Source organism: Crocodylus siamensis, chromosome 4, assembly GCF_052110815.1.
Source record: "Crocodylus siamensis isolate JL-2025a chromosome 4, ASM5211081v1, whole genome shotgun sequence".
NCBI lineage: Eukaryota > Metazoa > Chordata > Crocodylia > Crocodylidae > Crocodylus > Crocodylus siamensis.
Window position 1 is genome coordinate 37,945,831 of NC_143398.1, and position 101,759 is coordinate 38,047,589.

General features: G+C 43.8%; 2 protein-coding genes across 4 annotated transcripts; both read right to left on the reverse strand.

Moving 5' to 3' along the window:
• Positions 1 to 6,125: 6,125 nt before the first annotated feature.
• Positions 6,126 to 44,709, reverse strand: TTLL8 (tubulin tyrosine ligase like 8). The gene is made up of 13 exons (XM_090041561.1): positions 44,434 to 44,709; positions 43,360 to 43,428; positions 31,070 to 31,161; positions 30,025 to 30,181; positions 26,851 to 26,918; positions 25,426 to 25,554; positions 23,562 to 23,676; positions 20,530 to 20,652; positions 19,274 to 19,460; positions 16,067 to 16,215; positions 11,595 to 11,841; positions 9,883 to 10,315; positions 6,126 to 6,653 (listed from the first exon to the last, which is right to left on the reverse strand). Exons 2-13 carry the CDS (start codon positions 43,379 to 43,381, stop codon positions 6,126 to 6,128), a joined length of 2,250 nt encoding a protein of 749 aa, XP_089897687.1. The 5' UTR covers positions 43,382 to 43,428; positions 44,434 to 44,709.
• A 2,318-nt stretch (positions 44,710 to 47,027) lies between these two features.
• On the reverse strand, positions 47,028 to 80,115 carry MLC1 (modulator of VRAC current 1). Of its 3 annotated transcripts, XM_090046313.1 has the most exons (12): positions 79,998 to 80,115; positions 79,116 to 79,299; positions 75,003 to 75,092; positions 70,001 to 70,054; positions 69,534 to 69,635; positions 62,875 to 62,976; positions 59,465 to 59,536; positions 58,848 to 58,964; positions 57,777 to 57,833; positions 55,487 to 55,609; positions 52,050 to 52,217; positions 47,028 to 47,295 (listed from the first exon to the last, which is right to left on the reverse strand). In XM_090046313.1, the coding sequence occupies exons 2-12, from the start codon at positions 79,293 to 79,295 to the stop codon at positions 47,221 to 47,223; spliced, it is 1,140 nt and encodes a 379-aa protein (XP_089902439.1). In that variant the 5' UTR covers positions 79,296 to 79,299; positions 79,998 to 80,115; the 3' UTR covers positions 47,028 to 47,220. The 3 variants fall into 3 exon arrangements, with proteins under 3 accessions (XP_089902439.1, XP_089902440.1, XP_089902441.1); XM_090046314.1 differs by lacking the exon at positions 57,777 to 57,833; XM_090046315.1 differs by lacking the exons at positions 57,777 to 57,833; positions 58,848 to 58,964.
• Positions 80,116 to 101,759: the final 21,644 nt, after the last annotated feature.

Sequence of the window (101,759 nt, forward strand, 5' to 3'; positions counted from 1 at the left end):
ACTGCATGCTGCCAGGGCAGGCTCTGCCACCAGAGCCCAGGCAAGGACAATGTCCCCCTGCCCCAGCAGCAGGGAACTCCCAGCCCATACTCCCTGATCACAGGACTAGGGTTGGGAGACCTGAGTCCCACAATCATGGGACTGGGGCACAAGTCCCATGGTCATAGGACCCAGGCTAGAAGACAGTTATCTCCCAGAGTCAGCTGCATGGTCATGGGTCCGGGGCCAGGAGATCCTTATCTCCCAGCACCAGCTCCGTGGTTGTGGGCCCAATGCTGGGAGATTCCAACTATGGCATCATCTGCCATTAAGCATCCACCATTAATAAAATAGAGGGAAATGAAAGACATGAAAAAAATGGAATTTGCCCCTGGTAAAGCAGAGGGATGAAGGCACTTCTAATGTCCTGATGCTGCAAAGCCAGTAAGTAATGGTCAAAATACCCTCAAGAGATCCAAGAAAGAGGACCATGCCTCTACAGAGGAAGGCAAATATAGCAATTGTTCTGATCCTGAGCAGTGGAGCCAGACCCTCTAGCCAGGAACCTCCTCTAGGTGTTTTCAGGAACCTCTAGGTGTTTTTAGTCCCCGTATGTTGCTGTTTTGTTTTAAGTACATTATGCGCTCATGGATAGGTACATAAGCCCTTCCACTCCAATTCATTGACACATAAGAAAGTTTTTACAGCATGGCCATCATTGGGGCTTGCAGTGGAGGGTGTATAAGAACATTCTTACTGCATTTGAATGTTTGGCACTAATGTGGATCCACAATATTGGATCTATTGCACAAGTAAGATACCAGCTTCTGTGCGATAGCTTGGGGACTTAAGCCATGCTTTACAAAAAATCTCTGAAATCTGCAGCACAGAATGCTACAGATATGTCTTACTAAAACAGGCTTTTACATATTATATTTGAGTAAGTGCTGATAAATGATCTTTCTACAACATCTTATGCAAGGCTTCCAGTTCTATTTTTTTTCCAAAAACCCTTGTCAAAGACTGAGGCACTCTGAATGGCCTCAAAAGTATGTACGGAAGACATGACTATGAAGAGTTATCTTGTGGCCCGTCACCTTCTTTTCAGGGGTAGAGCTGGCATTCATAGGTAAATATGAACTTCCTTGCAATACAGTGGCACAGAAGGAGCTGCAGTGTTTACAAGTTTTCTGAAACTGGAAAGTGTTTCCACAAACTAAGCATGGAATCTTCTGGTTATTCTTCTGCTTCCCTTTCAAAAGAAAGAACAGACATAATCCACATTCCAGCTACATTCCGTATGTTAAAAGTCTTTGTTAGATTTATAATAAACTATATAAACACTACTTTCAGTTACCACTTTTAGCACTTTAGACTATAATAAAAGAAAGCTACATATGAAAAGTAATTAACTCTGCCACAGGTTAGTACTTGTAAACACAAGTACTATCCTAAGGAGGAGTTCATTATGCACAACAATGCATATGTAGATGCTGATGGAGCCGGGTGGGGCACAAGAGTGCTACTTGCCGGCTAGCACCACACTGGAGCATCCTCATGCCCCAACCAACCCTCTGTGGCACACTGAGCCAGATCAAAGCAGCCTTAGGCTGGCAGGCTGACACCCTGGACCCCTCTGCCTCTTGGGGCTGTTCAGACTTGGTTAAATGTACTGCAGTCCCACGCACACATTCAAAAGTAGCACCCAGAAGCATAAAACTCAAGCGTGATATGTACCGAAGTTTTATTGCTTCATGTTAATAGCACATGTAGATGTGCCCATATTGTATCAATAAGATACATATTTGAGGCCCCTGTTACATATTAAATATATTAGACAATTAACTAGTTAATCATGCAATAAATATAGACTGGCCACACATGCAAAGACCAGTTACAAGTGCAAAGTAATTATCGCACAATTAACTGTTTAGTCGCACAATAAAGTTAAACTACTCATATTTGCAAAGTAATTATCATATAATGAAAAGAGCCAACCAGCTACAAAGTTAGCACTTGAAAACATAAAATAACTCTATAGCTTTAGTTTGACCATTAGCAGGGCCCTGAAACACAGCTAACAATATCACCAAGAAAATCCCCAAAAACCAAACATAAGGATGATACTAATAAGGCCCTCTCTACAAGTTACATGTATTACACAATTAACTGGTTAATTGTACAATTAATTTAGACTGGCTACATGTGCAAATTAACTAGCACACCTTAAAACAGTCCAACCAGCTATGAAGTTAGAGATGGAAAATGTGTAATAGCTTTATAGTTGGTTTCTATCCAGCTTTAATCAACCTATGCTCCCCACCAGAGGGATGCACCATGTACTGCTGCAGCTAGGAGTCCCACAGCTGATATGACTCCTAACCACAGCACTGACCCACAAGTTGCCATGGCTATGAGCCCTGTCAGCTGATCAAAGCTCCCAGTTGGGGGGCCTACATGTACATATGCATACGTGTAGATGCATGTAGATGCCTACGTGTACCCCCAAGTCTGGGAGCTCCCAGCTGACGTTAGTTCCCAGCTGCAGGAGCTTGTGCTCCTCCAGTGCTCCCAGCCACCCCATGTACCCCCATGGCTGAGAGAACATAGCTGAAGCTAGGGGTGCTAGCTGTGTGAGAGGTGCCTCCTGATAGATTCTCCCAGGAACCAGGTAAGGGAGCTGCTAGAGGAAGTAGTGAAGCTCAGAAGCATCCATGAGCATGATGATTTCATTGATTTAATGCACAAAGAGAGCTCCAGCATCATGGAAGAGGGACAGCCAGAGAAGTCATTGGAAGACAAAGAAGACCCAGATACTCAAGAAGGTAGCTTGTCACATCTAACAGTAGATAACACTCCTCTTCTGAACTGAAGAACAGATACTAAGACCTGGCATCATACTAAAGGGATTCTACTGCAGTGGTGGGAGTGGCCAAGCTATGTACCCACAGGATGGTATGATGAAACCACTGCCGCCAAAGGGCAGTGATGGCTGATGACTTCCTCCACTGGAGCATGAAGGCATCCATCTACTGACCTGACCTACTGGGTCAGGAGGTCTTCTGTCTGCCAGGAGCCCACATCCAAGACAGATGGTTGCTAAGACTTATCCAACCCTCTGAGTACCATCCCATGCTGTTCATCCATATGGGCACTAATGAAAATGCCAGGTGCAAACCTGAACAGATCAGAAGTGACTACATGTATCTCAGTGTAATGGTTAAGGGGATGGAGGTTGTGCTTTCATCAGTCTTCCCAGTTATGGAAATATGCCCAAGTAAGAGGAGATGTATCCTGGAGTTCAATACATAGCTGTATATACTGTATCACCAGCAGGATTTGGGCTTCTTCAACCATGGGGTGGTATTCCAAGAAGGACTACTGGAAGGAAATGGCATCCACCTGTTAAAGATGGGAAACAGTGTCTTCATATATCAGCTAACTTACCTTCTAAGCAGGGATTTACTGAAAGGCCATGTAGGGAGAAAACCAGGAAGGCAAAGGCACAATTTGAGATGCAACTGGCAAGGAATGTAAAAGGCAACAAAAAAGGATTCTACAAGTATGTCAAAGGTAAAAGAAGACAATGCAAAGTTCACAGAGCAGATCTCAAGAGCAAGGTGCAAGGTATGCCTGACCAACTTGATTTCCTTCCCTAAGAAAATCTATGGATGGGGAAAGAGCAGTGGATATGGTGCACATTAACTTTAGCAAGGATTTTTGACACCATCTCCTGCAATATTCACACGTACAAGCTAAGGAAACACAGGCTAGATGGAAGTACTGTAATATGGATACATAACTGGTTGGATCATTGTAGTCAACAAGTTAGTCATCAATGATTCAATATCTAGTTGGAAGGAGGAATCAAACCCAGGGGTCTGTCATGGGTCTAGTATTGTTTAATATCTTCATTAATGATGTGGATGATGGGATTATGTGCACATTTAGCAATTTTGCAGATGACAACAAGGTGGGTTGAGTTGCAAGGCACTTTGGGGATAGGGCTAGGATCCAGACTAACCTGAATAAGCAGGATAAATGGTCTGAAATCAACTAGATATAATTCAGCAAGGACAAGTACAAGGTCCTGAACTTGGGATGGATTAACTACACACAGAAATACAAACTGAGGAAAACTAGCTTGGCCATAGAACTGCAGAGAAGGCCTGGGGATTACAGTAGATCATAAATTGAACATGAGTCAATTGTGTGATATTTGTTACCAAAAAATGTCGACAGCATATAGGGTTGAATTAATAGGAGTGTTTATTGCAAATTAAGGTTAGTGATTCTTCCTCTTTATTTGGCACTGATGAGGCCTCACCTAAAATATCATGTCCAGTTTTGGGCACTTTACTTCACAGACAGATTGTCAAGAGAAAAAAGGTAATTCAAGGCCCAGGAAGCATGACATGAAAAAGGCTGAAAGAACTAGGATTATTTAGTCTGGAGAAGAAAAGACTAAAGGGAAATTTGATAAATACCAGAAGGGCAATTCTAAAGAGGATGGAGATAAACTATTCTCTGTGGCTGTAGGGACAAGACTAGACACAATTGTCTCGAACTTCAGTAGAGGAAATTTACTTTGAAAATTAGGAGGAACTTTCTGACTATGAGGGTGGTAAATTACTGGAGCAGGCTATGTAGATAAGTTGTAGAATCTCTATCCCTGGTAAGTTTCAAGAGCAAATTAGACAGACACCTGGCTGGAATGTTTCATCAGGTCTGAAACCTGTCTTGACCAGATGATTTAATGAGATCCATTCCAGCCCTACTTTCCTAAGACCTTATGATCCTGGGCTTCAAAACTGAGCACAAGGAATCAAAGAGCTGAAAGACTAGGTAAAAAATTATGCTTACTTAAACTTTGATCACTACTAAATTCCAGGTTTGTGCTTAAAAACATGGTGGTTTGTAATGCAAACATCAGACCACTGGAACCAGTCTAGTGTCATCATCCATGCCCAATAGGTACGGTACAATTCAGTCATGGTTAACCTCAATTACATGTGAAAGATTATATACAAAAAACTAGAAGTCTTGGTTCCAAAATGATACCTTGTATTAGACCAACTGGGAAACTGCAAGAAAACTATCCATTTCTGCAAGCTTTCAGGACTGAAGTCCCTTTGTCAGGCTCTGGGAAAAGTATAGTTAGTACAAGATGGTAAAAAATCCCCATAGGTAGGAAATAAATTTCATTTTTGCACAGAGAGAGCTGAAGATGGAAGGCTGTCCTTCTGGGTTCATGAGAGTATCTTTGTGAGCCGTGCTGAGTAGCTCTTTGATGTGTAGATCAGGCAGAATTCCTTCCTTCCATCTTCTACCATCTATATTTTTCCCAGAGCCTGACAAAAGGACTTTGATCCCAAAAGCTTGCAGAAAAGGATAATTTTCTTGTGATTTCCCATTTGGTCTAATAAAAGGTACCATTTTGGAATCTAGATTTTTGTATGTCTTCTCATCTCAGACCAACACGGCTACTAAGTATACCCCTGAAACATAAAAAGATACGAACTTTTGACTTCACTGTAGGAATCAAGTAACTGAGCATTATTGTGGACAATTTAATGAAAACCTCAGTTCACCAGGGTGACAACAGCCCAAAGAGAAAAAATATAAGCAAAATAACACGACGTATAAAAAATAGGATGGAAATTAATGACTAAAGGCATGAACAAACTTCTGTAGGAGGAGAGATTGAAAAAGAGTGGGGTTATTTAAGCTACTGAAAATGAACACACAATAATGTGGCAGAGATATACAAATAACTTGATAAACAACTGAAAAACCTACACTGCTGGCATGTCTACACATTGCCCTACAGTGGCATTGTTACTGCACCGTGCTTTAGTATTTCCAGGAAAAAGTACTAAAGCATAGTGCAGTAACCACCCATACTGTGCGCCACAACACACAGCTATGTTTAGCTGCTACTTTGCCATAGCAGCACACTAAAACGGGGGAGTGCACTGCTACAGCAAAACAGCTGCCAGTGACGTGTAGATGCATGTGATCACTATGTAGCCACAGAAGCATCACTATGATGATATAGTGAGTTGCCACGGTGGCATAGCATAATTTGTAGACACGCCCTGTATAGCTAACTTCAACTCTCTGAGTAAAGTTGCTGCTTATGTCATTTACAGTGTAGTATTCCTAAACAAGTTATTACCTGATGTTTTGGAAGACCGCGGTAATTTTCGGTCCAAGGAATTCATAACTTGAAAGGGAAGAGCAGCTTGGCTTACTCTCCAAAAGTTTGGATCAATTTTTCCTTTTGCCCTGTTCATATGAGGTGTAGGATTTGTCTCTGCAACACTTTGTGTAGGTTGAACAATGAAGCTGGCAAAATCTGTGTGCCCAATGCACTCTGTGGGCACATCACTCACTTGATTGGTTTTCCCTGGCTGCCTCTTTAGAGGCTTAGGTATAGCGTAGATCATAGTCTTTGGATCTTTCAGATTTTGCTTCTCATTTGCAGCTATTATTGACTGTCTTTGTTTCTCGTGATTGGCTGAGTGATATGGGACTGATTCTTGCTGAGCTCCTGGTAATGTTTCTTGAACATTATAGTTAGTGACAGGGGAAACTTTCTGCCTGCATCGCCTAATACCAGTTCCCTCCACTGCAAGGTCAGTAGTGTTAAATGGCGGCAGCTCCAAGAGAGGCTTAAAAGAAACAAAAAGAATTACATTTTTTTAGCATAGGTATAATATACCAAATTATACATGAAGAAGTAACAATGCCATGGATTAAATCTAGTTACAGAATCATACAAATTAGAAGTTGGAAGGGACCTCAGGAGGTCTAGTCCAACCCCCTGTTCAAAGGAGGACCATCCTGCTATTAAATCCTCTCTCAGTCTTCTCTTCCCCACACTAAATAAGCCCAGTTCCCTCAGCCTCTTCTCACAAACGATGTGCCCCAGACCACTAACCATTTGCTTTGTCCTCTGCTGGACCCCTTCCAATTTGTGCACATCCTTTCTGTAGTGGGGGGCCCAAAACTGGACACAGTACTCCAGATGTGGCCTATCAGTGCCAAATAGAAGGAAATAATAACTTCCCTCAATCTCCTGGCAACACTCCTACTAATGCAGCCCAGTATGCTTTTAACCTTCTTCACAAGGGCAATATGAGCTCGTTCACAGTTTGAATGACAGAGTATTTTAGACTACAGCAAAAGCTGTAGTGTAGGGGGAATGTGGGGTGCCAGTTGATCAAAATTGCCAGTTATCTGAGAGGCTTCTGTTTGGACTGCCTGTTCAGACCGCCACCCCTCCCATCACATCTGGTGCGTCAGAGTGCCAAGGGACAGGGAGGGACAGAAATAATTAATAGCAAGGAGGGAATTTTAATTAAAAGTTTACTATTCCCATATCAGTATGTGCTGTGGGACAGGGAAGGGGGCCCCATGCAGGCTGCTTTGACCTGGGCTTTGGGACTCTGTGAAACTGGAAGTGCCACAGTAGGATTTCCGATTTTGCTTTTGCCACATCGATCTGCCTGTTAGTAAAGTGCCGGATAGCACAGCTTTTAGTGTACTACAGAAAAAAAGTCTGTACAATTCAGAACTTCCTACTAATTTACATATAATCCTTTTTTCCACTTTATACAACGAACCTAACACTTTCTTATAAACAAAATGATAAAATAGATATAAAAGCACTATAACTTTTGATTTTATGCTAAATCTATTATACTAACAGCTCACTGCACCAGTCCCAAGACCCCTGGCAGACATTACATTTATCATGCAATTAATGCATTAATTGCATGATCAATTGCAATACGCCATCATGCAAGCAACTTGTTATTCAATAAAATAGTAAGCCAGCCACAGAGTGCCTATAAACATGTCAGAAGGCTGTTCTGACATACTGTAATTACTGAATAGTTCTTGTAGACTCAAGTTTTGGGTGCTGAAATTAGAAATCTTCTAAACCTAAACCATAAAAATTTCTAAATGGTTAATGTGACCATTCCAAATTGGCAATACTAAAAAGAGAATGGGTGGCAAGTGAATAAAGCATGCCCAAGATACTTAACAGGTAAATAATACAATGCCTTTGACTGCAGGCCCCCTGGAGAGAGCTCCCAGCATAGTTCAAAGCTCTGAACCCATATACATTTATACAAGATTAGCTTTAGTCCCATTGAACTCTCGTATATATTCATGTGCATGGTGTCTGCAGGAGCATAGCCTGAAACTGAACCTGACTGCTGGAATTCCCAAATGTGGTAAGTAGCTTTTCTGCCACTTGTCCCTTGCACAAATTCCTCTGCCAGGCCAAGCCTGCCAGAGCTTCCCTGCATCTCATTTACTCCTGATTATGCAAGTAGCACATCTAATTTGTATGACTCAGATAACTAATTTATTAGTTTTATTTACCTTTTCTACAGGTAGATCACCCAAAGAAAGAAAATGTCTAAAATCATACCAATGAACATGATTAATAATACTTTCAATAAGCTGTAATATCTTAATTACAAATAGCATTCTGTCTCTTACACTGTAGCAGTAGCTTTGGACACAATTAGTATATTACATAGCTTCCAACTGACCAGCCATATTGAAGTAATGAAACCATACCCACTAAAACTAATTAATAGTGGGGGGTGGATGTTTCAGATTTTGTATCAATGCCCTTGTACACAGTGGGCATGTTTACATGTGCAAATAATCCGGGAGCAGTTTACCCTGAAGTAAATTACTCTAGAGTAAACTTTCCCAGATATGTCTACGTGTGCAGGGATGCAGGAGAAAATTTGCTGCTCGTGGCAGCAATCTGCTCCCATCCTCACTGGCCATGCAGTGGCCCCCTGCAGCAGCTGGGGGAAGCTGTAGGTTCTCCCTAGATGCTAGCCCAGGTGCTGGCACAGATCACGGAACCAGGAGACAGCTTTCTTCTGGCAGGGGCTGGGACATTGCTTACCGTCTCCAGGAGCTGCCGGCTGCTGGGGCAGGTTCTGCCACTGGAGCCCAGGCAGAAACATCCCCCTACACTGGCAGCAGGGAGCTCCCAGACCCCGCTCCCCAATCACGATCATGGGGCCAGGGTTGAGAGATCCTTATCTCCCAGCACCAGCTCTATGATCACAGGGCCTGGGGATGGGAGATTCTTCTCTCTCATTGCCAGCTCTGTGGTTGCAGGACCAGCACTGGGAGATCCTTTTCTTGCAACACCAGCTCCATGGTCATGGGTTCGGCACTGGCAAACCCTTTGCTCCCAGTGCTAGCTCCACAGTTGAGGGGCAAGCACTGGGAGATTCTTCTCTCCCAGTGCTGGCCCTGCAACCACAGAGATGGTGCTGGGAGAAAAGGATCTCCCAATGCCAGTCCCATGACCGTGGAGTTGGCACTGGGATAAATGGATCTCCCAGCCAGGACCCCATGATCACGAAGCAGGGGCTGACAGCTCCCTGCTGCTGGGGCAGGGGGACATTGTCCTTGCCCAGGCTTCAGTGGCAGATTCCACTCCAGCAACAAGCAACTCCTGGAGGCAGGGAGCAATCTCCCACCCCAGGCTGCTTGCCTGACAGGGAGCAAATGTGCTCCCAGTCAGGTATCTACACATGCACTACTGCTCTGTAAGTAATCAAGAGTTAATTAGCTACTTGCATTTGCAGGTAGCAAATTTACTCATGATTAGAGCCAATTACTGTGCAGTAAGCATCTGCATGTACATACGGTGATGCTTACTGTGCAGTAATTAGCTGTAATCTCGAGTAAAGTGTCTCATGTAGACACTCCCTCTATCTTACCAATGTCACCATGCAATTGAGTTAAATGCTGAGTGTTAAAATGAACCTACCACACTGATCAAACTGATTTTAAAATAATCACCAAATCAACTTCCCCGTGACCATGTAGAGAATGATGTAGAACTATTCATACCTGTCTCCAGAGAAGTTCAAATTTGCCAGTATCATTTTTGTCAAATTTCCTGCTAAGAACAACTTTAAGTGTATCTTCTTGCACTTGGCCACATAGCTCAGTTGTAACTGGAGTAGAAGGGAACATAGTTGGGCTAGTATTGATTTCAATTAACCAGGGTTTAAAGTCTTGCCCAAGAATAAAGTCTGCCCCATATAGCTCAAAACTGTTCTTCCGGGCTTCAACTTTATCTTGAGCCATCTTCATCGTGTAGAAAATGGCTCTTTTCATGGATGGGTAGACAACATTTTGCCACATACTGCCATGGCCTCTCTTTTGTAAGTACTCCTGAAATTTGGTGCTTGTCCACATGTTGTGGCATGGCAAGAGTAGGTTCCTGTCTGCAGCATTTTTGTAATGTTTCTGGATAGAATTATTGCAAAGATGAATGGAACTGTGAAAAGAATGCACCAAAACTAAGAGTCAGGCAGTAAATGCTCCATAATATCACAATGGTACTCTCATGAAAATACTGTATGCAGTGAATTTATTATGCCAATATAAACATTGAATAAATAATGTTTTTTCTCACATACAACATGCCCCCAGATTAAACACACACCTTACTTTTAAAGGCAGAATGTAGAAAAACAATTTTCTTCCAGAGTCATGGCTGACTGCATGACACAGGAAGTCCAGGAAGCAAAATACTAGGAACTTCCTGGTGTGGCAAACTGTCTCTGGCAATGCTACATTTCCTGGACACTCTGTATTCCCAGAAAGACTTACTCTATGTCACACAATGTTAGGCCCCAAACCCTTGCAACAGTAGTAGCAAGATTATTATTTCTTTACTATAAGTAGTTCTTAAGTTCCTAAAAATATAGCATTGTTTCCTTATCACAAGTCTCATCATGATACTACCAGCAGGTCATATGTTGCTCTGGGCATAAGCTACCATGCTCAGTCGATAGTTACAGCTGTAAGTGTTAACACAAGACTCCAACCGTTCAGTTTTGTGAGCAAACACAAGTGCTAGCCATGTTGACAGCTCCATGGCATGCATAGTGTCTCCAGGTATGATTCTTTTCCAGCAAAGGAAAGAACTTTCACACTTAACACCTCTCCCCCAGTTTTCGGGGGCTGACTTGGGGAGAAAGATACATAGTAACTGTGAGAAAATACAGTATTTAATTCTTAAAATCCTAGGGTTTGATTTTAAAATTATCTTCAGCTTGGAACTCCCCTGTGCAACACCTGCCAAAAATATGTTTGAATAGGAAAATAGAACAGTTCTCCAATTGAGAAATTGTATGAAATTTCCCCAAACACTGTCAGATTATGAGACTAGTCCATCACTATTCTTTACCATTTGTGTAAAAATGATGGTATGATAAACATATGCTGCTATTCTAAAAATGTTCTAAAGTTATAATTTTATAAAATTTGGATTTTCTGCATGCTTAAAATGAATAAGGTCACAGTTAGAATAACTGATATAAGTTATGGCACCATGACTTTAATTGCTGCTGTCACCACCAGCCTAATTCATATACTCTAACTAAATACAACTTTAATAAAACATAAGAAAGTCAAGTATAAGGATATTTTTTCATGTCACCACTATTTCACTTCCAAAACTCAGGAACTTAATATAAGGTAGGATCTTCAGTCCAATTCTGTTTGTTAACTATTCTGGATACCTAAGTTTTTGCTTAGACTTCCTTAGTTACCTGTCCAGATTGTTTAAGGAGAAACATTGTGTAGAAAATCTTAGGTAGCTCTCCTTGTAGAACCAAACAGTCAGAGGGTTCCAATCAGTGACAAGAAACCACTGTCTGATGTCAAATTTAGTTTCATAAATTAACAATGGAGTCTCAATGTATTTCTGGACCACCCATTTACTGTCTTTCACAGGACACTGATCTGTTGTTTCTACTAACTTCAAAATATCTTCCAGTCTATCTTTGCACACTATTTCTGTAAAACAAATAATATAATATACATGTTAGTGCCTGATAATACTGTATGAAGTTGAGAGCATAAAAAAAGACAGTCTATACCTGACTGAGAATTGTCATTTACCTATTATGGTAGAATTTAAAAAAATAAGAAAATCAGTTTAAAAGATCACATTCCTGTGTGCCCACTGCATGATGTTTTTATAAACCCTTTACCACCCAGACAAATAATAAGCAAATGGTAAACTCACCACTAAAGTCATAAGCATAGAGTAACTAAGGGGTCATTCTAGTGTGCCAGTGGCATGAGTTTGAGACTTGGTTAGGATTTGTGCTGCAGGTTGTACCATTTAACCCAGCTGCAAATGGATACCAGGCTATTCAGGCTGGGGTCTCAAATGTAACTGAACAGGATGCTAGTCAAAATGTTCCCTTTGTGCCACTGGCTGCAGTAACTGGTGTGCCTTAAGGTAAGTTACATGTTATGCTCAGACAAAACTAAATCTGTGGGAGTTAAGTGTTGTTAAAGTTAGAACACTCTGGGCATGTCTACATGAGATGCTTTACTGCACAGCAGATGAATCTACTGCATAGTAAAGCATCACTGTCTACATGTGTGCACCATTTACTGTGCAGTAAATTGTCTACTGCACAGTTACCTATTACCTGTAAATACAGGTAGTAAACTAACTGTACAGTAATACTGCACAATAGCACGTGTAGATGCTGAGTGGGAGCATATTTGCTCCCACTCAGCCCCAAAACCAGGGGGCCACAAGGGACAGGGAACTCCTCTGGCACCACTCAGCTCCCAGTTCCACCAAGGACCTGAACAGTTATGGGGTAGCTGTCTACCCCACCTCCACCCCGCAGCACTGCTCAGTTCCAGCACTGCTCAGTTCCCAGGTCCCCACAGAAGCAGGGAGCCAAGCAGCACCAGGACTGGTGAGTTCTCTACTTTCCCGAGCACCAAGAGGCTGGCTGGGAGCTGTCCTGATTCTGGGGAAAATCCCAGCCAGCCCCCAGCTGCTCGGGGATTTCCCTGCCCAGATGGGAGCTGGGTGGAAGCTTCCCCAGAAGTGGGACACCTCCCAGCCAGCCTCTTGGTGCTTGGGAAATCAGAGAGCTCTCCAGTGCTGATGCTGCTTGGCTCCCCACTCCTGTAGGGACCTGGGAGCTGAGCAGTGCTGGGATGGGGAGGGGGGAAAAGGGGGTGGGAGCAGGGCAGAGAGCTACCCCATCCCAGCGCTGCTCACCTCCTGGCTCCTGTGAAGAGCTCGAAGCTGAGCAGTGCCATATTTCCTCACCCAGCTGGGGCTGGCTGGGAGCTGGCCCAGAATTAGGACAGCTCCCAGCCAGTCCCCAGCTGCATGGGGAAGCCCTGCTGGGCATGGGCTCCATGTGCATGGGCCTGGGAGAGCTCTCCAGCCACATCTGTTTCCAGTGATCTTGAAAGCCTGTAATCACATGACCTGAGAAACCAACAGGGACCACAAGTCCCTGATTAGAGGGCTATAAACCCCTCCCACTTCCTGCAGGGTCTTATCTCTGGAACAAGTCTTAATACATCTTTGCCTGACTCCTATTGCCTGCAGGGAGTCAGTCAGGAAGGCCAAGGAAACTCTACAACTCAGGCTAGCGTCAGGGATTAAGGACAATAAAAAGTCCTTCTTTAGGTACGTTGGGAGCAAAAAAAGGGGGCTGGGTAGCATAGGACCCATACAGGATGGGCAGGGGAGCTTAGTGATGGATAGCAGGGACAAGGCAGAGCTCTTCAATGAGTTTTTTGCCTCTGTCTTCTTAAATGGGAATCTAGACGACCCCTCAACATACATCATGAACACCAACAAAGGGAACATCAGCTGACCAACGATCAGTGCTGGCACAGTAAAAAGATACTTGGAGGGACTGGATGTATTCAAATCACTGGGACTGGAGGAACTCCACCCACGGGTAATGAAGGAATCAGCAGGGGTCATAGCTGATCCACTGCAAGGATATATGAGCGCTCACGGTGCTTGGGTCAGGTTCCAGAGGATTGGAAGAGGGCTAACGTCATCCGAATCTTTAAGAAGGGGAGGAAGGAGGACCTGCAGAAACTAAAGACCAGTCAGCCTTACCTCTATCCCTGGGAAAATCCTAGAAAAAAATTATCAAAGAACACATCTGTGGGAGCCTGCTAGCTAATGTGATGCAGAGGGGTAACCAACATGGGTTTTTAGCAGACAGGTCCTGCCTGACTAACCTAGTTTCCTTTTACAACAAGGCCACCAATTGTTTGGATACAGGAGTCAAGGTGGATGTTATCTATCTGGACTTCAAGAAGGCCTTTGACAAGGTATCCAATACCATCCTTATAAATAAACTGAGGGGATTTATTGGATGATTACACAGTAGACTGGTTAGCAAATTGGCTCAAGGGTCGCACTCAGAGGGTGGTAGTGGATGGGTTGGTGTCATCCTGGAAAGATGCGGGCAGTGGAGTCCCTCAGGGTTTAGTTCTGGGGCTGGTGCCGTTCAACATCTTCATCAGTGATCTGGATGAGGGGGTGGGAAGCACCCTGTCCAAATTTGCAGACGACACAAGATTATGGGGTGCAGATAACACCCTGGAGAGGAGGAACCAGATCCAAGACAACCTAGACAGGCTGGGGAAGTGGGCAGAGAGCAACAGGATGCAATTCAATAAGGACAAGTGCAAGGTGCTGCATCTATGGAGGAAGAACTGCCATCATACCTACAGGCTGGGGGGCGACCTCCTCAGCTCCACTGAGGCAGAAAAAGATCTTGGAGTCACTGTTGACTCCAGGATGAACATGAGTCGCCAATGTGATGAAGCAGTTGGCAGAGCCAATCGCACCTTGTCGTGCATCTGTAGGTGCTTCACAAACAGGTCCAGGGAAGTGATTCTCCCCATCTATGCGGCACTGGTCAGACCGCAGCTGGGGTACTGTGTCCAATTCTGGATGCTGCAGTTCAAGCGGGATGCGGACAACCTGGAGAGGTTCTAAAGAAGAGCTACTCACCTGATTAGAGGCCTTTAGGGAAGGCCCTACGAGGAAAGGATCTTAACCTCTTCAGCCTCTCCAAGAGAAGACTGAGAAGGGACCTTGTGGCTGCGTACAAATTCATAAAGGGAGAGCAACAAGAAGTAGGCAACGTCTGTTCACCAGGGCACCCCCTGGAAGGACAAGGAACAATTGGCTGTAAGCTACTAGAGAGAAGGTTTAAGCTGGACATTAGGAGAAAGGTGTTCATGGTCAGGGTTACCAGATTCTGGAATGGGCTCCCAAAGGAGGTGGTGCTCGCCCCATCCTTGGAGGTCTTCAAGAAGAGACTGGACAGGTACCTGGCTGGGATCACATGACCCCAGGGTTGGTGTTTCTTTTCTTGCCTGCCAGGGGCAGGGGGTCAGACTGAATGGCCCACTGAGGTCCCTTCCAACTCTGGGAATCTATGAATCCATGACTCCTATATTCTTGGACTTCCTGGCTTTGATCCTGACTCTGCTGTTGAACCTTGGCTTGTGTCTCTAACTCTGAACTTCTACCTTGCTTCTGCCTCAGACCCTCCTGCCCTGCCTCCAGCCTTGCCCAAGACTCATTCCTGTGTTGCTCCAACTTTTGATGCTTGTACCTTGTTCCTGCCTTGCCCCAGACTTGGACCCCAGTACTTCCTCCTGCTTACCCTATTGTGGGTATCGGATTCTCTGGCTCCTGACCTCTAGCCTGGCCTTGACCATGAACCTGCTTCAAACCCCAATGTAATTTTTCAGGCTCAGTGCCCAGTATTGTGAGCCCTGGTTTTGGCTTCTGGACTTCTGACCAATCGGCTTCTAAAGCCTGACCCAGAGGTTGCACTTATGACATTCCCAATCCCTTCCCTCATCTCAAAAGCAGAAAACCTATTTTTCCTCAAGCTTAAAAAAACTCCAGGACTCAAAAAAACCCACAGAATTTCACTGAAAAAGGTAAAAGTTTGCCAAGTTTACATTTGATGATTTGACAAATTTCTCTTTTGCCGTTTCCCCTTTTGATATATTGTGTAAAAAAGCAAGCTGCTGAGAACTGCATGCAAATGACTTTGGGAAAGGCTACACTTAGAATTATTTAGGCAGTTCTATATGGATCACATGGGAGGACTTGTAGAATTTCCTCATATTTTTACAAGCTGCTTCTGTAGATAATAGTCTAACAACTCTGCTAATAAATACCTCAAATCAAAAAAGCCTAAGAAGCTCTTACCTCTGCCACGGGATTTTGCTCCAGGTTTAATGATCCAGATATTGTGGCTACCATCTATATCTCGTTGCGGGTTTGCCGACATTATTTTAGTGAGAATGCGTTGGCACTGGGTAATGTAATTATGTGCGTTACAAATGACAGCGCCTTCACTACAAACAAAAAAAAATCATAAAATCCAGTACTTTATATGTAGCTTTACTAAGAGACTCAATATTGTTTTTTCTAAAATATAGTAAAAGGTGATTTTACTGTAATAATAAAAAAGCATTTGAGTAAGCATTTGTCAAAATGAACCATACTGTTTATTAATGACCATTCCTTTTATCATCCTCCCCTCCACAAAGCCTTGGAGAGGAATTGTAAGGAAGTCAGTCACAATTCTATTGTACTGTCAAGACAGCATTATGGCTACATCAAAAACACAATTTCATTTATATATACTTGTTTTTGCTTTGTGCTGCATTTTTGAATATCAGCCTAAGATTACTTTCAAAGGCAAACAGCCCTTTAGTGACAAGATATTTAACTATTAAGTATTTCTCCTTTACACCTAAAGGAATTGCTATCATAGCAGGAAGGAGGGACAAAGAGGCTGGCATTTAGATTACATTTATAATCAGAAGCTTTATTATTGAAAAAACAATCTGTTTATGAAAACCTTGTAGTAGGAACAACACAAGAATGTATGAAGTAGATGAAGCAAGGAAGCCAAGGTAATGACAGACAAGAGAAGGAGGAAATTTTCTTTAATTAAATTATAGTTAGATCCCAATATAGGCAGTCCAGGGGGAACATGGAAGTCAGGGAGAGGGAACCTGGCTAGATCTAACCCAGCCTGTGAGTAAGTAAGGTTAGGCCAGTTTAATTTTTTTAGACTTTCTAATAGCCAAAACAATTTAAGACATATAGAAAACATTCCTTCATAAATTCTCCTGTCAAAATCATGAAGTATGAACTCTTCAAACAAACCCTTTTGGTTTGAGTACATTTGTCCTCTAGCAATGGGCTATTTGAAAACATTCCCTGGGCCTACATCTGCTACTGAAGATATATGGACTAGGGCTGTGTGAAGATTCAGGTGGTGATTTGATTCAGAGGAGATTCAGTCTGATTCGGTGGCCAAATCTCCAAAACCAGATCAAATCAGGGGACCAATCTACAGGTCCAAATCGATTCTCAGCTCTCTAAATCTTTGGAAAAGATTCATAGAGCTTTGATGATTCAGGCACTCCCCAGTGGCTTTAGCAGGGAGCTGCAACTGACTCTGAACTGGTAAGTACTAGGGGCAGGGGCTCAGGGAGGGAACCATGGGGGGACCCCTGCCAGCCCCCACGACCCCCGTACTCCCCCAGCCTGCTCTGTCAGCCTCCCCTCAAGCTGCCCCACCCGCCCCAGCTCCTGGTACTTTTAAAAAAAGCCCCAGTACTCACCAGGTGCTGCCAGGCAGGGGGGGCAATCCCCGCTACCCCCCACTGCCCCACTGCTGAGGGAGTAAGATGGGGGGCTTTGCCACAAGCTCCCCGACCCCCACATCTTGATCCCCCAACCCCCGCCAGCTGCCCCACACAGACCAGCTCCAGGCTTTAAGGAAAAAAAAAAGCCAAGAAAAGCCCTGGGACTCACCACTCCTGCAGCAGCCTTGGGGCTTCATGCAGAGCCCCCCACATGGTGCAGGCCAGTGTGGGGCAGCAGGGATCACCCCTGTTGGCAGGAGCAGTGAGTCCAGAGGTTTTTTCCAGGGTTTTTTTTTCTTTAAGGGCTAGAGCTGGCCTAGGTGTGGCACCCATGAGGGGGATGGGGGAACAAGGGCAGGTAGTTGGGAGACTCATGCAGAGCCCTCCATGTAGCATGAGGCAGTGGGAATTGCCCTCCACCTGGCACCACCCGCTGAGTCGGGGCTTTTTTTCCCCAAGTGCTGGTAGCTGAGGCAGCCATTGCCGGGCTGGCAGAGGGGCAGGGGATGGGCCTGGCCTGGCTGATTCAGAGATTCGGCAGCAGCCGAATCTGAATCAGATTCAGCCAAATCGAATCAGGACAGTAATTTGAATCACCGAATCGAATCACTGTCCCCCAAATCGGCCAAATCTGAATCCAAAGCGAATACTAGCTGCTTCACACAGGCCTAATATGCTCTTCACTAAAAGAAGCAGGTTTTCCTTTTGTAGCCAATCCTGTAAGTTATTCAGACCCAGACCCTGATCTTCAAAAGTACTTACTCAACTGTCTGTGGTTTTAAGTGTCTAAAGTCTCCCTGTGGGTACCAATGGCATCCTCAAAACTGGCAGTCAGTGGATGCCTAAACCTTGAGGCCATACATTTTTGCTGGCAGGCATGGAAAAGTCACTTAAGTGACAACCGATCCCACAACTAGTAAGCTGTTCAGACTTAATTCTAGCCAAATGCCAAAGTAGGATTCTCAGACTAGGTATTCTCTCACCTATCTTACCAGCTGAATCAATCTTTTACATTTACTCTTAGCAAATCCCAGACCATGGGCATAAACCTAGGTCTCCTACATTCTGGTTAAGTTGCCCAACCAGACTACTGTGGTTACTCTACAGTGGTATTGCTCACTCTCTCATGCCTCCTTCCCATCTTCTTCCTACCACTCCTTCCCCAGACTCCAAACCATCCTGAATCTTACAAATTTTCTGATGAAAATTTTATTAAAACAAATGTTTCTATGAAAAGTGTAGGTTTCAATGTTTCAAGTGCAGGTTCATTTTTTGACAGAAATATATTTTGCCAAGAGATTTCCTATGAGCTGTAACAAACTGTCCCATTTTTGAGCCTCATAAAAATTCCATGCTGCTTACTTAAATACTTTCTGTAAGTCCTAATTCTCTCCTTCCCATTCTGAACTGTTGTATAGAGTTGCTGTGCTACATTTTTTATTCCACTTGTTATACTCTGAAGATTTGACCTTGTTTACAAAGTACGGAGTCAGGGATGCATAGAGTTGTAGGAGTAGAGATTACTATTTTTATTAAAATCAAGAGTTTGACAGATACTAGTTATACAGTTACTCATTTCCAACTTGAGTTTACATTTAGGAGCGGACTGTGAGAGATTATTCATGTTGAAGCATTTCCTTCAACTGGGGATCCTGGTCAGATATAGTATTATTCATGATGACTAATTGTATTATATCTAGCTGTTAATCAGGGCTTTAAAACAAAAGAGTTGACTCTTATAGTAAAAGCTTACTGAACCAGAGAGTAGTACTGTTCAACTAATTCATTCCATTCCTCCTCATTGAGCGTGGCAGAAGAGTTCACTGCTGTGTCGATGTCCTTGTGTTCCATTCGCCCAAGGTAGATCTCACATGCATTGCAAGCCATGTCTATTAGTTTTCCAGGAAGCTGCTTGACATTTTCATCAGAACACTCAGAACCTAAAAAATAAAATGTTTTTGACACTATAAGTGAGGTATGTATACTTTTTGTGATCATACATATGATCAGAAGACCAAGTTTTCAACAACTTATAGGGAATCTCCCATTTGCAGCCTGTTTGAGTTTACTGAATGTGAAAAGCCAGTGTTTTTATCTGTTTTTCTTATATTTTTCTTCAGTTTAGTCTGTATGCCCTAGAAGTTTTAGTAAGTAAGCATTTCTAGAATTCAACACCTCTGTCTACCTTTTATTAGCAGACATTTTTTTTTGTCTCAAGTTCCTCTGGGTTAGCTTCTGTAACAATGACCCTGCATCAGAAAGCAACTAAAGCGAGTCCCTACAGACTTAAGCATACCTGAGATGGCCTGACTTTTCAAATTCCTCACTCTAAACCAAGATGAAAATCACTGTAGATTACCCAACTCATATTTATGCCCAAAAAAATGCACAGCTGCCTGACATTTTTCTTATTTGGGAAAGTTCCCAAAACACTACATACTTTGGATTAGGTTCATAGCTCTCTGCTTCTGTCCCTCTCCACCACTGAAAATGCCAGCCACAATTCCTGATCCACCCTCTGAACTTAATAGCAAAGTATTGACTTTGAAGGGCCATCCACAAAAATCACTGTAAATAACTTTAACAGCAACCTAGTTTCAGGCATAAGCTCTTACGATATATTAAAATATGTATTTGCAAAATACAAAGTGGGATTACAAGTTCTTTTGAGCCTCAAAGACATAAAGAAGCAATAGACAAAAAGTAAAATTTTTCAAATTATTCTGCACCCGTTAAATAAGGCTGACATACACTAGAGATGAAAATGCTTTAAATTTCTGTAGACAAATCATATCCATCACAAAACAACTGTCAGAAATAAATGTTGCCATAACTATGGAAGCTGTTGCTTAAAAATAACTTTTGAACATTGATCACTATATTTATTGCAGTAAAAAGACAATGTTTGCCTCTGAAACATGCGTTAATTGCAGATGTGCAAGCTATTCCTTGGCCCTTTTTCTGTACAACAAACTTTGTAGTGTTACTTTGCTGATATTTCAGAAATACCTTTCTTCTGGCCTACATCTTCTTTACAACCTTTTTCTTTAGTCTTCTGTGTTTTTTTATTGCAGACATTAAAACCAACGACCCACTTTAATATGTTAGATGCTGCTGTATTCCTGTAGTCCTCTGAAATAAATGACATACTATTTTAGTTTGTGTTCCATTAACAGACAAACTGCTAACACTTGTTAGAAGGACACAATTATCATAAGGACTATGTGAGAAACATTGCTGAGTACAAATACTATCTGTTTTCCATTCTATATACCAGTCTTTTGCTAAAAGCAAAAAACCTAGTAGTCACTTAAGAAAAGCGATCTGTACTAGTTACAAGTTGGTAGCCCCCTCTTAGGTTGCAGTTGTAGAAGTTTATTTGCAGCTCTTGTGTAAGAAGGATGTTGATGCTGGATACAAAAAAGTCTGTTTGCTTTCAGTTACTAGATATGCCTAGTGGACATTGCAATAGAGTTTAAAGAGACAACAAAATGTGAGCAACAAAATATTTCTTAGTCCTACGGATGAAAAGTGGAAAATGGTTTCATCATGGTTGCCAACCCACAGAATATTTCCAACACCATGAATTTGAAGGAATAGCAATGCCTACTGGTCAGCACTCTGAGGACACCATGGGATAGGTGACCACAGTCAACAAGAAAACACCCCTAAAGGTCAGAAAATCATTTGGTGGGGGAAACGGGAAATAAGGGTAATAATGAGACAGGCCACAACTCCTTTAATAAATCCAAAGGAAGCCAGAAGAATGTCAGGCCTCACCACCAAGGTGATCTACAAGCAGAACCAATGTGAGCAAGGAGTTCTAAGAAATATAGTTTGTGTGACTAGAGTTTGCTTAGAAAGTTCAGCCAAGCTTTGAATAATATCTAAGTTCTGGGAAGCGTATATGACCTGAAGCAAACTCCAAAACAAAATCTTTTGAAGTTCCCCTACCCAGCATGAATCACTACGCATCCATCTGAAGCATCTCATTTAAAAAAAGGGAAGAATTTACTTAGAAATGAAGCTTGAAAATCTGAAAATGCCATAAAAAATTGCTAATACTTTGGGGGGCTACACTTTTCTGCATATAGAATATATGCACAAATAAATATGTTTACAATGACTTCTCCAGCATGTAGCGCAATGTTATTATTTTAAAAGGATTACCAGTAGACCTGAACAGAGGAGGAAATGTGCCTTTTGAAATATTAAATCCAATTAAAAGAGTCATTTTTTCCAGACCACAATTCTTTTACTGTAAAAAGAACAGATAATATGCAAATTTTTGCTCATATTCTCCTTTGCACTGCAGCCACTTAACACTGCACCAGCAAAGCAAAGAAGATTTAATCCAATATATCTGGCCAAAGAAAATATTCCCTAGCAGTGGAGGTGTTGACAAGGATCTCAGACAACGCTAGCTGGTGCTTCAGGCCATTGATGGTGAAGGTAACTTAAAGCAGAATTTGGACCAAGGATGGAACTGGCAACACAAACTGCAGAGCACAAAAACCATCTTGAACCCTTCTACCTCCTTGCAGCCATACTTCTTGGTCACAGGTAATTATCAAGATCCCTCTACTTTGCATATACATTTATTTAAACTTTTTAGTTGGCATTAATCCAACATAACATTTTTGTCACAACTTTAGCTTTTTACACTCTTGAGAATGAAATATTTCTTGAAATTTTTAACAGATTTGGTTTTGGCAACAGACAACCCTTTTCAATTTGTAGTCAAGGGACATAACATTTTTAGTGAAGCAAGGAAGATTAACATCTATAAAAAAACAGTAATGTTTCCTGCTTTTTTTCAAAATAGCTCATAAACTGGACATGTCACTGACACTTCTATTCACATCATTAAAAGATTCCAGCATCATAATAAGAGATTTGTACACATGAACTCTATTATCATAACCTCAGTTTAAAAATAAAAATAAGGAAATAATTTCATCCTATAGAAATCTTTAGGCCAGAACCCCTCTGCTTTGTAAATCATGTCTTATTTGCTAAAATTTGCTAAATGGATGATTAATCTATTCCAGGTTTCTGAAAGACCCAGAGAATAAATTAAGTATTTTAAAGGTGAACATCTTCACATCCATTTTTTTGCAGTATATTCAGTTACTAACAATGTGCTAGGGCCCTGTGCAGCTCCTAAGTGTTGCTGTTCTAGAGTGTCATGCAAAAATCTGGTACAGGACATATTGCTGGTAAGAAATAGCTGCTTTTACCAAGTGTTACTGCCAATGAATATCAAATGTATCCAGTAACTGTGACATTGGATTTATCCCAGTGTACCTGTGATGAGGACAGATTTAGCTAGTGCATATTTCTTAATGGAGGCTTCCTGGGGAGTTGAGTGGGGTAATTTGGTTGTATGGACTTGACACTGCAGGGTGCTCAGTGCTCCAGCACTACATTTTAGAAATACTTTTATGTTTAAGTTCAGTAGGGCTATTGGCAGGTTTCAAGTGATAGATGCAGCAGGGTTGTGATCTACATAGGCCAGGGGTGAGCCAAGTATGGCCTATGGGCCAGATCCGACTCACATGGGGGCTTGGTCTCTTGGTCCTACCTAACCCAGGCGCCGTTTGGCCCGTGGTGCATCCTGCCACCCCTGGATGCGCAGTGGGGCTGGGGTGGATCCACAGCTGGACTCCACTTCCAAGCAGCCCAGGTAGTGGTGCCTCCTTCTGGCTGCCACTACCACTGCCCCAGCCCCATGGATACTGGCAGAGATGCACGCACACAACCCAGGCCCTGGCCCAGTACATCTCACACCTGCCCCGTACCCACCCCAACCAGAGCAGACCAACTCCAGACCAGCCAAAGCCCACGTGCACAGCCCTGGACCTGGGCAACTCAGGCTCTGGGCTGTTATTGGGTGGGGAGAGGGTGCCCGCTACAGCTCCCCAAAACTGCCTATGTGGTCCGCAGGCCCAAATAATTGCCCACCCCTGATCTAAGCCAAAGTGCTCAGCATCTTCCTTAACCAAGTTTTAAGACTTAACACTGAGACTCATGTGACTTACCTATAAAATCCTGTTTCTCAACATCCATGCAAATACCATAACAGCGGGGGAAGAAGGTATTTGGATTAGCTTGCACGTACCATGGCAAGTTTCTTAGATTCAAACAAAGCCCAATCTTAAGGAAAATAATAAATATATTAAACTGCATGTAAACTTGGTTTGCTATTTCCCTCCCACACACATAATGAGAATAAACAAGATTATCTCAACCTCCACCAAAATTTATGTATAAATTCTTTCAATTTATAAAGAATGTAATTCTATTAACCTAGGGCTTATCTGTTCCCCCAAACACCTTCTAACACACAACACTGACAACCATGCATCATTACTCAACATAATAAACAGGCTGCCCACTATATTACACGTATAAGGATATTGCCATCTCACCCTCCTAATTACATTCCCTACTCAGTAATCCCTTCTCTCAAATCCAGCAAAACATGCCTAATCTGGACATGTGCAAGCATCTTGCTGAGTTGGGGGAGAGATGCCTAAATGGAAAGTTGAGCTCTGCAATGTGACAGTGAGGTTAAAAATAATTTAGCCCTGGTGGACCAAGGGGGTAAGTTTTGTAACTCAGGATATCTGCTTTCAACTTTCTTCAAATGGAGCAAGGCAGGACCAGCAAAAGCACCTTAGCTACCTGTATGACTGGTAAAATCGCACAAGGTGGGAGACAGCCTTTCATAAGCCAGTTAGGGCTTTAACAGTTGAAGCCAGCCCCTGAAAGACTACCTGTCCCAATCTGTTTTTCGCTTCCTCTTGTTTCATTGATTCCTCCTGCTGTTGTTACATGATCAGCTCTTTCTATATAACAATTATGAACTCTTTATTCACTATCCTTCTGCGACTACCTTCATCAGGGTTGTTCACATCAGTGAAGCTGACCCTGAATTTTCACAATAATTCCAAATTAGGGACCTAAAACTTCATTGTATTTAATCAAGTACATATCCTTTGGAAAAGCTGGTCAGAGTCTCTTTTCGGAGGATTCCAAGAATTAGTTAATTAATTGGGAAATTATTACAATAAGACTGATGTGGAATAATGAAACTATATGCAAGTTAAATTGAAATATTGCTGTATTTTCTCACATACAACATGCACCTTTTCCCTCAAAATCAGCCCCCCAAAATTGGGGTGAATGGTTTAAGTGAGGAAGCTGTTTTCTTCACCAAAAAAGAAATATTCTACCTTCCAAAAACAAGGTGTATGTTTTATTTGGGGAAATGTTGTATCACAGAAAATACAGCAATAAACAAAAAGGTGCCATACTTCTCTTAAGAGCCATTGTTGCCACTGGCAAAAAAATTGCATAAACAAACAAGGAGTTGCTAATAGCTAGCTTCCCTTCAATACCATATCACCCAACTCATGTCAGTCCATGACTAAAGTTGTCATTATTATACCATGCGTTTAGCAAACAGCTTGCTTGAGCCCTGATCCTGCAGTTGGATCTATAAAAGCAGAGTCATGAATATCACAAGGAGCCCAAATGAAGTCAATGGGCCTCCATGAAAATACTCACTGAAAGACTGGGACCTCGTATGATTTAGAGCTGAGTATATTGATATTTCTCCTTTGCAAAATCTGGCATCTCCCTCTGGTTATATATTGCTAACACTAGAGAAAAATTAAACTTTTGTGCATAACCAAGAATGAATCTGGTCCCACATGTGTAAAGCATTTAACTTTAACTTCCTATGTCAAGAAATAAATGAAAACAAATTTAATCGATTTAAACAATTGCTCATGTACCAGTTTATCTTATACTCTGTTTACTAAATTGAATACCAGTACCATTCCTAGGGTACATTGCGTGGAACAGACTAAGGGCAAGTCAGGTTAACAACATACTTACTTTAGTTGTAAAAGAGCCAGTTCTTGCATAATGATTCAGCATCTGATCAAAATGTAAGTCACGGTAATTAACAGCATCCTTTTTTATAGTCCAAAAAAAGGACGGCTCTTCATTTCTTACCAACCTAGACTAGCACAAAAAAAGAATCTATATTATAATTCTACAGATTTAAGTCCAAGGAACCCTTTATCAATACGTCCAGTAGCAAACAATCATCTTCTTCAATTAATCAAAATGATAATCAGGATTTGTATTTGTTTAATGGACAAAGGAAGCTAGGAGATGAGGCACCTATGACAATTTAGCATTAGGAGAATATGTACAGTCACAGTCATATTATAATATAATATATAATACAGTCATATTAACTCTATCTGTTGTATATAGCACATCCAAAGTGAATTTCTAAGAGTAAGGAGGGTCAATTTAAATGCACATGCTGACACACTCCACTTCCTACAGTGCATTGAGATTTTAAGGCTCTAGGACTGCATATAGCTCAAAAATATTTTTTGAGAAATTCCCAGCTCCCCCCACACCTCTCCTCCCCAAAATAGTAAAAAATGGTTTCTTTGACTGCTCCCTATTGTCCACTCAAACTCTGTTTTTTTGTTGGGCCATTCTGACTGTCTTTGCTGATTTGTTCAGAGTAGTAGAATCACTGATAATTTGATCATCCATTCACTCACAGACCTTCTCAGAGTTGCTGTAGTGATCTACATCCTTGTGTTCCAGCACTGTTTAAGTAGTGAGAGACATATGAGAACTGGCCAAAATAACTTGATGAAGTTTTGATATGAGGAAGCAGTGAACAACCAGATAACCCACAATGTATGTAATTTTCTTTATTGTAGAATGTCAGTCAATTAACTTTAGGGAGCACTAAATGACAAACTAAATAACAAAGAATACCAAAAAAGCACAGAGACTATCCTCCCATTGTCTTCCCTTGCAATCAGTGGAAAGAGTTCAATGATTATGCAGTTGGATCAAGGCCATGTGGTTCCCTTAATCATGATGATGATTTGCTGTGTAAATGCCTTTTAAATGAGTAGTTGGTAAGTCAGTGAAGCAAATCCCCTGAATGGAAAGTGCACTGTTAACTGTATGTACAATTAAGTCAATAGGAACTGTATATACATCTGGAAGGCACTGAATATTAGTTTGCTGGACCACAAAATATATTAAGGGGACAAATTCTTCCTAATATATGTGTACATTAATTCACTATTGATTTGCTATCCATCAAGCAAATTCCTGTCTTATAAATCTCCACTATTTTCAGCATAATTTGTCCCTTTGTGGTTGCATGGCAGAAATAAGCTAACTGAATGGAACAAAACAAAACAATGTTATCGTAATTAAGCCTTATTCTTATAACTAAGATATATTCCAAGAAGAAAAGCAACGTGTATGTCAACCTACCATTATATCATGAATATCATCTGACTTTTCAAAGCAGGACACTTCTTCATGTAAGACATTTCTTTTGCCTTTAGAAAACATATAACAATATGAGATATATAGGTATATACTGTTTTAAAGGAAGATTTGAGCAGCCACACAAGATGGGCTCAATATCGAGAGAGCTAGAAATAGGTGAGATGTCCAGTCTTCCTCTTGGATTTTGATAAACAAACTACATGCTCCATAGAAGATGCTCCATATTTATGTTATCTCCTTGATTAGTACATTAGTACCATCAAGTATTTTTTTAATAAATTACAAAAAAATACACTAAAGGAGCATTAAAGTTTCAAAGCTAAGCTTCCAAAATATGGGAGATGTCAGAACAAACACTGCTTGTACAACCTGAATTTGGCTACTTTGACGTATACATCATGATACTATTTTTAACTACATGACCATATACTGTATTTTCCACATGACCCATGCTTCATTTAGTGCACCAGAATAGACTGTGCTTCATTCACTGAATGGGTAGTTGTTCAATATCTTTGTTTTAACTTCATTGTTAAAAGTTGTTCCATGCTTTATTTACTGCACATTATTAGAGCACTAGTCTAACAATGTAATTGTTCATTTCCTTATGGACTTATGACCTTTAGCCCTACAGTATCCGAGTGTCTTACAGGCATGAATTTATTTTCACAACACCCCTATAAGATGAGGGAAGGTGCTATTTCCATTTTATTGATGGGGGGAACTGGGACACAAAGAATTTAAGTCATAAATGTTCAATAATATGGAATGCCCAATCTGAATTGCCTAGGACCTGATTTTTCAGAATACATTTTGTTCTTCAACCCCAGCTCCTGTTACCTTCAGCTTGCAGATCAGGGTACTAAACACTTTCTACAAATCAGACCATGAAGCTCTTAAATTGGGAACCCAGAAAATAAGGAGGGCACAGAGTTAATGGCCACCTGTGAGAAATCTGGATTAAGTGACTTGCCTCATGTCACAAAAGCAAGGTTTGCTTCCCTGAAGAACTGAATTCTTTCAGGGCTCTTAATTCTGAGACCATCTTTTTTCTTTCTTCAATTCCCTGCCTTTTTCATTACCCACATTCAAAAATTTGTAACAGAGGTAGATATCAATGAGGCAATGCTTTTTAGTAATACCTTTAACTGGATCAACTGTATAGTTGGGAGAGCTGAAGGACAAGCTTTCTGGCATCAAGTGACCTAAGGATGAGCACCTAAAACTTGTCAGACAACTCTCTCAACTACAAAAGTTGCCTTGCCTCAAACATTTCCTGGACTAACCCCCTAGACCGCCCGCCAGCCAGGGCTGCTCCAACCCAGTTCAAAGTGCTGCAGTCCCAAGCATACATGTAGATGTGCTGAAGTCCCAAGCATGCAGCAGTCCTGTGCTGCAGTCCCAAGCATACATGGCACTCATGAGCAATAAATTCCAGCACAATATGCACAAGAGTTTATTGCTTTGCGTTAATATGCACATGTGGAGGTGCCTAAAAATGGCTAAGTTATTTTACCTGAACCTTCCTAAAAGTTCAGTCTGAGGCAGATACTGGTCGTGAAAAATTGCAGCCCAAGTTATTAGTTTGGCAAAATGACCAGAAACAGGGCCTTGCTAAGTTTGGCCAACATAACCTATAAAATAGGTACAAGCAGTGCCACTTATAGTCTTCAGTACTGGGGATCATTTGTGTACATCCACTGCCCAAGGCTGAATCACCATGAAATATTAAAGTCATGCTGTCTGTTGGCTAGAGCAACAGACAGACTTCTAATTTGTTATTCTCAACTATATCTTTGATTTACTATGTTATTATTAACCATAATCAACTTCTTGGGGTTACTTCGATTATTAACTGTCCACTAAAAGCTGCTGACACCTACCTCTAAAACAGCTAATATTGGAAATTGTTGGAGATAGGACACCTTACCAGAAACACCATAGGTTATGCTTAAGTTATGCAATGTCTATGCTCTTGTCACCTTGTAAAATTGCATAACCTCTTTCTACCTCTGTCTCCCCATCTGGAAAATGGGGAACATTATACTGAACTTCCTCCAACATTGTTACTAGATTTAATATATTAGTATTTGCAAACAACTTTAAAATCCTTAGATGAAACTTAGCACATATACAAAATACTATTATTACTTTCAGCAGAACAAAGGATAAGTGATAACTTAATGGGACAATCCATGTAATGTATATGCCTCTGTAATAACTTCTTAAATTAAATTAAAACTACATCTAGTTACTTAAATAATCTAATTTCCTCAAAACTAAGAAACAAAGTAAGTGCAAGCACAATTATAGCAATGATTAAAGAAGGGCATGGCTGGCGCAAATAAGAAGAGGAATGCCTTGACAATATAAATTTCAAAGTGCAGGAAAGGATGTTTTATCCATGACAGCAAAAATTCCTGAGGCTGGAAGTATGGCACTCTTCATTTCTTCTGCTCCAGAAAAATATACTTCTTTCCTGCATTTCCATGCAATTAGGATGAACTCTCCTCATGGCACAAAATATGCTATTCTTGACTTGTCTGCTTTACCTTTTTTCTGATCAAAAAAGTGCATTGAAATGTTGCACTTTTATCATCCCTCAGTGATCATAGATGAAATATATTCAGATTCCAGTGAAAATATGTGTTTCTGAACTGTCAGATTAGCCAACTCAGTCTATGAACGGTGAGTCTGGAGGCATTCTATTTGGCTTTAGCCCCAATAATACAGATTCCGTAGATCAAATTCTGCCTTCAGTTATGCCTTGGCATGGATGGGAAACCCCAACAAAGAGCTATAGTTCAGGAGGGTACAGAGAAGTGAAAGAATTGGAGAGAAGTGAAGGTTTCTGAGCAGGTAGGTCTAAATTTAGAAGGGTTTTCCTTTCACGGTGCTTTCCAACCACTTTTGTCCTTCTGTAAATTAGTCAGTTTTTGTGAGGAGAACAAAGCATCCAAATCTACCCTGTGGGGGGAAAGGTGTTCAAAAAGCAGCAGATATTGAAAGCAGCATTAATGTCTCACTTCTGGATATCTGAGCAAATAAGAAAAAAAATCCAAACAAATATGAAAAAAAAAATCCAAACAGGATAAAACATCTGACATAAAATTATTTACTCATTTTGTTGAAAAAGAAGTGATTGAGATACGCTACCATTCTTTCTGTCGCCTTCATCATCAGCATCATAAGTGTCAGCCTTATTGTCCTGTAAATCACTCTTGGGGGGAAGTTTTTTCTCCACCCATCCTTTTTTCCTTAAACTTGCCCGAATTAGTGGATAGGGTCCACAAATGGCAAAAATTTTCTTTTCCTGAAATTGCAGACAAAATATTCTAAATGAAAATCATGAAGTTTTAAATGAAAATCAGTGTGGGTTGTCTTTTACACATAAGATCTACACCAGAGATGATGGTGATGGCTTTGCAGCTGTAAGTGTCATATTTTAGAAATAAGAGTGGAAACACGAAAGATGTATCCATGATACATCTGTGAGCTAAAAGCTCTCTACTGACACATGGGAACAACTGATAGTCTACTGACTGTCAGTAGACAGAAGCACAATATTTGCCCTGAAGACAGTTTTACCAAGTATTTCCCAGTATGAGAAAACAGGCTTTTTCCAATAACAGGGGGCTGGTTAGCACAGTGGAAACATAAGCTAGCTGTCATTTTGGAAAAGCCAAAGTAACAGTGAACTCCAAATTAACAAATGACACCACGTATATGTATACATCTAAATAAATACAACATAGATTTTTAAAAGACAACAATCATCTGCTTTTCTAAGCGTTAGATAATTTGGTCCATTCATTCTCCTGCTCATTTATTCTTCTCTTCCAGTCACAGAATTCAGAATAGCTGGTAATCACCAGTTAAATAAGTTCCAGTATAAAAGTAAATGTATTACAGTTCAGCATGAGAAGAACAAGTTTACAAGCTGTGAAGAACATGTTCCCATGCTAGTACAATTTCCATCTGCACTATAGCCTTGGATAGACTAAAAAGATAGTTTTAAATATACACATTGACTAACAGTAGTAAACACAATTTTAGCCATAACTTAGCAGTTATTTACGCTTGTAAAAACATCTTAGTTAATGGTAGCCAACCTGAAAACACAGTTCTAAGCAAAACAAGTGTTGGAATTGGTGTGAACTGGATAAACAAATCACTAAAAACTACAGTTAAACATATATACCCTGATTGCCTTTTCTGCTAAAAATCTTGTCAGCTTATATTTGTCCAGTTTGGGGGAAAAAGACAACTCTTCTGAACACCCCTTCTTTAGCTCTATAAAAGAGAAAAAGAAAAAGACATATAACCATTTTGCAACATAAAATGCAATCAAGAACCAATCTAAAGACCATATTGTGCAAGCTGAACTGCCTTAATGCTGAAAGTACAATGAGCACTACGTGAGCACACAGACATGTCCATGAGGCTTGGGTTGCAGCAGCCGGACCTAAAAGGACAATAGAACTGAGCACCAAATCTCATTCAATATGAGTAACACTGGCAATTGCCAAAAGAGGGACCTAACTGCACCTCCAAGTGCTAAAAACCATGATAGGTATGGGTATATAAGAAGTTTTCAGTCTCCACCTCTCTAATTGAGCCTCCACCTAATTGCTAGCATTATTCACTTGTTTTGCATTACATTTTCAAAAAGGCAGCAAGCTTGTTAGAATAGTTACCATAGCAAAATGATTCTCATCCAGGGTGCCAAGGACGCCTGGGGTGCCACAAAATCCTTTCAACACTGCCACGCACTGTTAGGTGTCCAAATATAACTCACAAGGTAAACCCAGAGATTTCAAAATTTCACCAGGGTTTTTGTTTCAAAGCTGTTTCAATGCGTTTTGAGCTTGAAACAGCGAAATCAAAATGAAACAAAAGGCTTCGAAACAGCTTTGAAATGAAACTAGGGTTTTGAAAGTTTTGAACTGTTTTGAGTTTTAAAGCTGGGTTTACCTGGCTTCACTGCCAGTCCCAGGTGGCAGAAGCAGCCTCCTCTCATCCAGTGCACAGATCCGGGGGCCTGCCCCCCCCGTAGGGGCTGCAGGGCTGTGCTACACTCCTCCTGGGGATGCAGGCCTCCCAGTCTGAGCACCAGAGGAGAGGAGGCAGCCGCTGCTGCCTGGAATCAGTGCTGGATGCAGCCTGTACTCATTGCCAGGAAAATTGCTGCTGCCGCTGGCCCCATGCAGATCTGGGGGTCAGCACCCCTGGAAGGAGTCCAGCACAGCCCCACAGCCCTCCCAAGGGTGTGAGCCCCTGGATCTGCGCACCAGATGAGAGGAGGCTGCTGCTGCTGCTCCTACCTGGGACCAGTGGCAGCAGCAATCTTCCCCGGTACTGGGCATGGGCTGTGCCCAGTGCCAGTCCCAGATGGCAGCGGCAGCCTCCTCTCATCCCACATGCAGATCCGGAGGCCTGCACCCTCAAGAGGAGTCTGGCACAGCTCCAGAGTCCACCTGCTCTGGGGCCTCAGCTCTGCACTCGGGATGAGAGGAGGCTGCCGCTGCCGGCAAGTGTCACGAGTTTTGCTTTGAACAGTTTGAGGTGCAGTTTCCCGGAAACCTCTGAACCTATCTCCTGGAAACTTGGCAGACTTCATGCCCTCAGAAGGGGCTACCATCCCGCAAACTGCATTCAAATCAGGCAAGAAATAATAAAGTTTTAGGCATTTTCATGATTCCACATTATAACCTATGGGCGAAACATCAGAACACATTGAAACACAATGAAACAGTGAAACAGTTTTGACTAAACAAAACAGAACAGTGCTTCGAAATGAAATGAAATGATGAAAATACACACTGTCCCTTTGAAATGGCAAAATGGAAGTCAAAATTAAACGGTATTGTTTCGCATAGACTCATGTCTTGAGTCTAAAAGGGTTGAGACCCACTCCCATAGCATAATCCCATTTTATTAATTTAATTAATGTGGGGAATCCCACTGTAATCCACTGATCTCAGCAGGATTTCTCATTTTTAGGAAAACGAATAAGGTTAGGGCTCATGCTTACTGTCCTGGTAATCATTCATTAAGAAAGTGCTAAATTTACAAAGAGAGATTAAATAATATAAATACACACATTATTCATTTATCATAAAAAACTCAGTTTCTGCAAATTGTCTTCCAGCTGGAACATGGTGTGCTTTAAAGATTATAAAACCATTTTTTTGTATTTTACAAACATGGATTATGAAACACAAGAGAGAGACTTAAAAATCACAACTCTGTGATGGTTTCCAGAAGAGGAAGTAACCCTCCCACATTTTAGTAAAATCTCACTGACTTCAGTGGGACCAAAAGTTTAACCATCAATTTATCATGCTCCAGATTTAAGATCTGCATTATATCCAGTCCTTTTCTAAAACAACTTGTACAGAAAATAAGTCCCCTCTTTCTCCTCCAGGACTGTTAGACTGTCATGGCAAAATACTCCTGAATGCTGCTACAGTCTTACTGTAAGACTACACACTTTGAATATCTGAGAAGTTAGAATATCTCTCAATGGTTGTATAACTATCTATTAGCATCTTAGTGATGGTTATATAACCATAATGTTTATATCACTAAGATGCTAATTAGAAGGTGAATGGTTTTAATCTCCCACAAAGTGAAATAAATCATCCTCAAATGTGCTGCTTGCAAAACCTTTCTGGATCATGGAATATAATGTGTATATACTTAGAAAGCACCACACACACTTTTTCCAGAGTTCTAAAATAATTTCAGAATACAGCAGCACAGTGTGGATGTAGGATACATGTTATGAATGAAATGAATACAGTTCTCAGGCGTTAATTTCCCAACTTTCACACATTTGAGGATTGGACAAGATATCTATGGCTATTAAGACTAGGGACCAACCTAAGTCATGGCAGAAATGAACTACACAGCAGTCCCTTTAATGTTTCACTTTTTGCCACACACCCTCCCCCACCCCCGATTAGCCAAGGTGTCCCAGCAGCCCTACTGCGCATTGTCTGGGAGGCAAAAACTGCAGTTTTAAATATGCCGTGGTTTTTGCCTCCCAGCCTATCATCAACAAGAAGCAGGGCTGTCAGGGTGCCTTGGCCAGTCAGTGGTGGAAGGCAAAAACTGCCGCATATTTAAAACCATGGTCCCAACCAATGAGAAGCTCGCAGCGAGTGGTAGGGCTGTGAAGGCCCTTCACCAATCAGCAGGGTGTGGGGAGGGGAATATAGAAAAAAGAGCAAGATTAAAAGGAACCATTGAGCAGCATACCTCCACCGCAATTTAGGTAGGCCCTAATGACACATTTTCTAAGAGCTAAATACATATGAACATTCAAAGTGCTACATACAAACAAGCATACTAGGTCAGACCATTTAGCCCAGTATCCTGTCAGTGGGCCAAATCAGGCTCACATACTGGACTCAAGTCTGTGGAGTTGAGTCAGTGCAGGTACCACATACAACACACCCTGGACTGGCCCCATGTGCTGCTTACAGTGTGCACACTGGCTCCAGCCCCATGTACCACTTGGAGCATGCACCAACCCTGGCCCTGGCCCTCCGTGCAGCACACAATACATGGGACCAGCCCGGGGCATGTGCTGCACACAGCACATGGGGCCAGTCTGGGGCACGTGCTGCATCTGGCACCTGTGCAAGACCAACTGTGCACACTGGATCCAGCATGGACTGTATTCCCAGTCTCAACCATCACTGGACCCAGAATACAGGACCAGCCTGGTGCAGGCATTACATGCAGCATGTGCTGCAGATCAGCCCCATGTGCTGTGTACAGCATGAGCTGCCCCAGCCTTGAGTAGCACACTGCATGCAGGACTGGTGCAGGGCATGTGCTGCAGGTGGCACTGCACCAGACTGGCCCTGTGTGCTGGAGTCAGCATTGCAGTCAGTCTGGAGGCCCAATCCAGATCAGCCCCAGATACAGTGTGCAGAGCCTGTCCCTGCAGACTGGCACAATGCTCTGCTTACTACACATGCAGTAGCTCCTGCCGCTGCTCAATGTGTGGCCCATGCCAGAGAGGCTGCATGCATCATGCAAGGCTGGAGCTAGTACATGCATCATTCTGCATGTGGTGTGCCAGTCCGAGATCCACAGGCAGCACTGTGAGCGGATGATAGGACTCAGTGGGCTGCATCCAGCCCACAGGCCATACCTTTGACACTCCTGCTTTAGTAGAAAGTGTCCGAATGCGGTATATCTAGAGTAATCCATCCCCTCTTGTACACCCCTCACCATCTACTATTGGTTGCAGAATGTCAGAAGGCCAAAGTAGAAGCACTCACAGTACAGTCCTGACAGATTCCAACAAATCTGTGAATTCTGCTAAATACCTTGTACCACAAGGACACAAAATGGAAGGAAGAATATCAAAGGATACATCCTTGATTTTCTTTATTTAATAGCTTCCAAGGACCTGTCCTCCATAAATTTGGTTAGTTCCTTTTTGATTAAATTATCTGCCTCTACAGCAGGGGTGAGCAATTATCTCGGCCGCAGGGACACTTAGGGAGTTTTGGTGAGCTGCTGCAGGCCAGGTCAGCACCCCGCTGCTGTGGCACAAAAACTCCTTAAGTGGCTCTGCCCCACTCTCAGCCAGGCAGATGGGATAGGGCTGTGGGCAAGTGGAATGGATAAGCAGGCAGGCAAGGCTGGGACCAGGGCTGGGATAGGAATCCCTGGGCGTGGAACCAAGCCCCAGGGCAAAGCAATCCATTCCCCACATGTCCCTGTGATGGGCACTGGTTCCATGGACATAGGCACATTGGGAGCAGATCACAACTCTGTCCCAGGCCCTGGCTCTGTGCTGTCACCACCCAGCAATCCCAGGGTCTCCATGGAGACTGGCCATGGAACCAGTTCACAATCTACTGTTCACTGGTTTGTGGCTCTGCCTGAGGCTTCAGCCCCAGCCTGTCACTACCCCGCAGTCCCAATCCAGATCCCAGTTCTGGCCCCAGCCGACCTACCTGTCCTGCTCCCAGACACCACTCTGTGCTGGGCCATGGGCCCATCTTATCTGCCTAGCCAAGCATGCCCTGACAACACAGGTCCCAGGCCAGTCTCCATGGATTTCCCACCTGCTTGCTCCATCCAGCACTCCCAGCAGTGGGTGCAGGACAGATGTGCCAGGGTTGCCCAGGCAGTGTGGCTGGGTTTGACAGCAGTGGCAGAGACTACCAGCAGCAGCTGGAAGAAGCCACCACTGCAGGGGCTGCCAGGAAGCAAGTCCAACCACTGCACCGCCTCAGCCCTGCTGTGCACCTGGGGGCAGTGGAACTGGCCACACACACCACAGCCCAAGCTACCTCCACACCCAAGCCCGGGGGTGGGGGCTGGAGGGGGCAGCAACGGACCTGCCATGGGCCGGGTAGACTTTCCAGATCTGGCCCTCAGGCAACAAGGAGATTCCTTTCTTCCTCTGACAACCAGGAGATGCCATTGTTATACAATCTCAGTCTCATTCTTAATTATTTTTTAACTAGGGGCCCAATGAAGTAAACACCTAGGCATGTCTATTAACTTTATTCTCATCAATAAAGTCACATAGGAGCTCTAGTGAAAGCCTGGTTGAGGCCAAAGTTTGTTTGATACATACCATGAAGTGCTAATTATCCCATCTTCCCCTGCACCTAACAATCATTTATTGACTAATTGGTAATAGTTGTTGTGCCAGAAGTGAGACTTCAGGACATATCTGTTGAAGAAAAGTATAGTGGCTTTATAGCCATTGGCAGAAAGCAGGGTAGATTTGCATTTCACAGACTAAACAATGCATAAGCTTTGTTACTTGTCCAGATGCTGAAAAGTGACAGGTATAAGTAAATTCAGGAAATAGGTGTTCCATATCTAAAGGGAAACATGAAAGAAGGTGCACAGGTATTTGCATGAGAAGCTGACAGAAAGACAAAGCTAGTAATGTTCTCATGATGGAAAAGACAGTAAATGAATAAAAATCTGAATAAAAAGAGCATGCCGGCATTTGCGTCGGCGTTCGCGCCGGTGGGCAAGCAGGAAGGGCCAAGGGGCAGACTCCTGCTAGCGTGGGGCAAAGGCACCGCACTCAGCCAAAGACAAGTAAGCAACTCCTACGAAGGTGTCGACACGAAGTGCTGCCAGGGCCCCTGCCCAGGGGGGCGCCCAGCCTTCCCGGGGCTTGTCTGAGGCCTCCACCCAGACAGAGCCCATGGGGGGGCAGGCATCCCCCAACCCCCTGGCCTGCAGCAGTTGCCCAGCAAGGCATGGGGGGGGCAGGGACTGGGGACCCCCACACCTGTCCTGCAGGTGCCCGCCTTAGGGCCCTGGAGGCGCAGGTGAGGCAGCTCCAGGAGGAGGTTAGCAGGCTGAGGGGAATCAGGGAGGCAGAGGAAGAAATTGACAGATATTTTCTTTCCCTACAGGGTTGTACACCCAAAGATGATGCACCTCAAGAAGTGCCCTCCACTGCAGAGTGGCAGACAGTCACCTCCTGAACCAGGACTGCTCATAACACAGCAGTACCCCAGTTCCTCCAGTCCGGCTGGAGAACAGGTACAAGGCCCTGGCAACTGTGGAGGAGAAAGAAGGAGAGGAGGACACCGGGGAGGAGGCAACTCCACGCTTTCCGCATCCTGTGCAGGCCGAAGGAGACAAGCAGGCCAAGAGGAGAAAGCGTCGCGTGATCATCATAGGTGACTCCATCCTGAGAGGTACAGAGGGCCCCATCTGTCGCCAGGACCCCTCAGCATGCAATGATGCGGCCAGGAGAAGCCCCGATCGCCTGATGGAGGACTATCATCCTAAAGGAGATGGGCGCACAGGTGGTTTTCTCTTCTGTCCTACCAGTGAGTGGACGTGGGAGACAGCATGAAACTTGCATCACAGAGACCAACTGGTGGCTTCAGGAATGGTGTCTCGGGCTCTGGCTTCCTCAACCATGACTGGCACATTACGATGAGAGACATGCTTGGATGGGATGGCCTCCACCTTTCCCCAGAAGGTATGCGTGTGTTTTCTTCTAGGTTGGCGGACCTCCTCCGGTGGGCTTTAAACTCAGCTCATCGGGGGAAGGGGAAGACGAGGGTGGAGGAATCATCGGACTGCCAGACCAAGCAATGCCCGCAAGTACAGCCCAGCCTAGACCAACGAGCAAAACATATACACAGGTAAGTGACAAGGGCTAGGGCAATGCTGTGATTAGGGGGCCAGTGCACACATCCACAGGAGGCCTCAAATGTCTCTACACAAATGCCCATAGTATGGGAAACAAGCAGGAGGAACTCACCCTCCTGCTGGCTGACACCAACCCAGACATAGTGGGGATTACTGAAACGTGGTGGGACTCAACACACGACTGGGCGGTTAATGTCAAGGGCTATAGACTGTACAGGAGGGACAGGACAGGGAGGAAAGATGGGGGTGTGGCACTCTACATTAAGGAGGAATACACATCCTCATCAATTAATAAAGAATCAGAGGAAGTGAACTCTGAAGTGCTTTGGGTTAGATTACAGGACAGTCGAGGGGAAAGAGACTTAACAGTGGGGGTCTACTACAGACCTCCCAACCAAGGGGAAGAGCTCGACCAAGAATTCTTAGGTCAGCTCACGGAGGTAGTGAAGTCTAAGGATGTTGTAGTCATGGGGGACCTGAACTTCCCGGACATCTGCTGGGAAGAGCAGTCAGCCAAGTCTGAACGCTCACGTAGTTCTTAGCCAGAATGCGGGACCTCCATCTAACCCAGGAGGTGCACAGCCCCACCAAGGGAGATGCCTTGTTGGACCTGGTGCTGGCCACGGGAGATGACCTGGTGAGGGGGCTACGGGTGCTCGACCACCTGGGTGACAGTGATCATTGCCTGCTGGAATTCACCATCCAGCACAAGGTGACAAAGGCCTGCAGCAAGGCAGCAGCCCTAGATTTCAGGAGGGCAAACTTCACCGAGCTAAGGAGAATAGTCAGGAATGCATTGAGGTCCCAGAGGGGAGGGGAGCCAGGTGTCCAAGGAGAGTGGTTGCTCCTCAAGGAGACGATCCTCCAAGCCCAAAGATAGGTAATCCCAATGAGGATCAAAGGGAGCAGGAGGGTACACAAGCTCCCATGGCTCACCAAAAGCATCTGGGAATGTCTCCTAGCTAAAAGGGAGGCGTACACCCAGTGGAAAAGAGGGGACATCACCAGGGAGGACTATACTGCAGTTGCTCGGGGATGTAGGGGGGCAGTCAGGAAGGCCAAGGCAGAGATGGAATTGGGACTAGCTTCCCGGATTAAGGACAATAAGAAGTCCTTCTTTAAATACATAGGGGGTAAAAAGAAGGTTCCGGGTAATGTGGGGCCCCTGCAGGACACGTTAGGAAATTTGGTCGTCACACCAGATGATAAAGCCAACATATTTAACGATTTCTTTGTCTCCATCTTCCTAAGCAGGGACCGGAACAGCCACCCCCCTGCTGGGCCCCCCTCAGGCCCCAGGGGAGGTGCACCTAGGCCAAGGGTTAGTGAGGAACTAGGGAGCTTCTGGAGGGATTGGACGTATTCAAGTCAGTCAGTCCAGGCGATCTCCACCCTAGAGTACTAAAGGAATTGGCTGAGGTCATTGCAGGACCCCTGGCGTGGCTTTACGAGCACTCGTGGTGCTCTGGTGTGGTGCCAGAGGACTGGAAGAGGGCCAACATGGTTCCCATCTTCCAAAAGGGGAAGAAGGAGGACCCGGGAAACTATAGGCCAGTTAGTCTTACCTCGATCCTAGGCAAACTGTTCGAGAAAATTATGTTGGCACACATCCACGAGGGGCCAGCAGGGGATTTCGTGCTTAGGGGCAACCAACACAGGTTCATCAGTGGCAGGTCCTGTCAGACCAACCTGGTGGCCTTCTATGAGCAGATCACCAAATCATTAGATGCAGGGGTAGCAGTGGACATAGTCTTCCTGGACTTTCAGAAGGCCTTCGACACTGTCTCTCACCCTGTTCTCATTAAGAAACTGGAGGACTGTGGTGTCGACACCCACACAGTCAATTGGGTCACCAACTGGCTGGAGGGCCGCACCCAGAGAGTGGTGGTGGACGGGTCATTTTCATTCTGGAGGGATGTGGGCAGTGGTGTTCCGCAGCGCTCCATCCTCGGGCCCACACTGTTCAACATCTTCATCAGTGACTTGGACGAGGGAGTAAAAAGCACCCTGTTCAAATTTGCTGATGACACTAAGATGTGGAGGGATGTGGGCACTCTAGAAGGGAGGAATAGATTGCAATCGGACCTAGACAGGTTACAAGGGTGGGCGGATGAAAACAGGATGGGATTCAACACTGACAAATGCAAAGTGATGCACCTGGGAAGGAACAACCGGCACCATACCTACTGGTTGGGGAACTCCCTTCTTGTCAGTACAGAGGCGGAAAAGGATCTTGGAGTCATCATTGACTCCAAGATGAACATGGGCCGGCAGTGTGGGGAAGCAGTCAGGAAGGCCAACCGTACCTTCTCATGCATCCACAGATGCATCTCGAGCAGGTCCAAGGAGGTGATCCTCCTCCTCTATGCGGCACTGGTCAGGCCGCAGCTGGAGTACTGCATCCAGTTCTGGGCACCGCACTTCAAGAGGGATGCGGACAACATGGAGAGGGTCCAGAGGCGGGCCACTCGTATGATCAGGGGGCAGCAGGGCAGGCCTTATGAGGAGAGGCTAAGGGACCTGAACCTGTTCAGCCTCCACAAGAGAAGGCTGAGGGGGGATCTTGTGGCCTGTTACAAACTAGTAAGGGGGGATCAGCAGGCACTGGGGAAGTCCCTGTTCCCCCGAGCACTGCCAGGAGTGACCAGGAATAACTGTCACAAGCTGGCAGAGGGTAGGTTTAGGTTAGATATCAGGAGGCGCTAGTTCACGGTCAGGGTGGCTAGGGTCTAGAACCAACTTCCAAGAGAAGTGGTGCTGGCCCCTACCCTGGGGGTCTTTAAGAGTAGGTGAGATGAACACCTTGCTGGGGTTGTTTGACCCCAGTACTCTTTCCTGCCATGGCAGGGGGTCGGACTAGATGATCTACTCAGGTCCCTTCCGACCCTAGAAACTATGAAACTATAAGACAAGTATAAAGGAGCCAAGCAGCAAAGAAAAGTTGATAGAATTAAATAAACAAATTAATGGAAGGATTAAGATATGGTAAAGAAGATGGCTTTTGCAGCTGTATCTGGATTAAATAAATGTGACAATCTGTAAAAGAGATTATGGAGAGAGGATGAGGTTAAAATTATTTGGGTAGGAGATGGTAAAGTCCCAAAAGAGACTTTTATTTGTGAAGATGTTACAAAAGCATATTAGAAATGTTTGTAGGAAGAAAGTTCAACTGAAGCTGCCAGAAAAAATACTGTAATGGAAAAGTAAAGAATCATAGTGCATAAAATCATAGAAAATTTCAGCTGGAAGGGACCTCAGGAGGTCATCTAGTTCAAAGCAGGACTGTCCCCAACTAGATCATCCCAACTCAGTCTTTGTCCAGCCAAGAATAGAGATTCCACAGCCTCTCTGGGTAATCTGTTCCAGGGCTTTACTACCCTCCTGGTGAGAAAGTTTTTCCTAATATCTAATCTAAACTTCCCTTGCTGCAACTTGAGATCATTGCTCCTTGTTCTGTCATCTGCCCAGTGAAGACTAATGAACATTTTGACTAATATTTTTTCTACCAGTGCCTGCATAGAAAAATATATTTCTAGAAAAATTCCAGAAAAAACTCTGAAACCTCTCCACAGGAAATGTAGGGAGGAGGAAAATAAATTATATGAAATAGACCCTTATGAAGTATAATGGAAAGTGCAGTTATTCAGGGTCTGGTCACATAAGATTTGCATAGGCCACACCCCTGTACCTATGAAGAACCCTTATAGTTTACACAAGATTCTGCATGAGTGTAAGAGGCTGTTCATACAGATCCAATTCAGTCTTATGAAAGATGCCTCTATTCAAATGCTGCCAAAGGAGACAATCAAAAAGCAGCAAGTTCCCACTGGATGGGCTCCATGCTATCAGCAGTTGGAGAATTTTAAAAAATACCTTGAAACTGAAAAAACATGCAGTTCTTGTTGCCAGCCCTGTATGTGCAGATGGTTCTTTGGAACATGTTTATAGCTGTGACCATGATTGCACCACACCTCAATCATATTTCTCTTATGACTGTGTGCCTATCATAAGAATGTGTGACCAGTTTTTATGTCTTGATCTGAGAGCCACTGAATTCAGTGGAGTTTCTTCACTGATTTCTGTAGAATTTGAACCAGACAAGGATGAATGAATGAAAAGGAGATACTGAATTACTATACCTGCATTTTGTTTTAATGTTCTTTTGCAAGTAGTAAATTACCATCTTACGCTCAAAGACCCTTCATGCTATTTTGAAACTTGTAGGGGCCATATTATTACTGATTGTATTGTACTTTAATTTATAACCTCCGTGACAATGCAATTAATACAGCATTGTGGATAGAAAATCTGTCACAGTATAAAGTCTCTGTAATCCCTTGTATTTCTAGAAGTAGAAGAGAAGCAAAAATTGTGAGCTACGGAACAGAGAAAACTGGATCCCTCATTAACAGAAGTTACTATCTGTAAAGGACTATCAGTAAAGTTACTGGCAGTTTTCCAACAGTTTCTCCCACCTGAATATCCCACAGACAATCCTGAGTAAATTGCTACTTTGCACTGTGAAAACCCTTCTGCCCCCTTGGCATATTTGTGGAAATAGGCATCTTCATTGCAAGAATCTCAAGGATTCCTGCAGGAATCAAGTTGCTTCCAGTGGCTGTAACAAAGTTGAACCGGCAAGGGTGGGAGAGGAAGGGCAGGGAGAAGGGAGAGGGTAGAAGGGTATCAGCATGCAGCCATGGTAGAGATAGTTCCTCTGCCAAGTACGGCCCCGACATTTGCCCTGAAATTGTGAGGCCTGAGAGTTTAAAGTAAATCATCAGTCTTCTCCAGAGAGATACTCCTTACCCTGCACCTGCATTGCTGCAACACCACAACCTCTTGACACACAAGCTAGAAGAATTTCCTGGAACACCACAAATTGAAGATATCATAGTTCCCACTTCCCTAACTGAGAAAAATTAAAGTAAAAAAGAATGCGCCCTAAACCTATTAATAATTCCAATTACACACATGATAATAGTTTATCTTCATAGAAAGAATAGTATATAGAAAGAGTATATCCTGTTCATTAGGATTACACAACTCTATTTATTGCTTTGAAGAACTGTGTCTTAGAAATGAACAGTAAAAATATTTTAGAGGCGACTCATCCCTGAATTAATTCTAGCTACAGATATTTCTGATTCTGAAATTAGAAGTTTCCTTGTTGTTAAAAATGTACCATGAAATAACATTAATTATATGTTGGTATTCTATAGCTGCCAGTTTAGCAAAATCTTGATTAAAAGTTACTTTTCAGATACAAACTATTTTTGCTTTCATTTCTTTCTTCATCATTTAAAGCTGATGAGAATATCTTTCTACCTGCATAAATCTGACTCATCATGAGGTGTTTGGCTCTGTCATTGTTCCTTCACTCCTTGGCTTTCTCCCCTATACATGTAGAGACAAAAAAATCATTCAACATGCTGTAATGTACTTTCACAGTATATTTTATCTACTTCTGAGTATTTTAACATGTGACAATGACTCAAAACCCACACTTCCTTTTACTTTACTACTACTCCTGCAGTACTGCCACTCCAGGCAATTTCAACATGCCTCCTCTTTTGGAAGTTTGTCCTAAAGAGACCACTCACTCAGCAACAGAGGAAAAATATTAGAAATGATTAACAGTTGAAAAACTGGAAAATATTGTTGAAGAACAACCCTAGCTGGCAAGAAAACTCAGGCAACAGTAGTATCTGAAACTAATTTAAACTCATTTTTGATTGACAGCATCCTCTTGAAGAGCGTCATACAAGGACCTAGGGGAAATACAGAAAACTCAGAGCATCAGACATACAGTCTTTAGCTAAGCCAAATTCCTTTCAGCTTAAACAGAAGATGGTTGTACGCACAGACGACATGAGCGGGCTTATCATAACTTATCATCTGCTGTTAAAGCCTGTACCCTGCCCATGGGCAGGAAATAAGACAAAAGCGATGGGATATTTTGCCCTGAGAGGAAAAGTAAGCAAATCCCGCCCTTTCTGTTGCAACTCCACTGAAGCCAAGGCTAAGGTCTTGGACAGAGATCCATTCCCAGCAGAGACCAGTGTTGGGCAAAGACTACGAAGTCACGTCAGCCCCAAAGCACTCAGCAGATCTGCAGCCCAGGCGGTGGCACGCGACAGAAATACTTTCAGCGTGTGTAAGGAAGTCGAAGGTTTGTGTAACAAGTGTCCTCAGGAGCTCCCTCGAGCCTGAAGCCCCCTGTGGGAGACCAGCCGCTCCTTGGCGCGGGGACTTCGGTCTTGTGCTGGGCACACTCAGGTGGAGCCCAGGACATCCGCACCCCCAGGCTGCCCCGAGGAGGACCTGGCGCGCACACGAGACACGAGGGGCTCCAAGAAGTCAGACTTGCCAGGGGTTGGCTGCCAAGCCCCAAGCTCTTACCTTGCTGGAAGCAGCAGCTGTTTTGCCTGGTGACAGCAGAGACTTTTCTCTGCCCCACAGCCCCGGCTGAGCGCTACCCGCTGCCCCGCCATTGTGACCTCGGCGTTGCGGCGGGCGGCGCCCTCCCGCCAGGGCCGGCACGGCGCGGGGCCGGGGCCGGGGCCGGGGCCGGAGCGGGGCGACGCCGCGGAGAGCGGAGCGGAGCCGCGCGCCCGCCGCCGCCCGCCGGGGCGTCCCGCTGCAGAAGCCGATGCCGGAGCCCTGGAACGGCTGCAAAGCTGCAGCCGCCCCCCGGGCTTTTAGCAAATGCCACTTCGCCTTCCTGGCGGCGCTGGCAGGCGGGGAGGGGGCAGCCCGTGTCTGAGCACAGAGATGGAGGCCCCGCGCCTCGTGGCTTCATGTGAGGGGTTCCCAAATGCAAGCCCGCGCCCCCACCCATTAAAAAAATTGGCGCCTGGCCCTGCTGACACTTCCGCGCGGGCACTGCGGGCTCCTCAGCGAAGCTCAGACCCGGTCGTGTGGCACCTGCCACGACTCTTCCTTTCCTTTCACCGGCTGGCGGATCCGCCGAAGCTTTTCCTGGCGGCTCCATGGGGTGTTTCAGTCACTCTCCAGGTCAGCTGTGTAGATGAGGTGACCCCCTGCTTAGGAGGTCTGTAGGACAAAGGCAAAGCTGGCACATTGGACTGTATGTGTGGCTTCCCCTGACCCTTCCTTAACACCTGGTGCCTCTGGTATCATTTGTTGAGGGGCACCACACATTAATGCAAGAGGCAATGGGAGCTGAGGAGGTCTCAGCACCTTCATAGTTTAGACTGTGTGCAAGACATGTCCTGTAGAGGTAACAATGATTCCTTCTACTTTCTTTGTAAGCCAGAAACATTGTAAACTGTCCATTTTCCACATCTGAACTGTTGGCAAGTCCAAATCAATCATAACAAAACAAGAAAGATGCTTCTTGGAGATGTGGATTTAGTTTTATAATTGGTAAGTAGCTCACTACATACAAGACAGTTAAAATGCACTCAAAATATACAGGACCATGATACACACAGATTAGTGAAACTACATACACCTATATAGGATCAACACCAGCATGCTTTCAGTCTTCATTGTGTGTGTGCTATTTACAAATTTGTTCCAAAAGCTTTTATTTTTTTAAAGAGAACTCTCTATTTCCAAGTGCACTGACACAAATCAATATTGTGCATTCTGCCTGACCATTAATTCAAAGTGAACTTTCTCCATGTGCTGGTTAAAATATTGAGAGAGCGAGCTTTATGTTGCTCCACTGAAAGTTAGTATATAGCAGAACCTCCTGACACAATAGGAACCTCTGGTGAAGGACTGGAGTGTTAAAGACTGAAGTCAGGGTCAAAGGAATGAACAGTTTTCAGTATGGGTCCAAATTCTCTAGAAACCTCTGGCACATATTGATCAGCTGGGCCATGACCACCAAATCCAATCACAACCAAATTTTAGAAGAATGGGAAGGGGGGTTTCCTCCTATTGTATAATTGCTTCTAGAAGTTGTTTTTCTAAAGCTATGGTTTAAATAAATAAATACATGCAGAATCCCTAAAAGCTGAAAAGAAAAAGCCTCTCTGTAGCTACAGTAGGACTGCACTAGACCTATCTATCTTATATAGGTGTAACCCTCAGTTTACACCTTTTTACCTGAAAAAGCTTATGGCAAGATTAAAAAATAAATTTTGTATTATGTCCTGAACAGCACTCGATCATTTTGGTCTAGTTCAGGCAAAAGGAAGAAATGAAAACCAAGTTTAGAGCCTCCAAAGGAAAAACATCTGGTTAGAGCTTTCTGGTCTTAAACCAAAAGATCTTCTGACTTTATGGAAACACTTATGCTATTACCAGTCTGTCCAAATGTAGGTGGACTAGATATACTCTAAGGGATAAATTCCTTGCTTCACCACAAATATAAGTATTTTCCTAAACATCTTTGAGAATGAACTATATAAAGAAATGAAATCACCTTCACAGATAAAACAAGGCAGACAGATCTGCAGTAATTCCCCTAAAGGTATTTCTCTTTTTAAATTCTGATTAAGTTATAAAGAAAGCATATAGACAGGTGTCTGGACACTTATGTTTTATCAGCCTTGCTAAGTCCTCAAGAAACTAAGGGGTCTTTTTTTTTTTTTTTTTTTTTTTTTTTTTTTTTTTTTTTACAGTCAGTGAATCAGTTCATTATAGTTACCTCTAACAACAGTTCTGTAAGTTTTCATCTGTCCAAATTGGACTTCAACCCATGTCTAGACTACTCTTGTGATAAAAACTTTTATTTATATAAAAGTAATGAGATGAAAAATAACTTTACAACTCCTACAAAAGTGAAGTATAAGCAAAATATCAATTATGACCTGTACTCATAACTTTTCAAAAGCATTTGAGTTATATTAACTGCATAACTGCAGTTATAATATCTTGCAAACAAACGAGACCTACTGCATGTTGCCATATTTATTTAAAATTCATAAATGTATAACCCTATATGATTAATGATCTTCTTTCCAAAAGGTTCTTTAAAGCAAAGACACTAACAATAAACTAATAAAATCCTTACACAAAAGATTAGGACATTAGGAAATATCATCTACATATTTCAACTTTATTAGAAGGCTACAGTATTTTCTTGTAAATAAACTGTTATTCCTTGGCCTCTACATCTTTAGCTATCACGTTGTTTACGAACTGCAGAGTTGAAAAGTCTTGAGTCCAAAAGTCAAATTATTGTATTGTTTGGCAGCATTCATGGAATCCAAGTTATTGAGCCATCTGCACTACAACAGCTTTCCAGGCTTTGTCTTTGTCAAAATCCTTCATAGTACTATTGGAGACCTAAAGATGAACAGATTCAAACACTATTAGTCAAATATTAAAATAAAGTAAAAATATCCAGCAGGCTGATTTATTAAAATATACTATAATGTGTTGACTGTTTAATAATATTTCACATTTATTTACTGGATTTTTATTCTGAAGAGTTCTAAAACCCTTCATAAGTCATATACCTTTGCATGATAGAATGAAGTCACTTCTAGGGCATACGGAGTGGGTGCATGGCATTTTTTATAATAAGCTTCCCCCCCCCCACTCATGACATTGTATCCTTATATCCAAACATGCAAACTAGGAATTCTTAAAGGTTTTTCCAGAACCTCAAGGAAAAGCACTACCAACAAGCTCTTGGCTGCTTTGATGCCAAGTACACTGGGGTTACCAGTATATCTTAGGTCTCTAAATACTATCATACTACAAATAATGACAATAAAAGAGCACTCTGGTGCCCAGTTTACCTATGTTGAAATAATGATGAAACTTACTCAGCCTTTCAGGGGTTCAAATTTATATTTCAGGAAATCTAGGAACACTAACTCTGACAGCTATACTTTACAATTGTTTTAAAATTAAATAAATAATTTAATAACTTGACATCCTAAAAATACCAGGACATCACATAATATCTGTAATCCATTTAACATACTGTTATTTCTTTATCTTATGGCTTTCTTTAAAAAAAAAAAAAAAAATCTTTACACGGACAGGTATCAAAGATCCTTTCAGTGCTGTCTTCTCTAGCTAGTAGCTGGAGGAAATCTGTAACATATCTAAAAGATTTCTTAAAAGTACCTCAACTTTAAAGTAACTGTTCTACTGGATTGTCTATCCTTCAGAGAATGCCACAATGTTCTTTCAATACAGAGAGCCTTCGGTGGGAACCAGTAAGTTTGATTAATAGCAAAATCATCTTTATTATTTCGTGGATTTTATACACATTAGGGCTGGAAGGAACCTTGGAAGATTGAGTCCAGCCCCCTTGCCCCAGGGGCAGGAAGTCAGCAGGGATCATAGGATCACAATGTGTCTTGAAGGCATCCAAAGTAGGTGCTTGGATCTCATTAGTTTGAGAGCTATTATCTACTTTATGCATGGTGAATCAGATATCAAAGTCCTTATTCAGATAAATAGACCTCATTGACCCTACACATTTAGCAAATGAAAAGTTCAACAATCCCAAGAACAAACTGCAGAATTTAGCAGGATTCACAACATTGCACCAATCATACATATTTCTTAGTTGGACAGAGCTTGTCCAAACACACACACACACACACACCCCCCAAGGGATAGCCAGCATGGGTTTGTTGCGGGTAGGTCTTGCTTGACCAATCTCATTTCCTTCTACGACCAGGTGACCTATCACCTGGACAAGGGAGAAGGTCATATCTAGACTTCAGAAAAGCCCTTGATCTGGTATACCATGATCACCTCTTGGCAAAACTAGCCAATTGTGGCCTTAAGTCCACCACGATCCACTGGCTGGAAAACTGGCTCTGTGGTCAGACCCAGAGGGTAATAATTGATGGAAGTCACTCATGGTGTCCTGTGACCAGTGGGGGGGTCCCCAAGGCTCTGGTCATTAATGATGTGGACATTGGAGTCAGAAGCAGAATGGCCAAGTTCGCCGATGACACCAAACTTCGGGGCAAAGCATCCATACCAGAAGACAGGAGGGCAATCCAGGCTGAACTGGACAGGCTCAGCAAATGGGTGGATGAGAACCTGATGATGTTTAATACGAAAAATGCAAGGTTCTCCACCTTGGGAAGAAAAACCTGCAGCATCCTTATAGGCTCGGCAGTGCTATACTGGCTAGCACTATGGAAGAAAGAGACTTGGGGGTCATCATTGACCACAAGATGAACATGAGCCTGCAACGCAATGCTGCGGCTACTAAAGCAACCAAAACACTGGCGTGCATCCATAGATGCTTCTCGAGCAAATCCCAGGACGTCATTCTCCCCTTGTACTCGGCCTTGGTTAGGCTGCAGCTGGAGTACTGCGTCCAGTTTTGGGTTCCACAATTCTAAAAGGATGTGGAGAAGCTTGAGAGAGTCCAGAGGAGAGCCACGCGCATGATCAGAGGTCAGGAAAACAGACCTTAACGATGACAGGCTGAGAGCCATGGGCTCTTTAGCCTGGAAAAGCGCAGGCTCAGGGGTGATCTGATGGCCACCTACAAGTTTATCAGGAGTGACCACCAGTTTCTGGGGGAACGTTTGTCCACCAGAGCGCCCCAAGGGATGATGAGGTCGAACAGTCATAAACTATTGCAAGACCGTTTCAGGCTGGACATAAGGAAGAATTTCTTTCCTGTCCGAGCCCCCAAGGTCTGGAACAGCCTGCCATCGGAGGTGGTTCAAGCACCTGCACTGAACATCTTCAAGAGCAAATTGGATGCTTATCTTGCTGGGATCCTATGACCCTGTAACTTTTTTATTTTTTTTCCTGTATAACTGCCGTGCAGCACTCTCACATTTATGTAACTTTGAAGTCTTGACTGTTAATCAAAATGAACGCTTTGTACTTTTCTCCGCTTGTATCAAGCTGCACATGCGCATTCTGTAAATTTCATTTCTTATCTGTAAGTGTCATTTCTGCAGAAACAAAACTTATGTAGAAAATCTGCCTAGCAATTACTGTGTAAAAGAAACTATCCTATCCCTGTATGCTTAGCTTATATCATAGTTAGAGTCACAGAGGCAGTCCAACCAACATTTATAAAAGAGGCAAAGAGGCAGGAAGTAGCAGAGACGACAACTGGACGATCCTGAAGGCCTGATCACCCTGCAGACCAGTTCTCAGCCTCCCCGCCTGGGCGTATCCCAGCGAAAACCAAGGCCTCGAAAATCTGACAATCAACAGCGATTCACCGTGTTACAGTTTTGTATTCACCATCCCATTCATGAGCTGTTGACCAGTTCAGGGACTTAAGGAGCAGGCAGCCGCACCAAGCATTGGACTGGTTCCAGTGTTGGAACGCAAGGGCTTGCTCTGGAACCCCGTGAACCAACAGACCCCCTTTGTATCCGGCATACTGTAATTGAAGAAACATCAGAGACTCCATTTCTTGACTGCCTCTCTTCGTAGCTTAGACAGCATATCTACGCTCTCTATACTTATATTTACTGCAACTTCATTCCAGCCGGCCTCCCCTCTTATTCGTAAGAGGGTGAGGCCAGGTAAGTGAATAAAACCTTTTGTTTTACCTTATATCTGCTCTGTAATAACTTCTACTACTAACATCCCATCTCAATGAGCCGTTGACCAGCTCTGGGACTTAAGGATTTGGCAGCCGCACCTAGCATTGGACTGGTTCCAGTGTTGGAACGCAAGGGCTAGCTCCAGAACCTCGTGAACCAACGGACATCCTATAGACTTATTACAAAGAAACTAACAACTTACTTTAAGTCGTCTACTTGCGCCAGCTCGGCGAACCTCGAAGGCGGCTATAAAGCTACCTCCAATCCTGCTCCACAAGCCGCGTGCTCGCCCACTCCGCAAAGCCCGCGGCTCCCCAAGCAGTGCCGGAATCGCAAGCCCGGCATTCCGCCACAGACCCCAGCCGACTTCCTGCCCTTTGGGCGGTGGGCTGGATTTGATGATCTTCCGAGGTCCCTTCCAGCCCTAATATCTATGAAATCTATACACACATACACAACCCATTTTCATTTTTTTTTTTATTTGTAGCAAATCCTTATAAATTTATTCATTCACTCATGCTTTTGTTAATGATTTGGATGATAGGATCAAGTCCACGTTTAGCTAATTTCTAAGCAACACCATGTTGAGTAGAGTTGTAGGTATTATAGGATCAAGATCAACCTGGATAGACTAGAAAAATGGTACACAACCAACCACATGAGATTCAACAAGGACAAGTGCATCATCCTATACTTGGAACAGAATAATTCCATGCACAAAATATACAGTGGGAAATGACTGGCTGGCAGAGAAGGACCCAGGGTTTACAGTAGACCATAAGCCAACACTATGCTCTTGCTGCCAAAAAAAGCCAATACCATCCTGGGAGTTCCATTTGCACATCAAGGGAAGTGATTCTTCCACCCTATTCAAAACTGGTGAGGCTTCACCACAGATAGTGTCTGATTTTGGGCCCTACACTCAGAAAAGAATATGAACTGTTTGGAAAGAGTCCAGTGCAGAGCAACTACAATGATTAGGGGCCTCAGAGGCAGGACTTACAAAAAAAAGGCTGAAAAAGCTCAGATTATTTAGTCTGGAGAAGAGAAGACTGAGGAGAAATTGGATAACAGTCTTCAAATACCTGAAGGGCAATTACAGAGGATACAGACAGGCTTTTCTCTATGGCTGTAGAACACAGAACTAGGAGGAACAGCCTCAAGCTGCAGCAGGTTGGAGACTAACCTTTCTGACTTTCCAATGGTCAAGCACTGGAAGAGGCTACCTAGAGAAATTGTAGAATCTCATTCACTCAATTTTCAAGAGCTACTCAGGCAGACACTTGGCTGAGATGGTTCAGTCAGAGATACTATGGCCTTTGGCAGGTGTTGAACTAGATGACCTCATGAGGTACCTTCCAGCCCTAATGTCCAATGATCATATGATCCTATATATTATAATCAGGCAATATGTCCTTCATAGTGAAATTCACGAGAAGCAGAAACAAATGCAGTCATTACAGTTTTAGATGGTAATTTTTAATGTAAAATGGGACTAAAAACTCTACACATATCAGATATAAATATAGTACCATGTGAGACACTTACCTCTGCTGTTCTGTACTCTGTTTTTTTAATCCGTGGAATAGTCCAAGATGAGTCATGCAATTTCATTTTTGTTTTGTAACTTACACACTGCATAATAGTGCCAGTGGTAAGAAAAGCCTGAACTAACAGGATCAGCATCAGAAGTAACAGAAGTACATCGTAAGATTGCTAAAAATAAAGATGTACATAATTTGTTAGCTGTTTAAAGTAACATGTCTGCTTTTTATGCCTTCCCTCCCTTTATATTTTCCAGAGGAAATGTTATTACTACAGCTATCTCACTGTTTTGGTGCATCACAGAATGTTACCACATTCTTTCTCCAGTTGATTAATCAAACAATTCATTTTGGAAAACTGATCTTCATGGAAAGGTCTGTACAAAGAAGAACAAAGCTTATTATTTTTTGTTTTACTAGAAATTGTAAGGCATAAATTTTCTATTCATATGGGGTGCCTATACACATGCTCCTTCACATTCTAAGGAGAACGTGTCAGAGCAGATTTGATTAATCAAGTGTGATGAAGTGCTGCAGTGTCACATGGTCTAAGTCCCTGTGAGTTTTAAAACGGCTGCAGGGTGCTTTAACTAAACCTCATCGAATGAGGTTTAGATAAAGTATCCCACAACCATTTCCAAACACATGGAGGCTTAATACATGAGGTGTTGTGGCCTTTTACTTAAAGTGGCTGCCCAGGAACCACTGTAATTAAAATGCCCCACCCTTCCACCTCTAAGCATGTGTACAGGCCGCCACTGTCTTCACTATCTGAACATGTAACCACTGTCTCTCAAGATACTCCAGCTGGTACAGAACATGGTAGCATATTTCCTTAGCAAAATGGCCTATTTTGAGCTCATCAGACCTTTCTTCTGCTTTCTACACTAGCTTCCCATAGAATACCATTGCAAGTTTAATTTCTGAGTCCTCATCTTAAAGGTACTCAATGATCTAAACCCAGAATACCTAAAAAAAAAAAAAAAAAAAAAATGTTTAAAGGATAAAGACAAAGATGAAAAGCTGTGTTTCTTTGACACAATAAAGCTCAGCTCCACAAGGATAAAACTGATCTCTGTAGGAGACAAGACTCAAAGAAGTTGATTCAAGATGGTAATGTATATTCCCACAAAATGTGATCACCACAAACCTCATTATCTTATGCTTTAGTGCAAGGCAAAATTTGGCTTTGCCTTTACTACTATAGGTGCATAGTACAGTGTATATAATACATAAATAAATACAAATAGTCATATAATTTTCCCCTAAAGAAAGAGTGAGAAAGAAACACACACGCACGCAAGACAAGATAATCATGCCATGTAATACTTAAAGAATGTGGGCATTAACGTAACGGGACAGAAAAAAAGCCTTAGAATAGAATTAATGAGATTCATTTGGATTTCAGTTTTCCAAACTCTAAGTATGACTTAGTTAACATTATTACATTTGTAACTATATATCAGATAAGATTTCTTCGAAAATAGGTTCAAATGTATTAAAAAATAAAACTGACTGGAAATTTTTAACTAAAAAAAGTTAATTTGTCCAAACCAAAATGTGTCTTTGAAACGGAGCAATCTGATAAAATTTACATAAAGATTCAGGACAGAATTTGGCCAAAATTAGAAACAACTCCAAACTGGTTTTGGACCCTGATTCTGAACAGAGACTTAAAACGATCCTTTACCTTCCACTTTGTGGAATAAATAATTAAAACATTCATTGGACCAAAAAGTCAGAAGTTGCCTTTGTACCCCAGTAGTCAGTGTATTTACCTGAGATGTGGCCAGATTTAAATTCCAACTCAAATTAATATTTTACAATTACAGATTCAGATGGAGCATTTCCCTTGGAGAGATTAAGAGAACTAATCATAAAACAGCCAATAACCAAACAGTTAGGTCCATTAGCTGGGATGTTGTGAGAAACACAGACCTGAGGCTTGAACCTGGAATCTCCAGAGCCCAGACTCTCTCTTTCCCCATTTGAAAAAAAAAGTCTTTGTTTCTTGATGTGAATTGGAAAAAAATTTGCAATCTAAAATCTTTTGTGGGTCAGGAAAAAAAGTTTTGCAAGCAGGTCTACACAAAACGCTTAAAGGTACTTTTATGAACAATTTAGCAGACTTGAGCTAAGTCTTCATTTTGAATTAAAACAGAAAACTAGGGAAACTTTCTTTGTCCTCAAGTATTTAAAAGTTTCGTACAATCAGGTTCAGCAACAATTTGACCTTTATCTGACTGCACTTTTCCCCTAAACATTTTGTTGAGGCCATTTGGAGACATTCATTCTCTCCAGAAAAAAAATCAGAAAAATCTAGTACCCCCTGAATGCTTAGTTAGCTGGCTCTAATATACTGGTTTTTAATCATTCAGTAATGATTCATTCAAAATGCTAGTCACACTTAGTCACAAAAAATAACATGGTTTTCAGATTTTTATCCTTTTATTTTACTCTTAGATATGTTTTCAATTCTGGCATTTAGTGAGAATTTATGTTAAAGGTAAAGTACAGTAAATTTTGTTAATATAATTATACGTAAAGGGTCATATCCTGTTTGCTTTAAGGTTTGATTCAGTATGTCTTTGTACATTAACCCTGGATGGATGTGGTATCAGATTAAAGTGCTTTAGGTTCAAGTGCTTTATTGAGCATTCTACCAAATCACCCTGCAAATCAAGGTAGGTTTCATTCCACCGGCATCCCTTGCTGGGAGCCCTGCTAGCCTAAGCACAAGTCTGGCCCACCCTCCCCACCCCCAAGACCTGAGCCAGGAAGCTGGGGGAGGAGAGGTGTGCAGCAGGGGTGCTCCGTTTCCCCTGCCCTCCACCTTAGCTTCCTGACTGCTGCAGCTTGGAGCTTCAAGCACCTTTTCAGTGCACCAGGAACAGGGGGTAGGTTGTCAGGGTAACAGAGTCCTCTTCCTGCATGGGATTGGCTCAGCCCTTCCCACAAGACCCAAACCAGCAAGCTGGGGGGTGGTGAACATTTTGTGTACTTTCCCACTGTACCACGTACTGGGAGAAAGCAGAGTAGATTTGCCACTTACTGGCAGGTATTCTAATAAACAGAAATAAATTATTCCTCATGTAATACAGGAACTTAAAAGGTTGCTACGATGTTAAAAACACTTGGTAGCACCTTATAGAAAAGTTTTATGGAATTTACATAGGCAGTAACTTTTCTGTAGATTATTTTTACAATTCTAAACTTAGATGTTTTATTCCTGATGTCATATTCTCTAGGAGATTCAAAACACATTTTAAAATAACTTTCTTAAAAGTTATGTAGTTTTTTGGAGTAATTCCATGTTTTTAGTTCTTTCTCCATGATGCAACACCTAATATACACATAATTCCTAATACATTCTTTAGTTACTCCATCTAAATCTCTAATTAGTGCCTGCTAAATATGCAATTAATTAAGGGAAATACATACTTTAACAGCAGGTGGATAATTTTTAATGATGTCCACAACTCGCATGATACTGAAGGATAGGTATGCAGAAGCTGTGAATAGTAATGGAGAAGTGATGCTGCTTATGGCAATCAGGACTTCAACCTAGTTAAAATAAGACATTAATTTTAAATGAGGTGTTACTCGTATGTTAAAATAAAAACAAAAATAAAAACATAGAACATGATTTCATGAGATCCACTTCTTCTTGGCTGAGCGTGTCATCATACAAAAAGCTTAATCCTGCAGACTACCTGGCTAGGAACAAACATTACACATAAACCAGTTTAACTGATCAGAAACGGGTTTAATCCTGTAACAGAACAGATATCCATTGCACATAAACCAGTTTAAGAATGACTGAAACCGGTCTGAGACAAACCTGGTTGAATCAGACGTAACAGATTTATACAATGTCTGTCCCAGACTCCTTGGTGGTTTAAGATAAACCAGACACCCCCGGCATCCCAGAATGCTCTGTGGGCTGACCAGGGCTATCTGCTCTACAGCAGGGCTGGCCCCTCCCTTCTGCTCTGGCTGGAGCTCCAGAGACTGCAGGCTGCTTCCCCCCTCCCTGCTAAGCAGGAATTCCCCACTCCCCTCTGCCTGGCTGAGGAGGTGTCTGTGTATTAACTTGAAGACCACATGTTGGCTACTGCGCTGAATCAACAGGCCGACTCAACATACAGGATCAACAAGTAGCTGCTAATATTCCCCATGTTGTTTTCTTAATTGGGTGGTAAACACTGTTATCAATTCCCTGCTAGACTAATCAGAGCTCCTGCCAGAACCTGGCCATGCCCCCTCAGCTCCATGCTGTGGAAGAAAGGGAGGACTGCGCTAGTGCCCCACCCCCAGCTCCTAGACTGAGCCACTGCAGGCATGTGCCTGCATTTCTGGGATGTCTGTCCAGTTACAAAACTGATTTAGCCTAGCCAGGTTAAACTAACCTGCAAAGATTGAATCAGTTCAGGCTCAGGCTTTTTGACTGTCTGTCTGTAGCCCCTATGTCCAAAATTCCCCTTCAAATGTATGAATATTCCCTGTAAATTTTAAATGCTTTTTGTAAAGAATGCTGTTACTTTATATACATATACATTCTTTTTTCATTACAGATGTGAAGATTTTTGTTTATCTTTCATGCGTACAGATAATAACAACAAATTAAAAGGATTGGCATAGAAGACGCAAAATTATTTTTTCCTTTTACATAAACAGTAGAAATGACAGCCAAATATTAAGTGAACTACACACCCTAAATGACTCAGCCAGCAGATTTCAGTGTTTTCAGATATGTTTCCTAGTGAGACACACAAACTGGTTTTCATTCAAACATAAAATCTACAGGGTCAAATTTTATTTCAGTTATGGACTTAAATGTGGCTGAATGCATCTAAGAATAGAATCTGGCTTAGTTCTATTCTAGACAGACTTTGGTTACCTATTGGTGACCCAGTTAACTCTCCTTGCTACCTATATAGTAGTGTCTAAAACTTTCACTGTCCAGTATAAATACAAGTTTTGTGTGTTATAACCCATTAACAAACTATTCTGGTTAATAGACTTACAGTCTACACCATAAGACCCTAATTAACTCCATTTAGCATTATTATCAATTATGGGTCCCCTGTAATATTTCCACTATCTTTTTAGTCACTTTGCAGTGGACAAATATTAGTTACACCAATATTAGTTATCATAAAAACATAAAAAGTGCCATACTGGATCAACACAATGGTCCATCTAGTCTAGTGTCCTGTCTCCAATAGTGGCAGGCATTAAAGTGTACAGGTCATGTCTAGTTAATCCACCCCTGTCATACTGACCCCTCCCTCTCAGCATCAATCATTATTAGTTTAGGGATATTAAATTATACATCCCTGACTGTTCTATTTAGTGTTCCTATCCTCCATGAATTTGTCCAGTCTCTTTTTTGGAACATAGTTATAATATCTACTTCTACAAACTCCTATAAGAACAAATTCCACATAATAACTATGTGCTATTTTAAAAAAAGTTTTTCTCTTGTTTATTTTAAACTTGTCTCCTGTTAATTTCAGTGGGTATTCCTTAGTTTTTGTTCACTAGGACCTGATGAATAACAATTTCCTACTTACTTTATTAAGAGCCTGCATGACTTTATAGATCCCTATCAATTTCCCCCCTCTGGCCTTCTTTCCAAACTGAAGAGTCCTAGTATTTTTAGGAAAGACCTTAAAAGTAAATATTCAACTGCAATACTAATTGCTGAACATTTTCCACACATGCTTACCAAACATTTACTTGGATATTCAGCAGCTACATGACTTGCAATGGCACTTGGAAAGCACTGAAAAAAACACCAAGACATAAGAACTACTGGTAGATCTCCTGTTAGTATAAATTGTCATAGCTTCATGGATTGCAATGAAACATTGATTTACACTGGTTTTCATTCAAACATAAATCTACAGGGTCAATTTTTTATTTCAGTTAGCCATATGTCATTATGGACTTAAATGTGGCTTAATGCATCTAAGAATAGAATCTGGCTTAGTTCTATTCTAGGTAGACTTTGGTCTGTCTAGCTTGGGATCATAGACTAATTTTGCTAAAAAAGTGAACAGTGTATAATTGTGTATGATGCTGTACTGGAATCACTAATGGTACTAACTAAATGCAGATAAAAGTAAGTTAAATTTTTTATCATTGATGAATGTTATATATATAAAACCACACACAAAGTATAAATACTCCCCACATAGACTAATTCTGCAGTTTTAACACGTGCAGAAACCCTACTGAATTTAATGTGAATTTAGAATACTGAAGTACTGGTCTCATGACTACAGAGGGCTGGTACTCCGTTTCATTCTGTGGGTATTCCCAGGAACTGGGAGTGGGGCTAGTGATTTCTTCTGCAGTCTGTCCCCTCTCTGGCATGCAGTAGATGTGAATCTTAGCATAGTTGTGACTCTCCTGTATTTACCTGAATCCAAGACAAGTTTTTCCCTATTTAATATGGGGAGAAAGCCCTCATCTTGACTTCAAATACACAGCAGCAGGGGTCAGGATGAAGGTGGCTCCTGCACCTCCATCTCCAGCCCCACCCAGGATTGGGGTCAGGATCCATCAGAAGCAGGCCCTCAGTGCCACACAAACAGTTCTGTGCCACCACCAGCCCCCAGACCTGTGCTGCCACCTGAATGTGGCCTTACTGCAGTTGGTGCTGGTCCTATGGATCCATCCAGAGCACAAGGTGAGTTTGACACACGTGAACTACAAATGAGTGTCAAAAGAACATTGAACTTGGAAAGAAGAAAAAAACAGAGACATTCTGTGTATTTATTTGTAAAGGACTTACAGCCACTAAGATCCAAAAGAAAGTCACTGAAAGATATGGACCTGAAACTAACACATCCATATTCAGAGCAATTATGCCGCCAAATACTGCTGAAATTCCAATGATCACCTCAATTACCTGAAACATTGCAGAAGACTCGCATTATTACCTGAAACAATACAGAACACACAAAGTACTACATCTCACTGTTGGGTTTTTCCAGTCATTTCATTTGCATGGGTAGGTCCTGAGTTATGGACAGGAATGGATACTTTTTTTAAGTGTTAAAGATATTTGAGACCAATCTTGCGTACATGAAAGATATGCCAAAACTCCAGTTGGAATACATGGTAGCAGGGGGGGCCCAAACGTACTCAATGTACCCAATCTATAATATTTTTTTTAATGCCTGTAGTTCTTTTTCCTTCAGTCATCAATCAGGCTTTTTCCTGCTACTAAGGCTATTTGGAATTCATCTTGCAACTTAATAGCATCTCATGTCTGTGTCTACACATCAGAACAAGCCTGGTCCTGAAGTTATAACCCAGAGAAAATTCCCACCCACTCTAAAGGGGTTCAGTAAGTGGAAGGATGAGAAAATAAATCCATTTAGCCAAAGAAAATAAGGCTTTTCTTACTGAATAGGATTTCAAGAGCCGAGTGGGAAAGCTGACATTGCTCAACATGCTGTTATTGTCATATGCAGCATTCTAAATGAAAAAAGAAACAGAAAAGTTGATTAAGGGCTAACCTCTGACCTGATTTTCACAGCATTAACATACCCTCTCACCTATCTTCTGTGTAATCTGCCTCTATCTTGAACAAATATATCGGAAGGAACAGTATCTGCACATCCTATTCTTTACCCTATCAAAGTGAGCAGAGAGGGGCAGAGGTCATTCATTCACCTCCACAACATACCAGACACAGAGACTGATTAAAAAAAGCTAATACATTACTAATCAGGATTAGTGACAGGCCTCTTCCCTGTTGGGAAAAATGGGGAGCAAGGATGGAATTGTACTTCTCTAAATAAGTTTCTTCCTGACACCATCCCAGGTTGACCCAAAGACAGCCTAATTTTGTAAATATTGTGAATATTGTCCAAATAGTGTTAAGTTTTATATGTGGACACTATGGGTAGAATTCTATTTCCCTTTGTGCATCTAAATGGCAGATTTTTAGCCACAAAAGTGCCAAAAAATGCCATTTACATACATTCTAGGGATTCTATTTCCTTGGCATGCATAAGTGTGCTAGTGTAGACTGAGTACATGCAGTAACCTACACCTGCAGTAACATGCACTGGTTGGGCACACAGCAAATAAGGCCTGAAAATGTAGCTGGGAATGCATAACTAATGCTGCTGGACCCTGGAGGAAGAGCCAGATCCTTCTGGACTATAGCCCTGATTGCTGAGGGTGCTCACTTAAAACAGCCAAAGACATGGGTTCTTAATCCCTGTCATCCAGAGGGGATTTAAACCTGCAACTTTCTGCCAACACAGTGCTCAAAACACCATATCACAAGTCAAGCATTGTCTAGACCAGTGGTTTTCAACCTTTTTGTACCAGGACCAACCTGTAAAATTGATGGCCACTCCCAACCCAGTAAATTGTTAAACTTAAAAAACACTCCCAGGCCCTGCCACTGCCCCTCACTCCCAACCTGCTGCTTCCTGCCCCTGCCCCCGCCCCCGCCCCCGCAGTGTGTGGGGTAGGGGGTGGGTGTGTGGGGCAGGGAAGCCATAGGGAGGTAGGCGCTCCCTCAGATTGTGTGCCCACAGCGGGTATGGGGCTGCAGGCTAGCAGGACTGGCACAGGCAGGAATCACCTCCACAGCCCAGCAAGCAGGACCCAGCACAAGAGGGCAGAGCAGGGTCACTAGACTTGTTGTTGCCACTGCCAGGATCCTTGTGCCAGCCACCCTGCCAGCAGTGTGAGAAGTAACAGACAGGAGAGGGCTCTACCCTTCCACTACTATCCTCCTGTGCAATGGGCCACAGCTCTAACCTGCTACCATGGCCCAGCCACCACTGCCACTCCTCCCAGGCCACCCACACCTTCCACCACCTCACCTCCCCTCTGCAGTAAAGCTGTAGCCTGAGGGAATAGTGACCAAGCCATGGCAGCAGAGTACAGCTGCAGCCCAGTGCATAAATGATTGGTGGTGGGATGAGGTGGGGGACAGTGCAGCCTTTTCCCGATCATCCATTACTCCTTGCACTGGTAGCATAGCTGGCACAAGGGTACTGCTGGTGGTGGCGGCAGCAGCAAGTCTCATGACCCTGCTCTGCCCTCCCACACTGGGTCCTGCCTGGTAGACTGCAGAAGCAGCTCCCACCTGTGCTGGTCCATCCAGGCTGCAGCCCCATGCTTGCTGTGAACACACAAATCTTGCGGGGGGGGGGGCATAGGAGCTGCTCTCCACACTGCCTGGCTACCACATGCATGTGTGCATGCACACACAAACGTGGCACCCCCTGTCTGATCGCATTCTTCCCACTCCCCCCCAGCCCCTTGTAGGCTGCAATTCTGCTAGCCTACAAGGGGAAACCTGCAGTTTCCCATGTTTTTCTCCTTTAAAGGAGAAAATCCATGAGTGTCCATGTTTTTCTTTGACTGTTTGTGACCCATTTATATATTCTTGCAACCCAGTTCTGGGTCGTGACCCACGGGTTGAGAAATGCTGTTCTAGATTAGAGCTCTCTGGTGCTCCCAGATAGCCAAGAGAGGAAAACATGTGGGACCAAGAGGAAGTAAACAAGCCAAAGAGTATGTGGACCAATGAAAGATTCTGGCCCGGAAGGAAGCAGACCCTGGATTCTAGCCTGGACCCTTGCTTCTGATGAGTGAACCTACTGCATTACACTGCGGCCATTCAACCAAGTAGTAGTAAATGTAAGCAACAGTGGTATGGTGGTTCGAGCACTGTGCTGAGAAGTCAATGGGCATGTTTACACATGCGCTTTACTGCACAGTAAACTAATTTCTTGCACAGTAAAGCATTACCATCTACATGTATGAGGCAATGAGGCCAGTGTAGACTAGACTAATTTCCTAAGGTGTCAGACAGTCCCATGAGACACAAGTGCTATCCAACAGCGAAGTAAATTACTGTGCTTAAGGGCATGTGTAGAAACTGACGTTTGGGTTACTTTACTCCAGCTCAAATTGCACCAGAGTTCATTCAGTTGCATTAACTGCACATGTAGACATGCCCAGAAACATGCAGATTTAAACCCATTCTGGGTTAAGGAGAGGAACATGGGTCTCCAGCTTCCTGGGTGAGTGCCCCAACCACCTATCTATCGAAGGAGGTTGTTCTCCTTTCTCGTCATTTTCTAGAACTTGCATATATAAGTGTAGGCTGACACATCCATATGAAAGTTCTGCCAGCACCTGCCAGCTATACAAGCACATCCTTGTATAGCTGGCATGCCAAGGGTATGCTTACCACTGGGAAGAAGCAAGTACTGTTTTGAAACACAGATAGGGTAGGATTTTGAAAAGTGCCTCTGTGATGTGTCAAATCTCATTAGCTTCATATGTTACTTAAGTGGGTTTGAAAATCTACCATTAGTCCTAAATCCTGCAGCCAACACTCATGTGTACAATTCATTTTACTGGGGAACTCTGCCCAAACAATGAAAAGAAGAACTATCCCTCCTCTACAGGCCTCAAACAGCTGCAAAGCTTTATTTACATACAGCAGGGACAGAAATGGGAAAGGGATAGACCAAAATATTTGCATACTTGAGGTTTGCCCCAGGCAAGTTATGCATTACAAAAAGCAAAGACTATAACTGCATGGTCTCCGGGTATTCTGATAACTACAATGACAGTAATCACACTTCCTTTAGTTTATTGTTCTGACCTAATTTGCACAATGAAATGTGAAATAATTGTTTATTTTGTTACAAAAATAGAAGACACTCACACTTTATAAATGAATGGGGAAAAGAGGAGATATGACAATAAGATATGTACTTAGGGAAACAAATTAAAATTAAATAAAAAAATGCATCATTCTTAAAAGAAAAACCTACTTGTTTCCTCATACAGCAGTCTTCATTAGACCTAGCTGAAATGATCACAGTAGTTGCCATGAAGATTTCCAGTAGAATCAACAGAATCAAATTGAAATTTATCTGCCAACAGAATACCACATGCAGCTGGATTAAGTAAACAATAACCATCTCTATAACATTAAAGCAAATCTATGGTGAGTGGAACCATATTGTTCTTTCATTTCAGTCTCACTTTATGAATGACAAAGCTTTAGCTTGCCTCTAAAATGTGTCTTGCATGTAAAACATTCTGAGAAAAATCTTAAGAGGAAAATTTAAGAATCCTTTTTCTAGGGCATCGAAATTGACCTTCCTCACTGTTTACACCTCAGCATCTTGTGACCTTTAACAACATTATACAGTTATATATGGAGATAAATAGCAATGAATGTTATTGTGGTAGCAATAATGAGCAATGGTGGGCATTAATGAACATTTTATGACTCTCCACCTCAGGCTCAGTAACAACCAGTATGCTGTATACAACAGTGCATACTCCCCCACACTTGACGATGAGGAAGTCAACAAGGAACAATTCTACTGTACACTTGACAGTACTTGTCTTCCAGTCAGGACTGTGTCAAGGAAGACAAGCTCAGACTCATGGGTGACTTCAGTGCAGGAGTTGGGCAACACTCAACTCTGGAGTGGCACCATTGGGAAAGAGGGGGTGGAGAAAAATCAACTCCAATGGTATCCTCCTCAGCAAATGTGCAGCACATGACTTGCTCATCATGAATACAATCTTTAGACAGAGTAACAAATATAAGACCACTTGGAAACACCCAGACTCCAAGCACTAGCACCTTCCTGACTATATTATTGTAACAGCCCATGATCATACTGAAGCGCAAATGACTGCTGGATGGACCACCATTTAGTCAGATCAATCATAGACACGTAGCTTGCACCACAACACTGTAAATAACCAAAAGAAATGTGTAAGAGATTTAACATCAAGACACTCCAAGACAAGCTAGATGTGAGGCTCTTCAGCAACGCCTTTCTGAGAAGTTCTCTGACCTACCTAACAACATCAAGGACATCTAGGCACACTAGGAAGAGCTTAAGAATATTATTCACAAGACATGTGCTGAATCAATTAGATACTCTACTTACCATCAAGATTGATTCGATGAGAACAGTGAGGAAATCCTAGCACTTATACATCAAAAGAGAGCTGCATTCTGCAGTTGGCAAAATGAACGCTCCAAAAAAAAAAAAAAAAAAAATGAGAGGCTTACCACCTGCTCAAAGCTGAAGTTCAAAGAAGGCTACAGGACATCAAGAACCAGTGGTGACAAGCAAAGGCCACGAAGATCCAGAGTTTCATTGACCAACATGATGTGAGAAGCTTCTTTCAAGCAATAAAAGCCATCCATGGGCCACATTCCAATGGCCCAACTCACCTGCGATCCCAGCACAGCTCCACCCTTCTCGTGGACAATGTATCCATCAAGCAACACTGCAAGGAGCATTTCAAGATTCCACTCAGCCATGAATTTGAGGTCTCAGGTGCCACCATTAAGTCCATTCCTCAACCCCCAGTAATAGAACTTCTTGCTAATCCCGCAACCTTAAAGGAAGTCTGGCAAGCTATCACTCAGACCAAGAACAATAAGGCATCATGACTAGATGGCATTCATGCAGAGGTCTTCAAAGCTGGTTGACCAGCACTAGCACAAAAACTTCACCAACTTCCATCAAAATATGGGTTAATGAGGAAGCTCCACCTGACTTAAAGAATGGCAGCAGTGTGACCATCTTCAAGAAAGGGCACAAGTCAGTGTGTAGGAACTACCAAGGCATTGCCCTCCTCTCCGCTGTCAGGAAAATTCTTACTCGCATCCTTCCTAATCACCTCCTCCCCCTTGCTGAAGACTGTCCTTCTAGAATCCCACTGTGGCTTTAAACCACCTCAGGGTACCACCAACATGATTTTTGTTACATGACAGATCTAGGAGTAGTGTAGAGAGCAACACCAGGACCCGTTTATGACATCCATTGACCTAACGAAGGCCTTTGACTCCATCAACCGTGAAGCCTTATGGAAGGTGCTGACAACAATTTGGTCCTCCACTGAAGTTCACTGTCCTCAGGCTACTCCATGACAGGATGATCGCCACAGTCCTTTGCAATGAATCAAAGACAGACACCTTTACCATCCTGACTGGTGTCAAGCAGGACAGTGTCATCGCCCCAACCTTTTTTTCCCCATCTATCTTGCTGTGATTTTGATTCTCATCCATGATCACCTTCCTCCCAGAATTGAGACTGAGTATCAAATGGACAGTCAGCTTTTCAACCTGTGGTGCCTTCACAACACAATGAAACTTACCAAGACTGGCATCACCAATTTTTAGTATGCTGATGACTGTGTTATCCTTGGGCACACTAAGACCAATCTGCAGTCTACCTTTGACCTTTTCTCAGGTGCCTATCCTAGCCTAGGACTCTCCCTTAACTTTGGGAAGACCAAGCTCCACCAATTACTATTGGTGGAGAAACCCTGGAAAATGTTGAGCATTCCCCATACCTTGGCAGTCACCTCTCCCAGTCAGTCAGTCTTGATGCAGAAATCGAACATAGGATTCTCTGTCCCAGCGTATCCTTCAGAAAGCTGTTTCACCGTGTCTTTACTGACCAGGATCTGCAGATGGAAAGTAAGATCCTGGTCTACAGTTCAGTGGTTATCCCCACGCTCCTCTATGGGTGCCATATCAAAGCCATCTTAAGCACCCAGAATGGTTCCATCAGCGCTGACTCAAGAAGATCCTTCACATTAGATGGGAAGACCACTGCACCAATGCTAGCATCCCCACTGCAGCTAACATAACCAGCACAGACGCAAAAATCATGAAACATCAACTCAGCTGGGTTGGCTGCTGCATGCAGATGGCTGATGCTCGTCTCCTGAAGCAAGTCCTCTTCTCTCAACTTAGTCATGGTAAGAAGACCCACAGAAGACAAAGGAAGCACTACAAGGACACCCTGAAAACATACCTTAAGAAGGGTGGAATCAACCCTATGAATTGGGAAGAGCTGTCTGATAACAGGTCTCAAAGGAGCTGCACCATACATCAAGCTATAGTTCACTTTGAAGAGAACTGTCTTGCTCAGGTAGCTGAGAAACGACAGAGGAGGAAGAAAAGTGCACAACATTCTGGCCAACAGTTGTGCCTCAAGGTACCACTGTCATTTTTGTGGAAAAACTTGCAGAGCACAGACTGGACTCCTCAGCCACTTTAAAACTCACCAGTAAACCTTCCTCCTCACTGTGAGAGAGTGGGGCCTAGGAGCGGCCATGAACTCCCTAGCGCCCCCTACCGTCACTCAAGGTGGACTCAGCACCCTCGGATTCTCGCCCGCCACGACTTTGATAATAAATAGGTTTGTATGGGAGGCTGCCTTTATCCCCAAGTAGACGGTATGTGTGTTCCTACCCCTACTCCATATGGGGTACCGCTGTGCACCCCTGCCTTAAGGGCTATGCATGCCTCCAAACCTCCCCTTTAGCACGCCCCAAGCCTCGCAGCTGTTTGTGGATGATATCTGGTCCTTGTGTTCCTATGCCGTCTGGCGCCTCTGGGCCTGTCTCCCCACCAGCGCCCCTAGCCTGGTGCCCCTGGGCTTGCCTCGCCCAGGTACTCTTTCAACGCCTTGCCCCCTCAGGGCTCTCTCCCCTCTTGGGGTCTCTACCGTGCCTCTAGCACCTCTCGCCCCTCTCGGGGTCCTTTGCCGCGCTCACCATGCTTGCCGCCCACTCTGGGGCCTCGCCCACTCTGGGACCTCTCTCACCCCTCTTAGGGTCTCTGACCGTGCTTGCTGCTCCTCCTGGGGTCCTTGGCTGCATTCACCACGCCTGCCACCCAATCTGGGGCCCCACCCCCTCTGGGGTCTATACCGCGCTCCTCGCGCTTTGCCCCTCTGGGGCCTCGCGCACTCTGGGGCCTATACTGCGCCTCTTGCGCCGCGTGCTTCCCGCGCTTGGGCTCAGGTGGCCGTAGCCATGCCTGGCCCCTTGACCCTTTCTTGGGTCGTTTGCCCCACTGGGCAAACTGCTGCCCTCCTGGGCTGGGGTCCAATCCCCCGTGCACTGCGCCACTCCATCCAAACAGTTGTGCCCCACTGGCACTGTGCCCCTACTGGGCACCGGGAACCCCCAAGCTGCTGGGGAGCTCCCGTGAGGCCTCCTCTCACCCCTACATCCTCACCCGGTCCTCCAGTGTAACCATAACACAAGCCAAGCCCAAACAGCTGTAACAAAACCAACAAAGAGCCTACCCGCTCGTAATGCAAACTCCAAGCCCCTCTAGGGCTCCCAACCCTACTTCTCGTCAGGGTGTTCTCGCCCCTAGCATCATCACAGCCGGTCAGTAAGGTAAGGCTGCAACCACCAACTCTGGCCGCTCAGCTCAGCCACAGAGCTCCTGCTCCTGAGGCTGCCAGAAGGGAACTGCTAGTCAGCCTCCGGCCTGGGCTGTTTATAAAGGCCCGGCCCTGCCCCCTTCTGGCCACATGACCTGCCTGGTTGCCCCAGCAACCGGCAGCTGGGCTGCCCCAGTGATTGGCAGCTCACCTTATCTCATTCTCAGGCACGGAGCACCCCAGTGCCTCCGTGACACTCCCCGCCTCTCCCCCTCCCCTCCGCAGATAACATCTTCATATCAAGGGATAGCAGACAATGATGGTAACTTCTAACAAAAAGTGCAGCAGAATGAACAGCAAAAATGCTTTTGGATTTGTATTTTTAAACTGAAAATTCTGGGAAAAAAATCCTCCTCAGGGCCAAGTACAGACATTACACTTTCACTGGTATAAGTAATCAGAAACTAGTTTATAACTGTGAAGGGAAAGGCCTTGGGGCCAGAAGAAACTCCAGGAAAGAGACTAATTCTCCTATACTCACCTTAAGTAAAGGAAGGATTGTTGCTGGAGGATCGAGCCCCACACCATGGTTCCAGAGCAAATGCTCCCTTAGGATTGGTGACTGAGGAACACAGAATAGTAATTCTCCTTCCCTGGAGGTTTCTGAGACCTGGCTAGACAAAGCCTTGGCTGAGATGATAAAGTTGGGGATGGTCCTGCTTTGAGCAGGGGGCTGGACAAGATGACCTCCTGAGGTCCCTTCTAATCCTTATTTTCTATAATTGTATCCAGTATTAGGTGATACTTAATGGCGCAGAGGAGCCATTAAGGAACTAACCTGGCCTACAGTCAATCCACAATCAAAAAAGCACCAAAATGTCTTAAAGTCCATTTTTAACATATTCCCATTGAGATGCACTCTACACTAAAGTCCTGGAGCTGAGGATCTTTGATGAAGAATTAATAGAAAATATGTCTGCATTTAGATTTACTGGAAAAATATGGAAAAGCAATCAGTGTGCCTTATGATTGTTATATTAGACTGTAGAAACTGGAAAAATAAAATTAAATCAGTCTGGGTAAAAATGTAACTCTCCCTAATTTTTTTTGTTTTGAAATTTCTAACCATAACAAATCAATTATTTTTTTGCTATGCTTTGCATCAAAGCCACCAAAATCAAAAAAATGTTTTCAATACCATTTACAGAACATCATATTATGGTAATTCAGAATATTACATAACTTGAAACTTAGACCCAAGGCTAAAATTTTTACACTTATGCACTAAAAATACATAACATTCAGGGTTGCCAACTGGCTTTAAATTTCTGGATGGTCAGTAAAAAGGCAGCCTAAAATTCCCTGTCCATAAAGTACATAAAAGTAGTCAAGCCATCTGTAATACCTAAGAAACCCTAAGTTCATTTCAAGATCCATCATCTGAATGAAGCTACATTTAAGTGTCAATGCTGGACAGAGAGAGAGGATCAGCATCACCTGACATCTAGGCAGGAGTGCTTGAGCAAGGAGCTGAATTAGCTGATCTCCTGAGGTCCTGTCCAGTCCTACTTTTGTATGATCCTAAAAGCAATCAGAAAAACACTACACAAGGGTTAATTCACCTTAGAGCTAGAGAAACTTCCATCAAGGTATAGTCATACAGGAAGGTCAAATTCATTAGTCTGGATCCCTGCATAACTACTGAAGACATGAACTGAAGCTATGTGCATATGTTTCCCCTCAATTTAGATGTACAACTTCACTCACAGAAGTTTTTTTTGATAATCTTCAACAACAGGACCATATATCCTCTCTGAACAGGATCTTATTTTTCCCCAAAGACAAAAAGACAAGATCTACCAGCACAACATTTTTTTTTTTTTTAGAACTAATAGGTACTCCCTTCTCTCCCCCAACAACCTCCCCTACATAGATGAATGCTGCGGGGTGTAGTGGCTTCTACATCCTCTTCCTGCCCAATATCCCAGTGGCCACCATAGGGACTGCAGCAATTCTTCTGCATTATATGATTTCTAGGTGCCAGTCACTCACTGACCCAAATTTTCCTATCTGGTTTGGCTCAGAAAATGACAATTTCCACTAGATAATATATTTTGATAAATTCCATCATATGTAGATATATGGGACTAAATTAATCTATGTTGTAGTATTGCTGTATGCAATGCAGTTGTATTTGGGATGAATTTGGTAAAGATAATATAACAGAAAAGCAGATGTGGAATTAGGTGAAAATTATTTTCTTAACTTACATTTATTGCTGATGGATTGAGGACAAGTTTGCATCCAAACCAAATAAGACATGTTGTTGTAACAGCAAATGTAGATACAAACATAATCTGAAAATTAGATATCTGCAAAACAGTTACAAAATAAAAGAATACAGAAAAAGGGAAACAACAGTAGTGTAACTTGTGGGGGGGAGGAAAAGACAAGATCCAAGCCCTAGTCAGCAACTTAGTGTCCAGGTGAATACCAGAAAATCCATGTCCTAGCATTAGCAGCTGGCTGAACAGACACCATGCTACTGCTGAACCAGTTAAAGACTCCCTTTCTCCACCTCCCCATTCCCAGCTCTGGGCACCTCCCTTCCCTTCTGGTGCCCAGTAGCGCCTAGGCCACCCCTGACACCCTCCCACTTTCCAGTAGGGTTTGCCCAGGATGAAAACCCTGCTAGTTATGCCTCTGGTAACAATCAACAAAAGTTTAAAGTACTTACCATGTGAACTTTGTTTCTTGCTATAGCAAAACTCGCAACTGCTGAAGGAATGCACTAGAAAAAATACACAAAAAGATTAATAGACTATTTAAAAACAAAGCACAATTTTATGTTTTCTAATAATGCTATATATGTTGCTTATTGTGATATATATTGTGACTGTTTATCATGATCCACGTTGCACTAGGGAATGTACCAAAAATAAAAATATATTGTTATAATATTAAGAGTCAAGCAAACAGCAACAATTTTAGAAGTTCTAAGCAAAAGCTGTCACCTTTTTCTTTAGCTCTCTCATCATCAGTTCTATCTGAGTATTCTAGGGAGGTTTAAAGTAGACTTTCAGGGTATTAATACGTGCCTACCTATTACAACACAATGTGATGAGTCAGCTATACGCAACAGCCTTTCATGAGGCATTTCATGCCTTTGTTGGAGTAAATTAACTCCAGCAGGCTTGAGATCCTAAAGCAGGCAAAAAAATCCTGGGCCCTTGGCATTCTCTTGAAAAGGGACAATGGCATGGTTGTTAAGACTAAACATTGACCAGCCTTGACAACATTCCAGTTTTGAAGGGTTTTGTAAAACTAATTTGTAGGATCAAATTATGTCTTCAAAACTGTGTCTGTGATTTCCTTTAACTGCACTAGAAATTGTGTTCCCATACGAGGGGCCAGATTATCATCTATAGCAAACTGTACTGTAAAAAAATACTTTCTGCAAAAGAAAACACTTTCCTGAAGCAACCATTCTATCTTAAAAGTCTTTGCCATTATGAAGTACATCACATACATCAGTAACAATTATGTTAATCTAGTATTGGAACGTATTCATAAGGAAAAGTAAAAACCTATTAACTTAAAGTTATAGAAAATGGCTTTTATTCTAAATAAATCCCATATCATGTTATGTTTCCCTCATTTTCTTCTGTAACCTCAGGACACTGAGTGAATCCCAGTCCCACTGAGTTTTGCCATTGACTTCAATGGTGACAGGATTTTAGTCTTTGAGTAGACGAGTACCACTTCTGACAGTTTAAAAATAAGAACCATGATAACAAGCGGGTAGTATTTACATCTAGTACACACAAGAGTAAAATAGGTGTTGAGGAGGTACTATTTTTAATATTAAAAAGGCAAACATTTTCCGAAAGAAGAAAAATGATTAAATAAAAAGCAAGACCCTCCCAAGATGTTAACAGAAGCCCAATCCAGCTTCCAATGAGTTAAGGGGAGTTTTACCACCGATTTTAATGGCAGCAGGATTATTCCTATAACAGATAACATAGATTGCATAGATTCGTAGTACCAGAAGGAACCTCAGTAGATCGTTGACTCTGATCCCCTGCCCTGGGCAGGAAAGAGTGCTGGGGTCAGATAACCCCAGCTAGGTGCTTGCCCAGTCTCCTCTTAAAGACCACCAAGGCAGGGGAGAGCACCACCACCCTTGGAAGCCAATTCCAGATTTTGGCAACTCTCACTGTAAAGAAATTTTTCCTAAAATCTAATCTAAATCTGCTCTCCGTCAGTTTATGGCCATTGTTCCTAGCAACTCCAAGGGGTACCCTGGTAAACAGCGTATTCCTTATTTCTTGCTGCCCCCCGATGAATCTGTAGACGGCTACAAGATCCCCTCACTGCCTTCTTTTATGGAAGCTGAAGAGATTCAGATCCCTCAATCTCTCCTCATTGAATTTTACCTGGATGCAGTACTCCACCTGTGGTCTTACCAATGCCACACAGAGGAGAAGTATCCCCTTCTTAGACCTGTTCATGATTGTAACAGGGGTTCAGGCAGGAGCCCTGTTAATAAAACAGGATTCAGCATGACTGACCCGATGATGTACCCTGCCAAATGGGGGGAAAATCACACACCCAGGACAGTGCCGGGTGATTAGCCTGCCACGACCAGTATAAATCTGGCGGCGGGGCATATACTTTTTGCCTTTGGGCATAAGAAGACAGCAAGGGGTGTTCAGAACCCCAGACAGCGAAGATGACAAGAAACCCGCCTGGCAACTGGGAAGAGACTCCAAGACCACGGGACCCAAGACGAGGAGAATCCGTTTTCAGGGCAAACTATACACCATATGATTCTGGCAGCTCTGGTGAGTGTGGTGAGAGCTGATGCTTGGCAGAACCACGCGGAGGGGGATCCCTGACTGAAAAAGACACCCCAGGATAATGGGCGGGCAGGAGAATCCCATGCCGGCTCAGATCCCAATCCCAGAGGGGCAATGCCACCGGGAGCAGCGACGTGGGAAGCAGCCGGAACTGATCCCGGTACAAGACAGACACAAGAGATGTGGGGAACGAGCCTCGCTAACAAGATAAATAGCGCTTAGAACGCTGAGCGCTACATTGTAGCTAGGAAGTATCCAGTGCTAGGTGACCTGCTCCGTGGCGCAGGTGCACCTCGCTAATGAAGTAATTAGCAAAGCTACAGTTACTGTACTACTTTATTTTGAAAAATAAACAAACACCATGAGCACATACCACCTGGGTGGTATTTATCGATCCTTAGCATTGAAAGATCACTGATCCCCTCCATTTTCTCTCAATCCAAGTCATGGCAGGAGAGTACAGAAGGGAGACAAAGCTAGGATCGCCCACCCCGCTCACAGTGATGCACCTTCTAATTCATGAAAAAGAGTGTGGTTGGCTTTACCTATCACTTCATTACATTAATAACTCATGTTCATTTTGGAGTCAGCTATGACTCTGAGATCCCTTTCTGCTCCTTAGAAAGTCACCTTCCAGTCTGTAGGTGTGTTGGTGATTCTTTCTCCCTAGATGCAGTACTTTGCACTTATTACTGTTAAACCGCATCCTATTCTGTTCTGCCCACTTTCCCAATCTGTCCAATGTACCTGAATCCACTCCCTGCCCTCACTCTGCCTCATAATTTGGTATAGTCCATGAATTTGGACAGAGTGCTTTCCACACCCTTATCCAAGTCACTGATGAAGATACTGAACAGCACTGGTCCAAGGACCAAACCTTGGGGAACTCCACTGCCCACACTTTTCCAGGTTGAAAATGACCCATCTACCACCACCCTCTGGGTGCATCCCGTAAGCTAATTCTTCACCCACCTGACCGTCTAATAATCTTCATCACATCTGCTTAATTTATTTGTAAAAATGGGATGCAACACTGTATCAAAGGCCTTTTTAAAATCCAAGTAGATGACATCTACCATAAAACTTACTTCTAAAAATGTTGTGACCTGGTCGTAAAAAGAAACCAGGTTAGTCAGGCAGGATCTACCTGCTATGAAGCCATGCTGGTTGCCCTTCAGCATTACTTTTCCTACTGGACTCCCACAAATGTGATCCTTAATAATTTTTTCAAAGGTTTTCCCAAGGATAGAGGTAAGGCTAAACAGCCTATAGTTACCCAGTGTTAATAAACAGTTATTACCTATATAACATGTTAAAAAAGAGTGTATACTTTCTTTCCTTGACCCATGCAAAAGAAGTAGCACCACTGGTTTTAGAACATCTTTATGTGTCATTTCAAAAGGTGAGTAAACAGACACTCATGTCATGTGAAGCATTCCAAAGCTGGCCAAAGTGCTCCAAAAATAACCCTGGATGAAAGGGGATTCTCTGGAAGACCTTCACTGTGAAGCACTTACACCTGTACATTCTACAGAGAGCAAGAAGGGCTTTCTCAGTACTCCAGCATCCCACAGTGCTGTGCTCTCCCCCCAACCCCAGCAGAGGTTGGAGAGAGCAGGGTTGACAACCATGGGCAGTCTCTTGAACACTCAACTGTCCCAGGGCTGGAGAACAGAAATCACCACCTGCCTCTGCTTCCAGTCTCCTGGTTCCAGTATGGAGGCAGGGGCATCTGGTCTCCTCGGTCCAGCAGGGTGGCACTCAGCTGTCTTCAGGAATCTCCAGAGCCTGACAACTGGAGAAAACAATTCTATGCATGCCTGTCTACCTCTGGAAGTGGAAGACCAGAGACTATGCACACAGGGCAACATTTGTTGGCTGTCTGCCCTACCTTCTCCCCACACTCATAAAGGAGGAGGGGAGTGCAGTCACAGGAAGGTGCAGGGTAAGGGCACATGTCTGTCCATGGTCTGAAACACTCTGAATTTGAAGTGCTCAAATGTATCCAAGGCCTCTAACTGCAGTTTTTGAGTTACAACCTCCCTTCCCTGAGAAACAACTTAGTATGTCTGTACACCATCCCTTATTCATACTAAAGTATCAGTCCTGACCTAAATTAAAACAAGCTTTTCATTCAGATTGCCAAAATGATGATGATAAAACAGAGTATTTCAATGAACAAAGGAATTAGGATTAATTTTATCTGATCCACAGAGAGCTAACATGTGGATTATGGTTATATAATAAGCTAAAAAGACATAAATTACTAAATTAATACTAACAATTAAGAATTTTATTATGCCTTCATTTTTCAATAGTTGTTTGCATAATGCTACACGTTTTGCTAATAAAGTAATACCATTTCAATACCTTTTATCTTATTTAGTGTTTAGATATCATTATAATCTACATTTAAATAAAACCTAAAATAGATCATCAGACAGGCAAGATAGATTAAAAACCCACCTAACATAATAGTGCCCAGCCATCAACTACAAATATAGGGAAAGATATTCTACAAAGATTTCTTAAATGAAATTTCTTCCCCAAAGGATTTTCTGTAGAAGGGAAAAATCTAGAACACAAAAAAACTATACATAGGGATCAACATTTCACTCTCAGGACAGTTGCTTCTGGTGAGATATTTAACAAGAACAATATTACAAACAGTTCTCTATGAAAACCATGCAGTTTTAACCTATTTCTGAGAACTACACACAGAAGAGATATTAGATAGGAGGTGTAATGCTGGAAAAAATGATAAAATGGGTGAAGAAAGTTAGCATACAGAAGACAGATTAAAAGGAAAATAAGTGCATAAAATGATTTATTATAGTTTGTGCTGTCAGACAGCCACAGCAATTTCTTAAGAATGCTTACTGAACCTGCTGCACAACGTAAATAATCCATTTCAGATGGAAAAACATTTCCCAGATAAAGTGAAAATCCAGAAGTCAAAAACAGGCAAGTCTGCAAAACAACAATATGGTATAAATTAATGCAAAAAATGTGTAACAGGGCATAAAAAATTAGCTGTTTCTTTCAAAATAAAATGCTACTGAACTTTTAAATAATGCAGTCTTTGTAGAACTGACACTGAAGGAAAATTTCAAAAGATACACAGGTCAAAGAACATATTATGTTGATTGCTAAGTTGCACCACTGGACTATAAGAAACACATCTGAATGAAGCACTCTATACTGACTTGGCAAATGTATAACTGAATGTTTAGAAGCCCATACTGCATTTGGGGCAAATGTGATAAAAAATTGACCCATCAGGACCAACATTTCGAAGAGATCTTAACCAAGCCTCTGAATTTTGGTCACAGAGTTACAAATGACTGCATTCTCTCACATAATACTGAACAACCAAGTTTTCACATCCCAAGACTCAGATGTTTAAGTCAGGTATTTTGTGTACCCAAATTGAAGTCTGAGTCATGAAGAAAACAGCACGGAAAGAGGACCAATCATAAACTGAGAGTCTGCTTTTGGAATATGATCTTTCATGGGATATTACACTAAGGCTTCCCTAAATCTGCAATTTATTTAAGTTTGAATTATCACAATACTTTTACAGAATTACAATTTAAAATTACTCAGTTTTACATTAGAGCAATTTAGAATACTTTTCAGTTACACACATAGAAGTTTTAATTGTTATACATGATCCGAGCTTTTCATGTGCACTGATAGAATGCCTGGGTTAATTTCAACACTGTACTATAGTGTTTTCCTTGATTGAAGTTTGCCCCTCACCTTAAATGCTTTGTTAAGTCATCTGGGTTCTGTGTGTTCTGTTTTCCTGACATACGTGTAACACTCCCATGCACACTGGGTTGTATACTGTGTTTTCTGGGGTGTGTTTTTTGATATGGGGGAGATGGCCCCTGCTGTTCTGGCCACATGGTCAGCTCATGACAAACCAGGGCCTGTATCTAGGGGAAACCCATCTGGCTTCATTGGCCAAAGGAAGCAGAGAATGCTTTAGGCAGATTGGTGGGGAGAAAGACCACAATGTGGTCCTCCCTGATTGGACAAGACTTGAGTGATGTCACACCAAGTACCACTAACTGAGGTTTTCTCCTTTTTTCCTAGGGCTGCTGAGAGCTGCACAGCTATGTTGGGAGCTAGAAAACCTGCTGCCCATGGGGGGTCTCCCCTGCTCTTCACTGAGAGGCCAGCAAATGCTTTTTTGAAGGGAAAGCCTCAGGTACAGGAAGAGAAAAACTTCTTTCCCATCTCCATCTTTCCTTTTTTTTTACTTATGTGGGTTAATATCATGGCGGTATTAAACCCCAAGGCAAACTGTTCGGGAATGGGTCCTGGCAGTTAATTCCATTTAAGGCCAGTGTAGGAGTAACACCATGGGGGTGTTAATCACTGGAGCAAACTGCCCAGGAATGGGTCCCAGCATTTACTGGCTAGAGGGGCCTGGCTCCCTCTGTTTTGTAACTGTATCATCTCAGCATGGGAGATAGATGAGACCAGATGTCCAGGCCACAGCCATAGACCTGGGCCTATTTTGTTGCTGTTTCTACAGCTGTGATGTTTCAGCCAATTTGAAGTCAATGGTAAAAACATTATTTTTTACTGTAGAAGGAATCAGCACAGTTGTTAAAAGATTAATGAACTGACAGTCTAAGAACATGGTATGATCAGTTCACTTGGGCCTGATTATTCCCTAACTTGATTATTCTGTGTACAAGAATGCAGAGTATAGAAACTTTTATGGTACTGAGAGAAATTCATAGAAATTTTTGCCTTCCTTTTCCCCTGTAGAAGAGACTGGAGTTTCCACTCCTTAAAAATGCTGAGTCACTCAGATCCAGGCAAAATGTCATAATGATGTGTCTTGTTTTAGACCTCTACACCACCCAGCTATCCTTATGTTTTATATATGGTTACAGCTTACAGACTGGCACTATTCATAAATCCATTCCAGGTTGACACTTACATCCTACCTACTGTGAGCAGAAACCAAATTTGTCACGTGGCAAATGAAAAGAAGAGTAGTGTGGTCTAGGCCACAGTGTCAAAATTACGATTTGTGGGCAAGATCCAGCTACTATGCCCATGAGGAGCTGCAGAGTCTAGATCTGGCCTGGAAGACCAGGCAAGTATGACACCCCTGGTCTAGGCAATGAACAAACTCGTCTCATTAGGAACAAATGGTTGAAACTGATTGGCCTAGACACAGTGTCGTTTTTACCCTGTTTTGAAGGGCAGACATTTAAATTGCATTCCTCTTCCTGGTTCCTGCAGGTTTCATCCTATGTATGGTAAGATGAACAATTACCAACTGGAGCAGTCATAAAGAAATGGCAGAATATCATGGGTCAAGACTCTCCTCTTATAAGTCAACCTACTGCAGTCATTTCACTGCCTGTTTACTAACTAATAGTACTTTACATATAGTTGCCACATATCTGACCCTACATTATTGTAGGTAGATTACTATAACTCCTAGCCACCAATATTTTTCCTCTCCCTCTTTCTTTGGCATTTTTAAGCTTGCAACATTCTGTTGAGCCTCTCCAAAATAGGTGTTAATAGAAGATGAGGAATGGAGGTATTCAGAACTTTTGTTTATATAGTATGGCTTGAAAAATATGCTTGGAGCACATTCAGATGATGATCCATTTGTTGCCCAAATACAGAAAAAAGGCATGTTGACAGGTTAACAAGACATGGACCCTTTAATGTTACCCTGTAGATTGAAACTGCTGGTGTGTTTCACTCCACAGAGAAGTATTTGTTCCGCAACACTGGGGACCTCAGCATTCCAGATGGCTTGAAAAGGATTAACCACTGTAGTATTTAAGAAAAGATTACCTAACTTTAATTTATTGGCTTGGTTTGTTAATAAAGTAGCAACCTTATTTAACCAGAAAACATGAGTGGTTCTCATGGGCAGTATGCCATCAGCTAATGGTCATTAATCACTAGTAATGACCAGTTTTTCTCAACAGCTCTATAGAAAAAAAAATGAAGGAAAGCAAGTTCCCTCCTTGTTAAGAATGCTTGAAAGCACAGTGAAAGACATCAAAACCAAGAAGGTCATCACTTCTTTTGCCCCTTCTTGTTAAGTAATAGAGCATTTCAAAGTAAATTCAATCTATTCAAACAATCAATTTGTCAAAAACAAAAAAGGTCAGGAATCTAATGAAAATAAGATGTTTTTATTCACTCTACAAATAAGTACATAAAGTACATTTTAATTAATGTATTAATGCATTAAAATGAAAATTACCACTTTTTCAGCCATTGCCAAATAGTATAACTCAGGCTACAAAACACAACAGGGCGACAACCAGAAAAAAAGACCAGTAATGTAAATTCTAGTATTTATCACTTGTTTGTTTAGTCATTACTAGTCAGAATGTCAAGGGTCCAGACAACAGACCTTCAAAGTCATCATCTTTCATGATTCTTTCTATTCCATTCTTTCAGTGTCCATTCAAGACACTGTAAAGTTAACACAAAACAAATGGAAGGACATGGCTCTTACTAATTAATCTTTCCAATCTCTAGTACACAGAGAAGAAATAATTACAATTATACTTTAGATAAAATATTTTAAAAATAAAAATACTGTTATAGGAAATAGTACTAAATGAATAGTTTGAAATATACTGAAAATGAAATATTTGATCTGTCTGGGTGGTACTGAACTACATATAATTTCTTTTATAGTGAATATCATGGATATATGGAGACTTTTCCCCCTCAATTTATGAAGTTATAACATTATAAATCAAAACCAGTGTTGATTTGATATGATACTGATTTAAACACTTAGTCAGAAAGTTTTGTATTTTATATTTGCTAAACACATTCCCAAGTACAGCAAGAATAGTTATCTTTATACCTTTAAATCCCCTTAATATCAGCAATGTGGTTGATTCTGTCAGTGGTACCAACAGAAAAATGCAGTTACTCAGACTTTCCTTGGAATTTTAAATGAAACAGTATGTTTAAAATACTTACCCCCATCAACAAAGAAAAGATCCATGTTTTGTAACTAAAACAAGGATGAAGTCTCTTTGATAGCTGAAGGTCACTGGATTTGATATCCGGTACATAATTTCCACTCTCTTGTTTTCCACGCTCCAAAGTTGGCATTCTGTCATAGCTAAATTCTTCTCTGTATCCTTCGTCCCTGGTCATAACACTACACAGAGGCAAAATTAAAAAAAAAAAAAATCATGAAAATCAGAAATATCAAAAAGTATGTTATTGCTTCTCTACATTCTTAAACAGATCAGAGCTAAAATAGCTCCTAATTTAGTAAAACACAATAATAGCACTAATTCATGCTTAACAGTTTAAAACTATACAAATATTAAATAATTCAATCTAATAAACAACCTTCCTAAATCCTTAGTTAACAATTAGACAGCATAAAAAAAATAAAAGTTATGTCTAAAGGTTTTTCTTGTTTAGAATGTATTATCATTATATCAGGTTTAAGAATAATCTTTAGAGGAGACAGACAAAGAACAAAATGAAATTAGTATTTAGTGGGTGAAATATAGACTTTGTCAACATATCTAAATCCAAATCATTATTTTATATCTTTTAAATGTTACTAAAAGATTATTAAGATTTTCTAAATACATTTTATCCTAATTTGCATCTGGCTTTATCCTCAGAAAATGAGAGATTTTACAATGATTCAGATGGACTCATTCATTCATTATTATACAGGTACATCATATTTTACTGAATTTAAAAATAGTTATTTAGCATCAGCCATGTTGCTTGTATATTTAGCTTGTTGTTGTCGAATCTATTCTAATGCCTTCAGGAGTAGTTGGATTAGTATAACTTATTATATATTTTTCAACATTTAAAATTCTTCATGCTTACCTTAAATTGAAAAGTTAGTTGTCAGTTAAAATAGTTTGAGTAATGTTGTCTCTATACTTTGTGATATTCTCACTGGTTAGTAATTCATGCTGCTTTTGAAAAGTTTTCTCTTCCACTTTGGCTTTCAACAACCTCTATTCATATATGGAACAAAAGCACACAAAAAACTGCAGTTAAGCCAGGGAACAGGGAAATGCCTCCTGAATTTTAATGAAGAGAATACACTAGAAGATGGCTGTACTATATTCTTTTTCCAGATCAGACCTACAGGTATACAGAATTTTTTTAAATGAGCATGTCATACTAACTGGCACTTTAAATGAATAATTTACAATAGTGTACATGTTACAATAGCCAATGATAGATTTTCCTACAGAATTATTTCAAAATAGTGGGGTAGGAGCACTTAAAATTGCAAGTTTCTTAATATAAGGTAAGAAAGAAAAAATAATCTGCTCTTCAACTATTTTAACAAATATAAATTTATTCCTGCAGAAAGTTTACATTTACTAAGGATTAATGCTTCAAATGTCTTCTTTCCTATTCAATTAATATGAATGTTTCCCTAACTAAATCATTGTGTTCCAGAATGCTCAGATAAACTTCGCACACATAACTCATGTTGGCAGAGGCACTTTCACAACAGTTTTTGTCAAACAATACTATTAAAATTCTAATAAGCAAAAGTCACATGAAGTGGTCGCTATCCTATCAGATCTCTTCTTTCAGCTTATTCAGCAATGAAAATACAGGAATGCATCTACTCTGGAGATACTCGCATCTTGACAACTGCAGCAATGACAGAGCCTTCTATATCCACTTAAAACTCCATTGTAACCAAGAAACAGTTCAAACCACAGTAAATTGAAAAACAGAATCTTTGAAAACATGGAAAAGCAGGGGTGGGCAATTACTTCAGGCAGAGGGCCACTTACTGAGTTTTGGCAAGGCATCAAGGGCCGCATGACAGACAGCCAGGGGCAGATTAATATTAATTTTCTAAATTTTTTTTAGAGGCCCCACAGGCCGGATAGAATGGCCTGGCAGGCTGCATCTGGCCCACGGGCCACATTTTGCCCACCCTGTGCTAAGGAAAACTTCAGAGAACTCACCACTTTATAGTTTACACTAATTGGGAACATGTCATCATAGAATCATAGAAAATTAGGGTTGGAAAGGACCTCAGGAGTCCCCCCCCACCCAAACCCTGCACTAGACCAACCCCCAGCTCAAACCATCCCCAACCCGATCATCCCAGCCAAGGATCATCAGAAAACATATAAGTGTAGTTTATATAAAAAATAAGACTATGTAGCACAAATTGGTCCTAAGCAATTATGTCCTTCTTTTCCTTTCTGTTCTTGGAAAAGCACTAGGCAAATGTTTCTACCATCCGTGTCTTTTTAGAGATTATACTTCAACAGTAAATGGCTATGTCCACCTCCCTGGTAAAAGGGCTGCACACACTGGTTCTCCTGAACTTTTCCCTATCACCCGTTTCTCCTGAGCTGCCCATCAGTGACTCACCACCATGGGATAAACTGACAGGAGTCAGCCTTGTTGGGCACAAGGGTTCTTGAGAACAAGGTCTGTATCTGGTCACAGAGCACCTCAAGGCCCAACTAAGTTTGCTCTAGCTTCATTGGTTAGCTGTGGTCCCACTGTTCAGGGCCCACAGGCTTCCACTGCAGTGGGACATGCCCTCAACACAGGATTGGTTGTTGCACAAGGGGCCGTTCGAGCTCCTGGAGGCTTGGTCCCAGAAGTGAGTCACACCACAAGCCACAGAGACAAAGCCTTTATTGCTTGCAAGCAGGTCGGCCTGGAGTCATGAGACTCAGATCAAAGCCGACCCCGAGTGCCTATTCTCCATTGCTTATATACTCAATTACAAGGTATTGGAAAATTCCATTAGCGCAGGCGTACTTCGGGTTACATAGTTGTGAAATTGGTTGCAAAGTTTGGGACTTCCTAGCCGTTAGCATGTGGTTTGCAGTCTCTCGCAACAAAACGAAAAATCAGGTTGCAGGTGCTTCTTTGGTACGTTCTTGTGAAAGCAGTTCTAGCCCCAGCTTGTCCCACAATTATCCCCCCTCAAGATGCTTTCTTTTTAATTCCTTGTCTGTCTCCCGTGAAGCATTGCAAGTTGTAAATGTGTAGCAGTTTTGATCCTTGCAGAAATAAATCGGTTCAGGGCTTGTATAATATAAGGGCCACACATTAAGATAACTAGCCCGACGAGTAGGACTGGTATGAGGGGCAACAGAAGGGATAATAGCCATTGTATTGGTCCCCCTGCCCAGGTTCCCCATCCCACTGACTTGATGTTGCTAGCATACTGCAATATTTCATTAATGTTTTCTGTACTTGCCCTGACTGGTTTACATAAAAGCAACATTCCTCTTGGAGAAACAGGCATGTTCCTCCTTGTCCTGAGGTCAAAAGATCTAGAGCTCGTCTATTCTGGAGCACTACCCCTGCAAGGGAGTCAAGTTGCTGCTGGAGCAAGGTTAAAGTCTCACCCGTTTTTTCAAGGGCTTTGGCTGTCTCTTGGGACAGTTCTTGCTGTAACCCTAGCACAGTTCCCCTGGTGGCTACCCCGGTTGCGCCGGGTGCCGCCGCTACTACTGCCATTAGGGGTAGCCGTGGGGCTGCTCTTTTAGCTATTTTACCTACTGCTTGTAGTCAGAAGGGGAGCGGAGTCCCTGAGGGGGACACCTCGATTTGTGGCAGCACAAACCCTAGGAAGCAGGTTCCTTGCCAGCCGGGAGGCAGAACCCAGTAGGCTCGGTTACCGCATATCCAGTATACTCCTGATGCGGGGGACAGGACACTATTAAAAGATAGCAGATGCATACAAATGCTGTGGGTTGAGGTCGACTTCCTTCCCATTCTGAGTTTCCTTTGCAACAAAGGCCTGCAATGTCTGAGCAGCCATGGTAGCCGAGAGCAAAGGGTCTAAGGGAGGTGTGAGGGGGCTGAGAAGGTGCTGGGCAAGAGCAACGCCGACGGTGGCCGAAACTGGCCCGACTTCCGGGTCCGGGCGGGAAGCCCAGCACTTAAGTTTCCCCCTTTCAGGAACCCGGACGCATCAGGGTCAAGGCCTACCCGGACGGATAAAGGGAGCGCGGCGGATCTGGAGGCAGAGGTGGCGGATCCGGAGGCGAGCAGGAAGAGAGCCGGCGGCGGGGAATCCACCCTGGAGCAGGTGCGAGCCGCCTGGTGATATGGCCAGAACTTCTGGGGCGGAGGTAAGCCCCCACCCAGCAGGAGGGCCCGACCAACCAGCGCCGGAGGGACGAGTGGCGGGACGACCGCGGGAGGCAGCGGCACCCGGCAGGAGCCGGGTACCGTAAGTACTGCAAGAGAGGGGCACTCACAGGCGAGGAAAACCACCACGCCTGTGGTTCACGGGCAGGCTAAGGGGCGGAACAGAGCCCCGGGGCTGAAGGCAGAAGGTGCCAACCCGACTCAGGAAGGGGTCAACACAGGGGTCAGGAAACCCCAGCCCCGGGCCTCTCCAGCCGAGAACTTTGTGTTGGACGTTGTATTTTTTCTTGTGTTTCTTTCACCTTTATGGACATGGTTGGGGCTAACGCCCTGTAGGGTGGTCCGCCCTGGGAGGCGGCCACTAACCGGGGGACTGGGTGAGGGTGTAGGGGAGGAAGGAGCCCTCAGGACCCCCCCTGGACTTAGCGGAGATGGAGTGCCACTTCCAGACTGCACGCGCCACAATATGGTGAACCCCAATTTTCCATCAAAGTCGTGGCAGGCGAGACTGGCGGAGGTGCAGTGAGGATGGCTCATTCCTCTCCCACCAGGGGTCCACTGTGAAGCGGGCAGTCAACGCAGAGCGGCCCCTTCACAGGAGGATCTTTATAGGAGGTATCGTTCGCGGGGGAGAAAAAGATTGATCCTTGGCCTGCATCGAAAAGGACCTGTCCTTGAGCCCGCGAAGAGTGATATAATACGATTGCATTTGGCGCTCCCTGTTTCATTGCAGGGTGAGAGTTTACTGGCCTGCCCCAGGAATAATTTGAGTACTGTCTAGGTTCTGGAGGGCTGCTAAGCTGTGAGGGGGAGAACACCGAATAATTAAAGCCACTCGGGGTGAACCCAGGGGCTTGGACCACGAAGGTAAGGTTACACTGCCAGGGTTCTATGCTGCCAAGATAGACAGCACCTTGGTAGCTGGTATAGTTACTTTGCAAGCAAATTGGGTATAAATTCTCAGCATGATTAGTAATATATCCGAATATGGACCCGGATGCTGGGCTTTTTGCTGTAAAGGGCTGATCTTTGAATTTCCATGCCGACTTAAGCGCTTGTTCCCCTCCCCTCAGAGACTGACCCCTGTCTGATTTAGGGTGCGTTCTCGTCCATTGAGAATTACTAGCCTTTAGAGAACCCCACAGGGATGGTGGGGCTGGGATAGCGGTTCTGCAGCTTCACTGGGATACACAAAGCCAACAGGAAGAAAGGTTTAGATTATGAGCCATGCAGTTAGCAAGCCAGTAGGAGGAGGTTAACACTCCTTCAGGAAAGGAGAATGGAGTAGTTGGGAGGAATGAGAGAAAAAGCAAGCAAAGCAACTGTTTTGCCACACTACTAGGTTTTAGACGATCGCTTAAGTCGGAACTTGAGGTCCCCTGCTTGCTCACTGGTCCAGGTGTCAGCTTCTTGTTCCGAGGGTGGCCCAGCTTCCGGTGCGGGCTCACCCAGGGAGCTGCTGACCGCCTCCTTATCCAAATATCGCTTAATTCTGGTGTGATGGATCCAGCGGTCATGTTTCTCAAGTTTCACTGCAGAGTGAGTGGTCAACAGCACCTGATAGGGACCTTCCCACTTTTCCGAGAGTGGCTCGCGCTTCCACTGTTGTACCAACACCTGGTCTCCGGGTTGGAAGCTATGGACTGGGGCATTCAAGGGAAGCCACTGAAAAGAGGCGGTATACCTGTGGAGAGAGGTTAAGACAGACTGCAAGGCAATAACATACGCTCTAAGTTCGGTAATACCTAATTCAAAGGTGACTGCTTCTTGGGCTCCTGGTGGCAAGACTCGGGGCGGCATTTCAAACATTATCTCGTAGGGGGACAATTTAATACCTCTTCATGGTGTATTACGGATACGAGTTAAGGTAACATCCGAGTGTAGTTGCTTCCGATCCTCTAAGTCCTTTTGGAGAGAGATGCCAAAAATGTGTGGGGCAGATACAAATCCTTAAGGCAAAACAGTCCACATAAGTTGAGACTTACGGTGAGTGTCCGGATCTTCCCATTTAAAAGCAAAGAGCCTTTGGCTATCCTCATGGAGAGGGATGGAAAAGAAGGCATCTTTTAGGTCAAGCACTGTGAAGATCTTTGCATTTGGTGGGACCTGGGTTAGGATGGTGTGAGGATTTGGGACCACAGGGTGTTCTACTAGAACCTTCTGGTTCACAGTTCGTAAGTCCTGCACCAATCGGTATGAGGTCCTGTCAGCCTTGGGTATTCCGAGTATGGGGGTGTTAAATGGAGATGAGCCTTCCACTAGCCAGCCATATCCTTTAAATTTCTCTATGAGGGGTTTTAATCCCTTCTGGCTTGCTTGTTAAGGGCATATTGCTTTACATGGGCGGGCCCCTCTCCCTCCTTAAGGTAAACGCTTACCGGTGTCACATGCTTGGCCCTCGCGGGGGTCCCGTCGGCCCATACCTGTGGATTTATGTCTTCCAAGCCCTCGATTCCCACCGCTGAGCTTTTGCCCTTCAGGAGGGCCATCTGATAGTTGGATCCTTGTTTCACCAGTAACTATACCACCATCTGGTTTCCTCAAAAGAAAATCTCAGCTTGGAGTTTAGTAAGGATATCTCATCCCAACAGGGAACCGGACAGGCGGGGGAGTAAACAAAGGCATGTTCAAGTAGATTATTGCTGACTTTAGTGAGGAGAGGTCCGCACACGGGTAATTTACTTTGCTTCCCCTCAATTCCCTCTACCATTACATACTTCCCATTCTCTTCTCCGGATGGGGGCTTTTCAGGGAGCATTGAAAATGTAGCTCCAGTGTCCACTAGTGCTTCATAATTTTTACCACCAACCCTTATTGTTACCATGGGATCCTCGCGGGACTCTGCCCACAGGGTGGTGGTTTTGGATCCCGGTCCCCATCAACTGGACTCCTCCCCAGAAAGTTCGATTCTCATTTGGTGTGCTTTAGGGTGCTCCCCCCTCTTTTCTCTCAACCAAGGGCACTCCCTCTTCCAATGTCCTTTCTCCTTGCAATAGGCACATGTATCCGCCTTGACACGTCCCGCTCCCTGTGACACGAAACCCCCAAATACCCAAGTAAATCCAATAGTCTTGAAACCAGTCAATAAGGTATCAAGGCACTCAGGCATATGCAGATGGATTAAAAATTCCAAAACTAAAACTTCAGGAAAAAAGTTCTCATTTCTTCTTAGGATACCTCCAAACTAAATGCATGCATTATTCCAAAACAGATTACCAATTCTAATCATATCTGGAACATTACAGCTTCAAATGAAATGGTTACTACACCTTCACCTTTAAAAGATCACCCCTTCCACTGCCCCACCACCCTATAAATCTGTCTGAAGTACAGAACATATCTACCTTTTCAATAAACTGGAGTAAGGGTGCAGAGATGGGGGAACAAGCCGTCATATGCTGCCTGCTCCCCCCATCTCCAAGTTTGTCCCAGCACATGCTATTTTTGCATGCTTTTTTTTTTTTCTTCTGGGGTTTATTTGTGCTACCAGAAAATCCTGCACTGCAAATTAGCAGTGCCAAGCACGGTTTAACATGCAATGAGTGCAGTTTGTGACACCACACAGCCCACATGCCTGCACATTTGAACACACCCTAAGCATGCAAGCCAGAAAAAAGCAGAAGCAAATCCAAATTATGACAGTCTGCCTGAAAATCCAAACTGTGACAGTCTGCCTGCAAACACCACTGTACACAACAGGTGAGGAGACAGCAGCTTGACACAATGCAAAAGAATATGCTGACAGTTGTACTTGTTGCACATTACCTGATCCAAGATGGTTGGTCCTGGGCCATGCCCAACCAACAGTCAATGTAAGGGAACTGGTCCCAATGTCCGTCATGAATTACTATATCATATACCCTTGAGACCGGGTTAACATCAAAAGATCCCATTCCTGGCCAGTCTACTCCGAAGGTCGGCCACTCTAATTGGCTGAACTTCGTGAGCTCATCCTTAGTCATTTTTATTCCATAATTTCCATATCTGACGAATTTATCAAAATTTCTTAGTATGCAACCCAATGGGATGGAGGAGTTTTCTACCCGGGAGCGACCCGTACCCATAATGTCTCTTTCCGATTCCTGGGAAAAGGTATTCCCAGACTAATGTCCTGACGGACCAACAAATAACAATACTAACAAAATGAGACACGGAATTAGTATACTCACTCCAAACACGCCCAGGTACTTCGTTCTCGGAGTCCGCGGCTGGGGTGACTCGAATAGAAATGGAGTGCCTTTAACCTCCCGGGTGCCCCGACTCACGCTTTTGGCCTCATGGCAAGCCCAAGTTATGGCTTGGTGCGCACTCCACGAGCACGTACGGCGGTCTTGTCGTCCGGCCCCAGGGTGGTCCAAGAGCGCTCCTGCCTGGCTCGCCAGAATTGTTGCACAAGGGGCCATTCGAGCTCCTGGAGGCTAAGTTCCAATTTGGTCCCCAGAAGTGAGTCACACCACAAACCACAGAGACAAAGCCTTTATTGCTTGCAAGCAGGTCAGCCTGGAGTCATGAGACTCAGATCAAAGCCAACCCCGAGTGCCTATTCTCCATTGCTTATATACTCGATTACAAGGTATTGGAAAATTCCATTAGCGCAGGCGTACTTCGGGTTACATAGTTGTGAAATTGGTTGCAAAGTTTGGGACTTTCTAGCCGTTAGCTTGTGGTTTGCAGTCTCTCGCAACAAAACAGAAAATCAGGTTGCAGGTGCTTCTTTGGTACATTCTTGTGAAAGCAGTTCTAGCCCCAGCTTGTGTCACATGGTGACTCTAGGTTGGGTCATCCTCTTACTGCCTCAGCCAGCCCTTCTCTACCAGGCTTATGGGCAGCCTTTCACCACACTTCCGTTCTGTCACCACTGGCTTCTCCACTGCACAGAGATTAATTCTTAGTCACTATCCTCAACTTCTTGTGTGAGCTGGATGTTTGGGGAACTGCCCTGGCCCCTCTTCTATCACTCAAGGGGTTAGCCAGTTTTCTAGGTCTATAGGTAAATTCCTTAGGTAAAATTGATTATAGGGTATTTCTTTGAGGCAGACTTGTTTATTTAGAAAGAATATACAAAGTCCTATTTCCCTAAACACAAGGGGCACGTCTTCACATTCATTAATGTGCTGTGGTTACTGCATATTAAGTTTAGTAGTTGCATAATCAAGTACTAAAACAATGTGTAGTAACTGGCACTACTGCGCAATAGTGCCAGCACATGGCTTGTTAGTGACACTAGCTGCACACTTTCATAGTCTTTTAGCATGGTTTTTGCCCTGCACACTACAGCGCAGTAGGATTAGGCTACTGCACACTTAGCATCTCATATAGATGCACCCAAGAAGAATCAAAGAAGATTTCTTGGCTCACATTTCCAAATCTCTTTGAACCAAAAGATTTTTTTCCCCCTTCAGGGTCATGCTACAAGGAGTCCTATGACTATTTAGGGCTTACTTTCCCCTTCTTCTTTTATTGTTTTTCCTCACACATACAACTTCACTGAATAAATGCCTGAGTCCCTGAGACTGGTACATCAATTTCAAAGGAAACATCTGGGGTTTCATGGTTCAACTTCTGCTGAAAGCCTGCCAGGTGCCTCATTTTTGGTGATGCCCAACTGTCATATCTTGCCTGGCATCTTTCATCCTCTGTCTGTGTGGCTGCCGTATATAAGCCCTCCGTTGGAGTGTTGTTTGTGCTGCCGTTGTTATCAAAGACCATTTGTATTGTCCTGAAGACCTGTATGTTATAGAAAGAATGACCACAGGCTTGATTCAGTGGCAAAGGATCAGTCAGGTTTATTATTCAGAAAGCACCTAGTCACTACCCTGCACAGCCAAATGGTTAAAATGTGTTAGCCCTGGATGCCTGTGGCAAGGTATTCACACAACTTGCATACTGCATCCCCAAGGACAATGCAAAATTCCAAAAGTTTCCAGTTCTCCTCTTAAAACAATGTTGCTTACACTAGCCAGGTGTTGTATCATGTTCTTTAGCAAACTGCCACATCCTTGTATATTGTTGTTGTTACCTTGTGTGTATTAAATCTGTTCTTAACATTTACTAATAATATCAATCAGCCTTGTCTGGGGTGCCTACAGCTTACAGCCACACATTTCGATGCAGGCTCTGTATAAACAGTGTGTTCATACTGCTTTGTTCAATACTTTAGCAGAGCTTTTACGTGAGCTTTATAAACACTGATCAATGCTTATTTCAATCAATACTTCAGTAAAGGCTATACATCCACCCCTTTTCCTGTACTACACCTCTAAATTATACTTTTCTGAATGCTTTGATGTTTTTCTAAGGTCTTATCTGTATTTAAATAAATCTAAAATCATAGATTAGTCGTTCACAAACCTTTTTCATTTGTGTTCCCTTTTTTTGTTATACTGCTGTATGCCATTGTGATTCGGTGTTATGGGCAATAAAATTAAGTAACACTATCTATGTCACTACAACTGCACTGTTAATTGCCCAACAACCAAAGGGATAGCATAGAGTTGTTCTTCATTTTTTTTTCTCCTTTTCCTACATGTATATCACCCCTTTCCTCTCTGATTTTTCATTCTTTCCTTTCATGTACCCTCTATAAGTTTGCTACATACTTTACAAGTATATGTCTCTGATTGATAAATATTGTCTTAACTCAATATAGCAACGGTGTTTAAGATCATGTAGGCTTATTACACAAATCATCTCAAGCCACACCTATGTATATCTTTTTTGAAACCACAAAGATTTTGAGTGCAAATTCCTTCCACCCCCTCCCTCCTACTGCTTATGGGGAAGGATAATGGGATTTACTCAGAAAACCTGAATCATGTTCCTGACCTTAGTAGAAGGCCACCAAAGACGTTCTGTTTAGTTAATAAGTTACTGATTGGCATAAGTTTTTCCTTTGATATGGGTACTTTGAACACAATTTCCATTCATTCTGTATATGAATAAATATTGACATTATTATTTACTTCTTACTGTATATTTTCTTTACTGTAGACTTTCTTGAATATAGTTAAACTACAAATCTAAATCTCTTTAGTAGCTCAACACGTATGTTGCCGGCACAAGGTGCCCGAGGGAGGCAACAATTGGGTTCGTTGCCCGATGTGCGTCGCGCCAAATAAACACACTGGGGGAGAAGCAGACAGAGTTTATTTGAGCTCAAGTAAAAGGCACAGGGAGACTGTATTGTCTCAAATCCTGCACACCTAACCCTGCAACAGTGAGATCTTTATACCCTGGTCAGTTTCACTTTCAGTGATTTTCCACCAGCTGGCTCCCCTCTTTCTCCCCTTTCCCTCCTTTCTCTCTCCGAGCGGTGCCCTTGCATTCCACAGATAACAGTTTTAGCTCGCCTGCTTTCCAGAAGGACAGGAGATTGCAGGCGCCAAAGAAAGGGTTGCAAAGGTTGGGCAAGGGGGGGCTTTGGCTCATCTGAGCCTGGAGCAGAAGAACTTCCTCGACACTCGTGGTCTTCCATCCCTCTGAGTTACCCAGGGTTATGCCCAGTGACACCAACATATCAAACAGCCTAAATTGCATTTTTTTCTCTTTCTTAGCATGAAAAAAGTATAACTCTTCTAATTTTCTAATATACTTAATAAAAGATTTCCAAAGACAAGAGCTGTAGTAGTCTCATCTTGGATCATAGACAGGAAATACATTCACTTTTTAACAATGAACTTCACTGCAATCGTTCTTTCACTACAATGGGCAGTTTTTCTGCCAACCTCCTTGATACCATCTATTATAAACAGTCTTTTATTTCCGTTTCCATCAGGCAATTCATGATGGTGGCCAAATAGGAGTTGACTGACTCAATGAAGGGTTTTTTGTAAAAACCTACTATATACCAGTTGACATAACAGAAACTAAAGATACTGAACAAAAACAATAAGGTAAAAAAGGTGACCAAGGAGATGGTTCTATTTTCTGCTGTAGATTGTAGATGTGGTGCACGTGCAGTAACTGAAAAACCAGAATAACTGCGGCAAATGTTGGACCTAGCATAAGCCTAAATTATGATGTGCATGTATGGTGAGCAAAATTAATATACATAGCAGAGGCACAGCATTAAGCAAGCCTCCAAATAGTAATCTGTACTTAAACTTCTCCATGTAAGGCAGCATTTAGTTGGTCTAAAAAGAATGTGTGTGTGACAGTAAGCTAAAAAATGCAAGGAATACTGGAACAGTAGACAGACTTGACATGATCAGCATGTAATCAATGAGCAGTAAATAGCCAATCAGAATAAATTATTATCAGTTACAGATGGTGTTTTAACCAGGTACAGATAACAGAGCATGCAGATGTTTTTATCTGGATTACAGGTAACTTTGCAGGTTGGCTACTGATGAAAGAGGCAAGATACAAGTCTACCGCCCAACCTTTTATTGCTTGGTTCCAAAAACACAAACACAAAGTCCCCAAAGTCCATCTAGCTACCCGTGATAGCACAATGTGGACAACACATACATGTACCAGCTAAAAACAGTTATCCCAAAATCCATCTAGCTATCAGTGACAGTACAAACATACATACATACAAACATACCTATATTGGCTGGAGAGGCTCAATCAGAGGTGGCAGGGAGGACAGCACGCAGGCTGGTAGAAGATCATCTTGAATCTGCTGAGTTCTCCAGCATATATCCTATATTTATAGATGGCTTATTCCAAACATTCTTGTAGCAGAGAGCCCCCTTTGTACATTTCCCTTCTGGACATGGTTATAACAGAAGCCCCTTCTTGCCTGCAGCCCTTCCTCCATTTTGTGCATTTCTTTTCCTTCTCAGTATTGGCAGAAACCTAGCACACTCATTGCATGGGTGTGGCAAGACTCCGAGGAAGCCAGAAAGCTGAAGTGGCTTTCTATAGGAGAAACCTAGAAACTACATCTACATATCAATTAAGTTCAGTGTCACTAAACAAGACAAAAGAACTAAAATATCCACTGCAAAGACTGTAAATATCCTGTGCTAACGTAACGCACTTACTGTCCCCAGTAGCCTTTGATCTGCACTATCTCACAATGCATTTTTATACATTTCTCACAGTGCATCTTCATATTTCATCTGTCTCATCTTGGCCATGGCATTTTGTATTTTATACTTTTAAACTCTTAAGGAATGTACTCCCTGTAGAATGAAGTTACACCCTGGACCATTGTTAAAACTGCATTGAACTTGTAATTGTAAAGTGATAAAATCTGTTGAGTGAATGTGAGTGAATAATGAACATCACTAGACAATAGCCTAGCCAAAGGAACTCCATTTTAAGCTAATCAAGCTTAAAAACTGATTCCTGGAACTTGAGCACTCAACCTATGGACTATTCCTGTAACCCATGACAATACAGCCATTAAGTCAATAAGTCAAGGGTGGACTCCTGAAACTTCACCTACCAGCAGGCAGAGACCTCTGTGACTAACAGCTGTCAGGTACTACTCAAGATCCACGTGGGACAGTGATCTCCAGATTGGGTAGCCAAGATGATGCTGGGGGATTACACAAGTCTGCCAGAAAGGGATAAAAAGCAGTGAAGTGTGACCCTCTGAGCACCCTCTTATCCAGCACCTGACCTACTGAGACAGAAGGACAAGCAGGCAACACCCTTCTGGAGAAGACCCATGTGGGAAGGAAGCTGACGTTGAAGGAAGCTGACCATCAACAGCAGGGCCTCAGATAGGTAGATATAATGACACAAGTGCTCACAATGACTGTAGCAGCCACTACACACTATACTACATGGGTTTGAATGAGTGAGTGCGTGTGTGTGTGCTAAGCACCACCCATAACTCAAAGTTTGCATTTATGATTTTATTGGTAACTTCACATTCTGTCCAATAAACTAGAATGTACTATGATCCCATGAGTTAGTCCTTTGTAGCCAACATTCTTATGAAATTTCTCCAATTTAATTTCTTTGGTTCACTGAAACTTGGAGGACTGGATGGAACCAGATCTCTTTGCAGACTTGGAAGATGTCAATTAGTTTCAATTTAGGTCCTTTGGAAAGTTAAAAGTGGGGGAGGAGTTCTTGCCTCCTTTCCTTCACCACTGTGGAATGCTGTTCAGCTCTGTCCTGTTTCTTCTTTGCTTTAATTTCTGTTTTGTTTTTACAATTTATCAAAGACTCCTGACAAAAAATACATCTATAATAGCAAAACAGCATCTAAGATAACATTAGGTTACATCAAGCACTACAACTAACATTTTAAGATAAAGTGATGATGTTGCATCCAGGATTCTTTGGAGGAGCCTGAACCCCACTCTCAGTAAGCTTGGAAAGAGGTGAAAAGGGTTAGAGCAAGGATGGGCAAAATACATGGGCCGGACCTAGCCCACCAAAGGATTTTGTCCAGCCCATGGCAGGTCCCTTGGCCCTGTCCAACCCAGGCATGGGGGACAACCCAGGCCATGGCACATGCAGCTGGTCCTGCTGTCCCAGGCACTCAGCAGGGCTGGGGTGGCACACCAGCCAGACTTGCTTCCCAGCAGCCCCCACAGCAGCAGTTCCTTCCAGCTGCTCCCAACAGCACTGGCCTCAGCTTTACTGCCTAGATGCCCTGGTCCCTCTGCCCTGCCCCCAAGCTGAGGGCGTTCGATAGAGCAGGTGGGTGTCAAGAAGGGTACGGGCAGCTGGCTGAGCCAAGCTCACGGTCTCCTCGGTCACGATGGGTTGGCCAGGTGGGGGCAAATTGGATGCGAACAAATTGGGATTAGCGGCGGTTGAGTCGGGGTGGCACAAAAGCTTGATGGTTGTAAACAAGCAGATTTATTGACTTACGCTTTGGTGGCGCAGGTACAGATGCTTCTTCTTGTTACAGTTATACAACAAACAAGGGGGTCTGTCCACTCACGAGGTTCGGCAAACAAGCCCTTGTTTTCTACCCCTGGGACTTGCCCAGGGATAGATGCGGCAGCCTGATGCCTAGTCCCAGAGTTGGGAGACAGCTCATGAAAAGGGGTAACAAACAAACAAAACTGTAACTGAACACGGAGAGAGTTGGTGGTCCAGCGGGTAGCCGAAGTCAGTAGCCGGTCGAGAGATAGCGGGAGTCCAATGAGGTGATCCCAAGTCGTAACCAGGTCGAGCAGGCCAAAGGTAGAATGCCAGTGGGTCGAAATGGAGAAACGGTATCGATGTGAAGCGAGAGGCAGGCGAGGAGGAGACCAGTAGGCCTAAGGGCCTAGCTAAGAGACAGCACTGTGACGAGCAGTCACTATCTCTAGCCACGTGGGTTGTCTCTGAGACAGTCTCTGGCAAGCCAGTCTCTGTCACAGAGTTCCCGGGTCTCCCCCCCAGGGAGGGGCTCAACAACTTTTAAAGCAGTCCTGTGGCCAATCAGGCTGCCTGACTGAGTGAATTTTCCAGAAGGGTGACCTCATTCCAGTTAGTCTCTGAGCATGCCCAGCTGCAAGCTCTGTGAGGCAACTGAGTCTGCGCCAGAGAAAAACTAGGTCAGGCCTGAGTCACAGGCCGACAGGTCATGAACAGGGCACCTGCAAGGCCCGTCGCCATGGCACATGCCTGGTAGCTTCTGTCTTGGCAGCACACACAGAGCAAATTTCTCTGACAGTGGGCATGGTCTCCATGGAGACTGACCCAAGACCTGCACAGACGGGGCACGTGGCCAGGCAGGTGAGTGGCATCCAAGAGTGGTGCCACTTCCTGCCCGCCCATAGCCACATCCCATCTGCCTGGCCATGCACCCTACCAGCACTGGTCCCAGCCAGTCTCCTTGAAGACCCCAGGATCGCTGAGTGGTGACACTGCAGAGCCACGAGCTGTTCTCTGCATATCCCTGCCTGCAGAATTGGTGCTCAATGCAAGGGCATATGGGGAAGAGATTGTGGCTCTCCCTTGGGCCCCAATCCTGGCCACAGCCCTGTGCCGTCACTGCCCTACAATCCCTATCCTGCTCCCTGTCCCCCGTTCCTGGATGCCGTACCCCACCCACCTGTAGTCCCATACCATCCACCCATGGCCACTTGGAAGTTTTGTTGAGCGGTTATGGGTGGTAAGGAGGGGGTGCTAACCTAGCGCGGCAGAGAGAAGGTTCTGACCCAGCCCATGACAACTCACCAAAATGCCCTAAGTGGCCCTCAGGCCCAAATAACTGCCCACCCCTAGGTTAGAGGTTAGCCCAAGCTGACCAGTAGGGCTAAGTAGTCCCTCGGGGCCCCACTTGGTTCCATGGAATATTAGTTTATCAATCTACAGAATTAGTTACAAGAGAAATATAACATTTATTAATAATAACAACAATAACAGTAATACAGAACTATTAGTGTGTATATTATATATGGATATATAGCTCTGTATATACTAATAGCTCTGTATTTTATATATTTACTTTACAAGAAAGCACCACAGCTTTTCCAGCCAACCTACAAGATCTCACACACATATGTACTCTCCATCACTATGGTTCCTGCAACTCTATAGGCAATACAACTGGATCACCATCTCTTCTTCTTTGTCTTCTCAGGCCTCTCCCCCTCTTCTCACAATGAGAGGTAAAGCTTCTCATTCATACCTCTCTCCACACCATGGAGAGGTGCACACAAGGTAAGGCTTCTCAATTAAGAGCTCCGCACTTTAAATACAACTGAGAGGTTCCCCGAGAAGGACTCTGGAGCCCTTCGCTCCTTGCTATGATCCTAGAGTAGCCAGAATAATTGCACTGAATTAATCAACAGGCTCTTTTCTATCCACAGAGACTCAGACCTTACCCTTACAAGGGAGATCCCCCAGTTCTGCAGGGATTATCAATTACAGTACCTTTGCCTGCATCCCCACACAAACCATCTAAGCACTTGACACCAAATCACAAGTCACAAATCAGAAATCACTCACCACAAATCAAATCCCTCACCATGCCACTGCAGCTTCTAACATTATCTTACATATCTACTTCTCTCTCACATCAGACCACCCTTTCCAACTGGTCATCTGAGGTAAAGTTCTTGTCAATCAGTGCCAGTATTATCTGAACCAATCAACCTCATTCACACTCAATACATTTATATATCACTCACCTTTACCTCTGAATTGCTCATACTTTTCCTGCCACTCATACTGACCCGACTCAGCATAACCAACTTAGCTAAATGGGGCAGCAGGTCAAAAGCTTATGATCTTCTGTGCAAAATAACTACTGAACTTGCTCAACTATATGTATTACCACCATAGTATTAACTATGTACATGCTGGCTTCAATGCTTTCTCAAAACTCGCTGGTAACAATGATTAGGGGTCTAAGGATTTGGGTAAGTCCCTAACAATGATACAGTATGTTTAGATTATTTAATATATGGGCTTCCCTTATGTCTCCCTTCAAGCCTTGTGCTGTTCAGTTGTGTCTCATTACTGGTTTAGCTGGCCATGTCAATGGCTTCCTTTACTTTGCTGGTTGTCACACCTGTAAAGGTTCGCTCTACAGTCACTCAAAAACAGGCTTTGTGGCATTCTTCTTAGCCACACTTCTGCAGCTTGGCCTAGGCCCCTTGAAAATGGCCAAGGCTAGCAACAGTGTTCACTGTATCTATAAATAAGTAAAGAGGTAGTGAAGGATCTAAATCCATAAATGCAGGAAGACACAGTCTGACACCACTGACTGATCCCTAGACTTAGAGCACTTGTCAGGGGGGTAATCATGACGCAGTTTGGAAATGAACCTAGATTCTGCGTCTAAGCTTGCAAATACAGTGCTGGTCATTGCAGGGAGCAAACCAGGAAAGCCAAGGCTGCAACTGAACTCCAGCTAGCTTCAGGCATCAAGGACAACAAAAAGTCCTTTTTCACATATGTGGGGAGCCGGAGGAAAAGCAAGGGCAATGTTGGACCCCTGCTAAACCAGATGGGCCAACTGATAACTGACGCCCAGGAAAAAGCCAACCTATTAAATAGGTACTTTGCGTCAGTCTTGCACCAGTCACATGGGATGCCCATGCCTGCTATGGGACAGGGAAATCTGGGTGAGGGGGATCCCCTACCCTCCATCAATGCTGACCTCGTGAAGGAACACCTTGAGAAGCTGGATACCTTCAAGTCAGCTGGCCCTGACAATCTGCACCCCAGGGTACTCAAGGAGCTGGCAAGCGTCATAGCCCAGCCCCTGGCACGGATCTTTGAAAACTCCTGGCGCTCTGGTGTAGTGCCCGAAGACTGGAAGAAGGCCAATGTGGTGCTGATCTTCAAGAAAGGGAGGAGAGTGGATCCGGCTAACTACAGGCCCATTATCCTGACTTCTATCCTGGGGAAGATCTTAGAAAAGTTTATTAAGGAGGCCATCCTTGATGGACTGGCCCAGGCTAACATCCTAAGGGACAGCCAGCATGGGTTTGTTCCAGGTAGGTCTTGTTTGACCAATCTCATTTCCTTCTATGACCAGGTGACCTATCACCTGGACAAGGGAGAAGAGATTGATGTCATATATCTTGACTTCAAAAAAGCTTTTGATCTGGTATCCCATGATCACCTCTTGGCCAAACTGGCCGGTTGTGGCTTTGGCTCCACCACGATCCGCTGGCTGGGAAATTGGCTTCGTGGTCGGACCCAGAGGGTTGTGATTGATGGCAGTCACTCATCGTGGTGCCCTGTGACCAGTGGGGTCCCTCAAGGCTCTGTCCTGGGACCCATACTGTTCAACATCTTCATTAACGATGTGGACATTGGAGTCAGGAGTGGACTGGCAAAGTTCGCCGATGACACCAAACTTTGGGGCAAAGCATCCACGCCAGAAGATAGGCGGGTGATCCAGGCTGACCTGGACAAGCTCAGCAAATGGGCAGACGAGAACCTGATGGTCTTTAACACCGAAAAATGCAAGGTTCTCCACCTTGGGAGGAAAAACCTGCAGCACCCTTATAGGCTCAGCAGTGCTACGTTGGTTAGCACTACAGAAGAAAGAGACTTGGGGGTCATCATTGACCACAAGATGAACATGAGCCTGCAATGCGATGCTGCGGCTAGTAAAGCAACCAAAACACTGGCGTGCATCCATAGATGCTTCTCGAGCAAATCCCGGGACGTCATTCTCCCCTTGTACTCGGCCTTAGGGAGGCCGCAGCTGGAGTACTGCGTCCAGTTTTGGGCTCCACAATTCAAAAAGGATGTGGAGAAGCTTGAGAGAGTCCAGAGGAGAGCCACGCGCATGATCAGAGGTCAGGAAAACAGAACTTACGATGACAGGCTGAGAGCCATGGGACTCTTTAGCCTGGAAAAGCGCAGGCTCAGGGGTGATCTGATGGCCACCTACAAGTTTATCAGGGGTGACCACCAGGATCTGGGGGAACATCTGTTCACCAGAGCGCCCCATGGGATGACGAGGTCGAACGGTCACAAACTCCTGCAAGACCATTTCAGGCTGGACGTAAGGAAGAATTTCTTTACTGTCCGAACCCCCAAGGTCTGGAACAGTCTGCCAGCGGAGGTGGTTCAAGCGCCTACATTGAACACCTTCAAGAGTAAATTGGATGCTTATCTTGCTGGGATCCTATGACCCCAGCTGACTTCCTGCCCTTTGGGCAGGGGGCTGGACTCGATGATCTCCCGAGGTCCCTTCCAGCCCCAATGTCTATGAAATCTATGAAATTGACAGGCTCTAGTCCATGAGTGGGCACTCATTTGGGCTGGAAGACCACTTAAGGAGTTCTGGTGAGCTGTTGTGGGCCCGGGGGTGGTGCTGACCTGGTCTGGGACAGTGGGAAAGGGTGCTGAGTTGGCCTGGTGCAGTGGCAGGCGGTGGCAATTGGTGTTATCTGACCACAGGCTGTCTGCCCCATACCCATAATCAGCAACAGCAAGTCAAACAGCTGGTCAAAGTGGGTGGGCAGGGTCTCCATGGCAACTGGCCTGAGACCCCTGTGAACAGGGCATGCTCAGCCAGGCAGATGGGATTGGGCCACGGGTGGTAGAGTGGCATCCAGGAGTCGTGTGGGGGCCAGGATCGCAAGACGGTGACAGCGTGGCACCAAGACCAACACAGCTGCAACCTGCTCCCTGCACGCTCCAGCAATGAGCACCAGCCCCGTAAGAAAGGCCCAGCTGCTGCACGTAGAATCAGTGCCTGCTGCAGGGACACACGGGGAACAAACCCCACCTGGCCCTAGTCCTGCCTCCCTGTCTCACTCCTGGACACCACTTCCTGTCACCCAGGTTCCCATCCCATCAAGCCACCCAAGGTCACCCTGCCCCCTGGGCCTGTCTCTTTAGAGTACCTGCTCCCCTCCCCATCTAGCAGCACTGGGTACAGGGCAGACTGGCAGCGGCAGTCAGGCAGAGTCCAGCCATTGTGCCACCCCTCTCCTACTACATGCCTGGGTGCAGTGGGAATGGCCACATGCACCATGGCCCAGGCTCCCCCTACACCTGAGCCAGGCAAGGCCAACTGGCTGCAGGCCCCATAAAATCCCTTGGCAGGCTGAATGTGGTCTGCAGGCTGCATTTTGCCTGTCCCTGCTCTAGTGCCTCTCTCTCAAGACCAACCAATTCCAAGCTGATGGCAGTGTCCAGACTGAAAGAAAAAAAAAAGCCAACCAAGGGAAAGCTCTGGGCTTTATCCTGCAGTCTGCTCCTGCCCTAAGTCCCTTGCCCTGCAGGGCAGGCAGGTGTGGAGGAAGGAGCAGGTGGACAAGGCACCCCAAAAGTTTCATGCCAACCAGCTTCAGAAGTGACCAGACTGATATAATCTAAGGCTTAGGTGACATGAGAAGAAAACACCATCAGCCTCTTCCCGAGACCTGTGGCAGGATGGGCAGTGGTGGCCTCAGGATCATTTGTGCCCTCGCCAAGACATTCATTTGGGGCCCCTTAGAGGCTAAATTTTGATGACCTATACGCAAGTCAGACATTTGCCATTTCAATATCACTTTGCCCTATCCATGGAACTTATGAATAACTTGAAGAAAGAACAAAGTTTTTAATAACTTCACCTCTCAAAAAAATTGTTGCAACGTTTTCGGGCCCCCTAAAGTGCGGAGCCCCAAGAGGCCCAGTTTGCCCTCCCCTAAGCCCGCTACTGCCCCGAGCCAGCCCTGCACCAGAAAGCCCAGGCTGGGCTGGGCTGGCTGTAGCACAGCGCCGCCTCCCCCGGGGGAGATGCAGGATATCCAAGCACACACAGAGCAGCACCCACACGCCTTGCCCCGCCGCGGGGTGAGGGACTTCAGGTCAGGTCAGGTCAGGTCAGGTCCGCCCCGCACGGCCTCGGTCGGTCCAGCTCACACCTCCTCATAGCATCACCCCCGCACATGCGCACTCAAAACGCCTCGTGCAGTGCCTCAAGCAGAGCAGTTGTTACCGACCACTGCACCCCACCCTACCCCACTCCCTTACTGCGGCTGCGCAAAACAGCGCCACGCGCAGGGACAGCACGTGGCCGTCACGTGACTCGGGAGCGCCGCGTCACTGGCTGGCGGCGGCAGTTGGAGACTTGAAGGCGGGGAGCGCGGTAGGGCTGCGAGGGGTGCGAGGTGATGCTGCGGCTCCTGGCTAAGGTCGTCGGCTACTTCTGGAGGCGAGCGGACGAGGCTAGCGGAGGCGGCGGGCGGGCGGACGAAGGTGACCCCGTTCATCTGGGCCCCGCCCTGGATGCCTATGCGTGCGGCTCCCAGGACTGCGTGCGGGACATTCGACCGAGACCGGGGCTAGGCCCTTTAACCCATGTGCGCATGCGTGGTGTGAGCACCTCTTCCCTAGCCAGGCGAGGATGGGAGCACCGGGATCTGCCCGGCCCTGGCGCGGTCCGCCATGCCCCCCAGAGCCCGGGGCCGTTTCCCCGCAGGCTGGCTGCAGTTCCCGCCTCTGTCACTGTGGGGGAAGTGCTTGAGAGTCCCCGCCTTTGCCGTGCCCCTTTCCCCAGCCCTTCTCTGCAGCTCCTGCCCGGCATCGTCTGAGGCAGTTGGAGAGATTGTCCCGCGGGGAGATGCGCTGCCCTCGGGCTACTGCAGAAAAGGACCTGATGGGTTACAACCTGAATAGGAGCCAACAGTGCTGGGAAATGGAGTCCTCTCTGCAGGCAGAATCGGGCCCAGTAGCCGGACTTTGCCTGCCCCTGATGGTCTCAGAGGTGATAGGTGACAAAACAAAGAGCAACTGTCTCAAGATGTGGCAAGGGAGGTTTAGGTTGGATATTGGGGAAAAACTTCCTCACTAGGAGGGTAGTAGAACATTGAAACAGGTTACCCAAAGAGGTTGCGGGCTCTCCATCCTTAGAGGTTTTTAAGATCCACCTAGACAAAGCCTTGGTTGGGATGGTCTACTTGGGGCTGGTCCTGTCTTTCCAGAGAGTTGGATTAGACCGGGGCGGACAGTTATTTCAAGTGGAGGACCGCTTGCTGAATTTTGGCACGCCATTGAGGGCTGCATGACAGGCAACCAGGGGCAGATGTATATTAATTTTGTACGTTGTTTAGGGGCTCCGTGGGCCAGATAGAATGGCCTAGTGGGCTACATTTTGCCCATCCCTGGATTAGACAATGACCTATTTAC

Coding starts and splice junctions, on each gene's coding strand:
- TTLL8 (XM_090041561.1), bottom strand. CDS start 43,381: ATGATGAGTCAGATTTATGCAG. Junction 30,182..31,069: donor TAGCAGAAAAGGCAATCAGG/GTATATATGTTT, acceptor CTGCAATTTCAG/GAAAAGAAAATTTTTGCCAT. Junction 11,842..16,066: donor AGCAAAATCCCGTGGCAGAG/GTAAGAGCTTCT, acceptor TTTGTTTTACAG/AAATAGTGTGCAAAGATAGA.
- MLC1 (XM_090046313.1), bottom strand. CDS start 79,295: ATGACCAGGGACGAAGGATACAGAGAAGAATTTAGCTATGACAGAATG. Junction 59,537..62,874: donor ACTGCTGTATGAGGAAACAA/GTAGGTTTTTCT, acceptor TTTTTCATTTAG/AATGCTGCATATGACAATAA. Junction 52,218..55,486: donor ATTATCCACCTGCTGTTAAA/GTATGTATTTCC, acceptor CTTTATTTTTAG/CAATCTTACGATGTACTTCT.